The 121,040-nt window shown below is 44.8% G+C and overlaps 5 protein-coding genes across 7 annotated transcripts; 3 read left to right on the plus strand and 2 right to left on the minus strand.

Annotated features, from left to right (window-relative positions):
* Window positions 1-1,568: 1,568 nt before the first annotated feature.
* On the minus strand, window positions 1,569-11,275 carry LOC306962811 (serine protease inhibitor Kazal-type 1-like). The gene is made up of 4 exons (XM_079556113.1): window positions 11,222-11,275; window positions 7,972-8,033; window positions 3,906-4,015; window positions 1,569-1,675 (listed from the first exon to the last, which is right to left on the minus strand). The coding sequence occupies exons 1-4, from the start codon at window positions 11,268-11,270 to the stop codon at window positions 1,627-1,629; spliced, it is 270 nt and encodes an 89-aa protein (XP_079412239.1). The 5' UTR covers window positions 11,271-11,275; the 3' UTR covers window positions 1,569-1,626.
* A 3,215-nt stretch (window positions 11,276-14,490) lies between these two features.
* On the plus strand, window positions 14,491-41,811 carry csnk1a1 (casein kinase 1, alpha 1; the record flags this gene model as incomplete). Of its 2 annotated transcripts, none has more annotated exons than XM_079556112.1 (10): window positions 14,491-15,175; window positions 15,341-15,447; window positions 19,459-19,585; window positions 19,685-19,783; window positions 26,807-26,890; window positions 27,860-27,999; window positions 28,071-28,149; window positions 28,365-28,439; window positions 28,762-28,868; window positions 29,056-29,209. In XM_079556112.1, exons 1-10 carry the CDS (start codon window positions 15,053-15,055, stop codon window positions 29,207-29,209), a joined length of 1,095 nt encoding a protein of 364 aa, XP_079412238.1. In that variant the 5' UTR covers window positions 14,491-15,052. The 2 variants fall into 2 exon arrangements, with proteins under 2 accessions (XP_079412238.1, XP_079412237.1); XM_079556111.1 differs by lacking the exon at window positions 26,807-26,890 and adding an exon at window positions 41,119-41,811 and having other exon boundaries at window positions 14,493-15,175; window positions 29,056-29,204.
* A 22,293-nt stretch (window positions 41,812-64,104) lies between these two features.
* Window positions 64,105-81,975, minus strand: fbxo38 (F-box protein 38). The gene is made up of 21 exons (XM_079556508.1): window positions 81,601-81,975; window positions 81,306-81,482; window positions 77,571-77,704; window positions 77,268-77,431; window positions 77,030-77,195; window positions 75,721-75,996; window positions 74,581-74,674; window positions 73,006-73,136; window positions 72,239-72,409; window positions 71,975-72,117; window positions 71,299-71,644; window positions 70,966-71,085; window positions 69,668-69,799; window positions 68,854-69,342; window positions 68,522-68,622; window positions 67,518-67,620; window positions 67,217-67,383; window positions 66,766-66,911; window positions 65,926-66,029; window positions 65,693-65,806; window positions 64,105-64,746 (listed from the first exon to the last, which is right to left on the minus strand). Exons 2-21 carry the CDS (start codon window positions 81,434-81,436, stop codon window positions 64,568-64,570), a joined length of 3,411 nt encoding a protein of 1,136 aa, XP_079412634.1. The 5' UTR covers window positions 81,437-81,482; window positions 81,601-81,975; the 3' UTR covers window positions 64,105-64,567.
* Window positions 81,976-82,246: 271 nt separating this feature from the next.
* Window positions 82,247-97,591, plus strand: magt1 (magnesium transporter 1). 2 transcript variants are annotated; one of them, XM_079556510.1, is made up of 10 exons: window positions 82,247-82,377; window positions 85,875-86,044; window positions 87,057-87,174; window positions 87,363-87,503; window positions 89,497-89,637; window positions 92,377-92,466; window positions 92,978-93,041; window positions 93,765-93,839; window positions 95,011-95,101; window positions 97,311-97,591. In XM_079556510.1, exons 1-10 carry the CDS (start codon window positions 82,291-82,293, stop codon window positions 97,324-97,326), a joined length of 993 nt encoding a protein of 330 aa, XP_079412636.1. In that variant the 5' UTR covers window positions 82,247-82,290; the 3' UTR covers window positions 97,327-97,591. The 2 variants fall into 2 exon arrangements, with proteins under 2 accessions (XP_079412636.1, XP_079412635.1); XM_079556509.1 differs by having other exon boundaries at window positions 82,253-82,395.
* Window positions 97,592-98,019: 428 nt separating this feature from the next.
* Window positions 98,020-100,494, plus strand: igbp1 (immunoglobulin (CD79A) binding protein 1). The gene is made up of 3 exons (XM_079557192.1): window positions 98,020-98,503; window positions 98,569-98,895; window positions 100,021-100,494. The coding sequence occupies exons 1-3, from the start codon at window positions 98,054-98,056 to the stop codon at window positions 100,291-100,293; spliced, it is 1,050 nt and encodes a 349-aa protein (XP_079413318.1). The 5' UTR covers window positions 98,020-98,053; the 3' UTR covers window positions 100,294-100,494.
* The last annotated feature ends 20,546 nt before the right edge of the window (window positions 100,495-121,040 follow it).

The following is a 121,040-nucleotide window of genomic DNA, read 5'->3' on the forward strand; positions in this document are numbered from 1 at the left end:
CCTCTGTAGCACTGAGTTAGCCGCCGCTAAATACTCCATTCAGAGTCCTGGGCCGCGCTGCACTGATCACAGAAGACGAACCGTGTGCTGCTTGTAAAGAGCAAAGAGACGTTTGCAGCTAAAATGGGACCTTTAGGAGGCCCACTTACCTGACAGGCACTAATTCAACGCAGCAATTCATTGCAGCAAAGCAGCAATTAGGAAGATTTATTAACATGAATATTCGTTTATTTGGTGATCAGCCCCCGGCGATAGACATCGATGTAAGAACTGAAGTCAGTATGGTTGGATAGCTTGGAGTTAGGGATGTCTTTCCCCGGAGCCTGGACACTGGTGGTGGTATAGGACCTGTAAAGATGCAGCAGGTAGAAGCCGAAAGAGGCGGAGATGGGGTGGAGGCGGGTCGCAACACAGCTGGGAAGCGAACGAACCAGGATTGAGGCTTAAAAGCAGGACCACAGAGGTGCGGCTCTTACATGATGATGGCTGAGGTGGAGGTGTGGCCCTCACGGAAGCGAGCATTGGCTGGAGGCGATGCTGAAATTGGTCTCCCAGGTTGAATTAACGCCTCGGCTTCAGAACACAATTAAGAAATCATTTAAGCTATTTGAAAAACATTTTCATATAAGCTTATTGTGTAAATAATAACTATAATAAGCTTCTTGTATAAATAAAAACTATAATAATAAGCTTATTGTAAAAATAAATTATGCAGATGACCATGTGTGCCACTTTAAATTATATTTAGATTCGAATTTCAATTGGCCTAATTCGTTATTTTTTACAAAGCGCATAAGTCATTTATAAATATTTCATGACCAATACTGATTGAAAAAAAATTGCATTATTGATATTTGGCTAAATCAAGGGCGACACGGTGGCACAGCAGTTAGAGCTCGAAGGTACCTGGTTCGATTCCCACCTGGACGGGGCCTTTCTGTTGTCTCCGGGGCTGATTATAGTATTAGTTGTATTAGTTTTAGTTTATTTGAGCAGCAAACAAAGGTAACAGACAAAAGATGATTTAGACTGGTGTCATGTGAAAAGCGCTATACAAATAAACTTCCATTCCATTCTAAAATTGTTCAGCTCTTTATGCATAATAATTAGCCATGTGCTCCGAGTGTCTACGTCTTTTACAGGTCCTAGACATAATGCAATAGACCTCAATGGCCTTTAGAAACAGATAGAGCTGAAGTTTTATCTGCTGCTTTGCTGTTGTTTTGTGAATGCGATTAAATGAAAAAATGAAAAATGTCCATGTGTATCGAAGTGTCAAAATATCGGATCAGGACATCCCAACTTCTGATCCCACTGAGTCTCGTCGAGATATCACGTTCATATCAAGCTTATCCTGAATTAAACTCATTTGAAGACACTACTCTGTTTCCTTTAGACTCCAGCCTACCCCAGGGCAGCTGTGGCTACAATAGTTTGAATAGTGTGAATGAATAGCATAGTGACTGCAGCTTGAGAGAAGCTTATAAACTGCTGTACGAATGCCATGATTTGAATTCTGCATAGTCAGCTTATAGTTCTGTTTGACAATGACGACAGGAGTGCACATGAGCATGCAGTGGTTTATTTCATATCCAGACAGAGATATCCTGTTGGTTCAGTCCCCGGTCACATGCATGGGCCCTTCCTCGCCACCTTCACATTTTGCTTATGTTTCCTATGAAAAAGAATAAAAACGATTTCACATATAGTTGTAGTGTGTTTCAGAAATACATAAAAAGGCAAAACAGGACAGCCTCATCACTAGTAAAATGATAAATGATACACTATAGACAGCTATAATGATTACTTTTACAGGCCGCCGTTTTTCCATACTGAGATATGTTCTTGCCCGAGCTTAGACGAGTTGATGCGTACCTGTCTGGTCTCAGTCACACAAAAAGACCAAAGATATTGTCAGCATTTAGCCTCCCCTCCTCTATGGGGCCAAACGGGGGTGAAACGACCAAGCAGTAAAGTGCTCCTCAGGTGTCTACGCCATACAATATAGTTCTCTTTTTATCCGCTTTGAAAATCAACATGTTTAATTTTGTGTGACTTGGATCATGTAAGTGCTCTCCTAACCATATTTAAATAGGGGAAAACATGGAAGAGCTTGGTCACTTCTAACTTCACCCCCGTATGGCCCCATAGAGGAGAGGAGGAGAGGCTAAATGCTAACAACATCTTTGGTGTTTTTGCATGACTGAGCGCACGCCCAAAGACCAGACAGGTACGCATCAACTCATCTAAGCTCAGAAAAGAACATATCTCAGTATGGAAAAACGGTGGCCTGTTCCTTTAAGGTAGTTTTGGGTCCAAAAGTGATTATTCAGTTCCAATCCAAAGTTTAAGACGACTTGAAAAGTGGCAACTTCAATATGCAACAAGAAGAAAATGGGTGTGAGACAAAAAAAAAGTTGTCATGACGTCCTGAAGTAAAATTGTCATTGTGATTGGATCACAATTCTCATTGCGAGAGGCTCTGCTTATGTAGCTCAACAACCCGACCACGTTCAAAACAAGATTTTTTTTTTGCCTTTGCCATCAGGGTGTCATGATCATGTGAATACCTGACAGAAAATGACACTGAATCCACAGATTTGGCCTTTTTCAGGGGTGTGGTCTTAAACTTTTGATCAGATGCAAAACAGCCTATTTCCATCTCATTGTTTTCAATAAAAGTGTGTCACTCCATTTTCTTTTTGTTGCATATTGAAGTTCTACTTGGAACTTTATGATCCAACCATGCAAAATGGGATTTTTCAAGAGGTCTTAAACTTTTGATCAGGACTGTGTAGTCAGACATATACAACAAGTTACTTTAGCGAGTACGAATCACCAGAACAGCACTATATGGCCAAAAGTATTGACACCCATCCAAGCAACCTAAATCAGGTGTTCCAATCCCTTTCAGGTGTCACTGTCAGGGGCCAAGCTCGTGGGGGGCCTGGGATGGCACTTGCCCCCCACTGGAATTGGATCGGCCACCCCATGTGACAGCCCCCCAGCTGTATAAATCAAGCACAGAGGCATGCAGACCTGTGAAAGAATGGGTCGCTCCACCTGAGCAACAGGACCAGTAATGAAGACGCACTTTCCGCAGAGTTAATTGCTACAGACCTCCGAACTTCATGTGTTTTTTTAGATTGGCCACATGAGCTGAGAGCTTCATAGAAAGGGATAGTACAGTGGTGTAAAGAGACGTCACTGGACTCTAGAGCAGTGGACACATGTGCTCTGGAATGACCAATCACGCCTCTCCATCTGGCTCTGATGGACCAGTCTGGGTTTGGCGGTACTTGTCTGACTGCATTGTGCCAAGTGTAAAGTTTGGTGGAGGGGAGATTGTGGTGTGGGGTTTCTGTTTCAGGAGCTGGGTTTGGCCCCTTAAGTCTGAATGCTTCAGCCCACCAAGATGTGGACAATTCCATGCTTCCAACTTTGTGGGAACAGTTCGGGGATGGTGCCTTCCTGCTCCAACATGACCAAGGTCCATAAAAGACATAGATGAGAGAGTTTGGTGTGGATGAACCAGATTGGCCTGCACAGAGTCCTGACCTCAACCTCATTGAACACCTTTGGGATGAATTAGAGCACAGACGGAGCCAGACCTTCATGTCCAAGATTAGTGTGTGATCTCGGAAATGTGCTTCTGTAAGAACAGTGAAAACACACTCCTAAACCTTGTGGACAGTCCTCCCAGCAGAGTTGAAACTGGTAGAGCTACAAAGGGTGACCAAAATTAACATTCAACCCAATGGATTAAAAAAAGGTTCATGTGTGAGTCAAGGCAGGTGAATACTTTTGGCAATACAGTGTATATCCCATGATAATCATATTTTCCTACCAACCAAAAAGCACGATACTGAATGGTGCAGTAGGTGTACTTGTCGGCGGTGACCCACCTGTTGTATTGGCAGAGTAGACACTCAGTGCTGTATGTCCGTCCGTCAGAGCCACACACAGGGTCATACTCTTTGGTGCAGCCGCTGTCCTCAAGCCTGCCACATGAGGGCTACAACAGAACAGGGTCAGAGTCAGACGCTACAGTATGGAGAATGGTCTGTGCGTTTACAGAGATAACTAACAGAAACATGGCTGTCAACAGACTGCACCAGTCAGTGACAGAGTCAGAGCAGTCTGAGCTGACCGTCTGATTATGAGGCCACCACACAGATGTCTACATTAGGGAAACAGACTAAAGGTGTCTACACGGCTAGCGCAGATCCCACTGTGTATTGTCAATGTGAAATGCGCACCAAGGTGTGGAAGGGTGGTGTTGATCAGTATCTAAGAGCGGTGTGAACAGGAGGCAGGAGGAGTCGAAACAGGGAGAGGGAGAAGGGAAGAAAAAGGCGACATTTGCCTCAAGTGTCAGAGAAAGGTAGGTGATTAAAACTATTCCAATGTCACCAAAGCACAAGCAAAGAATCAAGAAATAATTTTCTTTCACATCCTACTGCTGAGCAGCAACAGCGCAGAGTTTATTTATTTTTTTACATCATTGGCTCCGCCTGAAATGAACACATGCGACTGTCTGATTGCAAGCCTTTCAAGCAACCAAATAGAAACGACAGCGCCATCCGTCTCGTTGGGTGTGTAGGCACCTCACGTTCTTAAGAACATTAAGTATGTTCCTCATATTCAAGAACATACTTTGGGGCCTGAACACCGTACAGCCCGGTGCGGTCAACAATAGGATGGAAATTAATATTCAAGGAAATCTATAAAAGTCATCAACCTCCACTCAATTCTGGTGTTTTTGGTTCTATAAACCACCACAATGGATTTGAAAACATACAACAAAAACATGTGCTTAAACTGCAGACTTTCAGCTTTAATTTGAGGCTATTTACATCCAAATGGGATGAATGATGTAGGAATTATAAGCCTCACACTTTTTAAAGGATCTGTATCCTGCTATTTCAGCCATGCCAAAGTAATGATATATTGTACCTCTACCACTATGGAGTACTCATTTTTGAGAGAAATATAAGTGTTTTCTGGGGGTATTTTGCAAACCCGGAAGACAAGACACTTCGATTCAGTTAACTCCGCCCCCCTCTCTCCGCCCATGCAAAATTAGCAGTAAAAGAAACATAAATATCACAGCAATAAGTGAAGCTACTATGCAGTTATAAGGAGTTGACATCTGCAACACAGATTCATAAATGGCAAACACACACAAGCTAACACACACAAGCTAACACACACAAGCTAACACACACAAGCTAACACACACAAGCTAACACACAAGCTAACACACACAAGCTAACACACACAAGCTAACGAACACAAGCTAACACACAAGCTAACACACACAAGCTAACACACACAAGCTTACACACACAAGCTAACACGCGTTTTGACTCACCACCGCTCTGTCCTGGCCTCTCCATCACATTGGGAACTCGCGTTGGTTATAAAAGTTAATCCACTGTAAGAAGGTTCACCAAACATCCATCAGAGTGATCGATGTTTGGTGTCAGTCACAGTCACAGAAAAACACTATTTTGGTGAAAGTCGCTGAATCCCGGAAATAAATTCCAACTTCTGGCGAGTGGCCTCTTCTTTAGGAAGGTTTAATAAAGTTCTGTAGCGCTTTTCTCTGGCATCATCATTAGGTAAGAAAAAAGAACAGGTGTCCAGAGTAGGTTAGAAAGAGCTCCTTCTTCACAACTTTCAGTGCAAACATGACATCTGTTCAGACGCTCAGGGGGTGCGTTTGTTTTTTCCGCAGGGGCAGTGCAGACGCCTTGGGCATTTACTTTTTCATTTTTTTATTTTTTATTTCTTATAACAGAAATTATGAAAAAAACTGTTTTATCAATTAAAATCAGGCCGCAAGACATTACATTACAGGGGGCTCTTCCTGCTGAGGAAGAGCGGAGCTCTTCTTCCAGAGAGCAGGATTCAGGAGGATTGCTGAGAGCTGCGTGAATGAAGCCAAAACCACTCTGGGGGTGTTTTTGATAAGGAAATAGCAAAACAACACGGTTAAAAGCTCCAAAAAGTCGATTGGGCATGATATAGGACCTTTAGGGACCAAAAGTAATGGGACAAACAATTATAAATCAAACTTTTTTTCAAAACTTTTTAATAATTGATTGCAAATCTTTTTCAAAAACAGAGGAATTGAGTCGACGTCCCAATATTTATGGACCTGACTGTATGTGATCAATCAAACAGCCGTATGTGTAAATATCAGTCTAATGCCGATGCTGACCAGCCTGGTCTGACTAAAGCAGTGAGTGAGAAGACGTTGGTTTGCTAATTTTATGAAATATCATGTAAATGTTCTTTTTGCTAGCCTTGATGTTGGGCATTTCTCTCGCAAACAGTTCATTCTAACCTCAAGAAATTAGCAGAGTTTTAGGACAAAGAACAAATCAGCCGATTTCCGCAGTCGGGTGTGGATATCGGGATGCTCGTTCCCCAGTAGTTTTCCCCAGTTGAGCGAGCGTTAGTCTCGCAGCAGTAGTCTGTGAGCTGGCCTGGTGTGGCCTCGGGGTCCCCCCTGAGCAGCTGGAGGACATGCAGGGGAGTCTGGGCATCTCTGCTCAGACTGCTGCCTCCGTGACCCGGCCCCAGATAAAGCGGAAAACAATGGGTGGATGGATAGTAATATTATAATTTTAAATTGTTCATGAATATTTTGTTATTTACAATATGCAAAGCCTGCAACCCAAAAAGATACGGTACCTCTGATCTAAATGAGAGATTCCCAATCTTGGGTCACCAGAGGTCAACACTAGATAGAGCTTTAATAAAGGCATTTTGATGATGGATTACATGATCTTATCTGAACAATAAAAAATAATATAAACTAGAAATGCAATGGCTGTGCCATTGCGATTGACTGCGGAAATGCGGGAAGCGAATGCAGAAATTGCATAAACTCTTCAAATTGCATAATCTATTTTGCATAAACTGGTACAATGCATAAAATGTCATGTTGCATAAACTGCATAAAGTGGTAAAATGCATGAATGGGTTAATTTGCATAAATTATGTAAATTGCATAAACTCTTTAAAATTCATAAATCCTAAATGGCATAAACTCTTAAGTTGCATAAACGTTTTATATTCCATAAACTGGTCAAACTGTTGAAATGGCCTCAGTGCTTGATTGGCAGAAGCTGCACAAATGGCTGAAAGGCCTGGAGTCTCCCCATTGGCTGGATTCGCACATACACACCAATGCAAAAATTTCAAACTCTCGTATAAAAAAACTGGAAAACTGCAGAAGGACAATTTTTTCTCAAAACCCACAAGTTGCAGAAGCTGAACATGCACAAAGTGCAGAAATTGCATAAAATGCAGAAAAAAGTGCAGAAAAGCATGGATTTGCGGCAGCCCCATTATAAGTCAATGGGAAAAATCTCCGACATTTGGGCCGATTGCGGAAAAACCGTAAGTTGCAGAAGTCCCAAAAGTAATAGCACCTTCTCCTCAACATGCGGAATGTTTTGATGCATAACTTGCATAAATTGCACAAAGCATGAAGGTGCTGAAAGCTGGAGAAAATCGGGAAAAAGATGGAAGAGGAATAATAATAAAGAACATGAAAACCAATAATTGACTGCGGAAGAATTCCGCAGTCAATCAATGACTATAGTTTGCCTGAATGGAGACGGGGTTTGGGGTAGCTGGTCTATAGAGGTCTCTTAAAGTGTGCGAGGCTTTGGTGACATTATCACAGTGTTTTGAGCACTTGAGGAGACAGACTTTGGAAGATTAGGACAGATCCAAATCGTAAGTGTTGTTTTAGAAGAGAAACAGCATACTTGATCTAAGAAGAAAACCCCAGTGTTGGACGTTTACACACATGAACAGCAGAGGGCGCTGCTGGGCTCTCTGGAAGCAAAAGGCCTAGCTTCTTCCACTAAACTATTTAAACCTGGCATGTCTGCAGATGTGTTTCCTTTGAAAAGAGTGAAGAGGATAAGCATGTCAGAAATGCAGCCTCACCTCTCGCGGCTGAGCCAGTACGCCTTCGTCTCTGTCGACAGACTCGTCCTTCACTGCCAAGGCTGAAGCACACAACATACAATACATGACTTTTATCTTCTGTAACACGCTTATAAAGACAGTTTAGTTCAGTTCACAGAGAGAGCATTGGCCACTCAATTGATTCATCCACCAGGACACAGAGAAAGCGAGCATTGGGATGTCGTCAATTTGAATCTTTAGAGAAGGGTTTAAACTTTTAGGTTGTCTCCCAAAACATATGAAGCTTCTTTTCTGGATGTCAAGTCATAATTTATTGGCTTTAAACCAGCATGTTTGTATCTTTAGGAGAACAAAACACACCTGTGTTATCTGCACACAATATTTTAGAGAGTTTGACGGAAACATTTGGAAGGTCATTAATATATAACAAAAACAACAAAGGGCCCAAAATAGAACCTTGGGGTAAGCCACACCGAAGGGGAAGAAGAGGCGATTTATGCCCATTATTATTTGATTGAAAATAAATAAATAATAATAATAATATTAATAGTAATAATAATAATAACAACTGATGGTTTGGTATCGGTCCGTTAGGTCGGTGAATCACAGCAGTGACTTGTTTTGAATGAAAGATTTTCTTTAAAAAATTGTATAGTTGTCGAATGCTTTATCCATAGAAAATGCACAGTGCTTTCTGTTAGATCTAGAGCTTTGATTATTTCAGTCGGTAATTGAACAAGAGCCATGTATGTAGAATGTTTTTTACTAAAACCATACAGGTGTGAATGTACAACATTATTTTTTTCATCAAGATATTCAATGAATCTGGTTTAGACAAACATTTCCAGAACTTTAGATAAACTTGGTTAAACAGAAACGAGTCTAGTTGTTCAATACTGATATATGGGTGCACTGACTTAAGCAGTTTACTATCAATATTATCATATCCTGGTGAAACTTTCTTTTAGGCTGAATATAGCATCTCTACTTTCTTTATCAGTGACTGGCAGAAGGTTAAACTCATCAGTAATTGAAACATTCATGAACTTCAACGGTCCACTGATGCTGGGTGGGGTCTTGGAAGCCAGAGATGGGCAAACCTCTGGAAAAAAAGGACTTTTTAAATGTACTTATTTTCTGCTATGACCTGAGGGCAGGGGCGGACTGGCCATAGGTCCATTCTGGAGGAGCACAGAAGGGCTGCTGGCTTGAGGGCCATCAGCTTGTAATGGGGTGCTGCTACCCGGCCTTGCAATTGCACAGCAAAGCACCTAATATTCTATTTGTTTAACAGCTCTGTTGTTCATTGGTGACACAGCAATTGCGCAATAAAAATTAGGCCTATTATAAATTGATGTCAAAATATGTCTTTGTGGACGCGTGTGTTTACACTAACTTGGGCCGGGCTGGTCTGGTTTTTTAGTCCCAGTCCACCCCTGCCTCAGGGTCTGGCTCAAGACAATCATGAATCTTAATTCACTGGGCATTTGCTTTGTGACTTTGTTTTTGTTGAGAATACAGTTTAGGGTCTTCCACATCCCAGATATATTATTTTTGTGTCGGGTTAACTTTATATTGTAAAAAATGATTTTTGATCCTCTCATGATGTGATTACCGGAAAGTCTATTCCTAAACTTTAACTTTAAAAAAAAAAAAACCTGTTTATTACTTTTTAGAGATTTGAATATAGCTGGAGTGATCCACGGCTTTGACTGTGTTTGGAAATAGATTGACGATATAAGCCAAAGATATGAGCCATATTTTTGTAAAGATTGTAAAAGCTTTTTGAGCGTCATCTATTTCACACATTTCTGTCCTTTGTAATTGACTGGCAGCTTTTCTAAACAAACAACATTTGAGTCACTGAAATATCTTCAGAATGTTATGTTATATACTTCTTTTTGTATATTGTAAGCTGGACCTTAAAAACATAGACCTCCATCCAGTCGCCCTGTCTACGTCTAAACACATGTTTATAATTCATGAGGCTGAAGGTACTCGGATTGTTGTCAGTCAACCATGTTTCAGTTAACCCGATCACATCAAAAGAAAAATGTAGGTTTGAATGACATCACAGTTTTCAGCAAGACTATGTACATTAATAAGGTGGAGAGAGAATATTCTTGGAAACCTGTTTTGCAGATGGGCCATTTTGATATAACAGGGAAAGACAGTTTGGATCATTGTCGAGCAATAACTTACTGTGGAGGAATTCTCAAGATAGTTGGCTGTCTAGGTGAGAATGGTGAAAACCTTGGTCCTCAGACGTTACTCCAGGGCAGAAATGTTGAAGCTCTGTTGGGTGACGTGTGCTGGTGTTGACTGGGTTGTTATCATAGCTAATAGCAGATGCTACCGTTAAACACGTTGTTTGAAAAAGTAGAGCTTTGTGTTCATTGTTCATCTGTTTGCTCAGATCTTTTTACAGCCTTGCCTAGAATATTTTGGAGTAATATTGGACTATACATGGTACATGGCATTTGATGTTCATTCTATTATTCTTACAGACTTGTACAAGCCCACTGTTATCGCATCGCAGAATGTGAAGAGGAGAAAGAGTCACAGTTACATGATATTGAACTTGGTTTCATTTCTTGCTTGCTACTGAGAGACGTTCTCCATATTTTTCAGATGTTGGAGCCAGCTGTGCCAGGAAACAGTGTCCGGTGAAGTCAATAACATAACACTCAAACATTATGTTATCTTTAAATCATTCTGAATTGTGTTGTGAATAACTAATGTCAAATAATAAAATAACCTGCAATTTTCCATTTTGTAATTGTTTTGGGCTTGGTTGCAATGATCTAAGTATTGGTCAAAACAAGCTGATTGGACTGAAAAGTGATGGCGTAATCGGTTTCAACAAGACTCTTAAGGTAAATAACTGAATACTTTTAAGTTGTACTTGGCTCTTAAAACTATCAGGAGTTTTAAGAGATGATCGTGGACTTCAGGAAAGACACAGCCCCACCATCCCCCCTCAGCCGGACAGACTCTCCAACCCCCATCTCCACTCCTTCACCATCACCCAAGACAAGCTCAAATGGGAGCCGACCATCAGCTCCCTCAAAACGTTCCAAGTCGTCTCGGTCACTGTAAGTGCATCAAATTGCGATATTGTATTCTCCTGCATCAGTAGATTAGTGCAATATAACATTTTAGTTTTTCTTTAAAAGTATATATTACCTCACCCAAAGATCCACCTTTCCCATCAATCTAAAATGTGGACATGACTAAATAGCAGCAGATGTAAGTGGTGATGACTTACCAGTGAGAGCCAGGAGCAGCACAGAGCAGAGCAGTCCAGTCAGCTTCATGTTCATCTCACACACTGAGCGTCGGACTGGACGTGTGCATGTTTGTGCCTGGAACAGCTGCGTCTTTCCCACCATTTCTCCCAGTGTCAAGGTTAGGCAGGTGTACACAGCTCTGGGCTTTCCCCAAACACTATAAAACACCATGTTAGCCTCCTATACTGTCTCCACTGAAGGAGCAGCTCCTCTACTGTCTCCTCTGAAGGAGCAGCTCCTCTACTGTCTCCTCTGAAGGAGCAGCTCCTCTACTGTCTCCTCTGAAGGAGCTCCTCTACTGTCTCCTCTGACGGAGCCGCTCTACTGTCTCCTCTGAAGGAGCAGCTCCTCTACTGTCTCCACTGAAGGAGCAGCTCCTCTACTGTCTCCTCTGAAGGAGCAGCTCCTCTACTGTCTCCTCTGAAGGAGCAGCTCCTCTACTGTCTCCACTGAAGGAGCAGCTCCTCTTCTGTCTCCTCTGAAGGAGCAGCTCCTCTACTGTCTCCTCTGAAGGAGCCGCTCCTCTTCTGTCTCCTCTGAAGGAGCAGCTCCTCTTCTGTCTCCTCTGAAGGAGCCGCTCCTCTTCTGTCTCCTCTGAAGGAGCAGCTCCTCTTCTGTCTCCTCTGAAGGAGCAGCTCCTCTACTGTCTCCTCTGAAGGAGCAGCTCCTCTACTGTCTCCTCTGAAGGAGCAGCTCCTCTACTGTCTCCTCTGAAGGAGCTCCTCTACTGTCTCCTCTGAAGGAGCAGCTCCTCTACTGTCTCCTCTGAAGGAGCAGCTCCTCTTCTGTCTCCTCTGAAGGAGCAGCTCCTCTTCTGTCTCCTCTGAAGGAGCAGCTCCTCTTCTGTCTCCTCTGAAGGAGCAGCTCCTCTTCTGTCTCTTCTGAAGGAGCAGCTCCTCTACTGTCTCCTCTGAAGGAGCAGCTCCTCTTCTGTCTCCTCTGAAGGAGCAGCTCCTCTACTGTCTCCTCTGAAGGAGCAGCTCCTCTTCTGTCTCCTCTGAAGGAGCAGCTCCTCTTCTGTCTCCTCTGAAGGAGCAGCTCCTCTACTGTCTCCTCTGAAGGAGCAGCTCCTCTACTGTCTCCTCTGAAGGAGCAGCTCCTCTTCTGTCTCCTCTGAAGGAGCAGCTCCTCTACTGTCTCCTCTGAAGGAGCAGCTCCTCTACTGTCTCCTCTGAAGGAGCAGCTCCTCTTCTGTCTCCTCTGAAGGAGCAGCTCCTCTTCTGTCTCCTCTGAAGGAGCAGCTCCTCTACTGTCTCCTCTGAAGGAGCAGCTCCTCTTCTGTCTCCTCTGAAGGAGCAGCTCCTCTACTGTCTCCTCTGAAGGAGCAGCTCCTCTACTGTCTCCTCTGAAGGAGCAGCTCCTCTACTGTCTCCTCTGAAGGAGCAGCTCCTCTTCTGTCTCCTCTGAAGGAGCCGCTCCTCTTCTGTCTCCTCTGAAGGAGCAGCTCGTCTACTGTCTCCTCTGAAGGAGCAGCTCCTCTACTGTCTCCTCTGAAGGAGCAGCTCCTCTACTGTCTCCTCTGAAGGAGCAGCTCCTCTACTGTCTCCTCTGAAGGAGCAGCTCCTCTACTGTCTCCTCTGAAGGAGCAGCTCCTCTACTGTCTCCTCTGAAGGAGCCGCTCCTCTACTGTCTCCTCTGAAGGAGCAGCTCCTCTACTGTCTCCTCTGAAGGAGCAGCTCCTCTACTGTCTCCTCTGAAGGAGCAGCTCCTCTACTGTCTCCTCTGAAGGAGCAGCTCCTCTACTGTCTCCTCTGAAGGAGCAGCTCCTCTTCTGTCTCCTCTGAAGGAGCAGCTCCTCTACTGTCTCCTCTGAAGGAGCCGCTCCTCTTCTGTCTCCTCTGAAGGAGCAGCTCCTCTACTGTCTCCTCTGAAGGAGCAGCTCCTCTACTGTCTCCTCTGAAGGAGCAGCTCCTCTACTGTCTCCTCTGAAGGAGCAGCTCCTCTACTGTCTCCTCTGAAGGAGCAGCTCCTCTACTGTCTCCTCTGAAGGAGCAGCTCCTCTACTGTCTCCTCTGCCAACAACAGGAACAAGGTCCAAACTGAAAAAATCCAGTCAAAATGTCAAATCTGACTCTGGTTCTTCAGAATGAAACGCTGACATTATAAATACATGACTTTTATATGGAGACAGGAGAGCAAAGATAATGTTGAAGTCCTGAATGTCTTTATAATGGAAGTGAATGGAGCCAAGAACATTTGGACATAAAGAATCGTCCACTACAGAAAAACAAAGCAAATCAATTTTGGTCCTAACTTTGACACATCCAAGGCTCTAAACACCACAGCCCCAGCTCTCTAATGTGTATTAATCAGGAAATATTCAAGTTTTTATGTTTTTGGTTTGGCATGTTTCAAAGTTTAATGAAACTGGCATTTAAAGGGTTCAAATCCAATTAATGATTATATGTTTGGTAGTTTTGGAAGGACATCAAGTAATTCAAGGGTTTTATGCACACAAAAAAAGGAGAAAAAAATATGACTGTATGGCGATTTAATGGCTGTTTTTAGGCGTATACATTTTTGTGCACTGGGGTGGTGAATGTAAGAAAATTAAAGGACGACACAAGGGTTTTAAAGGCCCTATACATTTGTTTTTGTTTACAAACACTGAGAGGGAGTGTGTATGACAGCTGTGGTCCTATGGTCCAAACTCAGTCCTAACTTTCACAACATGTTTGGAACAGAGTTTATAAGCACGTTTCACAACTTTAACACTGTCATAGTAATGTAATCTATTATTATTTTATTACTTTTGTTGTTATTTTTACATTTATTTAACCATGAAACTCTCTTTTTCATGTGAGTCCTGTAAAAGGCCTTGAAGTAGTAGTACTTTATGCCTTACAGCCTGCAGAGCAGATCCAGCCTGGCAAGCACTTTAGTCAGACCCACGGCTCATTTTCCATTGAAATATCATTTTTAATCGCATGTTTCAGCAGAATTAATAAATCATCAAAGAGTAGACTACTGTTACAAGGCGTTTTTGTTTTGTGTTTTTTAATCTCTACTTTTTAATCTAAATGTTTTGACAAATATGGAAGCTCTGATGGGGAAATGTGAAACTATACTATTATTTATCGCTTAAAAAATAGAATGAAACATCTGACTTATTTAAAAGGACAATATCAGTTGCAAGTTTATCAGTAATGAAGACATGTTGGACGGAAAAGTTATTTTTATTTGAAAGATAGAGAATCCCAACCATAAAGCAGCAGAGGGGGCGGGGCCTGTGACGTATCTCTGTAATCGCGTCCAGCGGAAACCAGCGACACAGGGCAGAGAAGACAAGATGGCGGAGTGAATGGGTTGCGCCGTACTTTTCGCAGCGACCCTTTACTTCACTTACAACGGCGTGTGAGGGGCAAATAGACCGAAAATCTGCCGCACTATCGGAGAGAAGGAGACAGGGCGCAGAGAAGGGCCAGAATTTTTTGTACACTGGGCCCTGCGACAGCGTTAGCTCGATGCTAACATCGGCTAACGCTCCCACTGATTAGCTGCTGCTTCTCCGAGCTGTTGTTGGGTGGTTTCACAGGGCCTCGAGTTTTGTCAGACCTGGCACTTGTCGTATTTAACCCAAGAAGTAAATCCGTTTAATATGTACTGCAATAATAAGAAGTGACGCGAAGACAAAGGCAGTTACTCACTTGAGAGCTCGGTTGTTAAGGTTGGCCCTCAGAAAAGTGTCTGGGTGTCATCGGGCTGGAGTTTGGGGAAGCAGCTGTTCTATGTCTGACCGACACTTGGGATCGCTCGGAAAGGCCTTTCTAGCGTGAATTCGGTGGAGGTGAACATTACTGGAGGACATTATGGCGAGTAGCAGTGGCTCTAAAGCCGAGTTCATTGTCGGTGGAAAGTACAAGCTTGTGAGGAAAATTGGATCGGGATCTTTCGGTGACATATATCTGGCCATCAACATCACAAATGGAGAGGTAATGTACTAACTTCATGATCGTTGGCTGTCATTGTTAACTCAGGCTGTGTCATTGATGGTATGGTCACTAAACCATACCAGATTACGGTGCTACAGTTGTACATAGGCTTTATATTGCCTATGCCGCATGTTAACGCGACACTTATTTCACTTGTCGTTGCAGGAGGTAGCAGTAAAGTTGGAATCACAGAAAGCCAGGCATCCACAGTTGCTATACGAAAGCAAACTGTACAAAATCTTACAAGGAGGTGTCGGGATCCCACACATAAGGTAAACAAGCATGTGCTTCAGCAAATAGTGCACTTATTCTTGTTACAAAACACCACTGAGAAAGGTACTCAGAGAGTAAACCGAGGCAGCAGCCTCTGGCCTGAGGCCTAATCGGGCCGACCTATCCCGGTCCGCAAACGGCGTCGTCAGGCTCCACATGAAATGGCACACCAGACTACATTATGACCGTGTCAAATAGCGACTTCGACTAATATGACATGTGGTCAAGTGCGTGGAATATTAAGGGTTTTGGGGCCAAGAAAAAGCGACTAAAGGTTGGAAATGGCCGTTCGTCTTTTGTTTGTGTTAGCTCCCAATATGTCTTCCGCTAGTGTTGTAAAATGGCGGCGAGTCACAGAAGTAAAAACAAGCACTCAGCCGCTGTGCTGCTATTCTTCACTACATTTGCTCATTTTTCCTCAGTCGGATGTCCCATTTGTCTGCAGCATCTATGTATCATGTACATAATTTGTGTCCCAAGTGGGAAAAGTTCCGCTTGTGTCGTGTTTCACGTAGCCCTTGTGAAACTGTAAGCTGCTTCATGCAGACTCTTGAACTGATCGCTGGTAGATTATGTGGGAGAAGTTTGTTTGCTTTATGTTTGAAAGGTTCACACAGTCTTCTTTAAATAAAAGAAACGACTATTGTAATGACTGAAATTTAGCTGAATTATCTGTGTCACTGTTGCTGAAGGATTTTGGACACATTTGTTCGAGCAATTCTTTATAATATCATTAACGAGTTTAAAAACAACATTTGAGACCGAAACGAAACCTGTTGAACCAATAAAATCTTCGCTTAGTAGAGCAATCCTATCCCTTCTACTGTAGTGCCGGTCCACACAATATACAGGTACCATTTCCGGTGCTGTTGATTTTGGGAGACTACCATAGGCTGCTCAACTACAGGAAAAACTATCATCATTACTTTAGTCAGAACAAAAATGTATTTGTAAACATAAAAACTTGTTTTTTTTCTAAACAATGGAAAAAAATATATTTAAATTAATATTGTGCAAGTTATGTCAAGCCACCATGTGAGAGCTTGCTCGTACAAGCATTAACCTCATTGCAGAGTTTGGGTAGAAATACTTCTCGATTGTGTTATCTTTGAAGTAAAGTAATCATAGTTTTATGACGGGGGAAATTAATGCGTCAAGGTTCCATCAATGATTGCGTTAAATATTGTATGCAAGTATTTTCCCTGCTCTCCAGCAGCCGCTCCTTGAAATGACTGATCTTTGCTGAGCTGTGGGCTGCTGTAATGACGCGGCAAAGCAAACCACACTAAAGTTTGAGCTCAAGTTTGAGCTCGACTTTCAGCTCCCCGAGTACAGGGAAGAGCTGCGCAGGCAAACTCCAGACAGAAAAGCCCCACCAAGTGTACAGAGTCCAGAGACAAACATGCAATGTGAGGAACCTGCTGCCATGTGATGAGCCTGGAGCGTTGAGGAGCCAGTGAAACTGTGTCTGAGCCTGTCCAACCTGCTCTTCCCGTCGCCACACCTTGGAACTGTTCCGGCTTGTCCCTGCTGAGTCAGCTGCCAGGAGCTTACGAACACAACAGTCATCGCTGTCGTCAAGTTAACTTTCAAATCAGGAATGAACTGCAAAGCTAGTTCAGTGACCAACCGAAAAGGTGGAGCTCCACACCACCTTTTCGGTTGGCTGTACCACTGACTGTATCCAGCCTGAATGAAGTGGTTCTAACTTTACCACTGGTGGTACTTGGGCCTCTTCTGGTCCTCGGGGTCAATAGACTAACTTTTATTTAAAGTAGTGCTGGTGCCACCAACTTTTTTTATTTTGTCGCGTAGGCAATATTTTGGTCACATAGACTTGAGACACAATATCACAATCCATCATTTTCATTAAAACAAGAACAGTTAGAAACATGTTAAAACACTAATAAGTGATCTTACTAGTCTGTTTTTCTTTAGTATCGTGTAATTAGTGTGATTTTATCATATTTAGCATTGTTCCACTCCAATTTTGTCTTTTCTATCTTTTTTAATTCAATCTTTCTTGACTTTTTTTGTCTTTCCAAATCTGCAATATCACTGTCACTTTCAGGATATTTATTCTCTTAGAAAATAATTATTTAACTGCTAAGTAAGATTTTATTCTCTGCCGCAACATAATGTGAAAATAAACCTTGTGCCATTGTCCACCTCGGCACCTACCGTGTATATATACGCTCCCGTAGGAAACAGCCTAGAGGCGCGAGCGTATAAACACTAAACTACAATCAGAGGCAGGGATCCGTGAACCCTAACCCTGTCTGTCTTCTTCTGTTGAGAAAGTGCTCTTTATTGGTGAAATGTCACTAAATGGCTGTGAGTCAAAAGAGAAAGTAAAACGTGTCATAGTCTCTTCTTTTTCAAATGTCCACTGTGTGGTGGCCGTGTGCTCCGCTTGACCTCCCCATTACCATGCATAAAGCAACTTCTGACTTCAGTCACATGCACTATAAACTATACTATAAACTATAAGAATAAAGACTAAGAGTAATAAAACAATATGCTATAAACCACAACAGCATTGTGATGGTAAAGGTAAAGCAGGACAATGTACAGATTTGTAGATAGTATATAATGTTCAAATAGAAATATGAATTTAAAAATCAATTCACACCATACACCAATTTGGAAAAGCCCAGTATTTTTCATATTTTAATAATGAATCATAATAGTCAATTTTCCACGCCGAATTGCCTAGTGGTTCATCAGATGGCTCTCTATTTTACAATTATTTAATTCACAAGTGACATATATATAAACGAGTCAATGCAGTTTGAAGAGAGAGAATGAAATCTGCCCCTTTGTTAACTTAACACTCACTTGACATCAGTTCTGCTTTTGTCTTTTTATTTACAGTTACCATCCAGTGAGTTCTGAAATATAATTAAGTGCGTTTTGCAATTGGAGAAAGTTGCGCAGGATTAAGTTAATATCATTGTTGGCATATTGGCTCTTTGTGCTTCAAACTCTGATTATGGGTGAGTTTGGGTCGGTGATATTGGCTAACTTGTGCATCAGGGAATGCAGATAACACCTGTAGTGTACTAATACAGATCCACTGACATGCTACAATTCTCAATATTTCAATACATGCTCCTTAATTCAATACACACTGTTCAATGAAAGACATGTTTCCTATGTGCATTCTCATTGGGCCAGCTCTGAGCTCGTGAGAAGCTCTTCCCCGTAAGCACCCCCTCCTCTTCTTGAGCTGCCTGGGAGGCGGACAGTAGCACAGTGCAGCAGATAAAAGAAGAACAACAGACGTTTGAAGTTTTTTCTTGTTCAGCACATTACTGAATCAAATTGAATTGTGAGTTCACTCAGCCAGGGCGGCTCTGAACACTCAGACAGTCCCGGGACCGTCTGCACAGAGTGCGCCTTTCACAGATTCTATGCTGTTTTACACTAAAACATAAAGAGTATTTTACTTTTCTTATCATCTCCCTCACAATCCTCTTACTTTGGAAATCTCTGACATAGGGACATAGGGCTGTTCTTCAAATAATCAGTTTCAAAAAATACTGAAAGCTTGTGAGAAAAACAAACACTACCCCAGATACAGTACTGGTCAAAAGTTTGGAAACACTTGATATTTTGGTTATTTTTTATTTTATTTTTTTCAAGATTTCATTGTAGATTCTCACTGAAAGGCGTTTATGAATGATTTTAAATGAAAAAAGGTTAAATGTATTCCTCAAAAGAGCCACCTTCTGCTGTGATTACTGCTTATTTTCTCTGAGCTTCAGGTTCTGGACATCATATTCTGTTAAACCATTTTAGGGACCGTATTTGGAATTATTTCCCCTTTTTTCTTTCCTCATTCGTAGTTTTAACGTCTTCACTGAGAATCACACAATGGAATAAAAATCAAGTACATAAAAAGTGTTTCCAAACTTTTGACCGTTACTGCATGTGAGGGAACAACATTGTAAAAGGTGCTGTCGTCCGGCCTCCATGTGCTGACCCATGCGTTGTGTTGGTCTCCTCAGGTGGTATGGCCAGGAGAAGGACTATAATGTTCTAGTCATGGACCTACTTGGACCCAGCCTGGAAGACCTTTTCAACTTCTGCTCTCGACGCTTTACTATGAAGACGGTGCTCATGTTGGCAGACCAGGTAACTCTCCCTCTCCCAGAGCTACAGCGTGACCCCTGACCTTGAGAACACCTAACAATGACATGTGTGTGTGTGTGTGTGTGACCTTGCTCTGTTCAGATGATTAGCAGAATCGAGTACGTCCACACAAAGAACTTCATCCACAGAGATATCAAACCAGACAACTTTCTCATGGGCATCGGCCGCCACTGTAACAAGGTGAGTGTCCCACCAGACAGTCAGTGCTTCACCTGAGCCCACCCAGGCTTTACAATCTGAGAGTCTAGACTTACTGATGAACATATAGACTTTTCATAGTTACACAACGCTTACTTCGTTTCCTGTTGTTTTATTTCAGCGAGGAGCCAGCCGCGCCTCGCTGAAATAAGAAGTTAAGCAGTAGACGTGCATACATGCTAAAATAGTGATGCACCATTTTGGACATTTGAACTGGCGCTAATACACTGCCCGACCAAATCAAAATCACGCTCTGTTTGGTTGTCCCGTCTTCAGCTCTGATTGCAACGCCGCTGGCTGCTACAGTAACTTTCTGCAATGTCCAGAGATCCAGTGTAAGATCTTGTATTGATGTTGGGAGAGTGTGACCACTGCGCAAAGCTCTCTCCAGCACATCCCAATGCTTCTCAACGGGGTAAAGATCTGGACTCTCCTGCTCCCCGAAGCACTCTTTCACAATGTGAGCCCCACGAATGGCGGCGTCGTCATCATGGAATAACCTGGTCAGCAGATCTCATCCACTGGGCACACGGTGTCGCCGAACATAGACCTGACCAACTGCATTAGCCGAAGATCAAAACAGTTTGTTGCCTACAGGTGGACGCTGTTTTTCTGGTCAGGCAGTGTATTATCCAGACCATCACAAACAATACAGATGACCAATATTTACATTTGCTACTGTCAGAAGAAATATATAACTACTAAAAGAAATCTACAAGTGCCTAGAAATAGATTCATATACATTTTGTTTCTAAGTTTGAATGAGTAGGTTTTATGCTTGCTTTTGTCTTAGCTGGTGTGTCAGAGTCACTCTTCTCATCTGTCCAATATCTTTAAAAAAACAATCCATTTACAATCATCCCTACTTGTTTTTTCTTTTTGTCGTTGTTATAAGTATCAGTATTTAGGTAACCCCCTTTTTGAATGGAACCAGAAGTCTACCGGGAGAATAATACAGAGTCAGAGAAGCGAATCTGTGACGATAGACAGATCAAAGTTTGCATTGCACGTGAAGGGGACAGTACTGTAGCAAGGCACTCACTTTTGTATTGAGCTAATTATGGCGCCTCCCCGCTCCGTGTGGCAGAAACAGCTGTGTGTAGTATTTGGTAGTGAAGGAATGATGAGTGCCTCTCATCATCGGGCTGTGCATCTTCATTTACTCCCAAATTCAAAGACAGATTATCAATATTGCCATGTGTTTTTCACATACTGTTGCAGCGGGGGAAAGTTGTTTTGTTTTCTATAGCTCTATATATCTATATAGCAAAATTATAACCAAATATCAGTCTAATGTGACAGAAGTGTTGTGTATGACTAATATTTTTCAATTGAAGTAACACCTTTTGAGGAGGAAACGGTCGCTTTTTATGTCAACAATCGTCTTTTGCAATGTGAAAAGTACACCATTTTTAATCACAGTGAGATAAAGTTAACTTGTATAACTTATATTATCCCCCATGTCAAGCGTCTTTGAGTGTCCAAAAAAGCGCTATACACGTTTGATGTATTATTATTAATTGTAAAATCCTAACCAACTCGAACCACACACTCTGGTCTAATATACAAACTAATAATTACAGTGTTAAGTGTTTGTATAACCTCACAGATGCCATGGTTGGTGCTTAGACTGTAAGCAGAGCTATGCTGCAGTAGCTGGACTGACGGTCCTGCAGACAGTGCACTTTGTTTACGGAGCCATATAGATGTGTTTTTTTTTTTTTTTTTTTTCGGGGTGATGTTCCCAATTATGAAATAACGCAATAATCAATCTTGCTCCATTTTCATTGTGATTAGCCTTCATAGTGTGTATTGGATTGGCATAAAAGTAATACCTTTATTTTTTAATGCACTTTACATATGAATATGTCAATGTGCTACAACTGTGGTGCAACTTCCTGTAACTGCAACATAATGTGCAATATTGTACTGGTATTGTATATCAGGGCTGATACTGTAAAACAAATACAATATCGGGTATCGGCCACAGATATCCGATACTGAACCAATACCTGTTTTGGCTCTCACTGCTAGATTTCACAGACGCTGAGTTAGATTTAACCTCCACAAATGTATTTTTGATCACTGCGCAAAATGCCACGGCTAGCAACAGTATGCTAATGCTAGCGGCAGCTAATCAAGGCTGGGACAGAAACTAATATTGCATCACCTAAAGCAGGGGTCTCCATCCAGTAGCTCAGGAGCTACCAGTAGCTCACCAGGCCTTTCTAGGTATCTCACCAAAGACTTTCTACATCTCTATACGCATGATAGCTGAACTTTTAGATGCATATTCTGTTTGTTCTGAACGTGCTGGAGACAATTTGTGAACAGTTGGGGCAATATTGTAAAGTAAGAGCACTAAAGTCCAGTATTTTTCTTTGGAGAGTTGGTTGCCAAGATAGAATTTCAGTGTGTTTTTGACGTACGAGTAGCTCTCCAACGTTCTGGTTGTGTAAAAGTAGCTCGCCAGGTAAAAAAGGTTGGAGACGCCTGACCTAAAGTAAAACAATAAAATTGCCTCTGCTGGAGGGGCCAAGTATTAGTATTTTAGTTTTCTGCAATGCTGTTGAAGAATAACGTATTGGTAATTGATCACTTTAGTTAGTGAGTTAGTATTAATGCAACCCCTAAGCCTGTCATGATGTAGCCGAGGATAGTGAGTGAGTGCTTCTTCAGTGCTTCAGAAGAAGAAATGTGTTGGTCTCAAATGTCTTTAGCTCATAGGCTAGCTGTTTACTTACGTTTGAAAAGCTGCTTTCTTCAGGGCCATTATGAGCTCTCCATAAAAACACGGCAAAGACGTACAAAATCATCCAGTAAAACAGTGTGGAACACAGAAACCACAAATGCAGTTTGCAGGAGAAAAAACACAGCTGTACCAAGAGAAAGGGAAGTTGCTGCTTGTTTACGCTTTGACCTGACTTGATTGATTACTTCATTGCAGAAGAAGAAAGTCGAGATGTTAAGAGGACAATGCACTTTTCACTCGGAGAAAGTTGATATCGGTTATTGGCAGATACTCAAACCCTAGCTAACAGTTGGTGTCGATGTTAGCGATGATTAGCATTGCCTCGTCACTTTTTACTCCTAACTTTCACAGGCTGTCTCTCAGTCGGAAGATCAGAGGATGTGTGCGGCTTGCTTATAGATGTTATAACAAAATATAAAAGGTTGCATGGTTCGTGTGCCCGTTTTGCACTTGGATAATCTGAGCGGGGAGCAGGGGCGTTAGGGGGATAGGGTGGGCTCCTGAGTGAAGTGTGTGGTGGTGTTTGTTGATGCACAACACAGACATCGACCTGTTTTGCGAGTGGTACCCTTTGGACAACGATTGCTTTAACTGCAAACTGGATATAGATGGTGCGCTGAATTAGACCGCAAAGCTGGACAAGCGTACGACATCGGGTAAGCAGAAAGTGACGGGCACACCCGACAGGAGGAAAAGAGCAAACTGTGTGGAAATTCTCAAAAGCTCTCAAAAAAGCTCCCATAATTACTCTAGTATTCTTACAATATTCACTCTCTCCTCTCTTTGCACTAAAGTGAAAATATAAGATTGCAAAATCAGTTTTAGGATTAATACTTTAATTTTAGCCATTTCCTGATTAAGCCCATTTAGGTTTTGTTGTTATTTTCTGGAAAAGAAGATATATACTTTTTTTCTAATATAACGGGATGTTCTGTGTTGAAATTGGTGGTATTAATATTGCAATATTCAAGACGGTTATTGCATATATCAGTTTTTCACATCGTGCAGCCCTCTGCTAAGCAATAATAACTGCAATCTAAATTTTAATTCTCTATTCATTGTTTTTCTTTGTTCTATTCTTTCCATCTCTTGTGTGTATATTTATCTCAAATTTATGTCATCCTATTTTAATATTATATACCACTCGCCCATGTCGCCTCGAACAACAGTAAACACTTCCGTCCCGCTAACCTTCAATCCGATCCAGTTGTTACAAGTTGTTAAATAATGAAATGCATCTGTAAAATCCACTCGTGTGTCAGGCAGCAGTTCCAGTTTTGGAGGAGACGGAGCAAGAAGGCTGTGTGTGGTGCTTAAACCAATGAAGGACACACTTCCCACCTCATATTGTCCCCGGTGCAGACGAACACCTGTCAGCCAATCGTCGTTCTGTCTTACTTTCCAAAACACTGAACTAATTCGGCAGCTCTTTAGAAAAAGATGAGAAATGTTGAAGTCGCAACCATTTATATTTGCGGGTCGCACGGTCTCTGTCTTCATTCACTCTATATCCAAACCTATATCCAAACCAAAGTGTTTTTCCTCTTCCATCTTCATTGTCAATGATCTCATGTTAATCCCCTGAGATCAGACGACTTCTCCATGATATAAAAAGAAACATCAGGTCCATCTGCTGCTCCTGTCGCAGCACCTTCGATCTTCATCGTGTCTTTCTCTCAGCAAAGTTGCTGACAGCAGATGTACGTGAGTCTTGACAGCCTATTTCAGCGCAGGACCATGTTCTTTGTTGGTGAAACAACCCATAACCTGTTCAAGTCTGTCCTATAGAAGGAAACGCCTCACCAAGACACAGAGCTGCAGCCCTTAGCGCACAATATTTCATTTAACAAAGACATTACAGTTTTTTAGTCCCAAGTCAAAGAACTGCCACATGCCTCTGGTGTTATGTAAATTGCGTGCATTTAGTCGACCAATGAATATCATGATTGACTAAGACCAACGGGACAGTCCTACCAGAATGATCACTTACATTGGTCATAAAGTTTTCCTGCTTGTACGAACTTGTACAATGAAAAAATATTTATAAGCTCGTTATCAAAATCCGAGTGAGTCAATTGAGAACTGGATTGGTGAATTGTGAATTCTGTGGAGTTTGCAGACTTCCTTCCATGCGCCCACCTGGTGCAGAGAGTTTCATTACTATCACTGAAATGGGCTTCAGTCCCCTTTCAGCGCATGTTGAGCGCATGCTGTGAACAGCGAGACGCGTGTCAGTCATGGCGTGCACCACATGGAAAGAAACATGACTGTCATTGTGCACAAACCACAGAGGCGCGCACGATATATAGTTCTAGTTTTTGACTTGGTTTGCTTTGCCGTTTCACTACAGCGTAACGGAGATAGTCAGGCCCGTCACACAGGGCATTTCAACACGTTAATTTTATGATCTTAACGCATTTTATGTGTGTACCCTCACCTCGGGCTGGGCAATTAATCGAATTGTAATCTAATCGCAATTTTAATAAAGGTCGATCAAGATAATCGCGTGGTGCGGTTTAATGGAGAATTGGCCAGTCCTGTTGCATTCTGCAAAAAAAAATATGGACGGCCCAATGCTGCAGCGCGTCAGGTCAATCCCAGGGAAACACTCGGAAGCGCAGATGATACATGCGGCAGCATGAGGAGAGGACCTGGTGATTTTAAGTGTAAAATCAGCTACAAAGCCGCTAGCTTGTCAAATGGGCAAAGCAGGAACATGCGAGGAGCCGTCAGAGGATCCGGACACGCACACAGGGATGAAACGTTTACTACCTGTGAAGGGGAAAACTATCCATCGCTATTTGGACCATGTGGACTATTTTTGAGGCTGCTGTGGATTAGCTGGACATTAACAGTTAATTGTAAGTTTGATCTTTTATACTTCTAAATGCGCTGTGTATGACGAGTATTTCTTTATGTACATAGTAAGTTGTTAGCACTTCACTCTTCACGCCCCAATTCACACGTCTGACATTCTTCAAACATTTCACTTTTTTGCGTCTCCTTTGCAGATGTTTGTGCTGCGTGGGCACTGGGCAGGTGAAGTTGTCCTGTGAGGCTAGAAGTGTGGAGCTTGTTTTTGCTGATGAGTTAGCTGCAGTTTTCAGTTTGGCCGCAGCATCCATTTACTTGAAGTCCAAGAAAGGACACTTTTTTTTTTTCTTTAAAACAAAAATAATCGAATCGAAAGTCGATCGATCAATATGGGGGAGATAATCGTGATTTTTTTTTTCTCTCAGTATCAGCCCTACGAAGACCATGTTTGTGCTCAAACTGCATCTGCGTGCCTCATTCTACCTGGATCCCTGAAGAGCTAAAACATGTGATTGACCCAAAGAACGTTTTTATCTTTAAGCATTTGTTTTGTCTGAAAGATATGTCTATGGTCATGAATCAGATACATGCATTTATTTTTCTGGAAAAAAAAATCAATAGAATCAAAAACTTTTTATTTTTATTTTTTTGCCATATCGTCCAACCCTATCTCGAGTACTTTAACGGGTACTTTAATCTCTGATTTGTGTAGTAATTAAATAATTCCTCAAAATGAACTCGAGGGACAGAGGTTTTATGATGGAGGGCTGGTTTTAGCCCCTGGGCCTGACGTTGCCTACCACTGGACTATTCTGTGCACAAAGGAATCAAAGTAGACCTTCCATTGGAATCTAAAGCACCTCACAGGCTTGGGCCTTGGAGGGCCAAATTTTGCCCCAGTTTGGACACTGCTGTTCTAGAAGCTGATTGTCATATGACCAGATGGGTGCAAGAACCGGTGTTCCCACTTTATTTCATATATAACATATATAATTGTTCTTTTTTTTTCTTTTCTTTTTTATTTACCTACCCCCTTCTCCATTTAATATTATTGACACACAGACAGTTTTCCACCACAGACCCAGCGTCTGCATCCATCTTTTGTTTTTACCTTGACATCTTTGATTTGTAGGTGGTACAGTGAGTCGTATTCACCTCTCCTTTGGCTTGTATTTTAGGAACCTTTCACTTTGGTTGGGCGCTTGTAGCATGGAAGGGACAGATGGAACCTGAGAAGTCCAGCTGGCTTCTGTGCACTTTCCCACATCTATCTGTTGTCTCAGTGATGTTGTCCCGCTCCGTATGAGCCTTTGTGAAGCGGCTTCAGCCCACTGTTGTTGCTCTTCTCTATCAGTAGACAGACTGGGGATCTGTACTCTCAAGTGTACAGATGACTGGTGAGGCTGTATTTGACCCCTGCCCCTCTACTGTCTGTCTAGTGTGTAGACTCGTCAGTGGGGAAGAGGAAAAGAAGCGTGGCTGTTAGCTCTTCTCAGGAGCCATCTTTCTCAGGATTAAACCAGGTGTGACCTTTACCACCACACCAGCTGCCTCTTTGCAGCTGTCGCTTCGCAATCATACCTAACACACTGGCCCAGTGACCATTCTGCACTTATACAGGACAGCTCCTGTCGCTCCATGTGATGTTTGCCCTGAGAGGAGTCACATTCTAGCATTCTTACTTAACACTCCTGTAGCGCGTTAGCATAGCCATGATGTCCCATCAATGAGAGTTTATCAGAACAGCTTTTGTGTAGCAGCATTAAACCAAATCAGAGGTTTTGACAGGGACAAGTAGAGCATAGGTATCAGTAGTACCCACTCCAAAATCTCTTTTCTCGTTTCTCCAGTGTGTTACATATAATTGAAGGTCCAATGTGCTTAAATTGAATGTTAGGAGACTATTCTCAGGCAAATGTCACCAGTCACATGCTTTCCAGGAATTGGCTGCTGCTTTCTGTGCTTGTGCTCCTTCAGTCATTGACTTTAATTTGCTGTGTAATCAGTAGCGTACTAACTGACCTGTGCCTTTGATTTTGTGGTGCATAATGACACTGACCCCTCTGTTCACTGTCACTGTCAGTCAGTGCTGGTACGGTCACATTTGGTGGTTAAAGGTGGAGTTTCTTCTCTGGCTCCACCTTTAATGGATGTCACTTCTGAATAGCTGTTAAGAAAGCGCACAGTGTCAGTCCATAGCCTCTGTGTCCCTCCATTTGGAGCTTGTGTATGATGCTGTTCTTGTTTGTCTGGCAGGGTCAGTTCTGAGAGGTCAGGTCTTACGTCTCACTTTATACCTATACTCCAACCCACAACAGCGTAACTCTACCACCCAACAGAACAGTCTGGCTCACGATGTTAGGGCTCCGATTAGAAAAATTGTCAACGCCCACAAAAATGTCAAAGTAATAAAGTCATTAAGCATTACTGCACGATAAGTGGAGTGTGTGGCTCAGACTCACCAATTTCCACTCTCTGCTCTGTTCCCTCAGTTATTCCTCATCGACTTTGGCCTGGCAAAGAAGTACCGAGACAACCGAACGCGGCAGCACATCCCATACAGAGAAGACAAGAACCTGACTGGCACGGCCCGTTACGCCTCCATCAATGCACACCTGGGCATCGAGCAGAGGTGCTTAGCACGTTCAGTGTGTGCACGGTTTGAAAGGTGGCACGGTGCTTAATGTGTTCATCTCTTTCCAGCCGGCGTGATGACATGGAGTCTCTAGGATATGTTCTCATGTACTTCAACAGAACCAGCCTGCCCTGGCAAGGCCTGAAGGTAAAGCCACTGATAAGTGTCATTGATGAAGCCCTACCCCAGTGTGTCAAAGTATTAACATTACCACATTAATTAGGAGGTAAATGTAAATGATGTGCTTATGTAATGTTGTACAATGACAAATAAAGCACTTACTTACTTATTGCATAGTTAATGGCGGTAACTAGTGCCTTTAATGTATATGTAAATGTATTAATATTGATATTTGTCATCAGGCTGCCACAAAGAAGCAGAAGTATGAGAAGATCTCGGAGAAAAAGATGTCCACACCTGTTGAGGTCCTGTGTAAGGTAAGTGACAAAGCCACACTTTTCGTCGAGCGACCTTTATGAGCCGCAGCGCATATTTTACTTTAGAAAAGTCACAAGGCACATCACAGGCAAAAATGTCACAAAGAGTATATTTATTGAATTGTAGTTAGTGTAGTCTCAGTTTACTTACTCAGGGTGAAACCTGAGCCTTTTTAGATTAACTCAAAGCTGATATTCTTGCAGGAATTGTGGAAAAACACACATGACACACAGTTGGGTGAAATTAGCACACTTATGTGCCACAGCACACTGGCTGTGAAAGATTGCTGTAAAGAGACATGTCCATGATGTTTGTTTGTAGGGCTTTCCTGCAGAGTTTGCCATGTACCTGAACTACTGCCGTGGACTGCGCTTCGAAGAGGCACCTGACTACATGTATCTGCGCCAACTCTTCCGCATTCTTTTCAGGTATATAACCAATGAGTATCACCCTGAGTAGAGACAACAGATGGACTTCAGTTCACAAGTAGAATGAGACACATTTACGTATGCTCATTACAGTGGGCCTGAGATTCACAATATGTTGGCTTGATATTTTAACATGAAGCTGTCTTGTTTTTTGCATGTGTATCAAGCTGGCTCTGTGTTTTTCCAGGACTCTGAACCATCAGTATGACTACACGTTTGACTGGACCATGCTGAAACAGAAAGCTGCCCAGCAGGGGGCCTCCTCAGGGGGCCAGGGCCAGCAGGCACAAACCCCCACAGGCAAGCAAACTGACAAACCCAAGCCTAACATGAAAGGTTAGTAGCAAACAGCCAAGCGACGTTTGAGACATCAATTCATCTATTAGCCGCCTTGGTCCGTAGACATTCAGTGTGCCCGTACTACAACTCAGTTTGTTTGAAAACCAAACATAACAAACAATTGGAGATGAAAAGTGCTGCAATAAAAGACAAATTGGCCTGTCTTTTCAAAGTAAAGACGTCCTTGGGGAATTTGACTACTAACTTTACTACAATGCTCTTCTGTTCCTCTGTTTGGGCTGGCCAATAGTGTTTCTCCTCTAGTATTTTCACACTGATCTACCTGTGTTAACATGTCAACAATGTGGACTGTTGTGGACATGTTTATAAGCACTCTCCTCTCTGATTCAACTCTTAAGGTGGAATATGTTGTCACTTCTGTTTCTTCATTCTGAAACTTTGAGTGTGGGCCTCAGGACTGGACACTTTATGCAAGTGGCTTCCAGTCACTTAATGTCAAAGATGTGGATGAAAAGTAGAAAGTCTGCTTTTATTATGCTTTTATTATAAACGCATTGGTATTGTGTGTTCTAGCAAACTGTTACAAAACCTTTAAGTTAGCCCTCATCAGTTACGTGCCCCTTGCTACATTAGCCTTCATCAGTAACACAGCCCGTGCTACATTAGCCCCCATCAGTAACACAGCCCATGCTACATTAGCCCCCCATCAGTAACACAGCCCATGCTACATTAGCCCCCATCAGTAACACAGCCCATGCTACATTATCCCCATCAGTAACACAGCCCATGCTACATTAGCCCCCATCAGTAACACAGCCCGTGCTACATTATCCCCATCAGTAACACAGCCCATGCTACATTATCCCCATCAGTAACACAGCCCATGCTACATTATCCCCATCAGTAACACAGCCCATGCTACATTAGCCCCCATCAGTAACACAGCCCGTGCTACATTATCCCCATCAGTAACACAGCCCATGCTACATTAGCCCCCCATCAGTAACACAGCCCGTGCTACATTAGCCCCCATCAGTAACACAGCCCATGCTACATTAGCCCCCATCAGTAACACAGCCCGTGCTGCATTAGCCCCCATCAGTAACACAGCCCATGCTACATTAGCCCCCATCAGTAACACAGCCCGTGCTACATTATCCCCATCAGTAACACAGCCCATGCTACATTAGCCCCCATCAGTAACACAGCCCATGCTACATTATCCCCATCAGTAACACAGCCCATGCTACATTAGCCCCCCATCAGTAACACAGCCCGTGCTACATTAGCCCCTATCAGTAACACAGCCCGCACTACATTAGCCCCCATCAGTAACACAGCCCGTGCTGCATTAGCCCCCATCAGTAACACAGCCCATGCTACATTAGCCCCCATCAGTAACACAGCCCATGCTACATTATCCCCATCAGTAACACAGCCCATGCTACATTAGCCCCCCATCAGTAACACAGCCCGTGCTACATTAGCACTCATTAGTAACACAGCCCGTGCTACATTAGCCCCATCAGTAACACAGCCCATGCTACATTAGCCCCCATCAGTAACACAGCCCGTGCTACATTAGCCCCCATCAGTAACACAGCCCGTGCTACATTAGCACTCATTAGTAACACAGCCCGTGCTACATTAGCCCCATCAGTAACACAGCCCGTGCTACATTAGCCCCCATCAGTAACACAGCCCGTGCTACATTAGCCCCCATCAGTAACACAGCCCGCACTACATTAGCCCCCATCAGTAACACAGCCCGTGCTACATTAGCCCCCATCAGTAACACAGCCCATGCTACATTAGCCCCCATCAGTAACACAGCCCGTGCTACATTAGCCCCCATCAGTAACACAGCCCATGCTACATTAGCCCCATCAGTAACACAGCCCGCACTACATTAGCCCCCATCAGTAACACAGCCCGTGCTACATTAGCCCCCATCAGTAACACAGCCCGTGCTACATTAGCCCCCATCAGTAACACAGCCCGTGCTACATTAGCCCCCATCAGTAACACAGCCCGTGCTACATTAGCCCCCATCAGTAACACAGCCCGTGCTACATTAGCCCCCATCAGTAACACAGCCCATGCTACATTAGCCCCATCAGTAACACAGCCCGTGCTACATTAGCCCCCATCAGTAACACAGCCCGTGCTACATTAGCCCCCATCAGTAACACAGCCCGTGCTACATTAGCCCCCATCAGTAACACAGCCCGTGCTACATTAGCACTCATTAGTAACACAGCCCGTGCTACATTAGCCCCCATCAGTAACACAGCCCATGCTACATTAGCCCCCATCAGTAACACAGTCCGTGCTACATTAGCCCCCATCAGTAACACAGCCCGTGCTACATTAGCCCCCATCAGTAACACAGCCCGTGCTACATTAGCCCCTATCAGTAACACAGCCCGCACTACATTAGCCCCCATCAGTAACAGCCCGTGCTACATTAGCCCCCATCAGTAACACAGCCCATGCTACATTAGCCCCCATCAGTAACACAGCCCGTGCTACATTAGCCCCCATCAGTAACACAGCCCGCACTACATTAGCCCCCATCAGTAACACAGCCCGTGCTACATTAGCCCCCATCAGTAACACAGCCCGTGCTACATTAGCCCCTATCAGTAACACAGCCCGCACTACATTAGCCCCCATCAGTAACACAGCCCATGCTACATTAGCCCCCATCAGTAACACAGCCCGCACTACATTAGCCCCCATCAGTAACACAGCCCGCACTACATTAGCCCCCATCAGTAACACAGCCCGCACTACATTAGCCCCCATCAGTAACACAGCCCGTGCTACATTAGCCCCCATCAGTAACACAGCCCGTGCTACATTAGCCCCTATCAGTAACACAGCCCGCACTACATTAGCCCCCATCAGTAACACAGCCCATGCTACATTAGCCCCCATCAGTAACACAGCCCATGCTACATTAGCCCCCATCAGTAACACAGCCCGTGCTACATTAGCCCCCATCAGTAACACAGCCCGTGCTACATTAGCCCCCATCAGTAACACAGCCCGTGCTACATTAGCCCCCATCAGTAACACAGCCCGTGCTACATTAGCCCCCATCAGTAACACAGTCCGTGCTACATTAGCCCCCATCAGTAACACAGCCCGTGCTACATTAGCCCCCATCAGTAACACAGCCCATGCTACATTAGCCCCCATCAGTAACACAGCCCATGCTACATTAGCCCCCATCAGTAACACAGCCCATGCTACATTAGCCCCCATCAGTAACACAGCCCGTGCTACATTAGCCCCCATCAGTAACACAGCCCATGCTACATTAGCCCCCATCAGTAACACAGTCCGTGCTACATTAGCCCCCATCAGTAACACAGCCCGTGCTACATTAGCCCCCATCAGTAACACAGCCCATGCTACATTAGCCCCCATCAGTAACACAGCCCATGCTACATTAGCCCCCATCAGTAACACAGCCCGTGCTACATTAGCCCCTATCAGTAACACAGCCCGCACTACATTAGCCCCCATCCGTAACACAGCCCGCGCTACATTAGCCCCCATCAGTAACACAGCCCGTGCTACATTAGCCCCCATCAGTAACACAGCCCATGCTACATTAGCCCCCATCAGTAACACAGCCCATGCTACATTAGCCCCCATCAGTAACACAGCCCGTGCTACATTAGCCCCCATCAGTAACACAGCCCGTGCTACATTAGCCCCTATCAGTAACACAGCCCGTGCTACATTAGCACTCATTAGTAACACAGCCCGTGCTACATTAGCCCCCATCAGTAACACAGCCCGTGCTACATTAGCCCCCATCAGTAACACAGCCCGTGCTACATTAGCCCCCATCAGTAACACAGCCCGTGCTACATTAGCCCCCATCAGTAACACAGCCCGTGCTACATTAGCCCCCATCAGTAACACAGCCCGTGCTACATTAGCCCCCATCCGTAACACAGCCCGTGCTACATTAGCCCCCATCCGTAACACAGCCCGTGCTACATTAGCCCCCATCAGTAACACAGCCCGTGCTACATTAGCCCCCATCAGTAACACAGCCCGTGCTACATTAGCCCCCATCAGTAACACAGCCCGTGCTACATTAGCCCCCATCAGTAACACAGCCCGTGCTACATTAGCCCCCATCAGTAACACAGCCCGTGCTACATTAGCCCCTATCAGTAACACAGCCCGTGCTACATTAGCCCCCATCAGTAACACAGTCCATGCTACATTAGCCCCCATCAGTAACACAGTCCATGCTACATTAGCCCCCATCAGTAACACAGCCCATGCTACATTAGCCCCCATCAGTAACACAGCCCGTGCTACATTAGCCCCCATCAGTAACACAGCCCGCACTACATTAGCCCCCATCAGTAACACAGCCCGTGCTACATTAGCCCCCATCCGTAACACAGCCCGTGCTACATTAGCCCCCATCAGTAACACAGTCCATGCTACATTAGCACTCATTAGTAATGTGCCTCATGCTACATTAAACCCTCGATATCATGAGGGCTAAAGTCGGGTCCTGAACAGCGTTCAGGCAGCTTGGAGTGATGACAAGAGATTTTTTTCATCTGACAGACACCAAACCTTCGTCCACTCTACAGAGGGAGATTGGGAGAATAATCGAAGGAATATGTGGCCAGTCGCAGCTTCTGTGTATGACGTACGGCCGAAAAATGTAGCCAAAAATCTATTTTTATGAACCAGTATAAAACTTTTTATTACATAAACTTATATATCTATATATATAGATATATAGATATAGATATAGATTATTTATTTATAACTTTGCCTAATTAAAAACATTTTTTCTAACAATCACCTTTTTTTCAAATTAGCGCACATAATCACTTATATAATTTACAATTATCGTATCACGGTGAAAGTTTATTTATATAGCACATTTAAAATAGGGTCGACACTGCCCAAAGTGCTGCCCAAGTTTCAGACAAGGACTCAGACTCCTTAACTGTTAATAATAAGTTAACTGTTTAAATCCCTGCACTGAAATTCAACCCTTTGCAAAGTCATCACCCAGGTGGCTTATTTAAGGAGTGCCTGGTTGTTCTCAGCATTAGGGGACTCCATGAGTAAAATGTGCAGGTCAGCTGTTTGCCCAAAACAGTCCGATACAGAGTCCAGCTGTTGTCGGCTTGCTCTCCAAACTGGTTTTATATAGCGCTTTTCTGGACTCTCAGACGCTTTAGACTGCGTTATTCATTCACTCCATACTTGGTAGCAGGAAGCTACTATGGTAGCCACAGCTGCCCTAGGGGTAGGCTGCCCATCGGCACCTCCGACCACCACCTACCACTCACACACGCTACAGTCACCCTGGTGTTCCCTGTTCTCCCATTCAAGAAGTTAACCGGTTAGTCGGTTTACCATGAACATCCCTAGTAAATAGCCATTTGCGCTTAATTGTGTGTAAGTACTATCAAATAAGGAAGTTATCTTTATCCAAAACATTCCCAACAGAGAAAAAAGCTTAGTCCTTTGTTGTGGCTGCATTATAAACACTGATATTTTCACTGTATGCACACAATCTAGCGCACAGCTTAACTAGACTTGAGAAAGAAACCAAAGCACATGGTGGAGTGCATGTCGCCGCCCATCGCCGTCAGCGACATGGCCCAAAATCACGTGCTTCTGGGACTTGGAAATCACTGAAAGCACTTCCTCAATGACATTGTCACGAAATCAAGAAACCCAAACCAATCCCTTTATGTCTACTCTTACCAACTTTTTTGCCACTTTTGATTATAATCTGCCTCATACCGTGGTTTTAGAGATGATGTTTAATAGACTACAGTGGCTTTTCCATACGAGGGGAACAGCACATACCCAAACTAAATTGCTCCGTGTCCAAACCAGACCCCGTCAGTCTGGAGCAATGTGATGTTGGAGGGTGATGAGTGTTTTGTTTCGTGAGAATTGCAACTTAATGTTGTTACTAAGGTTAGTAAAACAAAGCTAGCTTAGCGAGAGACGTGTTCTGTTTGGCACTGCTTGAGGGGAAAAAAAACTTTTTAAATGATCTTTCACTGATAATATCCAGTAGATCGGCTTAAAATGTAGCTCAAAGGCAAAGAGGTATTTAAAAACTTGTCAAAAAGTAGGAAGTAGTTCTCATTATGCATTAACTGGCATGAACGCAGCCCCACAGCGCCTCCTGTTGGTCAATTCCATAGCAGTCTAGACTGGTTTCTTCTAAAGGCACTTGTGGGGTCTGCCCCACCCTAAACAGACTGCTCTCATGTGGCTTGTCCTGTTCCGCTCCCATTGAAAAGCGACTTAAGAGATCACACACAAGGCATAAAGATACGTCGCAATTTTGTTTTTTAAAGACCATATCAAACACTGTCTTCTAAAATAATGGCCAAAATAAGACCCTTACAAAGTCTTGCCCCCGATTTAGCAGGCTGAATCAATATTTTACTAAATGCGCACACAAGACGCTCTCAGCTGTTTTATTAGGCTACTCCTTATTATTGCGCAGACATGTCGCATGCGGTGTTTGAATGTCCACACTATTCCCTGTAGTGACTATATTGCGTTCACGTCATTTTGTCCTGGTGTCCAAATGTCTAGGGAGAAAAAAGTAGTGCACTCAACATTTCCCACAATGCAATCTCAAAAGCAGTGTGCAGCGGTGGTCCCTAGACTTGTCAATAGACCACAATGCATTGCAAGAGTCAGAGGACGACAGCAACTAGTCATTGAACTAAACACCAATGAATGAAAACAGCTGTTTTAATCACATGTAGTGTATTTTTCATGAATAAGCTACTTATAATAATATAAATAATATAAATCATTGCGGTGAAAAGTTGCTAATGTTAGCTGTAGTCACTCATTCTGCTGGTGTTTCAAACATCGCCAACAGAATCACTGCATTAGTCTACTATATAGTGCGGGCCGATGTAGTGAATGAGGCGTTAGGGACTAAGGTGGACATTCGGACAGAGCCTACAGCACAGGGCAGTGGGCCTGTTAGCACTAGCTACAGCATCCTCAGGGTGTATCACAACTTTGTTTTAAACATCTTCATCAGCTTGCTCGCTCTCATCTGGGTGAGACCGATGAGTGCATGTATTTGAGCGTCTATAGCTACACCATGTTTCCAAAAGGAGTGAACGGATCATACTTTGGTATGAGAAGCAGTGAGGGGCTGCAATAGACATATTGGATATTGAATATTCCCTGTACTGAGTAATCAAGTGGCTTTAGTTACTGTGCAATTAGTCTTTTGAAGTCTGTACAGAACTGATGCTGTTTTAAAACACTTAAGTTGACTCTACATATGCGTCAAATAAAAACAAATCTCCTCAAAAATTGTGAAAGGAATAGAATTTTTGATTTGAGTTATACCATCCCTAACACACACTTAAAGGAATAGGCCACCGTTTTTACATACTGAGATATGTTCTTACCTAACCTTAGATGAGTTAATATATCCCCGTCTGGTCTTTGTCTGTGCAGTAACTCCTCAAGACTTCCCCCCGCTCACTTCCGTCAATAACCTATAGGAGTCACTGCGCGGACGCTGTGCTCCTCGTATCATTACGCCTCACAATATAGTTCCCCTTTTTATCTGCTTATAAAATCGACATGTTACATTTCTGTGTAAATATACTTTGCATGAAAACACTTCACGTAACTTTATTTAAATAGGGAACACGTGGAAGAGCTTGGTAGCTTCTATCGTGAGCTTTTTTGGAGCTATATGACATGTGGGAGAGGCTGCGTATGTGCTCCGTTTGCGTGACAGAGCGCACGGACAAAGACCAGACGGGGATATATTAACTCTACTAGGGTTAGGTAAGAACATATCTCCGTATGTAAAAACGGTGGCCTATTCCTTTAAAGCCCAATGATGAAACAATAGCCTATAATAATATCATATTTCAAATCAACCGGTTAAAATCTGTAAAGCAAAAGGCATCTTTCGGAAACCTACTGAAACAAAACAAGTGCCATGTAAAATTGGAAATGACGTTCTGTGTTTTAGCAGCTCTGAATTTGGACACTAGATACAAGTGCTTAATGTGGCGCGGAGTTGAATATATTTTGACTGTCTTACAAAGTCTTAAAAAGGTCAGGCAATAACTCCAGGTAATTAAGTCCGCAGCAAAACAACAGTACAGGAATGGTAAACGGTCACATTCATATAGCTCTTCTCCATCTACTTGAGCTTCTCAGAGCTTTACACCAAGGAACCACTCACCCGTTCACACTTGTGTCAAACAATGGTGGTGAGGAGAGTGAAGTGTCTTTCTTTGGAACGTAGGATGACCCATTCTAGCACTTGAGCTACCGTTGCCCCGCACTGACATAGATGTCAATGTTCCGCTCATAGCATCATACTTCCTATTCACAAAATAAAGTTTCACTTTACTTGCAACTGGAGCAAATTACAGAGTGTAGATCACCCAACTCGTACTCTACAGCAGCTGGCAATTGTCCATAAGAAACATCAGGGACTATTTTCAGGTGAAATGTGGTAATATCACTACTCTCAGCTTAATCATTTAGGTGACAGCTTGATCAAAGTTGATTAACAGGTCCACTACAGTACAGATGCAATGTAGTATTGACACTCATAAGCCCTGTTCACGGAGGACTAGAATTACACAGAGACCTGAAGTAAATAGTAAAAATTACTGACGTCCTCTGAGTTTCTATGCCTGTGAGAATCTACGACCATGTCTGTAAATGGGAAGGTAAACATTCCCCTGACATTTTCCCGAGGGTTCAACTCCGAGGTCCTCAGGTTACTCTAATTGAATGATGTTTTGAAACTACTCACAAGTCCATCGATCTAAATTGTTTTTAAAAGTCCTTTTATCTCCAATATATTAAGTGTGTAATCAGGAACCAACTAGCTACTGACTTGTTTTGACACCTTTATTTCCCCCATTTTTATGACTATTGTCTTTGGTTCCAGTTGTGAGGCTTAAGCTATAATTTCGTTTTGATCCACATGAACCCTGTCAGTGTGAAGAATTTAATTGGCATTCAATCTTATTTTGATTTGACTGAGAAAAGTTTTGCTGTTGTCCAGTCCAGAGGTTCCCCACTCCTTTTAGTATGAGTGCATGTGTGTGAGAGTGCGGTGTGTAGTGACCTGTGTATGACAGTGCAGTGTGTAGTGACCTGTGTATGACAGTGCAGTGTGTAGTGACCTGTGTATGACAGTGCGGTGTGTAGCGACCTGTGCAGCGACCTGTGTATGAGAGTGCGGTGTGTAGCGACCTGTGCAGCGACCTGTGTATGAGAATGCAGTGTGTAGTGACCTGTGCAGCGACCTGTGTATGAGAGTGCAGTGTGTAGCGACCTGTGTATGAGAATGCAGTGTGTAGCGACCTGTGTAGTGACCTGTGTATGACAGTGCAGTGTGTAGCGACCTGTGTATGAGAATGTGGTGTGCAGCGACCTGTGTAGCGACCTGTGTATGACAGTGCAGTGTGCAGCGACCTGTGTATGACAGTGCAGTGTGTAGTGACCTGTGCAGCGACCTGTGTATGACAGTGCAGTGTGTAGTGACCTGTGCAGCGACCTGTGTATGACAGTGCAGTGTGTAGTGACCTGTGTAGCGACCTGTGTATGACAGTGCAGTGTGCAGCGACCTGTGTAGTGACCTGTGCAGCGACCTGTGTATGACAGTGCAGTGTGCAGCGACCTGTGCAGCGACCTGTGTATGACAGTGCAGTGTGCAGCGACCTGTGTAGCGACCTGTGTATGACAGTGCAGTGTGCAGCGACCTGTGTAGCGACCTGTGTATGACAGTGCAGTGTGTAGCGACCTGTGTAGCGACCTGTGTATGACAGTGCAGTGTGTAGCGACCTGTGTAGCGACCTGTGTATGACAGTGCAGTGTGTAGCGACCTGTGTAGCGACCTGTGTATGACAGTGCAGTGTGCAGCGACCTGTGTAGCCACCTGTGTAGCCACCTGTGTATGACAGTGCAGTGTGCAGCGACCTGTGCAGCGACCTGTGTATGACAGTGCAGTGTGTAGCGACCTGTGTAGCGACCTGTGTATGACAGTGCAGTGTGCAGCGACCTGTGTAGCCACCTGTGTAGCCACCTGTGTATGACAGTGCAGTGTGCAGCGACCTGTGCAGCGACCTGTGTATGACAGTGCAGTGTGCAGCGACCTGTGTAGCGACCTGTGCAGCGACCTGTGTATGACAGTGCAGTGTGCAGCGACCTGTGCAGCGACCTGTGTATGACAGTGCAGTGTGCAGCGACCTGTGTAGCGACCTGTGTAGCCACCTGTGTATGACAGTGCAGTGTGTAGCGACCTGTGTAGCGACCTGTGTATGACAGTGCAGTGTGTAGCGACCTGTGTAGCCACCTGTGTATGACAGTGCAGTGTGCAGCGACCTGTGTAGCGACCTGTGTATGACAGTGCAGTGTGTAGCGACCTGTGTAGCGACCTGTGTATGACAGTGCGGTGTGTAGTGACCTGTGCAGCGACCTGTGTATGACAGTGCAGTGTGTAGTGACCTGTGTAGCGACCTGTGTATGACAGTGCAGTGTGCAGCGACCTGTGTAGTGACCTGTGCAGCGACCTGTGTATGACAGTGCAGTGTGTAGTGACCTGTGCAGCGACCTGTGTATGACAGTGCAGTGTGTAGCGACCTGTGTAGCGACCTGTGTATGAGAGTGCAGTGTGTAGTGACCTGTGCAGCGACCTGTGTATGACAGTGCAGTGTGTAGCGACCTGTGTAGCGACCTGTGTATGACAGTGCAGTGTGCAGCGACCTGTGTATGACAGTGCAGTGTGTAGTGACCTGTGCAGCGACCTGTGTATGAGAGTGCAGTGTGTAGTGACCTGTGCAGCGACCTGTGTATGACAGTGCAGTGTGTAGTGACCTGTGCAGCGACCTGTGTATGAGAGTGCAGTGTGCAGCGACCTGTGCAGCGACCTGTGTATGACAGTGCAGTGTGTAGCGACCTGTGTATGACAGTGCAGTGTGCAGCGACCTGTGCAGCGACCTGTGTATGACAGTGCAGTGTGTAGTGACCTGTGCAGCGACCTGTGTATGACAGTGCAGTGTGTAGCGACCTGTGTATGACAGTGCAGTGTGCAGCGACCTGTGCAGCGACCTGTGTATGACAGTGCAGTGTGTAGCGACCTGTGCAGCGACCTGTGTATGACAGTGCAGTGTGTAGTGACCTGTGCAGCGACCTGTGTATGACAGTGCAGTGTGTAGCGACCTGTGTAGCGACCTGTGTATGAGAGTGCGGTGTGCAGCGACCTGTGTATGACAGTGCAGTGTGTAGCGACCTGTGTAGCGACCTGTGTATGAGAGTGCGGTGTGCAGCGACCTGTGTATGAGAGTGCGGTGTGCAGCGACCTGTGTATGACAGTGCAGTGTGTAGTGACCTGTGTATGAGTGCAGTGTGTAGCGACCTGTGTTTGAGTGCAGTGTGTAGTGACCTGTGTATGAGTGCAGTGTGTAGTGACCTGTGTATGAGTGCAGTGTGTAGCGACCTGTGTTTGAGTGCAGTGTGTAGCGACCTGTGTATGACAGTGCAGTGTGCAGCGACCTGTGTATGACAGTGCGGTGTGTAGCGACCTGTGTATGAGAGTGCGGTGTGTAGCGACCTGTGTTTGAGTGCAGTGTGTAGCGACCTGTTATGACAGTGCAGTGTGTAGCGACCTGTGTATGACAGTGCAGTGTGTAGCGACCTGTGTATGACAGTGCAGTGTGTAGCGACCTGTGTATGACAGTGCAGTGTGTAGCGACCTGTGCAGCGACCTGTGTATGACAGTGCAGTGTGTAGCGACCTGTGTATGACAGTGCAGTGTGTAGCGACCTGTGTAGTGGCCTGTGTATGACTGTGCAGTGTGCAGCGACCTGTGTATGAGAGTGTGTTTTGGGCTGTTTGTAATCTGTGCTGTGATCTCTTTTAGGTTTTTAGCTCCAGAGTCGGAGGACCAACGCACCTCTTCTGGACGAGCAACAAACAGAGTCTGTGTCTCTCCTTCCATATTATCTATGTAAGAGAAATCTATAGATCTCCAGACACAGTGTCCGGTCTCATCTATATATCCATATGTATATATACTGAATCTCTCCAGTCCAGCTGCACAGTGTGGGCAGCCTTTGGATGTGGACCGTAGCCCTGCCCTCGTCTGTTCTTCCGCCTGTCTCTGTCCTGTCATTGTAGACTTTTGTAAGGTTTCTTTTGAAACTCTAATAAGATAGTCAGCTGTTTTTGTTGGGGTTATTTTTATTCTTTTATTTTATGGTGAAAACTGCAAATGTTTTGCTCACTCCTAATTTCACTTTTATCAAGCAAATGTAAAAGATGTACAAGTTTGAACTGGTTTCCCTATTGAGATGATTCATCCCTGGATGATATTTGCGAGTTAAAAATCAATTGTTGGACTTTTCTTTTTGTTTTGTGCTGATTAGGAGTTTGCCTGTTGATGAACATTGGTCGAGGTAGAATGACGTTCTGGCTCTCTCCCTTTCTCTTTAGAGTTCTGGATTATTAAATCTGTTGTAAAACCTACGGACTTCTCCAAAAAATCTGAATAAAAACATTATACAAGCCAGGTCTTGTGCTTGTCTTATATTTCCGTCACACAATGTTTTGGAGAATCGTGCTGCCCTTTCAGTATCACCAGAGTTATCAAGAACTCACAGAAACCAGTTGATTTACTCGCCTGCATTTAGGGCTGCCATGACAACTACTATATCAACTTCACGTTCAATAAATGACGGATAAACAATATATTTTTGGGCTCAATATTTATTGTGAGTACATTTATTTCATTTTTTTCAACCAGGTTTCTTATTTAATACATTTCTTAACCAAAGTAAGTTTTGTCTCATTGTGTTTCATGTTGATTGTGGGATTTTTTTAGGATTTAAAAATGACAAACTGTTCGAATGATGCTTCAGTGCGTGTCTTTGCCATTATAAGGTCTTAAATACTGTGTGTATCGCCAAGTTTCTTGCCTCAATGTATCAAACTTGACATTTTGTTAAGACAGACCTACTTGCATTTGTATTTTAGGTGGTTGTGCGTCAAGCGGCTCCGACCTCTGCTGCTGAGCTCCCGTGCTGGCCAACGGGAAGCTTCAACCGTAGATTAAGAATAAAGATACTGGAAGCACTTGTTATGCCTGGTTTCATGGACACTAAACGACTACAATGCATTAGACTTAGAAATGGCACTTTTCCATCTGGTCAGGGTTTAGTTTTGAAGCCATGTCTGTACGATCAAGCACCACTTAACCCATCCCTCCGAAGTCCAGCTGACATGACACATGGCAGTATAGATGTGCCCCCTCGTTTTGAACGGGGTTTCTGGGTTATGTGTAAACAAAGACATGCACAGAACTGCCAAGAGAATCCATTAGATGAGATAGGACTTTATTGATCTCACAGTGGGGAAACTCAATTGTTACTCAAACACTTAGGGGGTGCAAGTCGACAGGAAAAATAGTAGGCATCTTATGTACATTGCATAAAAAACTTGATCAAATTAGACCCGAATATAAGGACAGTGTCAAAGTTTACGGCTCATATGAATTACTGGTTTAACCGTAAAGGTAAAGGCAGTCGATGGCTCTGGTTCTTCAGGCCGATCCTCCCTGTCAAAGACCGCCCAGAGTCCACCTGTGCTGCACCGCTCACCGGCCTCCACTCAGCTGACCGCCAAACGTCCCCGCACTGTCTGAAGCCCCACCCTCAAGAACAGTATTTCCAGGAATCCCCCCTCTCTGATTGGCCAAGGGATTCCTGGGAAAACTGGACCCCGGGAGTGAGGAGGAGCTGCTGCGTTCTCTTGTCGCCCCCTCGGGCCGGGATTCGGGATTCTTCAGGCACGCGCTCGCCCTCCGTCCCGAGCTACAGTGCTTCATCTCAGACTACCAACTGACCAGAGATGCAGCACTGCACCAGGGGCCACAGGGGGACACTCCAGGGGGCCGCTCCAGGGGCCTGTTTGAGGAGAAGCGCAGATTACTTTCCACTTTTAACTCTCAAAGCAGGAATTGGCTTGTTGCACAATGTGGCTACGCTAGTTCCTCTGAGCTGGAGCTGTGGGCGCTAGTACTTCCTGTTCATATTCATTTCCATTAAGATTAGCTCAGACCAGTGAGTTCCTGGTAGAAATATTTCCATAGAGGAGACGTTTATGTTTGTGAGGATCAGTGAGTTTGTTTTTTTGTTCACATTTTTTTTTCTTCTTTTTTTTGGTCATTTTTTTGTCACATTTTTGTCATTTTTTGGTCATTTTTTTCTCACATTTTTGTCATTTTTTGGTCATTTTTTTTCTCATATTTTTGTCATTTTTCGTCAATTTTTTGTCAATTTCTTGTGACATTTTTGCCACATTTCCATCATTGCTCGGTTCAGGTGGGAGTTAAGGGGTTAATGCATTACATAACTTGAAATAGTGCCTTTATATATATATTTTTTTTATAGCATGTTAGCCTTTAGCTTCAAGACAAACTATCAATCCTTCATGATCACAGGCGTCTCTGATCTGAACTTCATGATTTGAACACAGTAAATGATCATCTACCGGGAACTCACCGCCCACAACATAATCTTTAGAAAATATGATTATTATTCCAGGAAAAGAAAACAGACAGGAAGTCCAGGCGCTCACACCTTCAGGTCAGAGGAACTAGCATAGCCACACCGTGCAACAAGCCAATTAAGGCTCTAACCCGAAATAAAGATCTGAGGCATAGTTTAAACCTTTAACTGATATGTGGCCCTTGTTTAAAAAAAAAAAAAGGACACCCCTGCTCTTGTGCTCTGTTATACCACAAGGGGTCACTAGAGGGGAGATGTGTTTAAAACCACTGGTGTATGAGGGGAAATGAGTGGGACCTTGTGAATGTTTTTATTCCTCTTGCAAGTTGCCGCGTCTTGTCCGTCCTCTCGGTCACTGCGGTTGGACCGTTTCAAACTCCAGGACGTCCTGAAAACACAAGAGAGACACGTCACGCTCCCCTCCGAGGCCTGTGCGGCGTCCGAACAGCAGGTGGAGAGGCTCAGGCCGATGTGAATGGTGCTTTTCCGGCCGTGGACCAGCGGAGCTACACGCATCACCGGGGTCGAGGCTCCTGGAGGCTCCTGAAAACACTGGGTTTAGTGAGAGAGAGAGAGGGGAATGGGAATGGAGAGGAGAGGAGGGGGAGAGAGGGGGACAAGGAGAGAAAGGGGTGAAAAAGATATAGAGAGCGAGGGAGATGGGATGGAGAGGAGGTGGGGGGAGAAGAGAGATAGAGAGTGAGGGAAGGAGATGGAGAAGAGAGGAGAGAAGGGGGAGAGAAATGGGTGAAAAAGATATAGAGAGCAAGGGAGATGGGATGGAGAGGAGGTGGGGGGAGAAGAGAGATAGAGAGTGAGGGAAGGAGATGGAGAAGAGAGGAGAGAAGGGGGAGAGAAAGGGGTGAAAAAGATATAGAGAGCGAGGGAGATGGGATGGAGAGGAGAGAGGGGGGAATGAGAGAGAGATGGAGAGCAAGGGAGAGAGGAGGGAAGGGGAGAGAGAGGGAGTCGAGGTAGAGAAGGGGAGAGGAAATGAGAGTGGTGGCAGCGAGGGATGGAGAGAAGAAGGGAGAGGGGGGAGGGGGAGGGGGGAGAGGAATGCTCTCCGGCCCAGGCTGACCATATAAGGACACGGCGCGCTGTTTATTTTTGGAATCGTGGAAAATGGGATCACTACTGCTTTGGATAAACATTCCCTTCTCCTCCTTTTTTCTTCTTCTGCAGTCTGTGATGGCTCAGTCTGATAGTCTGCGACCCCCCCCCCCTCCACCACCACACACACACACACACACACACACACATTGCCTTTTCTAGTCACACTCCTCCAGCTCCGTCTCCGGGTGCCGAGGGGAGGGGGTGTGGAGGTTAAGAGGGCAGCAGCGCAGATCTTTCTTCTTAATATGGAGCTATAGACCACATGAACGTACTCCTCAAAGCGCCCACGTTTAAAACCAGACGGAATGTTTTCATCGCTGTGAGGTCATTCACCGACTGACGGTCCACCATGAGGACAAACCGGTCCTGATCAGCCCCAGGTGAAAGGAGTCCAAAACGCAGAAGTCCTTTTTTTTACTTTTTTTACTTTGCTTGTTCCCACCAGAAGCCCCTGACTGGTCCCACGCTCAGGACAGCCCCTGGCCCACAGCTCCCACCCCGGCCCCGGTCTCTCCCCCGGGACCCCGCATCCTGTTCCCATGCTCCTGGGCTCCTCCGCGGGCTCCTCGTGGCCCCTGCTGCAGCCTATATAAGGACGTGTTCAGGAGCCTGCCCTCATTCATGTTCAGGGGCATTTAGCACGGGACAAACGGGGACAGAATAAACCACCTGGACGACCGAGACCCCTTCAGTCAGTGACAATAGATCGGCTCTTATTGTGAATTCTGCTGACCCTGTAGTTTGGAGCTCGGATGCTCCTGGAGATGTTTGCAGTGCACGCAGTGACTTCATCTTAATACTTAATATAATAATACTATAATAATACTACTCCACTGAAAAGGGGTTGAGCGCCCGTGGTTCCATTCCCAGTCCAGAGTATGGACCAAATATGGTGAAGCTTTGTTTGCTCTCTCTGCTTTCCAAATATGGAACTCTACACCGGAAAATGGCCTGCAAAAAGTAAATATCAAGCATTGTCTTAAATGACTTGAATTGAGGAAATGTATCTTGTTTCGAGCGTTTTTCCGCTAATTTAGACATTTCTCCTGATCGGACCAAGTTTACTTTGCTTGTTTGAGGACAATTCAGACCAGTTCTAAGGTAAATCTCGCTTGAATTAAGAAAGTAAAATTGCCAATGAGATAAGACCGTTTTTCTTACCCCATTGGCAAAGAAAATTACCTGAAATAAGGACAAAATGTATTGAAACTAGTCAGAAACATCTCAGAACAAGTGAAATAATCTATGACAAATGCCCAAGAACTTACCAACTTACCTTACTAGTCAAAACAACTAAAATTTGGATTATTATGCTCAAATTGAGATGTTTGTGCTAATCTAGTTAATGACTTTTTGCAGTGATTTGAAACTCATCTTATGAATAAAGTTTATAACCGTCTTCTACAAACTCATGTTACGTCTTTTTATGGATTTATCCTCTTTTTTCCCCCTCTGCTGCACTTCCTCTTTTAGTGTGTCCCCACAGCACTCGAAATAAAGTTGAGTTCACAAAGACACAAAGGTCAAGCTGAGGTCTCGGACTTGTGAGTGTCGGGACGGTGACGCAGGACTGGACGTCCGGTTGGAGCTACAGGGACTGGGACACTCGGGCCATGGTTCTTCTCCGTGTCCCACAGCCCAGTGTTTAGACAAGACTGATAACACACAGAGCCATCTTCTCAGATACAAACACTCCCAAATATGGAGCAGTGTTTCTGTGGGCCCTGCACAGGAAGTCAGGAAGTCACACACACACACACACACACACACACACACACACACACACACACACACACGCCTGTCTGTGTGCCTGCTGGGTCCGCACATCTGCAGCCGCTCTCGTACTACTGCAGTGATGCATTTCAGTTGTAAGGTGGTCCCAACTCCAACAGTTTGCTGAATGTCTCTCTCCGCTCTTCAGCCTCTTTCACCCTGAACTGTCCCGTCCATTCAAAACTCCGCTCCGAGCACAGAACTGAGGTTTCTGAGGTTGATCTATGGACACCTCAGTGACTGGATTATTTCAATCTGCTAGTGGCCCCTGGACAGGCTCGAGGCTGACCCTGGACAGGCCAAACACTGGCCCCTGGACAGGCCCGAGGCTGACCCTGGACAGGCCAAACACTGGCCCCCGGTCACACCCAAGGCTGACCCTGGACAGGCCAAACACTGGCCCCTGGACAGGCTCGAGGCTGACCCTGGACAAGAAAGGCAGGACCTCAGGGAAGGGCCAGTGTCACCGCTCCACACAGCACAATTCAAACTTCAAGCCCATGTGTGGATAAACCGGGACTAAACCAGGACTAAACCAGGACTAAACTAGGGCTTAAACAGGACTAAACCAGGACTAAAACAGGATATAGCTAGGACTAAACCAGGACTAAACCAGGACTAAACCAGGGCTTAAACAGGACTAAACCAGGACTTAACCAGGGCTTAAACAGGACTAAACCAGGATATAGCTAGGACTAAACCAGGACTAAACCAGGACTAAACCAGGGCTTAACCAGGACTAAAACAAGACTTAACCAGGGCTTAAACAGGACTAAACCAGGACTAAACCAGGACTTAACCAGGACTAAACCAGGGCTTAACCAGGACTAAAACAGGACTTAACCAGGGCTTAAACAGGACTAAACCAGGACTAAAACAGGACTAAACCAGGACTAAACCAGGACTAAACCAGGACTTAACCAGGACTAAACCAGGACTAAACCAGGACTAAACCAGGACTTAACCAGGACTAAACCAGGGCTTAACCAGGACTAAAACAGGACTTAACCAGGACTAAACCAGGACTTAACCAGGACTAAACCAGGACTAAACCAGGACTAAACCAGGACTAAACCAGGACTAAACCAGGACTTACCCAGGACTAAACCAGGGCTTAACCAGGACTAAACCAGGACTAAAACAGGATATAGCTAGGACTAAACCAGGACTAAACCAGGACTAAACCAGGACTAAAACAAGACTTAACCAGGGCTTAAACAGGACTAAACCAGGATATAGCTAGGACTAAACCAGGACTAAACCAGGGCTTAACCAGGACTAAAACAAGACTTAACCAGGGCTTAAACAGGACTAAACCAGGACTAAACCAGGACTTAACCAGGACTAAACCAGGGCTTAACCAGGACTAAAACAAGACTTAACCAGGGCTTAAACAGGACTAAACCAGGACTAAACCAGGACTAAACCAGGACTAAAACAGGATATAGCTAGGACTAAACCAGGACTAAACCAGGACTAAACCAGGACTAAACCAGGACTTACCCAGGACTAAACTAGGGCTTAAACAGGACTAAACCAGGACTAAAACAGGATATAGCTAGGACTAAACCAGGACTAAACCAGGACTAAACCAGGACTAAAACAAGACTTAACCAGGGCTTAAACAGGACTAAACCAGGATATAGCTAGGACTAAACCAGGACTAAACCAGGGCTTAACCAGGACTAAAACAAGACTTAACCAGGGCTTAAACAGGACTAAACCAGGACTAAACCAGGACTTAACCAGGACTAAACCAGGGCTTAACCAGGACTAAAACAAGACTTAACCAGGGCTTAAACAGGACTAAACCAGGACTAAACCAGGACTTAACCAGGACTAAACCAGGGCTTAAACAGGACTAAACCAGGACTAAAACAGGACTTAACCAGGATATAGCTAGGACTAAACCAGGACTAAACCAGGACTAAACCAGGACTAAACCAGGACTAAACCAGGACTTAACCAGGACTAAACCAGGGCTTAACCAGGACTAAAACAGGACTTAATCAGGGCTTAAACAGGACTAAACCAGGGCTTAACCAGGACTAAAACAGGACTTAACCAGGGCTTAAACAGGACTAAACCAGGACTAAAACAGGATATAGCTAGGACTAAACCAGGACTAAACCAGGACTAAACCAGGACTTAACCAGGACTAAACCAGGACTAAACCAGGACTTAACCAGGACTTAACCAGGGCTTAAACAGGACTAAAACAGGACTTAATCAGGACTTAACCAGGACTACAACAGGACTAAACCAGGACTAAAACAGGACTAAAACAGGACTTAACCAGGACTAAAACCGGATGAAACAGGACTAAAACAGGATTTAACCAGGACTTAACCAGGACTAAAACAGGATTTAATCAGGACTTAACCAGGACTTAACCAGAGCTTAAACAGGACTAAACCAGGACTAAAACAGGACTTAACCAGGGCTAAAACAGGACTTAACCAGGGCTAAAACAGAACTAAACCATGACTACACAGAGACTAAACCAGAACTAAGCTGGGCAGCTCTGTAGTACAGTGGCAGGAGCTCGTGCCTCACAGCTAGAAGGTCCCAGGTTCGATTCCCACCTGGACGGGGCCTTTCTGTGTGGAGCTTGCAGGTGTGGTGTGTTCACTAACACGCACTGTCCATATCCTAATAAAATAATGAATAAATAATCAAATGTGACTAAACCAGGACTAAATATTCACAAACTGAATGAAATGAAAAAGACGTCCCGTCCTCCATCTTTGTATCAAAACAAAGCAGTAAATTCAACGTTAAGAATAAGTGTCGGGGACAGGGTTTCTCCTTTAGACCAAAAACTGAGGTGGCGGCTAAGAATTCTTTGGTGGTAACCATGGTAACACAGACATTTGGACCTGGTTTAATGTTAACCTTTCTGTTATTATAGGACCCATTCCCCAAATCAAACATGCAGAAAGTTCTCTAACCAAACCTATCTTTATTTTACAAAAGTTCTTTAAAAACAACACAGGCAACCAAATAATGATCACCATTAACATTTATTCATTCTCTTTTGAAAATGAGGTGGTCCTTGCCCCGTGTGAGAGGTCTTTCCCTGGTCCCTGAGCCCCAGAGTGAAAGGTCTTTCCCTGGTCCCTGGTCCCTGAGCCCCAGTGAGAGGTCTTTCCCTGGTCCCTGGTCCCTGAGCCCCAGTGAGAGGTCTTACCCTGGTCCCTGAGCCCCAGAGTGAAAGGTCTTTCCCTGGTCCCTGAGCCCCAGTGAGAGGTCTTTCCCTGGTTCCTGAGCCCCAGTGAGAGGTCTTTCCCTGGTCCCTGAGCCCCAGTGAGAGGTCTTTCCCTGGTCCCTGAGCCCCAGTGAGAGGTCTTTCCCTGGTCCCTGAGCCCCAGAGTGAGAGGTCTGTCCCTGGTCCCTGAGCCCCAGAGTGAGAGGTCTTTCCCTGGTCCCTGAGCCCCAGAGTGAGAGGTCTGTCCCTGGTCCCTGAGCCCCAGTGAGAGGTCTTTCCCTGGTCGCTGAGCCCCAGTGAGAGGTCTTTCCCTGGTCGCTGAGCCCCAATGAGAGGTCTTTCCCTGGTCCCTGAGCCCCAGAGTGAGAGGTCTTTCCCTGGTCCCTGAGCCCCAGTGAGAGGTCTTTCCCTGGTCCCTGAGCCCCAGAGTGAAAGGTCTTTCCCTGGTCCCTGGTCCCTGAGCCCCAGTGAGAGGTCTTTCCCTGGTCCCTGGTCCCTGAGCCCCAGTGAGAGGTCTTACCCTGGTCGCTGAGCCCCAGTGAGAGGTCTTTCCCTGGTCCCTGAGCCCCAGTGAGAGGTCTTTCCCTGGTCTCTGAGCCCCAGTGAGAGGTCTTTCCCTGGTCCCTGAGCCCCAATGAGAGGTCTTACCCTGGTCCCTGAGCCCCAATGAGAGGTCTTTCCCTGGTCCCTGAGCCCCAGTGAGAGGTCTTTCCCTGGTCCCTGAGCCCCAGAGTGAGAGGTCTTTCCCTGGTCCCTGGTCCCTGGTCCCTGAGCCCCAGTGAGAGGTCTTTCCCTGGTCCCTGAGCCCCAGAGTGAGAGGTCTTTCCCTGGTCCCTGAGCCCCAGAGTGAGAGGTCTGTCCCTGGTCCCTGGTCCCTGAGCCCCAGTGAGAGGTCTTTCCCTGGTCCCTGGTCCCTGAGCCCCAGTTAGAGGTCTTTCCCTGGTCCCTGCGCCCCAGAGTGAGAGGTCTTTCCCTGGTCCCTGCGCCCCAGAGTGAGAGGTCTTTCCCTGGTCCCTGCGCCCCAGAGTGAGAGGTCTTTCCCTGGTCCCTGCGCCCCAGAGTGAGAGGTCTTTCCCTGGTCCCTGGTCCCTGGTCCCTGGTCCCTGAGCCCCAGTGAGAGGTCTTTCCCTGGTCCCTGAGCCCCAGAGTGAGAGGTCTTTCCCTGGTCCCTGAGCCCCAGAGTGAGAGGTCTGTCCCTGGTCCCTGGTCCCTGAGCCCCAGTGAGAGGTCTTTCCCTGGTCCCTGGTCCCTGAGCCCCAGTTAGAGGTCTTTCCCTGGTCCCTGCGCCCCAGAGTGAGAGGTCTTTCCCTGGTCCCTGCGCCCCAGAGTGAGAGGTCTTTCCCTGGTCCCTGCGCCCCAGAGTGAGAGGTCTTTCCCTGGTCCCTGCGCCCCAGAGTGAGAGGTCTTTCCCTGGTCGCTGAGCCCCAGTGAGAGGTCTTTCCCTGGTCCCTGCGCCCCAGAGTGAGAGGTCTTTCCCTGGTCCCTGAGCCTCAGAGTGAGAGGTCTTTCCCTGGTCCCTGAGCCTCAGAGTGAGAGGTCTTTCCCTGGTCCCTGAGCCTCAGAGTGAGAGGTCTTTCCCTGGTCCCTGCGCGCCAGAGTAAGAGGTCTTTCCCTGGTCCCTGAGCCTCAGAGTGAGAGGTCTTTCCCTGGTCCCTGAGCCTCAGAGTGAGAGGTCTTTCCCTGGTCCCTGAGCCTCAGAGTGAGAGGTCTTTCCCTGGTCCCTGGTCGTTGAGCCCCAGTGAGAGGTCTTACCCTGGTCTCTGGTCCCTGGTCCCTGAGCCCCAGAGTGAGAGGTCTTACCCTGGTCCCTGAGCCCCAGAGTGAGAGGTCTTACCCTGGTCCCTGAGCCCCAGTGAGAGGTCTGTCCCTGGTCCCTGCGCCCCAGAGTGAGAGGTCTTACCGCCTGCTGTCCCACGGAGCATCACTCGGCTGCTCCTAACCTCGGTCGTCCCTGGACCCCGGTCTTCAGCGGTTGCTGCACCTCTGCGCTCGTCTTAAGAATCCCGGGTCCTTCATTTGAATAGAGCACACTTCTCATGCCTTATATGGTCACAAAGGGGCGTGGCCTCAGCACTCACTCCATGTAGAGCCGCGTCTGTGGGCTCCACACGGAGCGCAGCGGTGGAGCTGCAACTTCACTTTGACGGATGTTATGGGAGCAGAGGAGGGGAGTGGGGGAGGAGGAAGAGGAGAGAGGGAGGAGAAAGAGCAGAGACGAGGGGAGAGAGGGGAGGAGGAAGAGGAGAGACGAGGGGAGAGAGGGGAGGAGGAAGAGGAGAGAGGGAGGAGGAAGAGGAGAGACGAGGGGAGAGAGGGGAGGAGGAAGAGGAGAGAGGGAGGAGGAAGAGGAGAGAGGGGAGGCAGAAGAGGAGAGAGGGAGGAGGAAGAGGAGAGAGGGAGGCAGAAGAGGAGAGAGGGAGGAGGAAGAGGAGAGAGGGAGGAGGAAGAAGAGAGACGAGGGGAGAGGGAGGAGGAAGAGGAGAGACGAGGGGAGAGAGGGGAGGAAGAGGAGAGACGAGGAGAGAGGGAGGAGGAAGAGGAGAGAGGGAGGAGGAAGAGGAGAGACGAGGGGACAGGGAGGAGAAAAAGGAGAGAAGAAGGGGGGAAGAGGAAGAGGAGGAAAGGGAGAGGGGGAGAGCAAGTGGTGTTGGGGAGAGAAAGCCAAAATATTTATTCACTATATCTAAATAATCTGGCTCAAATAGAAGAAAAAAAGTACTGTGTGAATAAACACCTCCAAGAAGTACAGTTACTTCAGTTACTCCAGTATATGTACTTGAGTAAATGTAACTACCCGCCTTCAAGTAACAAGAACATAACTTTAACATAACTTCAAGAGGAAGTGAAACGGAGTGATTTAACTGGGATCAGAAACCAAAAAGATAGAGTAGATGTAAATGCATAATATACTTTATGTATATGTATAGTATATTTTGTCTTTTAGCTGATTGTTATGAAGCCGGCACCATGCATTTAGCTAGTTAGCTATTCCATTTGAAAAAAAAATCTTTTTATACACTTACTAATCATCTTGTAAAAACAAACTTTTTTGTTTTAATAGTTCACATTAAAAATGAGGCGGTTAACATAGTGGTTTTGTTTTACTACTTCAAATAAACAAATGAAAACATAAAAACAAATGAAAACATAAAAACGTGATTTCTTGGCTCTTTTGCAGATTTTCCTGCTAAATGTTGGTGTAACAGAACAGAGGAAGGTGAAAAATACATCTTAAGTTAAAAGACAAGAATAATTCAAATTTAAAGGTGCATTATGGAACTTCCCCTGGCACCTTTTCTTTCCATCTCACTGACCTCTAGGCAGGACTGGACTCTCAGAAAAATTGGCCCAGGACTTTTGGGTCAAGACCGGCCCCCCTGTAAAATCAGTCATAGATACAGACGGCATCTCTGGAATCGCCCATATATGGTCATTTTTGCAAACAGTTAGGGGTGAAAACAATTTTGAAAAAATGTATATATTCTTTAATTATTCAAAAACTACTGTAACAAACGCTGAATTATGAACATAGTTTCAACTAAATAAAGATACAAAGACATGGGGAGGAGCAAAGTGGTTCAACAGCCCATAAATACATGAATAACGGAGAATGCTAACTTGATGCTACATGTTAGCATCGGGCTAATGCTAACGGTTAGCTAGCGCTTGCTACAACTGCCGTTTTTTCACTTCTACTGAACAATCTGCTGTGAGAAAATATCCATATGGACCCGATTTTCACTTGACTTTATTTATGTGATAAATAAGTTCATATTCCACCAGAAAATGGCAAAAAAGAGTGAAAAATTGTGTTTCTCTAAAGATTCTATTTTCCCCCTCGGCGAAGCCACGCCCCCTTCTATGACGAGATGCTGTCTGTATCTACACCATAGATGCTGATTTATGTTTTTCCCAGGGAGTGGGGGTCAGGATTGATCTTACAAACTCGTGGTTATGAGCCCGGCGCTCTACCTATGGAGCTAAACGAGCGGAGCATTAGTCCACTGCCTCACGTAGATTAATGTTATGAACCGTCCCGAAAACACGAGCGCAATGCAATTGTCGAGGCCATTAGCAATTCAATAAATCTTTGAACTAAACCAGTCTGAACCACAAAACCGAGGACAATACCTGCAGCTTGTTTCAGCCGAATCTGAGCTGACGCATCAGAGCACTCACCGCTTTCATCTGGTCCTTTACAACTGGCTGCAACATGCGAGTTCCATTAAGGAGGTTCCTCTCGCGACTATGACACAGTAAAACTTCACAAAACCAATCAAATGATCCCACTGTAGTTTTAGGAAATGAAATGGTTAAACTCACCACAGAGTTAGGCAGGTGTGGAGTGGAAATAGACGTCCCAAAAAGGCCAAAACATTGTAAATCCTTTCAATGGAAACCAGAAGCTTTTTCCAAAGTGTGTGCACTGACGGGCAAGAGGGAGTCACCTGACAACTCCCAACATGCACTGCTTTGAATATATTTGTCTAGTATGTATTAACCTGAGGTTCTGTGTGTCCTGGAGGGTGTTACAATAACCTAGGTGCACTTATAATTGCAAATGTGATGTGAGGGGCATGAGTTATGTCCCAGAGGCCCACTGCTCATTACATACGAGGTTATCTGGGAAAAATAACTCTAGAAAGCACCAACGGAGGGTTTAAAAAGTGTCAGATACCTCTAGTGGACATATCCTGAAATTGGACATGGAGCATATCAAAAGAGTGTGCAGTATCTCTTGTGGGCCGGTATGGTGCAATACCTCTTATCAGGTCAGACCGGCCCACCGGGAAAACTCCCAGTACTCTCGAGGGCCAGTCCAGCCCTGCCTCTAGGACGCTCCAGGGTCAGCTGTTTTTCAGGGTTTCTGGTAGGTTCCCTGGATGGAATATACACTCAGGTTCATAAATATTGGGACATCGACTCCATTCTTTTGTTCTTGGCTCTTTAAATGAAACCCTCTAATGAAATGAAACAACAACTTTCAGCTTTAATTTGAGGCTATTTTCATCCAAATCTGCTGAACGGTTTAGCCGTTACAAGCGTTTTTATGTGAGCCTCCCACTTATTAAGGGACTAAAGTAATGGGACAAAGTAGTAGCCGTTAGCATTAGCCACCAATCATCGCAAATTAGGAACGATCCAGATGTTTTTAGCTGTTCCATCGACCACATTTAGATCAAAGCCTACTCAAATTTGGTTCAGTTTTTGACATATGATTTATGACATATTTTTTTTGTTGAATGATATAAATGCTATGAAACGGACATAGCACACCTAGTACTGCGCCTGTCTTCCCTATTTATTTTGTTTGGGGATAGAACGCTCAGTTTAAATCAGGTCCGGTGTCGATGGCTGACAAAGTGTGTGCATTAGTAGGAACAGGCTCAGATAGAGACATTTCACTTCCCCATGTTGTGGGTCAGTGGGATCTGTCATGGGAGAAAAAACAGCCAACTTTATCTTTTTTTTGTTCTTTGCTTCAGATCCTTTATAGAAATGTAGTGGAGGAGAGGGGGTTGTAGAGTTCCCATTAGAACAGAGTGAAGTAAAAGTAGTAAGATCTCCACAAGGGAGGACGGCTGAGCGTCTGCCTCGGCCGCTCTGATCCAGGATGAGGCTGAAGTGGCGCGTGCCTTAAAAAGGTAATGTTTACAGATGTGTCAGGCCGATGCTCCACAGCTCCACAGGCTCTGCTCCTGCACCGGGGCCACGCAAACATGACTCCCTCCAGCACCGGGACCACGCAAACATAACTCCCTCCAGCACCGGGACCACGCAAACATAACTCCCTCCAGCACCGGGACCACGCAAACATAACTCCCTCCAGCACCGGGACCACGGAAACATAACTCCCTCCAGCACCGGGACCACGCAAACATAACTCCCTCCAGCACCGGGACCACGCAAACATGAGTCCCTCTAGCACCGGGACCACGGAAACATAACTCCCTCCAGCACCGGGACCACGGAAACATAACTCCCCCCGGCACCGGGACCACGGAAACATGAGTCCCTCCGGCACCGGGACCACGGAAACATAACTCCCCCCGGCACCGGGACCACGGAAACATAACTCCCCCCGGCACCGGGACCACGGAAACATGAGTCCCTCCGGCACCGGGACCACGCAAACATAACTCCCCCCGGCACCGGGACCACGGAAACATGAGTCCCTCTAGCACCGGGACCACGGAAACATAACTCCCCCCGGCACCGGGACCACGCAAACATAACTCCCCCCGGCACCGGGACCACGGAAACATGAGTCCCTCCAGCACCAGGACCACGGAAACATAACTCCCTCCAGCACCAGGACCACAGAAACATAACTCCCTCCAGCACCAGGACCACGTAAACATAACTCCCTCCAGCACCGGGACCACGTAAACATAACTCCCTCCAGCACCGGGACCACGGAAACATAACTCCCCCCGGCACCGGGACCACGGAAACATGAGTCCCTCCGGCACCGGGACCACGGAAACATAACTCCCCCCGGCACCGGGACCACGGAAACATGAGTCCCTCTAGCACCGGGACCACGGAAACATAACTCCCTCCAGCACCGGGACCACGCAAACATGAGTCCCTCCAGCACCGGGACCACGGAAACATAACTCCCTCCAGCACCGGGACCACGGAAACATAACTCCCTCCAGCACCGGGACCACGCAAACATGAGTCCCTCCAGCACCGGGACCACGGAAACATGAGTCCCTCCAGCACCGGGACCACGGAAACATAACTCCCTCCAGCACCGGGACCACGGAAACATAACTCCCTCTAGCACCGGGACCACTCAAACATGAGTCCCTCCAGCACCGGGACCACGGAAACATAACTCCCTCTAGCACCGGGACCACGCAAACATGAGTCCCTCCAGCACCGGGACCACGGAAACATAACTCCCTCTAGCACCGGGACCACGCAAACATAACTCCCTCCAGCACCGGGACCACAGAAACATAACTCCCTCTAGCACCGGGACCACGCAAACATAACTCCCTCTAGCACCGGGACCACGCAAACATAACTCCCTCCAGCACCGGGACCACGGAAACATAACTCCCTCTAGCACCGGGACCACGCAAACATAACTCCCCCCGGCACCGGGACCACGCAAACATGAGTCCCTCCAGCACCGGGACCACGGAAACATAACTCCCTCTAGCACCGGGACCACTCAAACATAACTCCCTCCTACATTGGGACCACTCAAACATAACTCCCTCCTACATTGGGACCACACAGACATAACTCCCTCCTACATTGGGACCACACAGACATAACTCCCTCCTACATTGGGACCACACAGACATAACTCCCTCCTACATTGGGACCACACAAACATAACTCCCTCCTACATTGGGACCACACAGACATAACTCCCTCCTACATTGGGACCACACAAACATAACTCCCTCCTACATTGGGACCACTCAAACATAACTCCCTCCTACATTGGGACCACACAAACATAACTCCCTCCTACATTGGGACCACTCAAACATAACTCCCTCCTACATTGGGACCACACAGACATAACTCCCTCCTACATTGGGACCACTCAAACATAACTCCCTCCTACATTGGGACCACTCAAACATAACTCCCTCCTACATTGGGACCACACAGACATAACTCCCTGTGGTAATACAGTGCAGTGAAATATATTCATCACACTTAAATGATTCTGATCATAAAGATGAAGACAGGCCCAGTCTTTCCAAATGAATATTACACTTAAAATCCAAATCTCTCTGGCCCTGTGTGAAAAAGAACTCTACTGAACTTAATAACTTGTTGTCCCGCCATTTGTAGCAATAACTGAAGTCAAGTGGGAGAGTTTAGCTCACTCTTCTTTGCAGAATTAGTTTTTGGAGGATTTTTGTCCAGGGACTGTCCTTTTAAGGTCACACAGAAAGTGGTTAAGTCTGGACTTTGACCTGGCCAGGAAGTGGATTTGCTCGTATGTTTGGGAGCTTGAGGGCTTGAACTACTGGTAAGACGTTCTCCTACAGGATTCCCTGGTACAAAGTACAAAGTACAAAGTACAAAGTACAAAGTACAATTCATACAGACCCTGACACACACTGACACCTCCATGTCTGACTTTTGGCACAGCGGGTGAATCACAGCTGATCACAGACGGGCATTTGCTCTTCACACCGAGAGGCCAGAGAGGTTTGGAGTTTTCGTTCCCTTGAGAAATGTGATATTCATTTGGAAACTGTATCTTGTACTGACTGGGAATGTTTTTGTGTGATATAACAATTATTTAAATGTGATGAATATAAACAAACATATGCAATCTGGAAGGCACAGTACTGTAACTTAAAGACTTTTCCCCCATTTTTCTTTACCAACAATTAAGGGCACTCATAAGGTCTAAGTTTAAAGATTGTTAGTTGTGGTATCATTGGTATCATTACGCCGGATATCTCAATATCAGTACTTTCATTTCTGTTGAATCAGTGCAAGTTTCTCCTGACTCTCGACGAGACGAGCAGTTCACCCACGACCTAATGCTGAAGACGTCCAGATCATATAGAGCTGCATCTGTGTGGAAGAGGCGACAGTTTAGACAAACACACACAATAGCAAACATGACAATGTCTGATATTGTTTATTGGGACAATGGATGAGAAATAGCCTGATGGCTAATTCCAGTGCATTTAAGGAAATGTTAATGAATGTTCTGTAGGTAAAGTCATATAAAGCATATGGGTAAAGTCATATAAAGCATATGGGTAAAGTCATATAAAGCATATGGGTAAAGTCATATAAAGCATATGGGTAAAGTCATATAAAGCATATGGGTAAAGTCATATAAAGCATATGGGTAAAGTCATATAAAGCATATGGGTAAAGTCATATAAAGCATATGAGTAAAGTCATATCGGTTAAGGCGGCAAAACTGTCAAACTTCGCTTAACTTACCTGTAAAGGTGAAGTGAACACATTGTTAGTAGTTAGTTCAAACAGATGAGTGAGTAAAGCGCTTCTCTTTGGTCCTCGTGCACCCCCTAGTGGCCACTTCTGGAGCCAGGCTTTTAAGTTCTCGTAAAGTCTGCATAGGATTTCTACAGAGCCCAGGGACATGAGTGAGATTATTATTATTTTTTCTTCTGTAATGTGGTAAGTCGGGGCACGAGATATTCACTCGGGGCCTGAGACAGTTGCGTCATGTGTATAAGTATAGTTGAGTTTATCATAAGGATCCCCATTAGCTGTGCTTAGTTCCCATACTGTAAATGTAATATGTGTTGATCTAGAGACACATGTGAGCTTGGCCTCTGTTACCTCTATGGATGTGTTATTTATAAACTAATTTCACTTCAGATAGAAGGTGGAGCCCATATGAATCACCTGTTGTGCCCGACCAGCTAGTCAATGGTGCACAATTCTGGAATCAACTGGAGATGGAGTTGAAACGATGTCCAAACATCAACCTGTTCAAATACAAATACAAACAAAAGACTTTTGAAATATATAGAGAGGAAGAAATGCGTTGCTCAAAAACCTCCACACAGCGTAGGAACATCATCTACAAAATCAGCTGTTAGGGCTTACATCATGCTTCACACATAACTCAATAAATAATAACAATTAAACACAAATTAAAATTATATTGAGGATGGTAATGGCAACTGGAATGTATACTGCTCAAATAAACTAAACTAAACTAAGCTTCAGCAGCAACAACATGAAGATTGATGAGCAAATGAAGCTCTACTCCCCCATGGCCTATATGCACAGTGTCCCCACGTGATTTCCAGCTGGACAACAAGGAGCTGTCCTTCCTCTCCCCGATCTCTTACATTCATGATTAACAGGGTCCCAAACGAAGGACAGAGGTCAGGATTTGGTAAAGGACGAGTAATAGTTAGGATGTGACTGGAGCAGGTTAAAAACATTACAAACCTGTTAGTTTCAGTAGTTTCAGTTTGAGTTGTTTACATTTTATATTATCATCATTTAACTCTTTAATAATAATAATAATAATAATGCATCGGTTTTTATGTAGCGCTTTTCTGGACACTCAGACGCTTTACATTGCATTATTCATTCACTCCATACTTGGTGGTGGTAAGCTACTATTGTAGCCCCAGCTGCCCTGGGGTAGACTGACGGAAGCGAGGCAACCAGTCTGCCCCATCGGCCCCTCCGACCACCACCACCCACTCACTCACACACTACATTTGCTAGGCTTCCTGGTGTTACTAAACGGTCTCCCATCCAAGTACCGACCAGGCCCTTCCCTCTTTAACTCCAATATTAAAGCTCCTTAATGAGCACTGGCATTTCCTCCGGGACAGGATTCACATCTGTTCCACGGTGCATCTGTAACTCTGTTCTTTACCAAATCCTGAGCAGTCTCTTTATTTGAGACCCTGATAATCGTGAATGTAAAAGATCGGGGAGAGGAGAGACAGCTCCGATCTCACTGTCACTTGGGGACACTGTGTTTAAGGTTTTGGCTTCATAGCTGGGTTGGTTTGTATCCGTAAGCTCTTTATTTGGTTGTCTTTCCTGTCTCAAACACTGAGGATAAAGTTACACTTTTATTACAGACCCTAATGTTTTATTATTCGATCAGCAACTTCTCTCACAAAGAAATATGCATTTAGTTAACGTAAAATGACTGGTTCCAACTGTAAAGCGATTTGGGCCTGATAAACGTAGAAAAGCGCTGCATAAGTTGAGTCCATTTACCATTTGAAATGATTTATTGATTTATCATTATCAATCAATCAAACTTTATTTATAAAGCGCTTTTCATACCGAAAGGTATCACAAAGTGCTTTACAGATTACAATATTTAAAACAATACGCCTGGCACACCCTCCCATATATATATGTTATATTAGGATTAAATAGATTAGTCAGTTAAAGGCTAAGCTAAAAAGGTGGGTCTTGATCCTGCTCTTAAAAACATTCTCATAATAGTGAGTCCTTTTGTTGACTTTAGGAATAACTAGGAGACCCCTGCCGGAGGAAAGGTAAAAGTAGTTCTGAAAGATAAGAAGGACCAAGACATTTAAAAAACATTAAAAGAACTTTAAAATCGATCCTGAAACACACGGAGCCAATGCAGCGATTCTAAAACCGGTGTAATGTGGTCCCGCCTCCTGGTCTTCGTCAGGACACGAGCTGCTGAGTTTTGTAAAAGTTGTAAACCTGAGATCCTCTTTTTGGGAAGACCAGAAAGCAGGGCATTACAGTAGTCGATACGACTGGTGATAAAAGCATGCATGAGCGTGTCCGTGTTGGCCCGAGAGAGAATGGGGCGACCCTGGCTATGTTCTTTAGATGGTAAAAACCTATCTTTGTGATATTCTTAATGTGTGGAATAAACGCCAGCTCAGAGTCAAAGGTCACGCCCAGGTTCTTCACCTGTGCGGAAGGATTAAAAGACAGTGACTGCAGTTTGGGTAAAAGTCTCTCCCTCTGGGCCTCAGATTAACATTTCAGTTTTGTCCTGGTGAAGCTGGAGAAAGTTTTTTGCCATCCAGAAATTGATTCTAAAATGCAGTTAAAAAGTGCATCTATTGGCCTGGTGTCATCAGGAGACATGGAGATGTATAACTGTGTATCATCAGCAGAACTGTGAAAGTTGACCCCGTGTCTCCTGATGACATCACCAAGAGGGAGCATATACAGGTTAAAAAGCACTGGGCCTAAAAATGAACCCTGGGAAACACCGCATGCAATCATTAATCCTTCCATGGGTGATATGGAATTAACCCTTCCCAGTTTCATGAATTCATTCTGTTTCTACATTAGGTCTACGCTTTGTTCTTTATAATCCCTAAATCAGATTTATAAACATCAACATGTGCAGCACTTTAACACTCAATGCCGGTAAAACCTGTGTGTGGGCGAGCAGAGTGGTGCTGTCGGAAGTTTATCCCAGGGCTGCTACACACATTTCGGGTTTCTATAACTCTTCTTTTTCATTGTTCTCATTTAATCCTTTTGTCAGCTGCATTAATAGAATGCGTCATGAGCGCATCAGCACTGGTTTGCCCATTGGTTTATGTCATTGCTCGCCTTACGTCTCAAACGAAGGAACATGTTCCGTCTGTTAAACACTATATGGGCCCATTACCATGAAAGGACCACAGTTTACCTCCTGCACAGTATTTCTATGGTCCAAACACATTTCTAACATCCCAGTTCTTCACAGGGATGAGTTTATGATCACAGTCACAAAATAGTTGACAAAATAAAGAGGACAAAATGTTAAGAGGTTCATAAGTCCAAGAAGTAAACAATTACACTTGTGTTGTGACCAGGACCAATAGTTAATTCTGTGGTGATGCTCATCCAGACTAAAGGTACGAATATGACGGACAAGCTTATGCATTTGAATGTAAAACGGAGAGTTCCTAAAAACGAAATGTCTGCACTGCGTCACCACTTGGATCAATAACATCAACTCCACACAAATGACTCGTTTTTATTTGGATTCTCTTCATACATGTACAGTGAGGCGAGGAGGGTCATATAAAACATGGCCCCGCCCCGTCGTCAAACACATTCAAATGTTGAATATAATAACGGTCGCCCTGGAGAGCGCAGAGCAACAACTGCACACGCATCGGAACATCAGAGTAACTGTGGGACTTTAGTTTCCCCTGAATACTCTGCAGTGACCAGAGTATTCAGGGGAAACTAAATACTCTGGTCACCACTAAGACCAACACCGTCATCACTGTCGCTCACGTCAAGGCACCAGTTCAACAGGAGCCGGTCAGGCACATGTTCCTCCATATACGGTCACTCATCACTTTACCATGAAAAACCAGAGCTCACGGTCTCATCATGGGCCGGCTTCATACAGGCGCATCATCTCACATGTGGAGCTGGCCGATACATCGTCTGCAAGATAATATCGGAATTGCTGTTGTTGGAAGATATGCAAATGCACAGTATCGAGTTCAAAGTCGAGAAATGGGAAAAAATGGGGGGGGGGGGGGGGGGAGAAATTGTAAAAAAAAGTTTTAAAATAAAATAAAAAAAAAAGAGTAAAGAAATGTATAAAAATTAAAGCAGTTCTAAGTAACTTGTTTACCTCAATAAATCCTTTCCGTAGTCTCTCTGGGGGTAATACAAGTGTTAATGGGATGATTGGAGGGTCTTTCATCTCCCCCTGGCGTCTCTAGCCAGAAAACAACAATTGCAACTTCGCTGCCTACGGGTCCGAAGCATCAATACACACTAATAGAATCACGAAGAAGAAGCTAACAGGCTAACAGGCAAAGCTAACTGCGGGCTAGCGCCACTTAAACAGTATTTACAGCCAAGCTTGAGTGAAAAAAATGATCTCCATTGTGTAATTGGATGAACAATATTCCTCTGTCCCTTTGTCTTTTCTGTCAGCGCAGTATTTACTCTCACGGAAAATTAATGAGTAAAAAAAAAACAGCATGCTACGACACCTGCAGTGGCGCTGATGGCCTCTAGGGGCACGAGTTACTTAGTACTGCTTTAAATATTAAGGGAATAAAGGAAAAAAATAGGAAAGAATTTTGAAAAAACGTAAATTATGATGTTTGCTGCACATTTCGAATGGTTTCCAAAAATATCGCTTCATCATTGTTATCGAGAAAGTCCCAAAGACACTCGGTTGTCTCTTACTCCCTGCTTTTTAATAACTTCCCTCATGACAGTTACTAATGAGCCCGGTGTGTTTGTTCCACAAGCTGGCAGCTGCTTTGCCTTTCACCAGTGTCACTTTAATGTGCTTCACCAAAGGCATGTGTGAATGTGACGTGATGCAGGGAGCTCGTGCACAAGTGTCCGGCCTTTTGAGGAGCTCCTGGCGGAAACACAACACAACAGTCCCAGAGTCTCTGATGCCAATGATCCGCCAGCGTTTTACTGAGCAACTAGAACATACAACACATCCAGCAGAGGGCACATGCGGTCAGTCTGAATGCCCCAGGATTGTCCTCACAGTGTGGGCCACAGAGGTCTCTCCTTTAGGGCTGGGCACCTTTCAGGCACAAGCAGTGCTTCGACGGGAGCGATAGAAGTCTCTTTGAGTTTTTCTAATTTTGCGTGCGTCGATAACAAAAGCCCTTTACAAACAAGAGCACGCGGACGATCATTGGTTATTTTGCATATGAACAACAGAGGGCGGCTCCGTGTACGGTGAGGGAGTAAGAGAAGTGGGTCGTGACGATTCAGTAGTGTGGAAGCTCAGTCCTCAAAGCCAATGAGGGAAAGAATAAAGTTCTAGAAAGTAGAAAGTACAAATCAGTTTAAACAAAGGTTGTGAATCATAAGTTTCAAAAGCTTTAATGACAAACATCACGCTCCACGTCCCCGACTGTACGGCGACACCACAGGGACAAACCTGGATTTATCGGCCAACTTCACGCTTTTTGCTTGGAAGTTTTACACAAATGTGGAGGATCTTTAAAGTAATGAACAAAAAACACTACTCAAGTGAAGTCCAGATGCTCCAAACCTCCTCTTTGGTGGGTTCATGTTGTAACTGACCCCCTCTGCTCACCCCCGGGCCCTGGAAGGATCCCTCTGGGGGGGGAGAGCGGAGTCCGTCTGCATGTTTGTAAAAGGCCAAGCACCCTTCTTTACTGCTGTCTCAGAAAGCCTCTTTCTGCAGCAGTTTTGAGCGTCCCACAGGTGCCCAGCCCCAGCCTGAATGTCCCGTCGCGGACTCTCCTCCCGCCGCCTCAGATGAAGTCGTCCTCCACAGGTTCTCCCGGGGTGTCGCAGTGATGGAGGAAGAGCACCACCACGCGCTGGAACAGGCCTTTGCGACTCTGCCTTCGCTCGGAGATCTCCTCCCCGATGGTCTCCATGCAGATGTCGGCTGAGAGCTGGCCCTTCCTGCGCGGGGCGTAGATGGTGCCTGAGGGAGGGGACACAAACCCAGAGGTGGTTAGCCTCGGCACTAGAGCTCCACTCATATGGGTTTTCTAAGGCTAATATTTTCTACCAATATTTTTGGCCGATTGTTCAAATGTCTGGTCTATAATCCTGTAAAAACATAAATACTTGGCCACTCCAGCAGTGACCAATTTTATTTTCTTACTTTAGGTGATCCAATCATAGGCTCTGTCCCAGCTTTGATTAGTTGCCGTTAGCACTAGCATACTGTTGCTAGTCGCAGCATTTTGCGATCAAAAATACATTGCGAAGGTGAAAACTCAGCGATTGAATTCTCCAGGTTCTGAGCTTCAAAATGACATGCAGCATGTCCGCATTGACTGAGGTTTAGTGAAACTTGTACTCAACAAACTTGTAGCCAACCAATTTGTGATGTTTCTCTGTTCCCCTGAGGGAGTTTTGGGAAGTCACTATCACTTTCGGTCCCGGAGATATCGGCTTTTATCAGTGCTAGCTCGGCCGATATTGTAAAATCCACAAATATCGGCCGACCTCTACTCATCACACGTGGCTCAGACTGGTCTAATCGAGGGCGGAAGAAATATTAGGAACCTCTTCAAATCAGCTCTTTTGAAAAAACTTTGGCACAATACCAAAGGTGTAGACAAGGTGTTTAAAGCAACAGTAGTAGTAATAGTAGTAGTAGTAGTAGTAGTAGTAGTACACTCCACACAGAAAGGCCTCGTGCAGGTGGGAATTGAACCCTGGACCTTCTAGCTGAAAGAATGTTTGAAAACAGTCTATATTAGTGAAATTATCAAAACTACAATCTAACCACAACAAGCAGATGTTAAATGTTTTGCACCTCAAATAATCATAAACACTGTACTGCACATTGTACTTATGGATCTAGAGCTCTGTAAGTGGAAAATATTGACTCGTGAGAAGTGAAAGGTGCAAAGACTCACTGCTCTCGTCGTCCTCAAAGTCGTAGCGGGCGTAGTTGTTGGGCTCAGCTGTCCGCAGGGTCCGCAGCCAGGGGAAGTCTGTTATCATGCTGTAGGGGGCGCCATCTACAAACCCTGACAATCAAGCCAAGTGAGCGTTCTCATTCAGATCTGTCTGCTTTTTAAATGTTGCAGTGATAAAAAACAAAGAATGAATCAAGGAATCATTCAGTGCCCATTTCGGGACGCATTACCTTCCAGGGTGTAGATGTCTCGCCCCCAGGGGAACCGGGGGAACCTCTTCACGTCCTCCTCCGTCCTGGTGGCCTCTGGGAAAAACTCGTACTTGATCAGCTCCCTGCCAGACAAGACGTGCTTCAGTTACAGGGTTACAGGACGCGTCAGAGGATTTTTTGATTCGTATTTTAACCGTCCCACCAACAGAAACACAAAAGAGCTGCACTTCCCATCAGGCACCACAGGATCCTCTGCCCCTTCCTGTACCCCCCTGAAACGGTCTTGGTCCGGCCAATCATGTGCCGGCAACATTACAACACATTGCTAGTCCAGGCACGGTCTCTAATAAGAATGTCCAAATCTGCGGTTAAAAGCGTCATGGCCGACAGTGACGTGTGCGCTGTATCTGACAAACCACGAGCGTCTGTACAAGTGAGGAAAAGCACACGTTGCCCGATGTCGTTCCTGTGAGCTTCAAAGGGGATATTGGCTGTGCAGTGGTGCATATGTGGCTGCAGAGGATGAAAAGCACAGCGTGGAGATCTGCATTGTGCGCTCTGTGGCCGGGTCGTGGGAATAAAGCGATCAGATGGGGGGGAGGCTCAAACAGCCGCTGGGTCTCTGAAAGGTCAAATACACTAATGTGAACCTTTTTTTCCCCATAAAAAGTTATACTGAACCTTTAATGTTGAGGATGTGAAGTGTTTGCTCTGTTGTGATGCGCTGTATTGTAAGAATTTCCCCTGTCTGGAGACGGTAAAGGCTAATCCAATCACAAGTTCAAAACAAGCTCACACTTGAATCCTGTGTGTGTAAACAGAGTCCACTATAGGTGAGAGAGAGAGAGAGGCGCTCACTGGCTGATGTTGGCGATGGTGTCCATCCAGCTGCGGATGCGCACTTTGTTGCGCATGTTGGGGGGGTTGCTGAACTCGTGGACGATGGCGATGTGGTAGGGGTACGGTCCCTGGAACAACTGCTGCTCCAAAGCTACAGAGTCGATCTGCACACACACAGGACTGTGCTTTCAACAGGGCCATCGGAAACAAGTTCAGTCACTTCAAATCTAGATTCAGTTTGGACCAGTCTGAAATCAGAAAACTAAACTAAACAATAAGAAGATGGCCAACGGAACACACACTTCACCACTTTAAATGAGATCAAAAACCAAAAAAAGGAAAGTAAAACTCACTAGAAAACAACTGAATATAACAATGGGTTATGTTCCATTGATTGGCTACATGTGCATCTTTATAATTCCTTTAAGAGCTCTGTGTGGCCCTGTGAGGTGGAGAAACATGGTCTGACCTGGTGCATGGGGCGCATGTAGATGATGCGGTTCCGCTCTGGAGGCATCCTCAGAATCTGGTCCAGGACCTGCTGCATGTTGAGCTTCTTACACTGAGCGAAGTCCATTCGGTTGACGATGGGAGCGTTCTCCACCTGCATCTGCTTCAGCACCCGGCACCGGGTGGCTGCAAACAGAGCATCAGTCAGTCGATCAGGCGGAGGCGGAGACGCACACACACACACACACACGCACGTGCACGCAAGCACAGGCGCACACGCACACACACACACACACACACGCACACACAGAGACAATTACCATGAACAAACATCATCTTCGGGCAGTCCTTCAGGACCAGGTCGGTGATCCCACAGTTAGTCAGAGTGAGGCCCACCAGGTTCTTATTCTTCAGACTCAGCACCTGCACACAACAAGTTTATCAAATTAGACGCCTCACACACACCAGGACAGCCATCCAGAGAGCTTCTTCCACATAAAAAGTTGCATAATGTACCTTTAAGTGAACATTCCATCCATCCATCCATCCATCCATCCATTGAACATTGGACATTAAGAATAAATTGAATACATTTTTATTAAGAATGATTTCAGTAAAATGATTGTAAAGATAAAGATGAACAAACTCCTTTAAAGCTGCATTCTAGTTGTGTTTCAGTTCCAACAAATACAAAATAATTGAAGAGATGAAGCTGGTAAAAATCTGAATATGGCCGTACCTGAATGATTTTAAAAACCTGAACAGTGTGGTCACATTTAGAATCTCATGAACAATTTTACAAATCAGACCGAGGGCGCAGTAAGCTCTCTCTCATTAGCACACAGAGGACGTTAGCAATATTAGCATCGTAGAGCAAACGGTCCCCTGTACAACATCAGAGACTCAACTGCTGCAGGAGCAGAGAAACTGACAGCAGGGGGCAGTGGAGGACAACTAAAGGGTTACGAAGAATGTAGAAATATTTACTTCTAGCTCTGACTCAAGCATGAGAGATGCAACCCAACTCTCCGAGAAGGAACTCTAAGAAAATGACAGGTCGGAATTTGTGAAAATGAACTTCTGAGGACAAATAGAACGCAGCAATAATGTTCTCACTGTATCTTTGAAAAGTGATACTGCAGCAACAGACTCAGGGTTAGACTGAACTGAGAAAATGATGCGTAGCCTACAAGATTCACAGTTGTACTGGAACGCTACAGTGGTCATGTTCTGTACTGGCATACTACATCCTGCCCAATAACGAAGCACAACATTAACTGGACCTCGTCTGATGTGCAGAGCTCATACTTTGCATGTAAGCTACCTGGATGTGGTCGTCCTCGGTGACGGGATCTGAAGTACTTGTTGATTTGTCCACGTTTCGTTTCCTCTTCACAAACACTCGTGGCCGGGGTTTGGAAAGACCTACACACCAGACCAAACAGTTTTCTTAAGGACATTACATAAGGTCTAAGATACAAGCAATAATGTATGGGTTGAAGAATAACGGCCAATCATGGTCAATCACTTGGATCGATAAAGATCACTACAGAGAGCTGGTCCAGTATTCTGCCACCACAGCTGTGAACTGTTCCACAGACACATCAGGACGAACACGATGACAAAATGATGTTATGGAGTTATGACTAGTCCCACCTGTGCCTGGCAGCAGGGCCTCTGAAGACATGCGTGAGTAGGAGCGGGTCACGGGTCTGCGTGTGCAGGAGGGCTCTGACCGGTTAGCGCAGTCAGAGGGACTGTGTGCTCCACTGCCCGTCGCTCCTGTCCCACAGCTCCCAGAACATGTTCCACTCTTCTCTGTCCTCCCACTACCCCCAGTTCCTGTCCTACTACCTCGTAGTCCTGTCCCACTGCCCAAAGCTCCAGGCTCACTGCCTTCTGTTCTCCTGCCGCCCCCAGCGCCTGTCCCACTCCCCTCTGCTCTCCTGTTGCCCCCTGGTCCTGTGCGGGGGTGAGTCTTGGCGGTGGGCTCCGTGGAAATGCCGCGCTGGCTCCGGTCTGTGGCCGCCTTCATGTCCGCTTTGATCTGCTCACTGCTGACCTGACAGCTCTTCTCAGCACTGCTGTGAGTGGGAGTCGGAGACAGTGCTCTGGAGCTGCGGCGAAGAGGGGCCTTCCCTTTACCTGCAACACACCCGGCTCAGCTTTAGAGAGGAACAAGGAAGCCCATCCGACTGAAATGTTCCTTTGCAATTACAGTCAGTTCACCTTTTTGTTATTTACTTTTACTTGTGTTTAACAGAACAGAGCAAAAATACAGAACCATCAAACAATCAACACAAAAACGTTTCAAGGTCGCCACCTGTTGGTACTAAAGCGTCTCCTAGGGTCTGTTTACTGAAATTAGGCTAAAGAACAAAAAGGTTTTAAAATGTGCTTCTGTTACAAAGGACAGTGTGTGTAGTGTGTGTCTGTCACAAAGTGTGCACCTGTGTATGTGTGTGTTTACCTGTCACACTGGACCCAGATTGCCGCGAACATGATGCTGGTGGTGTCAGCAGCCTGTCCTCTTCCTCACTATCAGAGTCGGAGATAACCTGAGGAGCTCTCTGGGCTCTGGTCTGCCTCACACCACTGGGGCCTGCAAACACAATCGGGAGAATGGTTTAAACAAAGTGGATTTTACTCATCAAAAAGGCCTCATCTGAGAGGATTTTTCTAATATCAAGACTTCCTTGAGCAATGTTTGAAAGATTCATCCATCTGCTTCTGCTTTATCCAGGGCCGGGTCCCGGGAGCAGATGCCCAAAACTCCCTATCCACTCACACATCCTTCAGTTTTCCTTAAATCTCAACTTTTTGCGCTGGCGAGGAGTGCTCTGTGTAATCTTCAGCTCCTGACTAGACTTCAGTGGGTTGAACGGGGCTGGACAGACCATGGGTGGCCAATGGCGAAGTTACTGCATGTACAACAGAGGTCCCTCCACAAGCCTCGGCTTCCAACAGACAAATGTTTTCCACAGAGCAGGTGTTTTAATCACGTTTCTGCAGCATGCAGAGCTCCGTGCAGCGCTCTGCAATACCAGAGCCAGCGGTGAGTTCTTTTCTCTCAGGACACGGCCGATGTGGAATAAAGTATCAATGGTATCAGATGACGTATGACGTACCCGCTGAAAACTTTCAAGCGAAACTATTTAGAACACGGTCTAAATAGAATCGTAATTAAACTTTTTTTTAAATCTGTTTAACAAACTACAGTATGCAGTAGTGCAACATTGTCTGCCGTCCCTCCTCGTTCTGTGAGTGGTCCCAAATCCATGTGAAGATTTGGGCCTTGTTCCCCAGGCTGCTGTGTAGTTCGGAATCATTCGAGCGCACACTGCAGCATGAGTATACCCAGGCTACAAGCATACAAGGCCAGGTAAGACTCCTTCAGCTTCATGGCATCTCCTACTTTCATTGTCCACCACCAGGTTCAGGAGCTGCTGCCTCGACAGGCACCAGAGCAGCTGCATTCATAATTAGGGTGCACGTGGTGAACCCACAGGAGGAGACATGTCGTCTCTTCGAGCTGAGCCCAGCAGGGCTCCCTGGGCAAAGGCACAACCACCCAACTGAGCTACACTGGGCAACGTCCAGTTCCTTGTTCTTAAACTGTTCATAAGGGTTGCTCTTGGTCAGGCTTGTCACCTTGGACCCGTTTGCCCACTGCCAGAGGCAAAATGTCCCAGACAACACAGCTTAAGGCAGTTCAAAGGGAAGACGTTTGAAAGAGCATATGTTTAATCTGGAAAAGTTAAAAGAGACCTGCTTCCTCCTGGTCCATGGGCTCTGGTTCCCCCGATGTGGTGGGCCCTGCAGGCGATCGTTGCTGTGGTGCCTTTCTCTCCTCCTGGTCATCCTCTGTCTTTCCATTCACTTCCACTGCTGCAAACACCAAACATTATACATTTATCTCGAGGTGACATCCCAGTGACGAACTATTAAAAGTAAGTGGTTATTTTAGATATGTTTTGATAACATAAAATGATGCCGCCTTTCCAGATTTTTGCAAATGTCAATTTTATTTTATTATATGTAAATCTCTTGTAGGCTCCCTATCTAGCATGTTTATGTTCTCTTGTGGTCTGAGGAGCATACCCCTGTTGTCTTGGATCTCCTGATGAAGGTTGACAGCTGGCTCTGCAACAGGAACCTGGGCCTCCTGGTGGAGGTAGACACCTGAGGCTGCTGGAGGAGCTTGAGCCTCTTGGTTGAGGTTGACGTCAGGCTCTGGTGGAGGAGCTTGGGCCTCCTGGTTGAGGTTGACGGCAGGCTCTGGTGGAGGAGCTTGGGCCTCCTGGTTGAGGTTCACTGCAGGCTCTGCTGGAGGAGCTTGAGCCTCCTGGTGGAGGTTGTTGTTGTCATCATTGGAGTTTTGGTTGCTAACCAGTGCTGAAGACACACCAATGCCAGTCCCAGCACTAAGCCCCACTCGTGCACAGCCCTGAGGACAAATACAGTGAGCACATGGCAGTCTGTTGGAGTTCACGACACTGTGTTTACCTGACATATATTTAAAGGCCCTAACCTGATTTTTATAGGTATACATTAGGTACAGTGCCTTTAAAAGCGCTTTATAAAATGAAATTGCAGTTCACAGAAAATTTTACTCTTGATTGGTTGTTATTGGGCTTAATTAAGGAGATGTTTTATGGATAAAAATGTGAACGTTTGCGGTAACTCAAATGAAATACCGAGTTGTAAGCCTCACTTTTGTAGCGCAGGTCCAAACAGCTCAACAGTTTTGCCAATTTAAAGAGTGTATGAGGTGTACCTTGGGAGGCTCTCGGAACATCTGGTCCAAGCAGATGAACTCCAGGCTGGGCAGCAGCTCGATCAGCTGGCAGAAGGACTCCAGCTTGATGGCATGACAGCGCACCAGTGTCAGGTCCACCAGGCGGCTCCAGCGGGACTGCTCTGAAACACAGAGAGGACAGCTTTTAAACTCTCCCCAAACTTTCTCCATTCAACTAACGCAAGATCTAAAACTGTTTAGACCTCACCTGAGAGCCAGTAGTGGAGCAGTTGAAGGTCTTACCTGAGAGCCAGTGGTGAGGGCTATGCAGATGGGGGCAGTTGTAGACCAGGAGGTATTTGATGTTGGTAAAGACCTCATTAACCACTTTGAGACCGATGTCTGTGATGATGCCAGGGTTCTCCGTCACGTCTGCCAGTCCATTTTTCACCAGGTCTGTGTGGCTCATTTTACCTGCACCAACACACACACAGGACAGCTGGGTTAGGAGAGGACGTTCCTAAATTGTGCAGTGTACACACATCTTCAGGTGATGACTAAGCCACTTGATACACCTTTGGGCGTACAGGCTCTAGTCAGGTCGACCTAAAGGGGTTCTCGACCTGAGAGCTCTGACGACGCAAAATGGATCAACTTTAAATCATCAAGGTACGTCTCTCTTTCCCGTCTTTCCCTTTCTGCTGCAGTGAGACCTTGCTTACTTCGTGTAAATGAGCCTCGCTGTATTTAACCATGAGGGAGACGGGAAGTGTGCATGTACGTGTACCGATTCTGGTTGGGAATAAGTTTGTTGAACAGCTAATCGTTGCTACGTGGCTGATGATGCGACGTTTGGTGCGAGCGCGCGTGAACACGGACTGAACTAACTTTGAAGTAAATGCAGCTGAAACTAGGGCAGACTCGGGTCGACCCACCAGGCTCCAACATGTGTGAAAATGAAGATATTATGAATAAAGCATCACATAGTATACATAACCAGCACTATTTAAAGGTCCTAAGAAGAAGAGAAAACGGAGTGAAGCGTTCGAGTGTGTAGTGTAGGCACTGACATTGGAGAAGGAAGTCGTCTACATAGCCCAGATGCAGCGTCTCAAACTGGGGAAACTCCAGTTCGGCCATCTTCAGCGCCGAGAACACACCGTCTTTGGTGAGCGAGGGCTGGATCCGCAGCTCATGAAGCCTGCAGCACCAAACAGCAACGCAGGTTACATTTGACACATTATGGCAGGAGGAGCAAGTACATCCCTGGACACATCTATCGCCCGTCAGCCCATGCTCTGGTCCTGGTTTAGTAGTATAGTACAGGACCCTGCTGATTTTAGTTCAAGGTCCCTGGCCTGTAGTGCAAAGCTGGGTTCACGAATTAGCCAGGAAACTTAAAGGTGAGCCCTAGATGATCTGCACTACCAAGGATCATTTTAACTGGGTGGATCGCGAAAGATGAGTCCTAACCGGAACATAACAATGTACAGACGGATTTGATAAAGAAGCAACATCATGTAACTTCAACATACTTAGCTTAGGCAGAGTGTAAACACGACGATAAAAGCTTATTGCATTCATCAATACATCAAACTACTCTAATAAAGAGATGCAACATTACAATCTTTGTTAAGGGTTTAGTGCATGTTTTGTGCATGGGTCTTTAACACACAGGAACACAACAAAGGGGCCTCAGAGGTACAGCAGGGGCTTCAGGTGACATCACAGCATTCTAAAGGCCGATAATATTTAATGAGGTGGGGGGCAGGAAAAATTATTTGGTTTTTGAGGACATTTTAGGTCTTGTACAAAGTGTTCATGGACCCAGTCAGTGATATTAATGATCCTTTTTGTAATTCTTTTTTTTTTTTTTTTTAGATACGACTTCTTAAAGTGTAATGCAGTCAATAGGAAAACCTGTCTCCTGCACTGTGACATCATCACATTCTAGAACCTGAAAATAACCAATATTCTGCAGTAGAAACAAAGTTGGTATATCTAATGGAAGTTGGGGTTGCCCAAGTGACAATAGGTGTTTTTGCACTAAACTGTAACCCCCCAGCCACTCCTCAGTGTCCCGTCTGCTGGCGTTCACACTGAACAGCAGCAGGACGGGGCGGCGCCCTGCTGCCTGTGTGTGTGAGAACCTGACGCAACAAACTTTGAACTGGAGCCTTTGGACACATGTTACACCCTTTTCATCATTTGGGACTGAAACGCCATATTGCAAAACATTTGGAATGAGGCTGTAACATAACAACATGTGGGGAAAGTGTAGTGTGCTAATGCTTCCTGGATGCACTGTAACATTCCTTGTCTGACTGCAAAGCACTGCCTCCAGAGCAGGAGCTGAAACAGTTCCTCTCACATTGGCCCAGCGGCCGCCCCAGTGCTCTCCTGTCCAAAAACGATCAAACTGAAACAGCTACAAGAACTGCAAAAGGCTCCATCTGATTCTCTCTCACACCTCCACAGAGAAACCCAGGGTCATATTGATTCTGTTGTTCTAGTAGTGGAATAAAATGTGTTTTTATCTAAAGCATTTTTATGGATGTGATAGCACTGTGCACGCCCAGCTGAAGGCCTTATACTACGACTGTCCTGTGGTCTGCAGTGGGTGCAGTCAGAGTGCGGCGTGAGACCTGCGTGCAGCGGTGATGATCAGGTAGCCCAGGTCCACCTCCAGAGCGTTCTTGCAGGCTCCAAACACGATGGTGTGAAGGTTCCGGAAGCCCCCTGGAAACAGCCACAGAATCAGCAACGATTTGTGGTAAATATTAGAGAAGCATGACCCGTTTGGAGTAAACATGTTCAAATCTTTTATAGGTAACGACAGTCATGTTTATCACTTCACACTTACAAAAGCCTATGACAGAAAACACTGTGGGTTGCCAGAACCTATAGTTTTGAAATAAATTATCGTTAGGGCTGGGTGATTTGGCCCAAAAATTAAATCTTTTTAGATTTTTTTTACTTTTTTACTGGAAGATCATGATTTTAATTTAAATAAACTTAAAAGTGTCTGCTGATTCCATCCCTGTAGACCTGATATACAGCCCACTTACAAAGACAGTTGTAAGTTCATTACACAGTTCTTTCAGTTTTAAATATGTCTAATCTGCTCTTAAGTGTTAAACTTCACAAAAAGCTATGACTCTGTTTAAGCAGGAAAAATCTCCATGACGCACTCCAACAACACAACAGGCGGCCTTTGTGAAGCAGCACGGATCGTCAGAAAGTCGCTGGGTTTTCCTCTGGTGACTCCATGTCCACCTCAGACTGAGGTGCACATGGAGTGATGGACCTGAGTTTACGATTTAGCCATTCTCCACATTGTCAATTTTCAAAAGTATGAATGAATTAAATGAATTGGACTCGGCCCAGCCCTACATACCGTAAAAGGATTATTTCATGTGTCAGGTCCCAACTAGTTCTAGTGCAGCTATGGCTGGGTATTTAAAGCCACATCTAAAGCCACCCAACATACAGGGATTTGTACAAATGTTCCGGCTGATATCCTTGAGTCTAGTTAAATGATAGCATTAATGCCTTCATTATAGAGTGAGAAGGAAAGTACAGAAAGAGGGGGTGCCCTCAAAAAAAATCGACCCCCTTTTATTTGAAAGAGTCCCCACTGTCCAAGCACTCACCTTAGACTTTGCCTGTAAAACAGACGACACTCAAGTTGCATTAGGCCTGAGCCCAGCAGGCTTAGATCTCCTCACAATTATCTATAGAAACACATTATTTGAATTGTCCTGAAGGAAAGATGTAGCGCTCACCTGACCTCCAGCTGTCCTCCACCACATGCTGGATCAGTCCCCCCAGGAAAGGCACCCTCACCAGCTCCAGCTGCTCGAGGCCACGCGCCGAGGCCAGCCCTGTCACCAGAGGCACGTATTTGAGCGAGTTGGTGGGTCCAGCGCAGTTCTTCATGACAAACGTCTTCAGGCTGACGCAGAGGAAGTCCTTAAAGGGCTGGGGTTTGGTCAGTCGCACCCACTTCAGGTACAGATGACGCAGCATGGCTATACAGGGGATCTCCGGGACGTTCACTCCTGCAACATCAGGACACGGCTTTAGTTTGACTGATTAATAGGGCAGGTTCAATATTGTAACAGCCCCTCTGCCCCGGGACTGGTGGTTGGCTGTGGCTGTGTGGGTGAGGTCCTATGGGTGCCTGATGGAGGTGTCTCTGCCGCCTCTGGGCGCACTGTGTCAGTGGCTGGTCAGTTGCTCATAGTGCAGATGTTGCCTGGCTCTGCCACACTCTTCCCTGTCCATTCCACACAGGGAATGAGTCTGGTCACGGAGCAGTTTGAACGGGCGGGCCCAACGCGCACAGATCGTCAGTGAAATAAACCAATTAGCGGACGTGACGACAGCTGTGAATATAAACTCACGCAGAGAACGCGAGGCAAAATCCTCGACTACTTCATCCATGACTAGTTTTGGCTAATGTTAATGTTAACTGAACTAACAACACAGTGATGCAGCGAGTGAGTGACCTTGTCATTTCTCTGTTTACCTGTGTGGCCACACCCACCTTCTTTCACGCAGAGAGAGGTGGTGTGGTTTATCAGGCTACTGCAGACGGCTCCTCTGATGCCGTTTCCTCACCTTGTTCATCTGTACTCCATTTTTGTTGTTATGTATGCGCATGAGGGATGTGTGTGTGGGGGTACAGGTTGAGTGTGAGTATATGCGATCACTACATATCTGATATCTGTAAATATTGGGGGCTCTGGGGAAGAATGTTTTTAAATATCTTATTTTGTAAAGCACTTTGTGTTGCACCTGTGTATGTAAAGTGCTTAATAAATAAAGTTTGATTGATTGATTGATTGATAATTCCAACACTGCCAGTCTTCACTAAATATTAAGTATTAAACATCGAATCAATGTGTCCTTCTCCCTATTCAGCTGCATGAATGCATTCTCTGAATCACAAGCTGCAAAACGCTGCATGTTTAGTGAAAATTTGTCTCATATTTACATGAAAAACCTGCTGTAAGGACGTTACATTGAGACTATGCAGCGAATACCCACTCCACAAACAAATGATGATTCTGTGTAAGGTTTGTTTCTCACCCACGAGGTGCAGGCTCTGTATCTTGGCGGTCACTGGGATGCTCAGCTTGTTCTCCGCAGGGATGGGGAACGCTCCATTGCGGTTGTGGAACTTTCCCAGGACATGAACCTGTGGCATGTAGTTCCAAATGGCCTCCACCAGCTCCAGGTGAGAGGTCTCCACTCCCTGAAAACACAGGCAGCTTTAAGTGTGGGCACACACTGACACATTCTACACACAGCCCACTGAGTCACTGACCATGAGGCTGGGGCAGGCCTGCAGTGCCTCCAGCACCCCGGGGATACTGAAGGCCTCCAGGCCCCTCACCCTCCTCCGCTCCAGGTAACGCGGGTGTAGGCCGTAAAGCTGCTCCACCTCAGGCATCTTCTTCAGGAGGGTCTGAAAGCTGCGGTCTGTGAAACCTGAAACACAGCCACAAGCCCCTTTAGCGTGGAAGCTGCTGTTCTGCATTACTGACACTGGTGCCAGTCCAGAGTGCACTTATCCCAACAAACTGGACCAAATACACAGAGAGTTTAAGAGGAGCAGAGGGGCTGTTACCTGAAGGCATGTACTCCCACCAGCAGCCCGCACACAGGTCCACTGTTCGAAGCACACGCAGGTACAGCGCCACAGCCTCACGGAGCTTACGGGACAGGCACTCCATGGAGATGATGTCCTTCAGAGGGAGGTACCTGCACAACCAGAGGGAGACAAAGCGGGAACCATATGTTTACATACACTTTATAAAAAGACACATTTGCATTTTTTTCTCAGTGTCAGACATAAAACCAGCATTAGCTTATTTATTTTAGGTCATTTATAATTTTGAAAAATATTTCTATTGGACAAATGCCATAAGAATGAGAGACAGAATTTTCTACACAATTTTTCATTTCCTTTTACAAAGCAAAAGTGTACATACATTCCATTAATATTTGGTAGCTTTGCCTTTAAACTGTATAACTTGGGTCAAATGTTTTGGATTTCCTTCCACAAGCTTCACAATAGTTGGATGAGTTTTGGTTCGTTCCTTCAAACAGAACTGGTGTAACTGAGACACATTTGTAGCCTCCTTGCCTTGTCAGTTCTGTCCAGACATTTCCAACTGGATTGAGATCAGGACTTTATGACGACCACTTCCAAACATTGACTTTGTTATCTTTAAGCCACTTTGTAACCAGATTGGCCATAGGCTTTGGGTATTGTCCATTTGAAAAAAAAACCCATCTGTGTCAAAGCTTTAACTTCCTGGCTTATGTCTTGAGATGTTGCTCCAATATTTCCGCATACTGTTCTTTCTTCATGATGTCGTCTATTTTGTGAAGTGAAACCAGCCCCTCTCACAGCAAAACAACCCCACAGCATGATGCTGCCCCCCTGTATTTGACAGTTGGTGTTCTCTGGCAGAGTTCCCTCTCAGCTCACGTCAGTACAGGACTTGTTTCACTCTGGATAATGACAAACTCCTATCAGGTTCAGCATCTGCACCAGGTCTTTTTCATTTGTTCTTGGGTTGATCTTCACATTTCAGACACGTTCATCTCTGGGACACAGAACCCGCCTTCTTTCTGATCTGGATGACGACTGGTCATTTTCACCATCCTTGTGGTTCCAAGGATGAACCACAAGTCTGGTTCATCCTTGGAACCACAGGATGAACCAGACTTGTGGTTCCAAGGACATGACATCGTCATCTTTGCTTGCCCAAATTGTTTAAAAGGTACAGTAATCTTAGTGTAATGTAAACTTCTAACTTTGTAAACAAAAAACATTTCTAAAAATAATCTCTCTCATTCTTCTGGTATTTTTTTTAGATTAATTGACCTAAAAATAATAATAAAATAATTCTGGTTTCATAAAGGACATAGAGGGAAAAAAAATGCAAATATGTCTTTTTATGAAGTGCCTGTAAACATCTGGCTCTCACTGTAGAAGGCTGTACAGGGCCGGGTGGGCCTCAGCCATTCAACGTTTGTGATATTGGGCTGTACAAAACAACTGATTGATTGATCATTTAAGAATGGCCTATGTACAAACAAAACACAAACTTCACGTACGGAGAAAAGTACATTTCTGATTCCACCTGGAGTAGACGTGTGCCAGCATGAACCCTCGACACACCACGCCCCCTACAGGCATCCATGTTACCATATGATTCATGAGTGAGTTGAGGCATGAGCAAAGTGGGCTGCCAAAACTAACACTGTAACTATAATGCTAATGTTCGCTTCAAGGACCGTTTTATTCCACTTCTATGTAGTGGACACTCTGCTGTGTCAGAACATTCATATGGACCTGATTTTGACTTGACTTTATTTTATTTGTTTGTGCTAAATATGCTTATAGTCTGCCAAAAGAGTGAAAAATCATGATTTCCCCATCAGACGTCGTCCCCCCTCGCTAGGCCACGCCCCCTTGTATGACGTGTTGCCGTCTGCACCATGTACCATACGAAAGCGAGCCATGCTGCACTAACGTGACATAAACACACTGAGGCATAGGATTTGTCAGAGGAGAAACAGGCATGTTATTCGTGGTTTAATATTTCACTGTTATAGCTTTCCTTCAATCCTTTTCTTTTAGTGGCTTCTTTTGGCTTGTTCTAGGCTCTGCACTTCTGAAAAATCTCATAAACTCCATCTAAAAGTGGCATTGTCTGTGGCGTTGGCTTTATTTTTGCAGCCTCCTGTGTGTCGTAGAGGCTCATATAAGCAGCTAAATGCCTGGACAACCCGGTTTGGTGAGCTTTTCCACAACAGAGGCCAGGGTCAAACCAGTCTGACCAGGCATAGGTTTTGGAATCTCCGACTGTGGCCAAAGCGCGCTGAATTGTACTAGACCAGTGGTTGTCAAACGTTTCTGTAAGAATCATCTAAAGATGATTCTGGTACCACCAGTGTGACAGACTGCACTATTGTGAAAATGCTCCATAATGATAAAAAAAACAAACAAAAGCAAGTTAACTGCCATTTATTAATGCTGTTGTCTTTTTTGATCAAAAGGCTGTGCCATTGCGATTGACTGCGGAAATGCGGGAAGCGAATGCAGAAATTGCATAAACTAGTCAAATGCATAAAATGTCATGTTGCCTAAACTGTATAAACTGCATAAAGTGGTAAAATGCATGAATGGGTTAATTTGCATAAATTATGTAAATTGCATAAACGCTTTAAAATTCATAAATCCTAAATGGCATAAACGGTTTAAAATGCATAAACTGGTTAAATCCCATAAAGTGGTTACTTTGCATAAATTATTAATGTTGCATAAACTTTTTAAATAAACTGGTCAAACTGTTGAAATGGCCTCAGTGCTTGATTGGCAGAAGCTGCACAAATGGCTGAAAGGCCTGGAGTCGCCCCATTGGCTGGATTCCCCCATACACACCAATGCAAAAATTTCAAACTCTCGTATAAAAATACTGGAAAACTGCAGAAGGACAATTCTTTCTCAAAACCCACAAGTTGCAGAAGCTGAACATGCACAAAGTGCAGAAATTGCAGAAAATGCAGAAAAAAGTGCAGAAAAGCATGGATTTGCTGCAGCCCCATTATAAGTCAATGGGAAAAATCTCCGACATTTTGGCCGATTGCGGAAAAAACGTAAATTGCAGAAGTCCCAAAAGTAATAGCACCCTTCTCCTCAACATGCGCAACGTTTTGATGCATAACTTGCATAAATTGCACAAAGCATGAAGGTGCTGAAAGCTGGAGAAAATCGGGAAAAAGATGGAAGAGGAATAATAATAAAGAACATGAAAACCAATAATTGACTGCGGAAGAATTCCACAGTCAATTAATGATAATAATCGGATATAATCTCTGGGTTGGAACAAATATTGCAAAGCTGTTTTCAGAGGTGTCCTTTGTGCAGTCTGCACAGACTCCTCGCTCTTCCTTCGATTATGCTCGACGCTCGTGAATACTCAAACCACGAAGTGCAGCCACAAAAAGCAAACCAAAAAAGGCAAATATATACGACAAACAAAAAAAGACATGACTCCTCTGTGCACCACCGAGAGGAGACTAAGTGCCACCAGTGCTGCACATACCAGTTAGAGAAACGCCAGCCTGTGTCACTGCCCACCACTACAGAGAACTGCTGGTAAAGGAAAGTGCTCTGCCAAGTGAATCCTGAACAGTGTAGGGTTGAACTGTGCGGTCAGGTCAGGTGTTCCCCAATGGTTCATGACAGGTTTCACTCCCGTGGCACTGGAGCACTACAGCTGTTATGAAGGAACTGAAGGAAAGAGCACTCACTGCTGCGCCCGGGGGAGAGTGGAGGAGGACAAACCTGAAGATGTGGCACAGGAGCTCGTGGGAGAGCTGGTTGACATGGTCCTTGTCCTCTTCGGCCTGAAGCTGCCATGCTTCAGGACTGTGCTTCAGAGACAGCAGCCGGGACACTTTCCTCCTGGGAGCCATCTCCCTCTGCTCCGCGGTCTTTGGGCTTAGAGCATCAGCTGGACTCCTAAAACAAGACATTAGTCCATACAATTACCTCACTGAAAGGTCCACAACGTCCTCAACATGACATGAGAGTGACATGGCTCTCTGACACATCAGCTCCAAGCCTGGAGGAAACCCACCTCTCACCTTCACTACAGATGTGGTGCTGTCCACATGTGGATACAGGGAGGATCAGCAGACTGACGCTCGGAGAAGCTCTGGAGGAGCTTGATGTTCTGTGGCCGACCGTGATACCAAAACAAGTGAGGCGAAGTGAAGGGGAGCCTTGTTTGTGCTAGCCACTGTTAGCATAAAGGAGTTCCCATGGCCTCGTACATTCACCACATTTCTACCTCTGCCGCGTTAAACCCCGACCTGACCCGTCTGCTGTGCGCGGTCTGCTGTGCACTCTTCTACGAAACTATCTCCGCCAAAATCCCCCAGAAAAACAAAGGCACAAACATCTGAAATGTTGTGATGTGCCCATAGGACTAACTCTGCCTGGGTCCCGAGCGTTCAGAGGCGGTTTAAGTGCACTACCGCCCCCTACGGTGAGGAGGACTGTCTGCGTCCTGCTCACGCGCTCCGGGCTGCTCTGTGACGCAGCCGTTGAATTACAGCCCGAAGCAAACACACGGTGTTAACTGAGGACCAAGAAGCTCGAGCCTTTCGGAAGCTCTCCGCTCTGTCTCTTTAAAAACAGCTGGAACGACATAAAACACTGTGTGTGAGAGTTACCGCCAGCCGCCAGGGGGCGCCGTGACCCGGGCGCAGCTGCGTGCCGCGCACAGAGAGAGCCGCAGACGAACAGAAGTTACTTTGGTCTCAACATGAAGACGTTGATCAAACTTTTCCTGACGCTGTGTGTCTGCACAGTCCTGCACAGCCCCTCTGCGGACGGACAGAAGAAGAAAGAGGTGAGGCACGCGCTCACAGTTGCTCTGGACTCTGGGACACGCGCTGGTTTCGAAGCAGAGCGACAGGATGCTCCTCCTCTGAACTAGTTCAAACTTCCACTGGGGTTTATTATCTGTATGTGCTGCACGTTCTTTCCATGTGACAGTGAGGCTTCACGAGGGGTTCCCCTTAAAACACACATTGTCAGTGTAAGCGAAAGTCTCTCACGCATTATGATCGTTAAATGTGTGTTATAAAGCGTTGCTTCTTGGAAAACAGGAAGTGCTTCATTGCCAAAGCCACTGCCTCTGCCATGCAGCTTAAAGAGGTTATGCACGTGATGTCACAACGCAGTCGCACTCGACGGCAAATCCGTTTGAGTGGCACTAATGCGGTATGACAGTTAGTATTAGCTTTTGCCACTCAGTTTGGAATGAAATGATGTGTTGTGCACTGATCTGAGCGACAAGCTGTAACATTGCAGAATTGCCACTCATTAGACTTCTGTATTCTGTGACACTCATTTCCACTTCCCAAAAATTCTAAAAGATTTTTGTTTTTGTTTAAATTATTTCTGCTTACATCTGCGTTATAGGCTTATAATAATAATTATCATGATAGTAATAATGATAATGATAATGACGGTGCTGTTGGGGACTGCCCGCATACTTCGAAGAGTCCTTGGCTGAAGACCTGAGCCAAACCTGAGGGACCTGGTTGGCCCCTGGTGAATGAACCAGCTCAAATGCTGAGATAATAATGATAATGATGATGAAGCATGAGCCTTGTAGTGGCTTCCCCGTACGATTTGTTTGACAGTGACATGAGGCAGACCCTTTGCCTAACCCTCCACAGGCCTGAGGCACTGGTGCACCACAGAACAAGATGGCCTCATGAAGAAGTAGGTCAGGCCATTGATGTCCTTTGTCAAAAAGATCACTGACTTAAAAAAAAAAGACAAAAGTGCAGACAAAAATATTTAATACCCTTCTCTTGTCCTGACTCCTGTCCTGACTCCTGACCTGACTCCTGACCTGACTCCTGTCCTGACTCCTGTCCTGACTCCTGACCTGACTCCTGACTCCTGTCCTGACTCCTGTCCTGACTCCTGTCCTGACTCCTGTCTCCTGTCCTGACTCCTGTCCTGACTCCTGTCCTGACTCCTGTCTCCTGTCCTGACTCCTGTCCTGACTCCTGACCTGACTCCTGTCCTGACTCCTGACTCCTGTCCTGACTCCTGTCCTGACTCCTGTCCTGACTCCTGTCCTGACTCCTGTCTCCTGTCCTGACTCCTGTCCTGACTCCTGTCTCCTGTCCTGACTCCTGTCCTGACTCCTGACCTGACTCCTGTCCTGACTCCTGACTCCTGTCCTGACTCCTGTCCTGACTCCTGACTCCTGTCCTGACTCCTGTCCTGACTCCTGACCTGACTCCTGTCTCCTGTCCTGACTCCTGTCCTGACTCCTGTCCTGACTCCTGACTCCTGTCCTGACTCCTGTCCTGTCTCTTGTCCTGACTCCTGCCCTGACTCCTGTCCTGACTCCTGTCCTGACTCCTGTCCTGACTCCTGTCCTGACTCCTGCCCTGTCTCCTGTCCTGACTCCTGTCCTGACTCCTGACTCCTGTCCTGACTCCTGTCCTGTCTCTTGTCCTGACTCCTGTCCTGACTCCTGTCCTGACTCCTGTCCTGTCTCCTGTCCTGACTCCTGTCCTGTCTCCTGCCCTGACTCCTGTCCTGACTCCTGTCCTGACTCCTGTCCTGACTCCTGTCCTGACTCCTGTCCTGACTCCTGTCCTGACTCCTGTCCTGACTCCTGTCCTGACTCCTGTCCCCTGTCCTGACTCCTGTCCTGACTCCTGTCCTGACTCCTGTCCTGACTCCTGTCCTGACTCCTGTCCTGACTCCTGTCCTGACTCCTGTCCTGACTCCTGTCCTGACTCCTGTCTCCTGTCCTGACTCCTGTCCTGACTCCTGTCCTGACTCCTGTCCTGACTCCTGTCCTGACTCCTGACTCCTGTCCTGACTCCTGTCCTGACTCCTGTCCTGACTCCTGTCTCCTGTCCTGACTCCTGTCCTGACTCCTGTCCTGACTCCTGACTCCTGACTCCTGTCCTGACTCCTGACTCCTGACTCCTGTCCTGACTCCTGTCTCCTGTCCTGACTCCTGTCCTGACTCCTGTCCTGACTCCTGTCCTGACTCCTGTCTCCTGTCCTGACTCCTGTCCTGACTCCTGTCCTGACTCCTGTCCTGACTCCTGTCCTGACTCCTGTCCTGACTCCTGTCCTGACTCCTGACTCCTGTCCTGTCTCCTGTCCTGACTCCTGTCCTGACTCCTGTCCTGACTCCTGTCTCCTGTCCTGACTCCTGTCCTGACTCCTGTCCTGACTCCTGACTCCTGTCCTGACTCCTGTCCTGACTCCTGTCTCCTGTCCTGACTCCTGTCCTGACTCCTGTCCTGACTCCTGACCTGACTCCTGACTCCTGTCCTGACTCCTGTCCTGTCTCCTGTCCTGACTCCTGACTCCTGTCCTGACTCCTGACCTGACTCCTGACTCCTGTCCTGACTCCTGTCCTGACTCCTGTCCTGACTCCTGTCCTGACTCCTGTCCTGACTCCTGTCCTGACTTCTGTCTCTTGTCCTGTCTCCTGTCCTGTCCTCTGTCCTGTCTCCTGTCCTGACTCCTGTCCTGTCTCCTGTCCTGTCTCCTGTCCTGTCTCCTGTCCTGTCTCCTGTCCTGACTCCTGTCCTGACTCCTGTCCTGACTCCTGTCCTGTCTCCTGTCCTGTCTCCTGTCCTGACTCCTGTCCTGACTCCTGTCCTGACTCCTGTCCTGTCTCCTGTCCTGTCTCCTGTCCTGTCTCCTGTCCTGTCTCCTGTCCTGACTCCTGTCCTGACTCCTGTCCTGTCTCCTGTCCTGTCTCCTGTCCTGACTCCTGTCCTGACTCCTGTCCTGTCTCCTGTCCTGTCTCCTGTCCTGACTCCTGTCCTGACTCCTGTCCTGTCTCCTGTCCTGTCTCCTGTCCTGTCTCCTGTCCTGTCTCCTGTCCTGACTCCTGTCCTGACTCCTGTCCTGTCTCCTGTCCTGACTCCTGTCCTGACTCCTGTCCTGACTCCTGTCCTGACTCCTGTCCTGACTCCTGTCCTGACTCCTGTCCTGACTCCTGTCCTGACTCCTGTCCTGACTCCTGTCCTGACTCCTGTCCTGACTCCTGTCCTGACTCCTGTCCTGTCTCCTGTCCTGTCCTCTGTCCTGTCTCCTGTCCTGACTCCTGTCCTGTCTCCTGTCCTGTCTCCTGTCCTGACTCCTGTCCTGACTCCTGTCCTGACTTCTGTCTCTTGTCCTGTCTCCTGTCCTGACTCCTGTCCTCTGTCCTGACTCCTGTCCTGACTCCTGTCCTGACTCCTGTCCTGTCTCCTGTCCTGACTCCTGTCCTGTCTCCTGTCCTGACTCCTGTCCTGACTCCTGTCCTGACTCCTGTCCTCTGTCCTGACTCCTGTCCTGACTCTTGTGCAGACTCTGCTGTCGGAGAAGGTGGCCCAGCTCATGGAGTGGACGTCCCGACGCTCCGTCATCAGGATGAACGGGGACAAGTTCCGACGCTTCGTCAAAGCTCCTCCTCGGAACTACTCCATGGTCATCATGTTCACTGCCCTGCAGCCGCACAGGCAGTGTGGAGTCTGCAAGTCAGTCACTGTCCACTCTGTTCATGCTAAAGGCGCGGCAGGTGGAACATCTGGTGAACATCAGGGTGAAGAGTGTCAGAGTGAAAACCGCTCGGAGGCTCAGATCTTATTTTATGTTTTTTGTTGGAGACTTTTGCTTTTACAGTAATTTCGAAACCATGAGAGACAGACACTTAACCATTTTTATTTTTTGGAATCTGCTGATTTTTGTCTTTCAAACGTTTCAAACCTTCCTCTTAAGAACCTAGTAAACATGAATGTGTTGAACACATCAGCCGTCTGCGCCTAATAAAGCGCCCCCTGCTGTCACAGTTCAACACTGTCAAACACAGGATTTATAAACCAGTCTTTTTTCTTAATCGATCAAAAATATCGGCATCAGCCAATCAAACTCTCCAAATATCAGTACTGTTATTGCTCTTTGGAAATCCCATATCGGTCGACCTCTAATGTTTTTAGTGGAAGGGGAAACACAGGGAGGTTTTCATCCCACTCTTTAGAAGAGATTAGAGATTTAGAGATACAGACTCCAACCTGTACAGTCTTGGACTTAACAATATTATGTATTTTCTAGCAGATTTGTGTCTATTTCCTGCCCGATTTATTGAGCTTTAAACCCACAAAACAAGGAGAAAATATTATTTTAATATATCAACAAAAATACTTAATAATAATACTAATTAACTTAAACCCGTCTATTATTTAGATTTGGTCGTTGAAAATATCTGCAATTTTGGCCATTTTCATGCATAAAAAACGTTTTCTTCCATGAAAACAACAAGTGAAAGAAAAAGTGCAATATATTTCCCCATATTTCTGTCCGTACAGCTTTGTTCGCCGTTCACCTGCAGCGCCTCACTTTAAAAGAGAGAGAGTGATACATTGGTGGTAAAGCCTCATCTCTTTTGTCATTGTCCACACAGTATTTTTCCACTTTTGAAAGCTACAAAATAGCAATAGACTGAGATTTGTCCCCTATTGGTTGTTGTACTGACACTCTGCCTCCTCCTAGACAAGCTGACGAGGAGTTCCAGGCACTGGCTAATTCTTGGCGCTATTCTTCTGCCTTCACCAACAAAGTCTTCTTTGCGTTGGTGGATTTTGATGAAGGGTCCGACGTCTTCCAAATGGTGAGTCTGGACAATCACCGTAATGCACTATTAACTTCAGTCCCCCCAAAACAAAACAGAAATCGATCATTCCGTGTCAGAATGACTTCATGACATTTCCCTGGTGTCATAGAAACTTGTTTTGATGACACATGTGAAGGGGACTCCTTTATGTCCTGAGTGATTCCGTGTGATGTCTGTGATTTCAGCTGAACATGAACTCTGCGCCCACGTTCCTGCACTTCCCGGCCAAAGGGCGGCCGCGCCGCGCTGACACCTACGAGCTGCAGGTGCGGGGTTTCGGGGCGGAGCAGCTGGCGCGCTGGGTGGCTGACCGGACTGACGTCATGGTGAGCACGTTCACTCACGGACACTTTCTTCTCCACCATGCTATACGGGCCTGAAATGAGACACATTTTGGTGACATAGACCTGGAGGGAAGCTTCTAAGGCTGAGTAAAAATGTGTTGGGGGTAATGCTTCAGAGTACTCCGATTACTTCACATTGATGGGGCTTGTTACTTTTGCATAGTACTAGTCACTTTTCCACCACAGTAAGGCTTTAGCTCAGGTCGCCTCCTCTCAGCCTCAGCATTTCCCTACTTTCCCTGAGTGGGCGTGTTTGCTTTGTAGAAGTCACTGTTCACCTTGTTTTGTAATCTGTGCTTTACATCGTCTCCGCTCTGAGGTTTCATACCACAGGGAGAAGAGGGGACATCGTGAGTGTGACCTTGACAAAGAAAGGATAGTGTTGAGTAAAGGTCCTCAGATATGGCTGTAGGAGGTTGGAGTGGGCTGATTTATTTGGTACATTCATGTTTAGTCGGTTCTTCAGAGGGAGCTTGTTTGAAAGACAGAAATCAGCAGATTCCAGTGAGTAAAACAGTAAGTCTCTGATTCTGAGCAAAAGTCTGCAACATAAAATATGTAAAATACGATCCGAGCCTCCGAAGAAGAAGAAGAAGAACTTTATTTATGAAGCGCCTTTCACAGACATAGTCACAAAGAGCCTCACATGAGACGATCATACATTTACTCCACACTAGGGCTGCAACTAACGATTATTTTGGTAATCGATTAATCTACCGATTATTTTTACGATTAATCGATTAATCGCTTGGCTGTGAATGGTGTATGAAAATTGTATTTTTTTCATTTATTTTTAATCACATAAAGCTAAAGTGGCATCTCTTGAGGACATGTTGATGGAGTAAACTTAAACTGTGTTGTAAAGTGTTTTTGTAGTGCCAGTTCTGCTTTATTAATTGGATGAGACACAGACGGATATCTATGAAATTTTCAATGTACAAAACTCTACAGACCCGAACTTGAAAAACAAAGTAGGTTTCCATCAAAAATCAAAAATGTTCATGTAATTTTTGCTCTTTTTAAGTCTGTGTTTACTAGAAAACAATTAATCGATTACTAAAATAGTTGACAACTATTTCAATAATCGATTAGTTGTCGATTAATCGATTAGTCGTTTCAGCCCTACTCCACACTCTGTGGTGTTCAGTTTCCCCTGGGGGAGACTGTCACGGCTCTGACCACCACCATCCTGGCCTATTGTACATGTTTTTAGTGGTAGAGGAACTCTAACATGCAAGAACAAACAAACTCCACACAGAATGGCCTCGTCCAGGTGGGAACTGAACCCAGGACCTTCTAGCTGTGAAGCACGAGCACTAACTGCTGTACTACCACCGTCCGAGGTGAACAAACTTGTGAGCAGTATTTTTATTGCGATGTTTCTCAGTTCCCTGTGGGGTGTAGGAAGTTGTGGGGCTCATTTTAAGACTCTGACTGACCTCTTTCCAATCCAAAAGACAGGACGTCTCCTTCACGTTCGTTCCGGAGATTTCGGCCTTTTATTGGGATGGTATCGTCCAACAGCCGATATTGGAAAATACCCATATATCGGCTTGATATATCAGTTATGAGCAGAGGAGAGCTTTGGATCTAGTGTGAAGGAGTTGTGTTTTATTACGGTTGCGTTGCTTGAGGTTTTGGTGTCAGGCAGTAAGTGATGGTGGGATGGTTTTGGAGGAGATATAAAGTTGAGTGTCATCCGTGGAGAAAGTTGGGTCCGTGGTGGCTGAGGGAAACGTGTAGAGGAGGGGACCAAGCACCGATCCTTGGGGAACATGGGGACAGGTTGGAAAGGTAGAACCAGAGGAGTTCAGTGCCAGTGGAGGATGCTGTGATCAAAGAGAGAAGTTTTGTTTATAAACTAATGTCATTTAGGCTGAAAATGTCAATCAACCTTTTACCCGAAGTCGGGACATTGACTGTAGCGCTCCTTTCATTTTTGAGTGTTCAGTGACGTATAACGGGTGCTCCTCAGATCCGCGTGATCCGCCCTCCGAACTACGCTGGGCCACTCCTGTTGGGCCTCCTCCTGGCTGTGATCGGGGGACTGGCCTACCTGCGCAGACACAACCTGGAGTTCCTCTTCAACACGAACGTGTGGGCCTTCTCAGCTCTGGTAACGCACGCTCTCCCTCACACTGACACGTCTGACACAGTCGCTGACTCATTAAGGCCAGATAAAAACATCCAGTTGTTGTGCTAGTTTTCCAGGGTATCCGCGGGGCCTTAAAAAGTCTTAAAAAGTCTCAAATTCAAGAATCCAAATTTAAGGCCTTAAAAAGTCTAAAATTCGGTCTATTTGGTCTTAAATCCATGGTAAACTGGTCTTAAAAAATAACGTTCAACGACCCAATTATTTGCGCACAATTTAGTTTAAAAAGTAGACAAATAAATGCACAGAAGCACCGATGAGGAGCCGCCCGGTGCTGCTCATTTACATCGTCCGAGAGGGTGAAGTGGCCAGAGCGTTGCTTCGCTGACGCACTGGCCACCGCCACAAACAACGCATAACTCAGCGATAGTCGAGCGAGGCAGAAGGACTCTCCTTCGGAGCTTTATCCACCCAAAAAAACACTGAAGTCAGCAGTGTTTAGGAATCCAAAACATGACCAAGGTGTTGTTGTCGCTGATGGACGTCCGTAATGCTGCTGTCGGTGGAAAGATACGTCCAATATGAAACAGCGTGGAGATAATCCTTCACTGTAAATATCCAACTCAAGGTAATGAACGGCATAATTCACAATAAAGTTTGTCTAAATGTTGGGAAACACAAAGCTAACGCTCCTCTGCTCAGGGACAGAAGGAAAGTCAAAGTCCTGTTACTTTAGAAACACGTTTCTCAGTTTGTTCATCAAAACATCTGACAAACAAGTTTAGAAAACATGAAACCCAGACTAGATTCTGGCCTAATAATAATATAATTAAAATAATTATGATAATTAATGATTTGTAAAGTTGACAGTGTTTTGTGTTGTTTTATGCAAACGAGTGGAAAAGCTGCTTTTATTTTTAGAAACGGTGAATGTTTACCAGCTCAAGTATTACAAAGCATTTTAAATACAAAAACTAAATATCTGTTGTTTTCTTTCATTCAGTCGATAATTGTGAGTAATTATTCAATCTCAATATTTTTATTATGGGATAAGGTTGTTAAAACTTGAATGGTTGTTACATTTGAACATCCCACTGTGATATCAGAAACAACAGTTTGACACTTGGATTTTTGTGACAGTGATTTTCTTTACAGTCCATTTATATATTGCACGTTCAAAAACAGGTCTTATTTTTGAGATTTTGTGGTCTTAAAAAGATCTTTAAAAGTCTTAAATTTGACTTGTCCAACTCTGCTGATACCCTGGTTTTCTCACTTAACATTTTAATGTCGGAGTAAAAAAAAAAAAAGACCAAACTCACCCTTTGCGATGCTTATTTATCGGCAATTGAGGCAGAGACAACATCTGCTTGTCGTAGCATGAAAGGCTGTGACCGAGATGATGCTGTAATCCAAATATGGTCATTTCCTTTGTGGGAGACAGCAGCGGCTAAAGACGGGAGGAATATACACAGGACGCATGTGAAGACAAAGTGACTTAACTTTAGGGCCTTTTTCATTCCACTCTTTAACAACATCTGCACTTAAGTCGCTCCATAAGACTCCACACTTTACAGGCAAACACTTAAGAAGATGTTAAAGCTATATGTAACTCCTGACAGATTTATTGAGCTTTGAACGGAAAAAAAAGTTTACATTTTTACAGTTTTTTTTTTCCTCCTCATTTTTTGAAACTAACTTCACCAAAATCCTTCTGAAAAATAAAACCACCCATTTAAACCTGGCTCTATACATTATTTAGGTTATGTCACTGAAAATATTGTAATGTAATTCTAATAATCCTATAAAGCTGAAACTATGGTGAAAAAATAAGTCATTCCACCAGACACCGGCGTGTTTTCAGCTGATGAATATTGATAGAAATGTTTCCAAGGAGACAAGGAGTGTTGATGATGAATCAGTGAATCGACTAATAGCTGTCACGGACTTCATCAGTGAAAAGAAATGCTAACAATGCTCATTAAGCTGTTTTATTGAAGTAAAAGGAAGGTACAGTTTATTGTACAATGAGATGCAGTCAGTGGATATCTCTTAGGTTAACAGATTAGATATTTCATATTTTGGTGGAGAATTGGCTCCTGACCTCGTCACACGACAGGCCAAAGTGTGTTCAAATGGAGACCCATACGAGATCCCAGATGAAGCTCATGAAGACACTCGATGGTGAAGTGGGACCATGGTTACTTAAAGCCACACCGCGTAGAATTTTACTTATAAATAAAACTGAAATACTAGCATTTATTTTCTGATAGATCATTTCATTTGGAAAAATACTTTAAAAAAAACTGTACGAACAAACATATGTCTTCGGAGAGCTGAGCCACTCACAGCAAAAACACGATTGTAACTTTACAGGGAGTGGGTGCGTCTCCAGCTCGTCTCCATGGAGATGTGACTAAAGTCAGTAGAATTTGAGATTAAAATAGGTTCGGTCCTCATCCAAATTCATTCTTAGATTATTCACTGCAGAAATGGCATAGAGTTGAGCTGGTCAATAGGAGCATATTATGCACTGATGGCAACAGTATAGTCCAAAATGTTACGCAGTGTCCCTTTAAGTCCTAAGCCGGTGTCAGTCTGGCTTTGGTTTGACTAGAAAAAGTAGGAACAGCCTGATATTCATTGTTCTGTCATGTTTTGATAGTACAGCTCCATGGTCTGCTTCTCTCACACTTCTCTGCAGTATTTTCAACACGCTGGCATTGGTTTTATCTTTTCAGACTCATGCTCTTCTGTTCGCAGTGCTTCGTTCTGATCATGACCTCTGGACAGATGTGGAATCACATTCGAGGGCCTCCATACGCTCACAAGAACCCCAGCACCGGACAGATCGTAAGGAGCCGCTCACTCTGACCCTATTTCATCAAAGGGATGTAGTTCAGCAAGGAGCTGCCGCCAGTGCTCTGCTGTACCATGGTTAAGTTCAGGGTTAGGCCACACGGCTCCACAGGTCCAGCCTGTAACTGCTGATGGGAGGCCCGTTAGTGCCATGTGTAAGGCTGGGTACCAGTGCATTTTTTTTTTTATCTCAGTACTTTAACATTTTCGGACTCCTATACTAAATATATACTAATGTTTGTCATGTAGAGCCAGAAAACGGAACAATAATGTGTGAAAGATTTCTATTGAAAATTTGCAGATTGGGTTCATCTCCAATGTCAAGAAATGTGTGAAAAATGGTAAATAAGTTGGGGAAAACTGTGAGAAATTGGGGGGAAAGAGGGAAAAAAATATGCAGAAGAATTTTGAAAAATAGGACCAAAATCATTGGTAGAAAATGTGTCCTGTGTCCTGTTGTCCGTCTGTGTGCCGCTGTTTTCTAATGCGTGCGTTCTGTCCACAGAGCTACATCCACGGCAGCAGTCAGGCTCAGTTCGTGGCTGAGACACACATCGTGCTGCTTTTCAGTATCCTTCACTATAAATCACCAGTTACCGGGTCATTCTTTGGGCCCTAAGGAAACCCACGTCCTGTCACACAGACAAGTCCAGGCTGTTATTATCATATACAGGCAGCTTTTAAAATACTGATCATCTAATTTCCAAATCATTCTCAGTTTACATTTATGCTGTGTAGTCTCTGAGGCTGCGTCACTTTTGGGTTCATGATGAGGAGTGTGACTACTGCAGCACACCCCAAAGGTCCTGTATGGGCTTAAAGGAACAGGCCACCGTTTTCCACACTGAGATATGTTCTTACCTGAGCTTAGACGAGTTGATACGTACCTCTATGGTTTTTGTGCGTGCGCTCAGTCACGCACAAAGACCAAAGATGTTGTTCACGTTTAGCCTCTCCTCCTCTCCTCTATGGGGCTAACAGGGGTGAAGTTAGAAGCGACCAAGCTCTTCCACGTTTTCCCTATTTAACATACCTCTCTCAGCATATAATATACTGGAAGTGGCTAAATGCTAGCGACATCTTTGGTCTTGTTGTTAGCATAATGTGTAAAGGCCAGACAGGTGCGCATCAACTGGTCTACGCTCAGGTAAGAACAAATCTCACTGTGGAAAAACAGTGACTTGTCCCTATATAAGGCTCTTACCTATTAACCAACTTAAATCCAGGGGGCAGCTCTCCTTTTTTAGGCCAGGTAGTGTGTGAACGGTAAAGCCTTGACTGCCCCTTCCCAGACGCCGCCGTGACTCTGGGCATGGTGCTGCTGTGTGAAGCGGCCACCTCACCTCTGGACATCGGCAAAAGGAGAAGTGAGTTCATCCACACAGTGTAGCACACGTGAACGGAATATTTAGCTGAGTAGAATTAGAACCTGGGTAAACAAAATGACTGCAGTTCATAATGGCTAAAACTATGAAATTTACAGCAACTCCCCCCCCCCCCCACCATGAATATTTATTTCATTCATTCATAACAAAAGATTAACATGGTGGGTTTCTGTCCACTTTTGGCCCATAATGTATTCAAATATTTACATTGTGTATATAATGTAGAATATATATATTATATGTACTGTAGAATATGCACTACTGGTCAAAAGTTTAGAGATGCTTTTTTTTTTAGGAATATATATTTATTTTTTCAAGACCATTTACATTGTAGGTTCTCACTGAAGGTGTTAATATGAATGAACACATATGGAATTATATTTTAAACCAAAAACAGTTGAAATGGATTCTTCAGCTTTGATTACTGCAACATTGATTATTACTTTCTCAATGTTGTCACCGGAAATGATTTTCACTTCACAGACTGTTAAACAATTCCAGGAGACGATCTTATTATATGAAGCTCATTGAAAATCAGAATAAAGGGTGTCAATGTTCAAGAATTTTAAATATAAAACATATATTGAGTTATTTCCTCCATAAGCCCAAGTGTTCCTTCATGGTTTAATGTCTTCAGTGAGAATCACGCCATGGAAATAGTGTTGAAAATGAAGACAAGGCGCTACATAAATATTTGTCCAAACAGATAGTGTGAATAATGCAGTAATAATCTTCAGCATCGCCAACTACGACTATTAACCTGGCTTAAAGGTGCTTTATGCGACAATTGAAACTGGCATAAAATCATTAACTGAATCACGATTTACAACTAAGTTTCCCATTTTGTCCAATTCTCTTTCCACAGTTTGATGAATTGTTTACAAATCCTAAGAAATTAAATATGCACCATTTTTGCATTAAAATTAAGTTATTGGGCATTAAAATGGCATTAGATTTGACTTCTGCCTTGTTGATATTTGTGCGTAATTGGCCTTTTCGTGACCCTCTGGCTGTATGGGGGGGTCAGCCTTTACTTTCCATCACGGTGGCCCCATTTCTCCCACAGAAAGCCCTCTGAATGACGTGTGCGTGTGGCCAAACTCCCGCACGTTTGAGGCAGAGGTGAACAGTAATCTTTCCCTTGTGTGTGCAGTCATGTGTGTGGCTGGGATCGGCCTGGTCATGCTCTTCTTCAGCTGGTTACTGTCCATATTTCGAGCCAAGTACCACGGATACCCGTACAGGTGGGTAACGCTATAGCCCCATGTCACCGCCTCACTCCTGTTGTGTGCATGTTGAAAAAATAATCACGGGCACTTAGGGCTGTCAGGATCATTACTACATCCACTTTTTTAACCAAAGCAGATTGGATTGCATTATATTTCATGTTTACTGCGGCTTGTGTGGTATTTTAGGATATGATTATGCATTTATAGAACACGGGTTTACTGTCATTGTTATGCTTTAGACTTGAAAGTATCTTTAGACTCAATAAAATAGTTTATCACGACATTTTCCTGCCTCAATACATCGAACTTCATCATTTGCTATCGTGACAGACCGACTGGCGTTACTGTTTCAATGAGTCTTACTTGGTTTGTGTTTGACTCATTTGATGCATAAGTAAAGGGAAATATTAGCAATAAAATAATAGTAAAACGGGAAAAAAAATGGGAAAAATTGGGCCAATATTGGACAAAAGATTTAAAAAATGGGACAAAATAGGGATAAAATAAAAACTGGGGAAAAAGTCACTTCCTTTAATGGTGTCCCCGGACCAGGGATCGGTGACCAGCCCCACTAGTGACACTACCTTCCTTAGCTTTACAATTCACGGCTGCTTCCGAAACGGGCAGATTGCTAAGAGCTCTTACGCCAAACCGGATGTGCGTCAGCGTCCGCCATGGCAAGTTGCCTCCGAATTGGTAAGTCAGTTAGGAAGTAGTTAGGAAAAGGAGCCTTGATGCTAACTATCATAGCCACTTTAGCATAGGGACCTCTGGTGCTAACTAACCAGTGATTAGGAGCTATGTGCCATCCCACAAGCCACTGCGCCAAATCCCCTCACCCCCCTCGCCCCCACCCTCGAGTGATTCATGCGCAACCACTGTTGATTGACAGGAGCACATTTAATAATAAAAATAATAATAATTAAAAAATAAGATTCTGCACAAGCCAAACTTTATAAAAGTGATAAATCCATGTTGTCGTCCCCACAGCTCAGTCACATGTCAGTGTTAAAGAGGAAACTCAGTAAACAGATTAAATGCTTTTGTTTTCATTTAGTAGAAACTTAAGCCACATATGTAGCTTTATGAAACAGCTGTTGAAATAAAATAAGACTAAAGGGAAATGTTTGGATCATTTGGATTTATTGTTCTCCTTAAATGTCTTTGTTTGGACACTATGTTGTTGTTGGACACTGTACACTAGGGGGCGACATGAACTTTTGTTTGGCCTGCGCTCAACCAATAACTTTAAAGAAGAAGAAAAGCAGCTGTTGGTGATGTCACTTCCCTTTCCCCTGTTTAAGGACGGACGGATTGTGCAAATTCTGCCAAAGGTTTAGTTCACTAACTGCATAGAGGTCTAACAGTTGACCCCATGAAAGGTTAAGGAGTTAGTTGCTAGTGTTAGTGCTTAGAGGCTACAATTTGATGGTTTCGGATTGAGCCCACTACTTGCACATGACCCATAATGCTTTGCGCCTTGGGGGGCAGCTACCATAGATATCATAATAAAGGCCAGACGTCTCATAGGCGCTGCTGGCCAGTGGAGGGCGACGTCTGCACACGGCGGCCATCTTGCCACAGGGAGCTCGCTCACTCGTAACATTGTGTTTTATGGTGCACGTACTTTTTAAATAACCATAATTTGCTCAATTTTCGACCTATTTTCAAACGGTTTGTAGTTATGACACTGCATACATATGAACATGAACATAGTCAACATGTTCCAGCATTCGGAATTATAGTCCTGTTAATAACATTTGTAAGAAACCAAACTGTTTGTAAATCCGTCAAGATTTGAACGAGATATGAGGATTTGTGTTCGTGCTGATCACTCACTTACTTGAGCTCGACATAAAGCTTCCCTGTGGCAAGATGGCCGCCGGTTATGCCAGAAGTGACTCCGCCTTAAGACATCTAGCCTTTATTATATGATATCTATGGTAGCTACGAGCTGGAGGCCTTTGAGTGTGAGTGAAACTACAGCCAAACAATGATGAAAAACATCTTCTGCTGTGCTCACAATCAAAAATGTAATCCGGAACTACAAAGCTCTGCACACGAAGTTTACAAGAGCTTTTTTCCCCATCGACTTTTTAAAATCAATAGATGAAAAGGTACAGATTTTCTTAAGCTTTGGTTTAGTGGAATTGGATCATTTTTTAATATGATTTATATATACTGTTTGGTGAAGCCCATGGCCTGACTCTGGCTCTTGTTGCAGTTTTCTGATGGGTTAGAAGAAGAAGCCTCCTGCAGCTGCCGTCAGTGCCTTTCTACAAGCTCCAGAACTAAGCCATAACGCACAGATGATGATAAAGTTGAACACACATGAATGAGCTATGTCCCAGCAAAAATAACTTATTTTATTCTCGCTGAGTATATTTTAATTCAAAGCCAAGGAGATTACACCATGTGTGCAGTTTACAGCAATAAGTGTTTGCTCTCTGAAGTACTGCCTCCTGTATGTTTGTCCAATCCTTAATAATAAATATGATTTTGTAATGTGAGAGTGACATGCTTTGCCTCTAGAAACGAGAACTGAAAGTTTTATTTCAGTCAAGGGAATGGTGAGGTAAGATTCCTTTAACAGAAGTTAAAAAGGGAATGTAGCCCATCTGAAGATAGACGTGAACTCAAACCTACCAACCTCTACTAAGATGGAGAATTCTCAGATGCCTGAGAGCCTGCACTAATCCGTTTGTGTAGGCTCTCAGGCATCTGAGAGCTGTTTTCTATACCATCATTTTTTTAAATCAATAAATGTATTTATTGTTTTCTTAAAGTGTATACAGTATTGTCTGAATTATGGATTACTAAAGAAATAAAGGATGCGTTCAGGTAGAGCTACATGGTTGAGTGGTGCAGAAGCTGAGGAGTGGCCTGTAGAGGGCAGTGCTGACCGTTTTGGCGCTGCCTTTACAACAGAAAAGGGCAGAAGAAGAAACACCCGGAAGTCATGTGAAGATGGCGGACAGTGACGCTAGTCCGCACTGTACTCAGTCCTCCAGCACCGAGCCAGACTCCCAGAAGCTGTCGGAGCTCTTTGACCAGGGCTGGAGTGCCCTGGAGCAGCTGGAGAGCACGCAGGAGCCGCTGGCCAGTGTGGGAGTCCAGGAGCGTCTGCAGCGGACCATCCGGGCCCTGGAGAGCGCGACCAGGAGGGTGGCGCAGCTCGAGCTCTTCAGCCGTAACGAGGAGCTGGAGGAGGTGTGCACCTCCGAGATCAAGTACCTGCTGCTGCCCGCGCTGCTGGGAGCACTCACCCTGAAGCAGACGAGCCGAGAGCGGCGCCTGGACACCGTGCAGACCGCCAGAGCTTACTTTATGGACTATCTGCAGAGATGTAAGAACTACAGCGTGTCGCAGTTCCGGATGCCCCAGAGCCGTGAGGAGTCCGAGGAGGAGCGCCCTGCGGTAAGACTAGACATCACACATAACACATAACACCCGCAGTCTAACCCTCTGTGTGCTTGTCCCAGGCTGGTCCTGGTCAGCCCAACCTTGTGGCCATGGCAGCTCAGAGACAGGCCAAGATTGAGCGCTATCGTCAGAAGAAGGAGCTGGAGTCCCAGCTGGAGGCGGTGAAGAGGGCGGTGGACAGCGGCACAGCTGACGAAGACACCACTCGACACTTCTACCTGCTCCAGCTGCGCAGGTGGATCAGCCTGAGCCTGGAGGAGGTGGAGAGCATAGACCAGGAGCTCCCCATCCTGAGGAACATGGATGTTCTGAAGAAGAGCGCCCCAGCAGCCAAACCCAGCCGACCCCCCATGAAGCCGTTCATCCTCACCAAAGACGCAGTACAGGTCTGTTATCAGTGGCCTTTCACAGTTCCCATATTGTGCATCACTATTGTCCGTGTTTGTTGGGACGTATTTATGAATGACAACTACACGACTACAGTCTCTTAGAAACTCATTCTGGAAGTGTGTGTATTGATGGAACAAGTCATGGGAATAAACAGGGCAGGGTAAGTGAACACATGAACTGACCTCTTACCAAATGACCGACCTGCCGAAACTCCCAATGCTGAAGAAACAAAGCCTTACCTGCATTTAACTCTGTATCTGGCATCGAGCCGTCTGCTTAATTATTGTTGTTTTATTATTGTCTGTAAGTAGAACGTTAGTAAGTCATGAAGCAGAATGTGTTTAACTCAGAAAAGCAAAGCTTTTATCATTCAGACCCGTCCAGTACGTAACAGAGACATTCAGGAGGTGTGTTTAGAACAGGACGAGTCCTCACCAACGTCTCACCATACGTCACGGCTGTTATACAGTGGCTGATGGTTCAATGCCTCCTCTCACCAGGACATTCACACTTCATCGACCTAAGTGCGAGCACGTCATGCATCAATTAAGATGGTCTTGTGGCATTTTTCTCTTGCCACGTCCCCTTTTAGGCGACTAATCGCTGCTCAGGCCAAACTAGTTTGTATTTTATAAGGCACAATAAGCGGCATAAAGTGGCCCATAGTGCAGTATCTGAATGATGTCACCGCTGATGACACACCCCTCAAAAGTCCTGATGCTTCATACAAGCATTGGCTGCGAGTCGTATTATACCACTGATTACGACCACAGCATTCCCGCAGAATTGGTCTCAAAGGTGACTTGTAAAGGTTTTCTCTTACACATGTTTGTCCTAAACATTTCCACATGTAAAAAGTGTGGAGCACGGAAAGATGTCGTCCTTATCAGTATCTTGAATCGCTCTGACACAAACATGGCTACAGTGCTTTGTTGTCACTATTAGTCTGTGGTTTCAGCAGAATGCTAGTTGATTATAGCGAGCACACTGGTAATGAATGGAGTCTGATGGTTTGTCTGAATATATGAGATATGCACACATGTATGGTCAAGCTGTTTTTAGCACAGTGAGGAACCCAGACACAGCACTATAGTAATGATTGTTCCTCATGTGTGTGACAGGCCCAGGTGTTCGGAGCGGGATACCCCAGCCTCGCCACCATGACTGTGGACGAGTGGTACTCTCAACACCAGAAGCATGGTATGCTGCCAGACCAGGGCATCCCACGCAGAGTGGCCGTGGAGGAGGACCGGGACGCAGCGGAGGTTCAGGAGGAGGCGAAGGAGAGACAAGTGGAGAAAGATGACGAGGAGAGTCTGCTTAAAGCTCGCAGCTGGGACGATTATAAAGACACTCACCGCCGAGGCTACGGCAACCGCCACAACATGGGCTGACTGGCCCTCAGAAAAACTCTTCCTTCATGTAGATGTATTCACCGAGTCATTTTATTAAATGTTTCTCAACATGTGCCCACGCTTCATTCCATTTGAGTTTCCAGAAGTGCAGCCCCTGCCCACACCTGGGCCCAGCGGAGGCAGAACAGATCCACCAAGCTGTAAACAGTATTAAAATCTTTCCCTTTATTCATCATCATTTGTAGTTTCTGATTGTGCGTTAGGTCAATGCCACGAGGTACAGTGTAGCCCACATGGAGAGTAGGCTTTGTCATGATTTTCTATCTAAAACATAGTGTGGGATAATGCCAGTGACAAATATTCAAGTATTAATCAAGTGACGTGAGATTTAATGAAGCTAAAAAGCTAAGGGAAACCGTGCCCAGTTTTCGCTTGGGTATGAGCTACTGTTGAAATGGCGACCGTCTACATATTTAATATTTGATCATGACTGAGCAGTCAGCCATGCCAAAATGAACTTTCCCAGTGAGTAGGGCTGCTGCTAGTTTGATTCAAACATTCCCAAACTTTTCAGGCCATGGCCCCCAAAATCACTCAACTCTAGACCCTCCTCTGTAAGATAAGCATTTATAATTAAGGTGCAAAACATTTCAGATCTGGTTTAATGTTCGTTTTGATGTATTTTTAGATTTGGCTTAATTTCACTAAAATATGTTTTCAAAATGTCAAAAATATTGTCATATTCATCTTGCGACCCCACCGATACACATACCTTTTCTATAACATTTACTGCAGAGCAGCATAGACAGGAAAGTACCCGCTGTTCAGAAATCAAAGATACATAACACTTGATGGTTCATCATAAGGTTTTATTGGCAATAAGTTAAAAATCAAATCAGGTGAGAAAATGAACCAAAAATGTCAGAGGGGTAACCAAGGGGGGTATTATGTTACAATGTTCTCTTATCAAAAACAGACCAGCAGCTGTGTTTCCACCAATGAGCAAGGACAGCGCTTCTCTTTGGTCCCCATGGCAGGTAGCTGACATTGCTGTAATACCACCCCCTGGTGGCCAGGGGCAACTTCATAAGAGACTTGGTAAACAGGATTCCTATGTTGTCTCGTTTGCACTGTTTAAAAGTTTTTTTCTAAAAACTGCTATGACCCATGTGACAACGCTGGGCTGGGTCTTATTTTTAACCACACTGGTATCATAAATAAAAAGCCTAAATCTTTGATGATGTACAGGCTCTGGAGCACTGTGGAGGCTCGTAGCCGGTCCGCACGGGACCTTCTTTTTTCCCTTTTAAGGAACAGGCTGTAAGAAGAGATAGAGCAGCAATGTTAATTTCACAGGCCACACGGAATCATTACTATGAATGTATAATCATCGATCTCTTGTATCTTCCCCAGTTCATGGAAAGAGAAAGCTCCTGAGGCCCTACCTAGGCAGGAAATACTTTCCTCACCTCTTAATCCTTCAAGGAGTTAAAACAAAAGTGAAAGAGGAGGGGGACTGGGAGGAGCTATGGAGAGATAGGTTGAAAATCAGGAAGTGAAACGACTGGATGTTTTGATTCAGCTTTAGATTAATTTCTAGTCAACAAAGTGCAAGATAAAGATACAGACGTGTTGGACTTTACCAAGCTAGAGTACCTGCAAAAGGCCTTTTCACGTGTCATCACCTATCCTGTCTTCAAACCACCAAACTAATGACTCCGAGTACTGGGCCGGGGGAAAGTGACACGATTGCGAAAAGATCCTAGTCCAGTTTCAAGTTGATAGAAGATAGATACAACAATACATTATTGGGCATATTGGGTCTGTCATGTCTCTGTCCTGGAGCTGCTGATGTATTTATGCCGGAGGGGCTGGACGTCACACTGCCCCTGGTTTGACTCGTAGGGTGTGTGCTGGAGGGGCTGGATGTCAGACTCGTAGGGTGTGTGCTGGAGGGGCTGGACGTCACACTGCCCCTGGTTTGACTCGTAGGGCGTGTGCCGGAGGGGCTGGGCGTCACACTGCCCCTGGTTTGACTCGTAGGGCGTGTGCCGGAGGGGCTGGGCGTCACACTGCCCCTGGTTTGACTCGTAGGGTGTGTGCCGGAGGGGCTGGACGTCACACTGCCCCTGGTTTGACTCGTAGGGCGTGTGCCGGAGGGGCTGGACGTCACACTGCCCCTGGTTTGACTCGTAGGGTGTGTGCCGGAGGGGCTGGACGTCACACTGCCCCTGGTTTGACTCGTAGGGCGTGTGCCGGAGGGGCTGGACGTCACACTGCCCCTGGTTTGACTCGTAGGGCGTGTGCCGGAGGGGCTGGACGTCACACTGCCCCTGGTTTGACTCGTAGGGCGTGTGCTGGAGGGGCTGGATGTCACACTGCCCCTGGTTTGACTCGTAGGGCGTGTGCCGGAGGGGCTGGAGGTCACACTGCCCCTGGTTTGACTCGTAGGGCGTGTGCTGGAGGGGCTGGACGTCACACTGCCCCTGGTTTGACTCGTAGGGCGTGTGCTGGAGGGGCTGGACGTCACACTGCCCCTGGTTTGACTCGTAGGGCGTGTGCCGGAGGGGCTGGACGTCACATTGCCCCTGGTTTGACTCGTAGGGCGTGTGCCGGAGGGGCTGGACGTCACACTGCCCCTGGTTTGACTCGTAGGGCGTGTGCTGGAGGGGCTGGACGTCAGACTCGTAGGGCGCGGGCCAAAGGGGTTGTGCCTCACACTGCCCCTGGTCAGACTCATAGGGTGTGTGTAGGGGTTGGTCTGACTGGACGTCCAGAGCTGGAATGGTAACTGAAAAAAGGTCCACACTTTCAAAGTTCTCCAACTTCTGCCAATTGTCTGTGTCTTTGCAGTCTCTAGATTCTTCTTTTTCCGCCCAGTCTTCAATGTTCACACTTTGTGCTTGTTCTTCTTTGTTCCCTTCGATCCTTTCATCCTGACTTCCAGGATGATCACTGACTGTTGCTGCTGATTGACAACTTGAAGTCATGTTCCCACCTCTGGAGCTGAAGTCTGTAATGAAATATAGAACTATTAGTGAGGGATATTAGTGCCGATCGGCTCGAACAGTTTGGATCGGATCTCGATTGTGAAAAGAGACTGATCTTTTTTCATGGACTGTCGTCTTTAGGCCAGTGTAACACCTCATTTGAAAGCTAAGACCTACAAAACTTACAGATTACTTATCTGTTACAACAGAAAACCTCAACAGCCCACAGACATTTTGGAAAGTGATAAAGTTTCTATCAGTAAATAGAAGATCTCAGGCTCTTCCAAAATGTGTCTTAAAAGACTCTGTCCCTGGTTCTTTGTTTGATTCCTCAGGGGCAGCCCCTGTGACTCCCTGCACAGAACCTCCAATGACCTCTGGAGACCTTTTTAATTTTGTTCCATTTACTGTGCAGGAAGTGCATGAAGATCTCAAAGCCCCCGGACCAGACTTGATAGAGCCCGACTTCTTGAAAATAGCAGCTGATTATGTAGCACAGCCTCTTAAGGTCCTTTTTAATCTTTCAATCCAAAACAAAGACATCCCACTTGTTTGGAAGTCTGCTTTTGGCACCCCTTTATTAAAAGGAGGTGATCCAACTGCTTTAACTAACTACAGGCCAATATGAAATCTGTGTGTCTGGTCAAAAGTTCTTGAGTCTCTTGTCTGTGATCAGCTCAAAGAGTTCCTGTACTCTAACGAACTCCTTTCTTAACTGCAATCCAGCTTCAGGAAAAAGCACAGCACCATCACGGCTGCTACAAAAGTGATAAATGACAATATTGTGCTTCCCTTTTTATTGATCTGTCAAACGCTTTTGACACTGTGGATCATGCTAATTTAAGGCATAGGCTTCTTTGGGACTGTCTAATCATATTGTCTCCCGGTTCACAAATTACTTGAGTGACAGGACCATGTGATGGTCTGTGTTTTGAATTTTTTAATGTCCACAAGGGGGTGCCACAGGGTTCAACATTATGACCCCTCCCGTTCATCATGTATATTAATGAACTAGGACAAAATGTGTCTGACGCTAATATGCATTTTTACACTGATGACACAATAATCTACTGTTTTGGATTGAACCTTGTTAAAGCTGTAGAATCTCTGCAGAAAGCTTTTGATGTCGTCCAGCACACACTTCTGCTGCTAAAACTGGTCCTCAATGCTGAGAAGACCAAGCTAATGTTGTTTTCAAACTCTAAGAAGGTTCCTCAAACAATCCCCTTAGTGTCCACTCTTGAGGGAAATGTCATAGAGGTGGTTCACACTTACAAGTACCTCGGTATTTTCCTTGATGACTCCCTGACTTTTAAGCCCCACATAGACAACCTGGTGAAAAAACTTAAACTCAAATTGGGCTTTTTCTTTCTAAATAAATGTTGCACCTTGTCACTGCAACGTTTTTATCTATTTTAGACTATGGAGACCTGTTGTACATGAATGCGTCTGCTCAGAGTCTACATAGGATTGACACTATATATCACTGTGAACTGTATTCTTCAGTGGGATGGCCTTCTTTGTCCTCCAGGAGGCTGGGTCATTGGTATACTTTTATTTATGAGGCCATGCTTGGTCTACTGCCTCTTACATCTGTAACTTAATCTCACAGAGGAGTTGTTGGCTCTTACAGTTTGTGTTCAAATGATCATTTGTTGCTCATTGTTCCATTTGCCTGCACAGAACTGGGAAAAAGGGCTTTTGTTCACTCTGCTCCTTCTTCATGGGACATGTTGCAAAAAGACTGGAAAATAACTGAGCTTATTTCATTGAACGCTTTTAAATCCAGACTGAGTCACTTGAGTCGACCTCTTTACATTGTAACTGTTTTTCATAATGTGTATAACGTGTATTGTAATTCTAATTCTGCATCGTTTGCGAGTGTCGATGCTGCAGACAATTGGTCCACTTAGAATGATAAGGTTGGCTTGTACCTGAGGACAGATCCACGCATCGGTTCATGTACTGGTCCTCCTCCTGAGCCTCCGTCAGGTGGACCTGCTGCGTCCCCTGGTCCTCCTCATCCTCGTCCTCGTCCCAGTCACTGTGCTGCCGTTTCCCGGTCCCTGGCAGGAGGGACACTGGCTCTGGGACCGTCCTCTCCAGCCTCAGAAGGGAGAGCTGCCATACACCTGTCTGCTCACAAAGACGGGATCTCAGCTTTAGGCTTGGCACAATGCACTAAATGAGTACGGATCGTTGCTCTGCATTTAAAGCAGGACTAAGTAACTCGTGCCCCTAGAGGCCTTAAGCGCTACTGCAGGGGTCGGGGCATGTTGTGTTTTTTTACTTATTAATTGTCCGTGAGAGTAAATACTACACTGACAGAAAAGACAAAGGGACAGAGGGATATTGAACATCCAATTACACAATGGAGATGGGGTTTTTTTCTCAAACTTGGCTGTAAATACTGTTTAAGTGGTGCTAGCCTATTAGCTTCTTCTTCGTGATTCCATTAGTGTGTATTGGTGACTCCGACCCATAGGCAGCGAAGTTGCATTTGTGGTTTTCTGGCCAGAGACACCGAGCCTGGAATAATCCAGACTCACCGCTGTACAAAATTTACAGAGGGGGATCATTCTGGATGCCAGGCTAAGAAAAATAAAATATAAAGGGAAATGTAAAGGGGAAAAAAGCACTTCGCTATGGTCTTGGTTTTAGTTAAACGAACCACCCAATCAGAGGATCCAGGAAGTAGTCGAGGTCAACAACAGCTCCGAGAAGCATGATGCAATACAATCAAGAGTTTCGTCTCCACAATGAAACGTAGTGAACAATAGAAAGAAGTACTGCAGGACTCTTACATTGAGAGGGTGTGGCAGGGCTTCTTTGAGTTTGCATATGATCCCTGTGTAATGGAGAGCGAAGAAGAACAGGACCAGAGCAGAGAGGCTGAAAACCACTAGACCTGCCACTGAGCCCACCACTGCCAACACTGGAAGCACAAGAGAAGACAAACAATCGCTGGTCAGAAAATGTACCAACACATGTGGAAAAACTGCTGAATCTTGAGGAGCTGTTCACACACACTGCATGAACATGGGCGGGTTTAGCTCACCTTGTGATGGCGGCACTGTGCTGGTGAGGACACATTTCCATGGTGATGGCAGGAAGGTCGGTTTATCCAAATAATAGGGCTTGACCTGAACACAGTACTCTGTGCCCGGGAGCAGGTTTGGGATGATGACAGTCTGGTTTTTAGTCTTATTGGATTCCTGACGATGAGAAAAAGGGTGCATGACATCAGAGTCACCGACCAAACACACACATTATTATAGCAACAAACACTTAAAGGGATGTTTCAGGAGTTTTGACATAGGGCCTCATTTCCTAGTTATCCAGAGTGTTGCTGATTTCTGGAGATATTTTTTTTTGTAATTCATGCAATATTCATATTTTTGAAGAGTTATGTTACGCTAGGCTAGTGCTAGGCTAGTGCATTTCTATGGTATCAGCTAGCCTGCATTAAAAACAGTCTGACCCGCTCCACAGAGCACCTGAGGCAAATCACTTATAACGCCAGACTAACCATATAAATGTCTGTGTCCATAGAATAATTTTTGGAATATACCGGTAACTGACCTTGCATCACATGAATGATCGCATTTTGAGGGACTATTTTCTAGCAGATCACTCCGCCGCCGCGTAGCTTATACAAACACAAAGCTGATGCTGCTCAAATATAAGGTATTTTAAATGCAAAATGGTTAAAATTACTCTATGGACACAGACATTTATATGGTTAGTCTGGCGTTATAAGTGATTTGCCTCAGGTGCTCTGTGGAGCGGGTCAGACTGTGTTTAATGCAGGCTAGCTGATACCATAGAAACGTGCTAGCCTAGCACTAGCCTAGCGCCACGAAACTCTTCAAATATAAGAACTGCATGAATTACATAAAAAAATATCTCCAGAAATCAGCAACACTCTGGATAACTAGGAAATGAGGCCCTATGTCAAAAATCCTGAAATATCCCTTTAAGGACAGATAAACACTGTCTCACGGAGAAATGAGTATAAGCCGATTTCCATTTGATTTGAAAAACATCATTTTCATCCCACAAATTTCCTGAAGTAGCATCTACATGCAGAGAAAGCCAGGAGCAGAGGAGTTTAAGCTAGTGGCTTTAAACTGGAACGCTGTCAGGAATGGCAAGTCCTGACCCAAATACAGTGTCTTTTTTGTCATTTAAGGCGAAACACTGCAGGTGAATAGGATTTTTTTATTTTTTTTACAGATATCAATTTGAAAATTTGCTGTCGATCACTGACATAAATGTGAGAAAAAAATACATTGCAAGTTTTCTGTCATTTTATCTTTTCATATAAGAACAAGGTGTTTTATGCCTAAAAACGCCCCAAATTTTCCATCTTTTCGGCGACGAAATCTGAATGATGGATAGAGCTACATTCAAATTTATGGTTTCATTTTATTGATGAATGAGTTACCAAGACTTTCTCTGAGGGGATTTTGGATTTCTTGTTTAGTTTTAAAATAAGCTGTTTTTTAGTGGAAAAATTTGTAAAAAAAAAAAAATTCGCCTCATTTTTTTCATTCAAAACTCAATAAATGGGCCCAGGGATTAGATTATAAAAAAATCCTCTGAAAAAATCTTCCCAATATTGTTCAGTCCAAGGCTAGAAAATTTGAAGTCTTTAGGTCCAACTGACGTGGACATAGCGTCGCCACAATGACAGAAAAATGTGTTTGGAGAAAAAGGCCCTTGAAATTGCATTCTCCCATATAAGTCAATGGGGGAACATTGAATCAGCGCAATGTTTAAACATGTTATTGTGAAGATTAGGCATATTTTCTGTTTCAGGGTGAAAGCTTATATGTTCAGAGACCAATTTGGCCCAAAACCTGAAAACTGAAAAAAGTGAGTTTTGCCGGTAGTGTCTCCCCTTAAAATATTGTATTTTTCTACAATAATATTGGAAAAACATTACAAACCTATGATAAACCTATAAAGCTGAAATTATGACCAAAATAACATTTGTTTTTACAGTTTCAGATGTTTCTATACTTGTGTAGAAAAATGAACATTGAAAGAAATGTTCCCTGGAAAAGGCTCACGACCCACTGAAAATGGTTCCGCGATCCACCTTTGGGCCTCGACCCCGACAAACAAATCATATGACAAGTTCATCTAAAGCCGAGGTTTTTCTCTAAATCCACAGTTAGACCGGACTCTGCGCTCCTCCATCCACAACCAACAAGTTTAGAGGTCGTTCTTTTGCCTCTGGGCTCAGAGTTGTGAAATCTAAGCTACAAACACATTCACACATTAGGCTGGCTCTTCACACACAGTCAGTGACTCGAGTGCTGTTTTATCAGTGATGTTTTAGCTGTTATAAGGTGCTACACAAATAAAATCTGATGGATGGATGGATGGATGCCCATAAGAGAGGGGACTGCTCGGACATTGTACTGTTGACTTGCCAAGTTTTAACTTCACCACATAAAGCAGTTTTGACATTTGTAAATATACTGTATTTAAGATGCTCCAGAAAGAGTACCACTTGCTGAGAACCATTACAGCATGTGACATGGTGTGTTTAAAGGGACGATACGAGTTTAAAATGTTAAAATGATGTATTTTCCTCCCCCTACATGTTCCAACAATGTCCTAATGTGTATTATGTAAGAATTACTTGAGTAAATGTTTTGCTGTAGGTTTGACACAAAAGGCCATACACGAGATGTGGAGTTTGATCCATCATGTGAGAAACATGTTTGACAGAAAAGGACACAGTACTCACCTCCGCCTTCAGCTCCAGCTTCTTCCTCCATGAAACTTTGTACTCTAAGTTATAAATGTTTCTTATGCCTCGGCCTCGAGTGTGGACTTTAGGCATAGAAATGTTCAGCTGAATGCACTTTCCACAGCCAGACAGGGTCACATTTGGGGCCGTGATGATGGCTGCAGAGGAAGAGAAGGAGATTAAAACTGCAAGCAGCAATAAAGGGCTCTTTTACCACTGTGCTGGACACATGTTTGTGTCTAACAGTGCAGTAGAGCCTGATCACATGAGGTCCATTACTTTGGCTATCTGGATGGATATTCTTCTCCTGTTAGCAGTGTTACTGTGTAGATGCAGAGACTTTGTAAATGGTAAATGTATATACAGTGTACACAGTGCTTTTCTACCATTATCATTATACATATGTATACCTCATAGCTGTCAAGTGTCCCTTTTTGGCCCGGAAACCGCCATATTTAAAACTTGACAGGTATGGTATACCTGGGTATACATGGGTATACATGCTCAAAAGTTTACTCTGATCTAGATCTAGATCAATGCGTCACTCATCAGCCTGAAAGCTGCACATGGGACGCACTTGGACGTTCCAACATGACAACGATCTGAAGCACAAGGACATGTCCACCTCTCACTGGCTCCAGCAGAATAAAGTGAAGGTCTTGTTAGTGTCCATCTCAGTGTCCTGATCTCAATATCATGGAGCCGCTCTGAGGAGATCTCAAACATGCAGTTCATGCACGACAGCCCACGAATTTACAGGAACTGGAGGCTTTTTTTAATTATTTACCATCCAAGGCAGTAAAGAGGCCCATCCAAAACTACCACTAAAGAATCCAAGCTGTCATGGATGTTAAAGGGGAAATACACAGGATTAAGAAAACTTTTATCAGGGGCAGTTTGGTATTTTATTTTGTCATTATGATTTAAAAAGAATAAACTCAGTTGTTTGACCATAAATGGCTTCACACGACTAACTATGTGTGAAAAAAAAAGTTTGCTTGTTATCATTTATATTCTCTGAATAATGGGCATAAAAAAATACAAAAATTCTTCCAGGGTATGTAAACTTTTGAGCACAACTGTTCCTGTGTTGATAGATATAGCGTTTCTGTAGAGTAGTTGAGCCTCATCACCTAAAAAAATACATCTGAAAATAATACACAATAATACACTTTATTGACAAATATGCAACATAATGTTATTAGTATAATAACTGGTGGTTTCAAGTGTATTTTTTATAAACATAATTCCTCATTGACGAACCAAACTTCCCATATAGAGGACAGAAAACGTGTATCTAACATTTCTTACATGCTGTGGCCTGTGACAACAAACATGAGAACTGCGATGGGACCACTGGGAAATAAAGTGTATAAATCTTGTGCTGATGGGAGTAGAGCGTACTCACTGTTCAGGTTGGGTGTGAATTGGATTTTCTTTGACGGTAGAGATTGGGACTCGTTCCAGCTGCTCCGCACATACAGAAAGTAAGTGGCCTCGATCTTCCTCAGTTTGACTTCAGCCCAGAGCGTCGTGCTGTTCACCACCAATTTCCAATTTTTAACATTGGTTCTGGGGGGGATCGAAAAGTATTTAATTCATTCAGCTCAAGTGAAGGCCTTAAATCTCAATAAGAAGCATTCAAAACCATTCAAACTGGCATTCAATCTGAATTGCTTGGAAAATAATGAGACGGACTATTTTCAACTATTTTTACTGTGGAATTTTGTCCAAAAACACTCAAAGGTTGCCTGATGTGTGCAATGTGCTTTTGAATATGGACATATTCCACATCCACTCCACTCCTCTTCAGATGGACCTTTTATCGCTTCTAGTTTCTGTTTCCTTTGAGAGTGAGTGGATGACGATGAAAAGCATGTCAAGTGTCATAGAGGGCGGGGCTTACGTGGCATAAACATGATAGGTGGAGTTTGGGGGGGAGCCGGGAGCTGCCGTCCAATGGAGAGTGTGTCTGAAGTCGAAACTGGACACAGCGAGATTGATCGGAGCAGGAAGCGCCGCCCAAACACCTACACAGGAAGAACACACACAAGTCAGAAGATACAACCAAGTACCCACTGGTGCCGGGAAAAACTGGGGCCTGGGGGTGCTGTGGGGCCTGGGTGTGCTGTGGGGCCTGGGTGTGCTGTGGGGCCTGGGTGTGCTGTGGGGCCTGGGTGTGCTGTGGGGCCTGGGTGTGCTGCGGGTCCTGGGTGTGCTGTGGGGCCTGGGTGTGCTGTGGGGCCTGGGTGTGCTGTGAGGGGGGCCTGGGTGTGCTGTGGGGCCTGGGTGTGCTGTGGGGCCTGGGTGTGCTGTGGGGCCTGGGTGTGCTGTGGGGCCTGGGTGTGCTGTGGGGCCTGGGTGTGCTGCGGGTCCTGGGTGTGCTGTGGGGCCTGGGTGTGCTGTGGGGCCTGGGTGTGCTGTGGGGCCTGGGTGTGCTGTGGGGCCTGGGTGTGCTGTGGGGCCTGGGTGTGCTGTGGGGCCTGGGTGTGCTGTGGGGCCTGGGTGTGCTGTGGGGCCTGGGGGTGCTGTGGGGCCTGGGTGTGCTGTGGGGCCTGGGTGTGCTGTGGGGCCTGGGGGTGCTGTGGGGCCTGGGTGTGTTGTGGGGCCTGGGTGTGCTGTGGGGCCTGGGTGTGCTGTGGGGCCTGGGTGTGCTGTGGGGCCTGGGTGTGCTGTGGGGCCTGGGTGTGCTGTGGGGCCTGGGTGTGCTGTGGGGCCTGGGTGTGCTGTGGGGCCTGGGTGTGCTGTGGGGCCTGGGTGTGCTGTGGGGCCTGGGTGTGCAGTGGGGCCTGGGCCTTCGAGGGCACCTATTAAAAGTCTATAGCAGCAGTTATTCAGTTGCAATAGTCTAGTCTTGTTGGGATGAAAGCCTGAATTATCATTTCCAGGTCCTTTTTTGACAATATTTTGCACATTTTAGAGATGTTGCTAAGGTGACGAAAGCATTTTCGGACGAGCTGTTTTGAGTGTGTCTCCAAAGACACGGCCCCAGGTTTCTGAGGCTGGATGTGACAGTGGAGCCAAGAGAAGGTGTTTGATCAGCGGGATCTTGGGGTCAGATCAGTGTTTCAGTCTTGTTTAAAATGATCTGCTCGTTGTTAGTGGCCAGACAGTCTTTGGTAAAGGACACACACTCTAAGAACAATGACAAACGATGCAGCTCAGCATCATGAAAAGAACAATGCAACTGGACATTGTCAGCATAGAAATGATTAGGGCTGGCCTAAAGTCATATCCCGATATATTTTGGTTGAATATCAATATACCATATATATCCCGATATTTTTTCCGCCAAGTGAGAGCTGTAAAATGAAATTCTCAATCAAATTCAAGGCCAAATGCGAGTAGTTTTATCGAAGACTCACTATAAAATGTAAACATAAACACTGTATAAGATAAGATAAGATAAGATGGTACTTTATTGATCTCACAGATGGAGAAATTGCATTCGATGAGAGAGCATCCGGCAGCAGCACCCATTCAGTGCGCACCACTCTTTTTCCACTCTTAATAATAATAATGAAGCTCCGTAAGGTTCACATGTAAATAAAAAATATCTTAAATAAGATTATTTTTTTTTCTAAAGGCAGCATTTATATATAAACTTTTTAAAATCGGCTTGAGATGTTGAAGCTATTAAGTTACCTGTTTCTTTTTGGTAACTTAATAGCTTATCTGAATTTGAAATATCCCGATATATGCGATATGGTCTAATTCCATATCTCATTTAAAAATATATCGATATATCTTAAATATCGATATATCGCCCAGCCCTAGAAATGATACAAAACATCCTTATTAGGAAGAAAAAACAAGCACTATTTTTACTACACACGTCAACAGGAGAAAGGAAGGTGGTCGGGAGTGCTGCACTGGGCCGAACAGTCTTTAATCATTTTTTAAGATGCTAAAAATGGATAAAAGTCCTTTATTTAACAGAGGGACCACAAACTGGTGTTCTTCAGAGCATTGTGACAAAACAATAGCAACACAGGTGGTACAAGTACCAGATCAGAGCATCACGTGGTCAGTCACGTGTGCTGACCACAAGAAAAACAAGAAAAAAGAGAAGCATTTTATACACACAGGAAATGAGGCAGGAGTTTTTCTTGTTTTTCTTGTGGTCAGCACAAAAGGGAAGAGAGAAAACCAGTTTGTGGTGGAAACGCGCTGGCGTGTCCCTCTGTTAAATAAAGGACTTTTATCCTGAGTGCCTCGGATCTCTTTTGCCACACACACTCCACTACCTAAGGAAAGTTTATTCCTACTCCAAGACAACTGGAGGTTGCACTAGCTCTGATCAGGACCTTAGGGACAGCTGACAGTTGTGGAAGTGTCTCTTTATGTCCATTTCAGAATCAGCCGCCGTCTGACAGCCCAGCGGCCGAATGAACACAGAAAGCATGTTGATGAGCAAATGTGCACGTGGCACTGTTAATAAACAACCTCAATGCAGAGATCATGGACACTTCTGCCAAATCATCGTCGACTAAAACTAAAAAGTCACTCTCTCGATGTCATCCAGGTTGAAAACCAACGGCAACAGAGAAGCCCCTCCCAACGCGCTCCAAGACGCTCTTCTGTTGATGCGGTCGAGAGCGTCTTGACGCTTGGTGTCAAGCATCTGACTTCAATAAGCACAAGCGTCCAACTACGGGCTTAAGGCGCGTTTTTGACGCCCAAAACGCAGCATGACACATTTAGACATGACTAAAGTGTGACCAAAACTGAAGAGCGTTTTCATCCAATAGAGGGCTCCCAACAACAACACCGGGCATGTGCCCATGGTGACAGTCCAGAGCCCGGTGGCTTGTGGGTTATTGTTGCCGTTGTTCTGCTGATGCTGCAGAAGAGATAATGTTGTTTCAAGTACATGATTTTATTGTAGCCTCAAGCTACAGATGAAAACTAGAAACTTTTGGTTAAAGCTGTATTAGTGAATCTTTGACTTTTCAGTGAACCAGCGGCTGTACGGGTGGTTAACATGGCGTCTTTACTTTCCATCACAGTGGAATGCTCCAGGAGGACCAATTGTTTTTAAGGGTTTCTGGTAGGTATTCACTGCTAATGTGTCCATGGTTAAATATATATTTCCATTCTAGAAAATCTACCAGAAACCCCCAAAGAACTGAAATAAAATGGATCCTGGAGCGTCCTAGAGAACACTGGGATGGAAAGTGAAGGTCAAATACACACTAATATTAAAGGGACAATACAGAGTTTAAAAAAGTATTTTCCTCCCCCTACATGTTCCAGCCATGTCCTCATGTGTAGAATGAGCTCAGACCTGTTCACCACAACTGCATGAGCTAAATATAGAGACTGCAGTTACGCGTAAAACCTGAGGTGGCAGTAGTGAGTATAAAAATGACCAACTTGCATCGAGCCACTTAAACTGTTTTTTCTCATACTAAGTTGTATAACACACTTTTAATATGCAATGTCCTGGTAACAATAGACCACAAGCAGTGAGGTGCCACAGCGGTTCCAGCTCTTGCCTCACACAGAAGGTTTTGGGTTTGATTTCCAGCCCAGGTGGGACTTTACCGTGTGGAATTTGAACCCAAAGACCCTCCGGTCACAGGACGGCCTGTTCTACCATCTGTGCCGCTGTTGCCCCAAACGCTACAACAGGAAGTTCTGCCATCGATATCAAACAATATTCTGACTAAACAACAAGGAAACCCATAATGAAGCTCTGAGCTGAACAGCAGTCTGTTTCAGTAATGAACACATTAGTTATTTAATTAAAGGCCACTAACCTGCGCTCAGCAGTCCCATGGTGCATTGCAGCAGGAGCAGCTTCATCCGTCCATCCAATGCCATGTGGTGTTTAATGGGTCATCACGAGGGTAGCACGGGCTCCTCCATTGCCCTGATAAAACAGACCACAGAACAGGTGATGCCAGATGTTTGTTTGTGCTCCAGAAGGTCCGCTATCACATGGAAATCAATGGGGACTTTACATGTGTCAAAATCGACGTCAAAGCTGGTTGCAAAGAGTTTTCTTTTTTCTAAAAAACATGCTTCCTCCTGTGACATCTCTAAGAAGTTTTGCCTGAAGAAGGTCTTGAGCCGAAACATTACATTTTTCACATGTTACGAGCAATACGCACGACCTCTCCAACGCACCTGTTATGAAAGTTTTAGACTTCCTGGGCTTCGCTCTTTGGGATTTGAAAGTCTCAGGTGGGACTTCACGTCTTTTTGTTCTTTCTAGGAACAAGGTCTGTGTTCATTTCACAGAATTGATCTCAGACTATTCTATCTACGGGGCGCCCATGTCGAACCTTGGTCAAACCTGACAGGGGTTTTCCATGTTCACAGTAAAGCTGCTGCGCTTCTAAAGAAGACGTCTTTCTCATTTACACTGTACCGCAGGCCCAAAGCTTTAGGTTTACACGATTACCAAAGAAGATCCAGTGAGAGGAGACAACTGATTTAAGAAAAAGTCCCTGTTTGAATGACAACTATTCAAACAGGATGTGATTTTTTTTCCAACCACAGATGTTTTTACATTATGGGTTGAAAACTGTGAAAGTAGCTGTTGTGACACAGCACCAGTAGATGTCAAAGTGGAGAGATTGTTTCAAACTGTGATCTCGGCCACAATCGCTTCAACTGCTTTGTTTTTTATTATTTATAATACATTTTAAAAGGATAATGAACAAATAACCGAAAATCAACAGAGAGAAGCAAAGGAAAAGAAAAGCAACCAAACAGTACCAGCAATAGAGAAGGCATACATACTGATCGTTGGTATATTGTCCATTACCATTGTTGGTATTGTTCATTCTCCTTACATTGTTGGTATGAATTGTTGTTACAATGTAATAATTATTATTTCCTGTGGTAACGGCACCATGATATAACATATGTAAGATAATCCTTGAAGAAAGAAAGAAAGAAAGAAAGAAAGAAAGAAAGTAAGTAAGGAAGAAAATAAGAAAATAAGAAAATAAGAAAGTAAGAAAGTAAGAAAGAAAGTAAGTAAGTAAGTAAGTAAGAAAATAAGAAAATAAGAAAGTAAGAAAATAAGAAAGTAAGAAAGTAAGAAAGTAAGAAAATAAGAAAGTAAGAAAGTAAGAAAGTAAGTAAGTAAGTAAGTAAGTAAGTAAGTAAGTAAGTAAGTAAGTAAGTAAGTAAGTAAGTAAGTAAGTAAGAAAGAAAATAAGAAAATAAGAAAGTAAGAAAGTAAGAAAGTAAGAAAATAAGAAAGTAAGAAAGTAAGAAAGTAAGAAAGAAAGAAAGTAAGTAAGTAAGTAAGTAAGTAAGTAAGTAAGTAAGTAAGTAAGTAAGAAAGAAAATAAGAAAATAAGAAAGTAAGAAAGTAAGAAAGTAAGAAAGAAAGTAAGTAAGTAAGTAAGTAAGTAAGTAAGAAAGAAAATAAGAAAATAAGAAAATAAGAAAATAAGAAAATAAGAAAGTAAGAAAGTAAGAAAGAAAGAAAGTAAGTAAGAAAGAAAATAAGAAAATAAGAAAGTAAGTAAGCAAGAAAGTAAGAAAGTAAGAAAGTAAGAAAGAAAGTAGGCTAAGTAAGTAAGAAAGAAAATAAGAAAATAAGAAAGTAAGTAAGTAAGTAAGTAAGTAAGTAAGTAAGTAAGAAAGAAAGAAAGAAAGAAAGAAAGAAAGAAAGAAAGAAAGAAAGTAAGAAAGAAAATAAGAAAATAAGAAAGTAAGTAAGTAAGTAAGAAAGTAAGAAAGTAAGAAAGTAAGTAAGTAAGTAAGTAAGTAAGTAAGTAAGTAAGTAAGTAAGTAAGTAAGTAAGTAAGTAAGAAAGAAAGAAAGAAAGAAAGAAAGAAAGAAAGTAAGAAAGAAAATAAGAAAATAAGAAAGTAAGTAAGTAAGTAAGTAAGTAAGTAAGTAAGTAAGTAAGTAAGTAAGTAAGTAAGTAAGTAAGTAAGTAAGAAAGAAAGAAAGAAAGAAAGAAAGAAAGAAAGAAAGAAAGAAAGAAAGAAAGAAAGAAAGAAAGAAAGAAAGAAAGAAAGAAAGAAAGAAAGAAAGAAAGAAAGAAAGATATCATGTCTTTCCGTTATTACCATTAACATGTTCATATCCAACCACAGTATAACAATATTAACAAATAATATTATCAGTATCAGTAAGGACAGTTCCATTCACACACAAAAAAGAAAAAAGGAACATACATTCATTCATTCACACTCAAAATAAACTCATGTAATGGATCCCATGTTTCAAGACAACCTGATTCGTCATTATCGAACCTAAAAGCAGTTTTTTCTGCTGATATCGTCTCCATAGCTTGTGCGAACCAGTCGTAATGATTAGGACTGTCATCATCTATCCATTTTTTCAATATTATTGTTTTTGTTCAAATCTTGTTCCTTGGTGAAACATTCCTAAATCGATGCAGATCTCCAAGGATGTGTTCGTGGACTCATTGGGCCTTTGACATCCCATAATAGATGAACAAAGGCTCCCTCCCTGCCTGACATTTTATGCATAGATTGGCATCTACTGCACCTATTTTAGACAATCGAGGAGGTGTGGAATGCAACCTGCTCAAGAGTTTAAATGGACTCGGCTTGTTTTTGCTGCATCTAAAAGGTCACTGGGCATTCTTCCACATCTCATTCCATAATAAATCATCCCTGTTATGATCACAGGTCCATTTCCTAACACACAAGTCATTCGCATTGTTAGCATGATGTACTGTTTTCTTGGCGCACCCTCCAACTGTTGGACGCCGTAAAGTCATGTTTGCAAAAGGTACACATTTTTTTACCGCAAATTTTATAGATATGAAATTTAAAACCATAATTTTGGAGACGTTGTAATGATGGATTAGTTCAGTGAATGTTTTAAAGCAGTTCTCATGAGTAAGATCCTGAAGCTGAGTCATGCCTCTGTCTTTCCATTTCTGTCTTTTCATTACATCGTCTTTTTGTTGATTGTGAAATTAGGATTATATTATAGGAGGTTGATTCACAAATGTAGCTGAATTGATTCCAAGTATTTTTTGACATGATTTTAAGATACTAAAGGTGGCTTCAATAGGCCTTTGTTTTCATTCATTTGGCAACTTTTCGATGTAGTACAGGCTCCCCCACCTCAGTATCTATTCCATTATACAGCTTTTCCATTTAATACTCGAACCAATAAGTCGCCATATTGGATGATGACCTCACTAATAGAATCTAGACTCCACATAGGGCTGTTACAATAATTATATATATCGACTAATCGTTCAATAAATAACAGATAAACAATATATTTTTGTGCTCGATATTTATCGTCTGTACATTTACAAGCATTTCCCCCTCATCCTTCTTTGTAAAACTTTAATTTCTAACGGAAGCAAATTGAGTTACATTATATTTCATGTTTACTGCAGCTTGTGTGGCGTTTTAGGATATTATGACGCACTTTTAGCACAAAGGTTTACTGTGTTTATACCTGAGAGTTGACGGTGTCGAGTATCGTTAGAGTCAATAATATCGCGATACTTTCCTGCATCAATATATCGAACTTCAAATTTGTTATCGTGACAGGCCTAAGTCCAACATGGGACAGGAATTATATCATCACAATACAGTGATCATTATGCTGATGTCCAGTTGTGACACGATCAATATTATTTTTGTTGCTAATGGTTCAGTAACCAGATTGAATAACAGCCCAGAGGCGGTTTTGTTCCTCGTCTTAAAGTGAATGTTTCTGAGATCAGGTTATATGTCTTGACTGAAGCTCTAGGCTTTGTGTAGAGCATTTTAATCCACTGTATAAAGTTGATGCCAAATCCAAATGTGTGCATGAATGTACAGAACAAAAATGACCCGTTTATACTGTCAAAAGCCTTCTCTGCATCAATGGTACAGACGGCCTTTCATAAAGCCAGCTGGGTCAGTGTGTATAACTTTCCCAATGACCCTTGATAGGCCAATTGATCAGATTTGTGCCAGTATTGTTTGTCCATAATAGCGATGGATATTGGGCGATAGTTTCTGCAGTCCAATGGATCTTTATCCTTTTTTGTATTAAGGTAATATGGGATAAATTGAATGTTGGTGAGAAGGACTGATGGAAGATGACTGATACATTTCTGATGACTGCTCTGGTGTTTCATGAACCCCACTTTGGCCATCCTCTGTCCAGCTTCATGCTCAGTAGCACAGCTTCCCTCTAAACAACCTGGTGAAGCCCCTTCTGACACTATCGTCCGTCGTCCAGGATCATTTTACAATCCAACTTTATGCATCAAGCAGTTTCAAAACACCATCAGAGCATCTGTGACTGGAGGGCTTCAAAAACAAAACCACGTCTTCAAAGGCCTCATCTCGAACAACATCTGCACTGGCCGAGGTAGATTCTCTGATTTCTGAAGTGATGGTAAACACATCAGATCTGATTATTGGATTTTCTGATTTTTCAAACCATGTAAACGTAGAGACTGATCTTTTGAGCTGTGACTCTCAAACTCTTACACAAAATGCCGACACTTGTTTACAGACACTGGACCAAATGTAATTACTGAAACATCAACACAGACACCATGAGATGGTGTCAAATCTGATAAAGCCTTTGCTACAACTGACACCTAAACAAAAACAGAGACAACACACACCTTAGCATAGTCTTCAAAACATGTTAACATGTGTGTGTTGTGATCATTCATTTCAGAAATCGTTTTTAGAACTTTGGGGAAAATAAATAAAGAAACGTTTGTGTCTCTGGGAGATACGGTGTACACCAGTGGTTCCTAACAAGTCTTGTTAGACACATGTGGGGTGTGTGTGTGTGTGTGTGTGTGTGTGTGTGTGTGTGTGTGTGTGTGTGTGTGTGTGTGTGTGTGTGTGTGTGTGTGTGTGTGTGTGTGTGTGTGTGCGAGTGATATAACAAGTGTTAGACACACATGTAGCGTAACACACACTGTCTCTTCATGTGCGCGTCCTAAGCTGCGCTGTGGACGTGTGTCTTTTACGCACTGGACACAGTGCGGGTCCACATCACGGAGCTTTAAGCCAGCGCGCACCTGCGCCCGCGAGATCACCTGCCGCGAAGTCACGAGATCAGGACGCGACCAAAAGTCACAACCACAAGAACCAAAGACACTAAGTGTTCTACAATGAGCGCTTTACTCGTCCATCAGATCTCTCTCCTTACACTTAGGGAACTAAAAGGACGCGGTATCTAAACTGAGACTACATTTCCTGTAATGTTTACCTTTTTGATCAGAAAGTGCGTCACATTTGAAGCCTTACTGTGTCACTGAGCTGGGGCTTCAAGGCTAATATATCAACATTTAGAAGACACTTACCTCAGCAGGGGGGAATAAATCCGGGTACAAAGCGTTCTGCCACAAATAAAAACTTGTGAGGAAATGAAATAACGTCGTCTCCTCCTCCTGCAGCCGCGTGCACGTGTGACGCAGCAGTGACGTCGGGGAAAAGCTGACTAAACTGAAAACCCTTCAAAACATGCAGCTCTGAGTCAGCCTAATGTCCAGCCTCGAGATTCAGGCGAGTTAAATAGGTTTTGTTCTGACTGGAGCAACTCTGTGTTCAGGAAGTTCATTTCCGTCAATCAGAATTTGGAAAACATTTATTGTAACAATGAAAATTCACTGCTTTTATAGCTTTGGGTTTGGGAAATTTGAGATGAATCCTGTAAATGACAGGATTCATCTACAACAGGCTGGGATTAAAGTTCAACTTTATTCCCCGTCTAGTATGGCCAGTAGATGGCAGCAGAGCCCACATTAAGTGAAGCATGAAAAAACAAACATTGAACAAAAACTTCATTGAACAAAAAAAAAAGTCAACTTGCTTGTTTTTCTTGCTAAATTTAGGATGAATCATTCCTCATAACACCATTAACTGATTCTCATTTACTTCTATTAAACCACACAGAGTTGTTACTGCTGGGATTGTTGCATTAATCAGTGCAACAGTGGAAAGACTAGTCACTGCTAGAGATTTGTATTAAGTGAGAATGGAAGCAGATGGAGATGCTTCTGCTCCAATGGTCTGCACCCGAGTAGATGACCATTGACCTTGAGCTGGTCTCAAAAA

The sequence above is a fragment of the Gobius niger genome (genome assembly GCF_951799975.1).
Source record: "Gobius niger genome assembly, chromosome: 5".
NCBI classification, from domain to species: domain Eukaryota; kingdom Metazoa; phylum Chordata; class Actinopteri; order Gobiiformes; family Gobiidae; genus Gobius; species Gobius niger.

What these genes read in the sequence shown, in the direction of transcription:
- LOC306962811 (XM_079556113.1), bottom strand. Translation starts at nt 11,270, where the DNA reads ATGAAGCTGACTGGACTGCTCTGCTCTGTGCTGCTCCTGGCTCTCACT. An exon ending in GCTGCTCCTGGCTCTCACTG is followed by an intron (nt 8,034 to 11,221) that starts GTAAGTCATCAC and finishes TGTGTGCTTCAG; the next exon opens with CCTTGGCAGTGAAGGACGAG. An exon ending in TACTGGCTCAGCCGCGAGAG is followed by an intron (nt 4,016 to 7,971) that starts GTGAGGCTGCAT and finishes GTTCTGTTGTAG; the next exon opens with CCCTCATGTGGCAGGCTTGA.
- fbxo38 (XM_079556508.1), bottom strand. Translation starts at nt 81,436, where the DNA reads ATGGCTCCCAGGAGGAAAGTGTCCCGGCTGCTGTCTCTGAAGCACAGT. An exon ending in GGAGGACAGCTGGAGGTCAG is followed by an intron (nt 74,675 to 75,720) that starts GTGAGCGCTACA and finishes GGCTGTTTCCAG; the next exon opens with GGGGCTTCCGGAACCTTCAC. An exon ending in AGACGACTTCCTTCTCCAAT is followed by an intron (nt 72,410 to 73,005) that starts GTCAGTGCCTAC and finishes GTGTTGGTGCAG; the next exon opens with GTAAAATGAGCCACACAGAC.
- magt1 (XM_079556509.1), top strand. Translation starts at nt 82,291, where the DNA reads ATGAAGACGTTGATCAAACTTTTCCTGACGCTGTGTGTCTGCACAGTC. An exon ending in AGGCAGTGTGGAGTCTGCAA is followed by an intron (nt 86,045 to 87,056) that starts GTCAGTCACTGT and finishes GCCTCCTCCTAG; the next exon opens with ACAAGCTGACGAGGAGTTCC. An exon ending in TGTGGGCCTTCTCAGCTCTG is followed by an intron (nt 89,638 to 92,376) that starts GTAACGCACGCT and finishes TTCTGTTCGCAG; the next exon opens with TGCTTCGTTCTGATCATGAC.
- igbp1 (XM_079557192.1), top strand. Translation starts at nt 98,054, where the DNA reads ATGGCGGACAGTGACGCTAGTCCGCACTGTACTCAGTCCTCCAGCACC. An exon ending in CCGAGGAGGAGCGCCCTGCG is followed by an intron (nt 98,504 to 98,568) that starts GTAAGACTAGAC and finishes TGCTTGTCCCAG; the next exon opens with GCTGGTCCTGGTCAGCCCAA. An exon ending in TCACCAAAGACGCAGTACAG is followed by an intron (nt 98,896 to 100,020) that starts GTCTGTTATCAG and finishes TGTGTGTGACAG; the next exon opens with GCCCAGGTGTTCGGAGCGGG.